Genomic DNA, 143,580 nt, shown 5'->3' on the forward strand with positions numbered 1-143,580 from the left:
TGTGCAGAGCTCATCTGGTTTTGTTCTTATCTCCAGTACACTTACAGGCACTCTTATTTTCAACCAGTAGTACAGCCCTGAGAGCACTTAAATCTGTAATTAACTGTTTCAGTTGCTAATTTATATGCTACTGAGTTTTACCAAATCCTGTGTTAAACTCTGCTATGGTTTAATTGCTGTTTACTATGTAAACTTATCTAAACAGTTTGGTTTTCTGAGTATTAGTCAATGCTCTGTGATGCTATGCATCTGCTGTAGACAAATGTTTAGCTTTTGCGTATTTGTTCATGCAGTTGCATTGTATGATAAAGCATAATGGCAGGTTAACAATGACTTTGGTGTGTGCTTCTCTACCTTACTGTCAAATATTTTTTGCGTGCTGCTTTTATGCTTGAGGACCTGTGAGGCATAACTAGGCTAGTCTCTTGTTTAATGATGTCCAGGATTCTTGTGTCGAATTGGCAAGTGCCACAGAGGTGTCAGAAATGTTTCTGGATCTTAAATGAAAGATTTCTTTTCTCTGAAATCTTGAGAAGATTATGGTGATAAAAATCTCTCCTTGCAATTCTCATCTCTATTGAGCTTTGCAATCCTGTGGGCTGTAATTGCACTGGTGCCTTCTGCTAACAGTCTTCCATTGTGGACATGGCTGGAATTATTAATGCTGTATGTTATAAAAATGAAGTATTTATAGTTTTTTTAATGTGTCGTTAATGTATCATTTAATGTACGTTAACGTATCACTTCAGTTTCTTTTAAAGTAATTGTAACTTTCATAATGGGTCACCATCTCCTGGGTGTAAATGGTGGCTTTGGAGTTGCCTGTACCTGCAAGGAGTTGCTTCCACCTGTGGCTTTTGTTGTTGGGTCATGTTTTTCCAATATTTATATAAATCAGATTGATCTTGAAATGCGTTTGACACGGTGTTGCTCATGAGAGGGCATTCATTTAACTAAGAGCCATGGGAAGCTATGGGACAGTTGTGTGAGCCTGTGCTGCTTCTAATTACTGTAATTCTTACCCTGATTTTAGTTTGGGGTGGTTTTGCAATGGTTGGATTGTTGGGTAGAAAACAATGAAAAAAGGTGACTTCCTTCTTTTATTTACTGTCCTATTTCAAGGTGATTGTCTAAAATGAGATGTGTTCAATAGAAAGGTGAACTCATTTCTTGTGAAGCAGGTATGTTTAGAGCCTTTGGGATATTGTGGGCAGTAGCACTTGGGTTTTAATTATAGAATCATCATAGAATGGTTTGAGTTGGAAAGCACCTGAAAGATCATCTAGTTCCAACCCCCCTGCTTGGGCAGGGACACCTCCCACTAGACCAGGTTGCTTAGAGCCCCATCCATCCTGGCCTTGAACACATCCAGGGATGGAGCTTCCACAACTTCCCTGGGCAACCTTTAGTATGTAGAACTGTAATTATTCACTTTCTCAGTAGAAGTCTCCTGTTCTCTCTAGCTGTTTTCAATTCCTGGTTTATATTTGGTGTTTCTAAAGTGACTGATGTGTACCACTGAATGTTGCAAGCACATCTGTGCACAGGTAAAGGAACATTCCTTTTCACTATACTAGTTCTTATCTTCCCTTTCTCTTACACACACTGAGCAAATAGACAATGGAAAGGTTTTGCAAGCAAAACATTTTAACTAATCATGCTTTTCTACTGCTTTTGCCAGAATAGAGCGATTGCTTGAAAAGATAGGGAGGTTTGCATTTCAACCAGGGGATGCTACACAAAGGCCACGAGATGTCAGTGGAGACCCTCATCTGAGAGCAGGTTTAGGATAAGCCAAATGTACAAAATGGGGGCAGAACTATGTATTTCTAGTGATGCTTAGGCTGTTGCTCATTTTAACCTATTTAATATTCCTAGCCTGTCTTTACTTCCTAATGAATGAAGCGTGGGTGCCTTTATCAGCTAGCCCTCTGGGGCAGAGCATTTCAGAAGGTTGGGCTTTGCCCTCTGCCATTGCTTTGTTTACAGTAGGGTGGATGCTTGCCTTATTTTTCCTCTTGAAGAGAAATCCATGTTACAACATCTTACCTTACCAATATGTGAATCTATAGCTTGGGTTTTGTATATTTCAGCCATTTCTTCTCCCTACCACACACACATTCAGTGGCTGGGGGACTGTATTTCTAGCTCTTTGGTGACCAGGCTTGGTCTCCTTCATCTTTTTTATCAGTGAGTCCATGAATAAGCCAGTATGTTTGGGCTTCTTGTTAATGTAAGCATGTAATTTTTTGCCTTACATTCTTTTATAGCCACTGAACGCATATTTCTTGGAAAGTATCAGGTCAAGTCATTGTTATGCCTTTCCCATTGACAGTTCTTTAGAAAAAATAGGAAAAAAAATAGGAAAAAAAATTGCCTAAGCAGCAATTTAATAACATATCTACAGAAGCTGGCATAAAAGAGGAGGACAGCTTTTTCCCAGCTTTACTGTAAGTCTTCAGTGCAGTTTATTGGTAGTCTGGCTAATTTGAAACAATTTCTGCTGGCAGTGGTTCAGAGTAAGCGGTTTTGTTTTTTCTGCAGTATCTGGAATGAGGTTTGCCTAGTAATTAGGTTTTTTCCAGAAGTTATTATAAGTATCAGTCTTCAAAACAACTGTATCTAGAAGTGTGGCCCACTAGTTTGTGCATAACTTTTCCCTTACATACGAACTTGGTGGCAGCGAACATGTTGAGGCATTTGCTTTCCGTGTGAAGATGCAGAGAGAAAACACCAGGGGGCGGCGCAGGCATTTAAGAATGGCAAAAGTTTTGGTTTGGTCCAGATCATGAGAGTTACAAAGAAAACCATAGATAAGGACAACTGAGATTATCTGTTTCTTCATGACCCATATTCAGCTCACTCTGAACAGATCTGAGGAGGCCAGCAATAGGGTACATTCCTTCCCTTTTCCTATTTAAAAAGTTTATCAAGAAACTTTGAGAAGAATAGAAAAAAACTTTTATATGCTGTTTTTTATTATTACTATTAGGTAATCTTAATGTATTGGAGAACAGAGAGTCCTCCTCTGCTCCTCTCCACTGACACTGCAATTATGAATTGAAGAGGTGTCTGCCGGAGAAGTTATGGTGGATGCTATATATGCAGTAAAAATATTACCTGTCCCCATAATTTCATACTGTAAAATATGGCTTTCTTGTGGATAGAGGATAAGGATATGAAAAAATAAATTCAGTAGTATATGAGAAGTGTACACCAGCAAGTGCTCAACCAAACTGACCAAAATTGTCCTATCTAGCCTCTTTTTCCAGAGTAGAGAAAGAAAGTGATGAGCTATAGTCCCCGCTGCAGTAAAACCTGACCTCTGGAGATGCATCACTTGTCACTGAGCTTTGCTTTTTCCTAGTGGTCCATATCCTGCCCTGAATAAGCATTAAATTTACTGGGATTCAAAGGGACTAAGGTACAGACTTTATTTTATCTGGATCCTATATGACTTTCAGTGCTATAAGCCTTAGTGTGAGACTTTGATGTTAATTGGATTTCCCTAGAGCCAGTTCACCCATGCCTAGAGAACTAGTTTTATCTAGAGAAATTACCTTAAAAGGTCAGTTTGTTGCACTTGCCAACCTCTTCCTCTACTTGTGAGGCTCAATAATGAGAAAGTCCCTATTAACACTTCTCAGACAATAGCATTTATGAGGCCTGGGTCAGGCTTTATGACTGCAAAGTTTATCTGCTCTGAGACAGGTTCAAAGCTGTATCCAATCTTGTCAGTCTTCAAAGGCAGCCTCACATAACTGTGAAGAGTTGCTGAAGTCTGCTGGGTGTGTATAGGTCCTGTGCCTGTTTGTCATGTGCCATGCCTGATTAAACTTGCTGGGTGTAGGGCTGGCTACAGTCATTGTCTGTTGAATTCACAAAGTACAAGGGTCTAACATCACTGTGCTGGGAGAAAGACTACAATTTGGTTTGCAGGCAGGAATGCTTTTTTCTGCAAGTCAGATTTTAATGACTAATGCCACTGATCTCACCCTAGTGATTTTTTCAAAGCTAGGTTTTCTTAAAAAGTATGTGTGAATTTATACCCTGCATCTGAGACTGAGGAAAGTTCAATAAATTTCAGGCACTTTGGAAATACATTTCTTAGGATGTCTGCAGATAACCTATTTGGAGATCTGCTGGTGTTTTCTTTAAAGGTGATAGAAGCTTTGAAATCTAGTGTTTTTCTGGTAAAAGCTGCTTCCTTAAACAGACTTAAACAGTGCATTCTGCTGGGTCACTGCTTGCAAGTCACTGAAGATGGAGCTCACAAAGATAAATAATCTAAGTAAGAAAAATGGTTTATTTTGCAGTGACTTTTTGGATATGTTTCATGTATATTGGAGAACAGCCTCACTTCTGGAGTTAATTCCTTCTTTCAACTCACAAACAGTGCTCTAACACTGTATGCTGCTTGTATAGCAATGCAGCATCATTCAGGTGCCTGGTGCACAATTCTTATGCGTCATCTAATTCTCATTCAGTTTTAAGCTGTTGCCATTTACTGTAGCAAAACTCAGTTTTCAGACAGTGAGCATCTTTCAGTCATCACATGTCTGAACATTCCTGGTTATAACATTGATGTTCTGGGATGGCAAAGAAAATGAATGGTAGTTTCCTCTTTCCTGTTCTTGAAGGAATCAGGAAAACATTTAACTTTCTGTATTTTTTAACAATCTCAGCAAATAATATTCCTCCTAAAATAAGCAAGAAAAATGCATCTAGTTTACTTGGTGTTCTAAGAGAGAATGGCTAAAAGTGCTCCCACCTGTCCCATGGAGCAGGCTTAAAAACAATGCTGTGTGAAGCACATTGATTGCAAGGTTTTAAGGAATTCCAGATCTTCCAGAGTTAAATTGTTTTCTTTCCATTTCCTTCCACAATGTGAAATTGGTTTTGTGTGAATGAAGAACAGTCAGGAAGGACATAAACTTTTTTTGTATTTCCTTCCATCTTTCTACTTAAATTCACATTGGTTCTAATGCTTTTATTTCTCCTTTTCTTACCAGAATCTATTTTATTCACCTAGCACAGGCAGAAAACAGCAGAGCAACAGTGCAGGAAGGAGTGAATACTGGGCTCACCTTCTATAAATTAGGGGTCATCAGAGAACTTTTGGAGAAATTCCCCATATCTCTGCTAGTAGCATGCATAGAAGAGAGTGAACAGAGGGGGAACACAGAGCTCATGATAAGCAGGTAGAAAGAAGTGAAGGAATTAAGCAGACTTGGAGAAGACCTAGCAAAGCAAAGGCCTTAGGAGCACTTGTGTCCTATCTGATGCATGTCATGTGCATGTGACAGCACATATGCATTTGTCTGGTTTTAAAGCTTCCTAGTCATAATGGCTTACTGTCTTTTCTTTTAGTAGTTGTTAATCAGTCTAATAGATATTTCTCTACATTTTTAATTAATAGCCACAAATTCACATACAAGCATGTGAAATGAATAAGCATGTATGTACTGGAGTGCATGAGAGCACTTAAACCTCCATATTCTTTGCAAGGGGTCTCCTGATTGTTCTGGTTACAGTGATAAAATGAGCATGGCTTTGTATAAAATGCTGCAAGGAAGTGTTGCAGTTTCTTAAGATAATAACACAGGAGTGGAGCTCATTAAATATATGGTAGCAGTAGTTTTAATTTGTATTTGGGAAACAGATTTTCCCCAGAAAATCTAAATAACTTCGGACACTCAAACCACAGGGGAATTCTAAAATAATCCTCTGAAGTATTGTGGAGTTGCTATGGAAGCATACAGGTGCTCATATTGATATTGCAGAATAAAAAGATTTGTAATTATCTGGGAAGAAAATCTATTATGCTTTCCCACAAAACTACTGTATCTATTGTCATAACTAAAGAAGGGAAAAAAAAAAAAAGAGGGCACAGTTGTACAGTAGTTTTTACTATTTGGGGTTTTGGCCCCACAGCACTTTTCAGTCTTCCTGCTAAAAGGAGTAAAAGTATTTCTGAAAAGCATAGTCTTTATAACCATACACTAGATTTAAGCTGCTTCTAGAGAGAATGGAAGTCTCCTGGGCACAGAGGTACTTCTCATTTTGTGACTTTCACCAAGTTCTATTCGTTGTTGATGGCAAGTAGTTACAAAGGCCATGTGTGCAGATCTTTGTAAAGGCCATCGGAGTGGCCCTTTCCGCAGACTCATCAGTATCTACAGCTAAGCATGACATGAATTTCTAGGCACACATTCCCCAGATACAGTGTTCTGTTAACTGAGCCAGAGGGATCCAATTAGCAAAATGGAGATGTTCTGTGCCTGTATTTTTTTCAAGCCTTCTATCTCCTACTCAGATTGTGAACAGCAGTGCTGGCTAGAATTTAAGATTTCCATTTGACTAATGGCCTTTGGCTTAAGTTCATTCTTTGTTCCCCATTTTTTTAAGTTTGTTTTCAGGCCCCAAATTTGCAGCTTTCTCAAAGGGTTAGGTTTGCATTTTCTACTGAGGGCTGTGAGGCATGCAGGGACAATGTTCCAGAGTAGTGCTTGCTCTTCAGCATTGAGGCTTTAGTCCTAGATACACAGAGTTCAGGAGGTTGTTGCTGAGACTTTTAGCTCAAGAACAATAGTATGTGTTAAAATACTAGACAAGCTTTCTGAGGAAATGTAGAGAGTGTGCAATAATAATTGCAAAACACAGGGAAGGCTTAGATCTTCAAAGGAATTAAGGCACTTTGCTCCCCTTGAGAATTAAGAATGCTGTTCGCAGTGAGACTCTATTTTCCTATAATTTCTGTTTCAGTTGTGTCTACAGGCCCCTTTCCTAGCATGGCACACAGTACTGGGTAGTGAGCTATGCAGTTCCCACAGTGGGATACAATCCTAGTCTGAAAAATAATTTTTAAAACTCACAACAAAGTGGACTGAGTATGAAGGAAGAAAATGGCCTCTCCGAGATATTTCTGTGGCCTCAAAGGTAAGCCAGCAGTACAGTTGAGGATTGAAACTGGTTGTCTTTACTAGCCAGCATTACAATACAGTGCCTAGCAAGAAGACATGATTATCATCACACATGCACGTTACCATACGCTCTCTTGTAAGGGGATACAATCTAAGCATCTGGTTTTTAACTTCAGTCTACATTGGACTCGATAGTTGTAGACACACTCTCATCATCCCAGGAAGACACACTGTGTACTCTGTGGGTGGTGCTTCTCCCACCTTCCCTGGGGTCCTGTAAATTATTGATGTGAAAAAGTGTGGACTCTGAAGATTAAAAATTGACTAGGTTTGGTGAATAAACTTGCATGTCAACTCAGGAGCTTTCCTTGACTTCTGTTTGTTTTTCTCTTAATATTACCTGCTTTCTTGTCTGTGCTGTCCTGATAGAAACAGTTCAGCAAGGCTGCCTGTCTTCCTGTTCTTTTCACTTATTCCCAAGTGGGATAGATACCATGCCTGGACAGAGGAAATCTCTCCTTTGGCATTTCCTCATTAAAGTCTCACTTTGTTTTTTTTCCTCTGTATAATTCACCTCAGTGGTATATTTCATCCATTTCAGCATATGTAAGGAGATTCCTAGGAAGACTTCCCTTTGGGAAGAAATGACTATGCTACTTGGAAAATGAAAGTGTAAAATTGCCCCAGAGTATGGCAGCTATATATAGTTACGAGGCAAACTTCACTAGCATACTTTTTGGATTCCAACCTTTTTGTTTACACAATCTTCTGATAAACCAATGCACTGCATGTCAATAACCGGTACAAAGCACCTCCTGAGGGTGGCTACACGCCATCCGCAGGCTTAGCGCGCACATACGTTTTTAAAAAGTTAAATGGCACCCTATTAAGTTAATTTAGCTATTTTCTTCTAATTCTGCTGAAGAGCAAGCCGTTTTCCCGCGGGACGTGACACTAGCACCGCCGTTTGTGGCAGGGGGAGGTCAGGGGGAGAGCAAAGCTCGGCACAGCTGCGGACCGCCGGCTTGCCTGCCCCTCGCCGCCCCGCCGGGTGCCCAGAAGCCCTCAGAGCCGCCGGCCCGTCCCTGCGGACGGTGCCCGAGGGCCGGGCTGCAGCAGCGTGGCCTCGGGCCGCCCGCAGCGACACGCTGAACCGGGAGGCCGTGGGGCTGGGCCCTGCCTCGCCGGGGGAGCCGCGTCCCCGGCCCGGCGAGGCTGCCTCGCTTCCCCGTCCTCCTCCGGGCCATGGCGGCGGGGGCGGGCCGGGGCGGGGCGCTGACAGGCAGCCCGGCCGGCCCAGAGCCGCGGTAAACAGCAGCCGGGTGAGGGAGCCGGGGTGACCGGCCCCGCAGGAGCCTCCGAGCCGCGGGCGCCAGGGCCCGCCGCCTCCCGGCCCCGGGGATGGGCAGCAGCAGCCGCGGCCGCCGCAGTCGGAGGAGGAGCCGCCGGCCCGGGCCCTGTGCGGGGCACCAAGGTAGGCTCGGCCGCCGCCCTGGCCGTGGGGAGCTGCCGCCGCTTCCCCGCGGGGCCGAGCGGAGTCCGCCCCCCCTGGCGCGGGGAAGCCGGAGGCAGCGCCGTGGGGAGTGGGGCCGGGCCGCAGTGCCCCTCAGCCGGCCCGGGGGCCGCTGCCCCACGGGCACCGGTCCTCGCCCCTCCGGGTCTGGCGCCGGGACCGCCCGCAGGCGAGGCGTCTTCTGGAAGCGGGTCGGTGCCGACGGCGAGCAACAGGCAGCTGTGCGGGGGCGGCCCGGCCCGGCCCGGCCCGCGGCTGCCCCGCCGGACTGGCCGCCGTGGCGCGGTGTGTTGGCCGGGGCAGGAGGGAGCGCGGTGGCCTCCGCAGGGCCGGGCTGCGGCGGAGCCTGCTCTCGGTGGCCGGTGCGGACGCTCCGGTCAGAGAGTTCAGGGCTGTTCCTCTGTCGGAGCTGAGGAAGCGGCACCTAATTCACCGGTAAGAGGCTTTTCCACCTCCGTCGTCTTTGTCTGCTCAGCCTTAGCTCGTCTGTGTGCGCGTTGGCGCTGGGAGCGTTAGCACGACTGAGGAGAAACCGGGAGCGGGTCCCCTGGGTGGGGAAGGGGCTGTGTTTGCACTGGCCCTCAGATTTGGAGGAGGACCCGAGTTTGCATTCAGTTATCGATGTGGAACGAAGATACGCCGGAGATAAACCTGTACACAAAATGTGCTGGTCACAACGTGTGCGGAACAGATTATGAAGTTTCATGGCAGACTGAGAAACAGAATTCCTTTATGCTTCCTGGAGCTAGCTGGCAGATAGAGCAATACTCAAGTTGTTTTGAACCGTAACGCTTTAACTTTTCCTCTTTTTGAGTACGCTGGAAGTGCAAGCAAAGCTAGAATTATAATGTGCTAACGGAAAATGAGTTTGTTTCAAACTACAGTGCAAGAGGGCACAGCTCAGGTTCCGCAGTTGACAAAGGACTGGTATACTTAGGAGCTTAGCAAGTTTGTGAAGTAACCCAGTAGCATAAACATAGAAGGGACAATTTAGGTAGAACTTGAGTGGAGGTGGAGAGAGATCTTGGAAGATGGAGGTAGAAGAGCTGCTCTGACAGTAGCACTTCAGATATAGCAGCAGCACTCTTTATGGACTTCTGCTGCTGAAATTAGTTCTGGAGTAGTGTCAGACGAGGCTGTGGTTGATTCAGGCACAGCCTTAGTCAACACTTTTCAGAGAAAAGAAGTTTTATTTGAAAAGCACCTATTTGTCAAACCTGTGATGTTTTCTTTGAAACCTGTCAACACTGATGCAGAGTTCCGCTAAGTCTGCCTCTGGATAAGGATTATTTGAAATGTTGAGTGTCCTGGCTCAAGGGTATGCCCCAGCACGCAGGGTAACACCTGCTGAGGAGTGTTGGTAGCTTCTCAGCTGTCGCCTAAACTGTTTGGTGTCAGACTCCCCCAAACAACCCTGTAGCCGCATGGAGAAAGTGAGACGTTTCTCAGGATTTGATTCTGCTACAGTTGCTGAAACTGACAGGACTAACAAAGGCTGAACAACAGGCTCTTTGTGTGGCTTTGATTACAGACTGATGTGGACTTAAAAAAAATCAGAATTCACCAAATATTTGTTATTATGGTGTTGAAACTTTTTGTTGTTATTTTGGATTTTTAACTTGGCTTTCAGCTAGCCCTAGTCAGCAGTCTTGCTTAAGGAGGTAAACTAGTTGAAAAGAAGCAATTTCCTGTTTTAGGGTGTCACGTTTTAAGAACAGCTTGCAGCCCTTTTCATGCCTCAGTGTATGAATGTGTGGCCAGAATTGGTGGAGGTGTCCAGTTATGATTCCAGTGCTAGAAAATCTACCTGTTCCCTAGTTGCTTTTGCCTAGTCTGAAGTGTTATGAGGATAGATTAATTCAGCATGCTGAACAAATTGTCTGTATTTTCAAGATGAGATTTAAAAAAAACCAAACACAACAAAACTTCTGTTATTTTAGGTGCAACCTTTTGGACAAGCAGCTCTCATGTTCAAGGGTGAAACATCTTCCAGCTGCTGACGCTGTCACACATACTTTGGGCAATGTTCCAACCAAAGTCTCTTCTCTGCCAGCCTGACTTCCTTATTGCTCTTCCAGACACTGGTATTAGTGGGGAGGTACATCACCGCTTGAGTATGGCAGTTTCCAGTAGTACTGCTGCTCAAGGAAAGAGTGTTAGTTTATTCTTACAAGTCCTGTATTGATTCTGCTGCTGAAGAAAAAGGAGTCTCCTGCTATGGGTCTTTCCTGCCATACACCTCAGAAGCAGTCAGCCCACATATGACTGACTGATACCCAGCTTCAGAAATGGTGAGGAATAGAGTGAGCATAGGCATTTGCTAGGAAAAATGACAACAGGATCAAAGTGTCCTCTTTTTTTCATTTATATATATTTTTTTGTTTGCTCTTATCCTGCCCTTTCTCCCCCCAAAATACGAGGAGCTCTTGATCCCATGGAAGTGTTTAATTATTATTCTGCAAGAGGCTGTAACCTACTTTAAAAAATGAACAAACTTTGAAGGAAGGAGCTTGCAGGAGCCCTGGACACCATTGTGCTTGAACTGTGTCTACGTGGGACAGATAGTGAACAGAAAAGCTGTAGAAGGCTATAAAGAATTGAAAATTTCAAATCTGAAAAAATCTTCACTTCTGGGCATAAGGTATTAGAGGGGAAATCTTTCTGGGGAACCAGCTATCCAGTTACTGCCTGCTCCAGTTCTTTCTCTGGAGCATCTAGTGCTAGCTGCTGCAGAGACTGAGTGACCTGTGTAAACCACACATCTAATTAATTGTATTAATTTCTGTAGCGAGACAGCTCATGCAGGGTTTACAGTGACTTCTGTTTTGCTAACTTGTGCATTTACTGCAAAGATCTGGTGTCAGTTTGCTTTGGCATAGCAGAGCTGGCATTAAGCCTTCTTGGTGGGCTTTAATCATTGTGAAGTTTCACAGCTCTGGGTCATTGAAGCCTTCTTCACTAACTTAGGTCCAGTTTTACTAGGTCTGTTGTCTGGCTTTTACTGAAAACACCACTTGTCCAAAGAACTCATAATTTCTAAAACAAAGTGTTTTTCACTGCTTCCCACAATATTTTTGTGGGTGTTTTATCATGTTATCTAACAACATTCATGTGAAGCATTAAAAAAACAACAGATTATATTATGTTTAATGATTCTGGGGTAAATAAATGGAGAGAGCCCTTAGAAGCAGTCTTTTTGCAACTAAAGATACATTTTAAGAGCTGTGTTCTTAAACGTAACTCATCTCTAGACAGCAAAGAGTTCACAAACAGCGAGCATTTCTTTCCCCAGGGACCTAGGAGAAGGCTGGCCTTTATGTTCCTGGCTGGTTATCAGGTTTAGGCTATTTTAGGTCAAAGATATATGTAAATTACTGTTGAACTTCTCTGTCTTCTAAAATAGATGTTTCTCTGGAGCTCACCTTTGATACTTGCAGGCAAGTGGTGGAGCTTGGTAGCACATCTTGAATTTAATCAGAGACCTGGCGGAATATCGTGGTTGATTGAACTCAAAAGTGTTGGGAATTTTGATGCCTGGTATATATCTAATAGGTGGAAAATACTAAAATATCTTAGAAATTGTGGCTGAAGTTTTCCATAGTTTGATGGAATCAGTTCAACTGGTAGATGAGCACCTTATTCCTGGAGACTTGTTTAAGGATTTGAGTTATAAACCTTGCAGAATATGTGGCCAGAATCAATCTAGAATATAAATATTGTTTATTTTGAGGTAGGTAAATTCTGTGTATCAGTTAAGTATGCCTTGATATCTGCCCCTTAAAGTTTCTGTGTGTCCTTCAAAAGGCACCAGGAGGCCACAATTCGTGTCAGCAGTCCCATCTGCAGGTCAGGCTTGTCGTGAACAACTGTGTCATACTTCCTCCTTGGGAAAACAGGCATTGGATTTAGAGATGTCATTCAACAGGTGGCTGAAAACCACTACAGGCAAGTTTGTCCAGAGTTCACAGCTTCAATAAAATCTTATGTTTATACGTCATGAAGAAGTAAGAGGGTCATTGCAGGGAACAAAAATATTGCCAGCTGTTCATCCCTGAGCAGGTAACTCGTCTTCTGTCCTGTCCTGGGTACAGGAGAAGAAACATTTATCTTTGAATCAAAGGATCAGTTGAGTAAGATGAAGGAGAAGGAAAGACATAGAAGGATGTAAGGTGGCAAACCAAAAAAAGAAGAAAAAAATAAAAGAAAAAAATGTGTGCAAGATTGCACAGAAAGTTGCAATTTTTAAAAAAGCATACAAATACTTGATGCCACCCTTCTTCTCAAATGGACTTTATTTTTAAAAATAGTCTTTCAATTCCTTTTTATTATGTGTATTGAGCCTGCAAGGAAGAATATCTGTAGAAAAAAAGACAACACTCCTTAATAAACAGATAGGCTTCCCCTGGGTCTGATCTGCTGATTCTGATGACCAGAATAATTTTACACTCAGACTGACTTAATGCTAGTAACTCCGTGCCATCAGTGCAGCTTGAGGAAGTGAGATGTGCTTCTGTTCATGTTGCCAGAGTTGGTTTGAAGTTCCACTTCCTTGTTATACCAGAATTTGTGCAGGGACAGCAGTGGGGTTCTATTGCTGTGACTCCTATTATTGAAGGTTACTGACTTACTGAATTTTGCCAGTGGGGATCATTTGAGTAGTATTAACTGAACAGTAAGAAACAGACTCACTGTGTACAACCTGCCCTACAGCACCAATTAAATATTGAGGAAGTACTGAATTAAATCTTGCTACCAGTAAGTGCTTCTCTTGGCAGCAGGGCTGAACATGGCCTTTACCTTCCCGAGAGCAGGAAGGTGATGTCACAGGTATTATTAGTGGGAACTCCTCCTCTCCCAATTATTGCAGGTCATTCAAAAGGTTGCCTTTCTAAATTTATTTCATAATGACGTCTTAAGGCATCTTTTGGTAGAAGAGCCTCCTCCAAAACCAAAGGGGGCTGTAGCAAGACCAAGTGCTTTCCTTGCCTATTTATATTTTCTTTCACTGTCACTGGCTCCTCATGTCCCCCAGGACAGAGGATTAACCTCTCTGACCCCGCTATTTCTAGTTGCAAAAGCACGACTTGCTATTGAGGGTGATTCACTACCAGTCCTTGTAATAATCTCTTGTAACTATGAATGTGTCAGTCAGAAGAGGAAGGCTAATGGAAAAACGTGGCATATTTCTGTGTGTCTGTGTATTATATTTTCTCTGTGTATGTATAGCTATATTTATGGGAAGACTGATGGATTGAAATACATGGAGTGATGCAATACAGGACTTTGCCATGTCTTCATAACATGGGCCACATTATAGAAAGAAATACTTGTAAATGTCTCCTCTTGCCTTAGCTGAGTGTGGTTTTTGTCCTCTTCTCAGCTGTTTCCCATGGCCTCCTACAGCAAACCACTCTTGAGGGACTTGCAGCAACAGCACGATGAACTCTGCTACAATCGACAGAAAGTGAAAGTTGGCACTGGCTTTTCTGTTCTTAATAAGCCTGGTGCAGTCTGAAATACCAGAGCAACGTGAAAAGCACTAGGTCATAGTTTACCATAGGTGATGACAGAGAGAAAAATATACATGGGAACAGTCTGACTCTTTCTGAAGTTAACTGTAGGCTTTGCTTTTTCCTTCCTTTCTGGTAAGTAAAATGAGTTTCCCTTGTAGTTCTGCATCCAAAGTGCTGTACATTTAAATGTGATTGTTGTTATCATAGCTTTCAGGGTCGTTGTTGTCTAGAGCTTGCTTGCCAAATCTGAAATGGAAGTGCCAGGACTAGAAAAGAGAGTTGTTATCAGTGTTTTTTCTCTAGCACAATCTGTGGCCAGTCGTTTATGCTGAAGATGCTTCTATAAAATGTGTGTGTATATGGGCATGCATATTAGGTATAAAAAACAAGTAGACTGAAGACTTTCAAAGGAGCTGCTGCTCTTTGACATTGCAAATGATCTCTAGATGAGAGGGGTTTCTTACACTAAACAGCGTAAGTGCATACTGAACTAAATGCTGTCTTGTTGCAAACAGAAAATAAAATTAAAATCTGTTTAGCTCTAAAAAGAAGAGGAAGTTGTCTTGCAGCTGAAGGCTTGTTGTGAGAAACAGGAAATCTGAGTCTTGTGCCTGCTTCTGGCCTCTATTTTCTGGTTTAAGCCACTTCACCTATGTGTACCTTCGTTTCCTGCATCTCAGTTTTCATCTGTATCATATTTTTTGTAAGATTCTTGGATTTTTAAAAAGTATTTTTTAGTCTGCTTTCCAAGGGAAAGTGGGCTTATGTGATCACACTGCAAGTAACTTCTGTACCTGTTGCCTAAATGTGAAATATTTGCTGGAATATTAGACATTGCAGGAAGAAGGGAATGTAGACTGCAATGTCGTAACCTAGAGCTGCAGCCTTACCCTGTGCCGAAGCCTGTGGAACTAGAACTTTTTTAGACACAAGATCGTTTGTGTGGGTGAGTAGCCTTTATGAAGCCTGCAGCCACAGGATACCAAGCTGCAGGACACCATACTGCTAACCATTCTGTGCATGGGATGAACTTCTTCCATTGCAAGGCCTTCTGAGACCCTAGGGGGAAAAAGTTAAGTATTGTTACTAAATTATAGCTGGCACAGTGCAGCAGCCTCTTCACAAAATTAACGCGGCATGGCATAGCAGACTGTTCACAAAATAAGTGTTTGATAACATAAGGGGGTGGAGGGAGGAGAGGTTCCCTTGTAAAATTGCAGGAGTGTTGTCAGGCTGGCTTAATCTTGGGAGTTATAAAAAAAAAATAGTAGCATGTTTGATTAAAGATGGAAAGGGATTTTTAACTTTGCTCTTGGCGTAATAAAGCAAAAGCCAATAAAAATGAGATAAAATTTCAGCCTTCTAAATGCATCAGTGTTCTTATGCAGTGTGTCATTGGTTTTGGGCATGAAAACTCTCTATATTGCCTTTTAGCAGTTCCTTTGCTTGAGACGTGTTTTGTTTCTGTGATTCTTGTGACAGCAATGTTCAGCTATTTTGTAGTCTTTGTCCTAGAGTTAGACCTGACGGGAGGATAACTTCTTACTGAGACCTCTAGAGTTAAGTCTCTCAAATGCTGCAGAAATATTAACCAAGTTGTTTTTACCACAAAATTGCAAGGCTTGAAAGGTCTTGATGTTGTTCTGTACAAGCTGCTACATGCTTTTGCAGGTGTGTGAGAAAGAGTCCTGCTCAGGTACACCTGTGGAGCTCTGTAGCTCCCAAAGCCTTTTAAAGATGAGCTTCTTTTTATGTGCCTTCCTGGGAGTGTAGGAAAACTGCACTGTGATGTTTTCCAGGCAAATCACTGAGAAGGCAGGGTTCACAACTGTTGTATTTTCCAAATGGGAAGAGGTTCAAAATTATACCTCTTTTGACCTTTCCTGATCCATCTGATTACTTTCTTACATTAAATGTGTGGCTTTTTTTTTTTTTTTTTTTCTAGCGAGGCAGTGTGCAAGTGATAAGATTAGCTGTGTGTTCAGAGCAGCAGGAGAGGGTCCTGCCACAGCCCTGTTCCTCATACCAGGGTACTGTTTGTGTGCAAGTGCTCCTTGCTTCTTACTCTTGCTCAGCAGGGCTGCATCCGAGATGCATGTATTGAAGTGTGGAGGTATCTCCACAACATATCTACATGTCATATGCAGCAGGGTAAGTCTGATGCATGCTTTGTAGTCTTCTCGTGGCTTTCTTCTTCCCAGGATCAGAGTCTCTTATGGTGAGCACTTGGTGTTTTGGGGACCCTGAGGCACTTGTATCTGCACCAGGCTGAGCCTTTTATTAACTAGTGGTGTTGATATCAACTTCTCCAACCACAAGGTAAGGATCCCAGCTCAGTTGCTGTTGAACATGTTTGATTCAATATAAGATTTCTCACTCACCTTCCTTTGTTAGTGATACTCTGGCAAGAAGCAAGCCTAGCATTGTGTGGTCCAGCTGCCTGAGAGCAGGGAAGCTGAGTAATGACCAGTTCCTTATATAGAGAAGGAATTAGATACATCATGCATTTTATTCTTGGCTGTGATCCTCCATTGTGTCTGTTAGACATTTGTTACGGTTGTTGGCTTTCTCTGTGTATTTGAGCTTGTACTTGTCACTGAGACACGTGTTTAATCAATCTTATCCATATTGAATGCCTACTGAGAAGTTTTTCAGTTGGTGTTTTCTAACTGCACAGTACTACAGGTGCTTTGCACAGACTTGGTAGGGCTGTGCTGCCCTGCAGGCATCCTGCTGATTATGCTGCTGGTTGGCTGCTTGTCAGCTGCTGTGTTCAGGCTTTCCAGTTTGTAAGGTCTGCATGGGTTTGGCTTAGCCTGTCCGTACTGGCCATGCCTGGTGCAGGGGCTGTGGGAGGAAGCTGAAGGGATGTTTTTGCTCCAAGGTGGATGCTCTGCTCAAGGAAGCATGTTTGCCCGTTGTGTCATGATGCTTTGGTATTATTATCTCTTTTCCACATGACCCCACAATCATATACTCATCCCTTGTCACACAGTTTGCATTGCTGCTTCTGTGAGTAAGCGGGGAGAGACTCAGGCAGCTGATAATCCAATCTCTGAGTGGCCTCCTTTGAGCTTCACCCTGTGTGGCTCATGGACAGTCTTCATGGTTGATGTAATCTAAGTAATGCATATGACATGTCTGAGCCAGGAACAGGGAATTTAACAAGGTGACCAAGCTTTGGTTTCAAGCCTGAAAGTAATTCTTGTCAGGAAGGGATGGGAGTGGAAGGCAGCTTGCCTGTACACAGCACATCTCACTGAGGCCAGTGACATGGACATATAGCACCTCTCTGCTTTTATGAGATGCTGTTTATCTTTGGTCTCCAGCAATGCCTGTGAGTCAAGGAGAATTGGCAAGTTTCTTCCACAGGTCTTTTCTTCTCCCTTTAGTGGAATGTGCTATAAAAAAAGATGAAAATCATAGCACGCAAAGTCATGCTTTAACCTCATAAGCAATTAAATAGCAGTTTGCTGTTATGGAGCCTTCCACAACCTATAATGCCTATAGAAGATGGCATTCCACAATGACTGTGGAGCTGTCAGAGAGCTGGGTCACTCAGGTTTGTTAAGTGTCTTCTCCACTGGTGTGTGAAGATGACTCTGTCTTTCCATTCCTCTTCCTCTCCCTTTGCCATTCTTTCTAGGCTTTGAGTGAGAAACCTGAAGTTCTTCAGAAGTCTCTTCTTGGCTGTATGATATTTGCTTTCTCTTTCCTCTGTTCCCTGCAAAAATGACTGATAGATTATGGCTTTTGAAGAGATAATAAATGCTGCATTGGAAGTTGATGTGTAAAATGTAGTCTTAGAAAAAGCAGTGACTAATTTACAACTGTCTGCAGCTCCAGCTCAATCAGACAATTGCTAAAAATAATCCACCTTGTAACTCCACAGTTGTTCTCTAATGAGAGAGGTATTCTAATTCATAACCTACAGAAAAGACAAGATCAGACACTGAAGTGATATCTCTGTTTTGCTGGTTGGGGAAGTCTGGGCAGAATCAGTGTTTGGAAAGGAAATTGAGGGGGGGCAGACCACATGCTGTAAGGGTGATGGTACTGAATTTGCACTGGAGTCGTGGTGAGTCTTTTCCCCAGCTAAATGCTGTAGGGTGCAGTTTTGCCAGCAGTGTCTTCTTTTCAGGCAGAGAAAATGTGCACCGAAGAAGCCATCTCTACCTAGAGTTGTTTTTTTTTTAATTTAGAAAACACACCCACCCTAAAAAGAAACCAAATCCATGAGCCCGTAAGTGAACATTTATATTGTGTTATGTTGGTTTTTCCTGCTGGAAGCTGTTGGGTAGCATTGATGGAGCATTGTAAGAGAGCTGCCTGGTTTTGCTGCAGAAGACAGCAAGGAAGAGGGATCCTTTTCAGCTGAGATACACCCCAACCTTAGAAAATCTTAAGTGAATACTTACTAGCCTCTTTGTGATTTCATTTCTCAGTTAGATGGTTCCTGTTCTCTGTCAGGGCACTGTGAGAGATCAGCTGGCCTTGCTGAGCTGTGAAACTTCCCTTAACTCTGCAGAAAATAAAAGTGATGTGAGATTGTACCAAATTACTTCTTCAATAGAGGATGGTAATAGGATCTTCTGCTGTCACCAGGTAATACCATTCACTAAATAGCCCATGTCCCTGTAAAATAAGTGTATCTTTTTCCAGGACCAAGGCTAAATTTATGCCTCATTCAGAGAGAGCAATAATGGAGAAGGACTGTGTCAGGCACGAGGTCACTTACGACACAGAGGGGACTGTGCATGTTCTTAAGCACAGTGCTACTTCCTCTAGCACCCAGAGATTGAAGAGGTGAAGTGTGTCCTTCAAGGAGAAAGCAGCAGTGTTTTGGTCACTTCCGGATTCCTGTTACTTCAGAAATAGCAGAATTCATATACTTCATCTTTAAGTACTTTATGACCATCTTAATGCTGCTGTACAGTCCATGTGTGGGAGCCTGTGCCAAAGATGGGACTGTCTCTGGAGTGGAACATGCCAACTGTTTTAAGTGAACAGGAAACTGAGGAGATTTTGTCTTAATTTTCTAATGTTGCATTTAGACAAGGGAGTACTTTTCTTTTTTCAATAAAAAAATAATTCTTCCATTTGCCTTTTAAAAATTATTAATAAAGAAATAAGTCCTTATCACCCAACTAGCCTAATGCAGCAGACATTCGAATTATTTGTAGTACTTTTAAAAATCTACTCTTTGGAAGAGCAAATGTCCCTGAAAATTGTTATAATTGTAACTACTTAGAAAAGGAAACCACATGATCAACAGGTAGGAGTCCTGGAAAATATGAAGGTGTTGGGTGGGTTTATCACACTGCAACTCTGAATGCAGTTGATAGAAAATTCAGATGTGGCCTTGACAGGTTCAGTTCTCCTCTCTTTCCAGCAGTACATTTTTCTCCAGAACTGAAGAGATTTCAGTTAAAAAAGAACATAAATACAGCTTTTCTTCTTGCCTTCAATTTCAACAGACACCTGATAGAAAATGCTGTTCCTTCCAGGTTTTGTCTGCATGAATGTTTTAGATTTTACAGTAGTGCTCACATGCACCAGGCTCCACGTGTGCCTTGTTTAGCACGCTTGGCTCATCTCTCTGGCTCTTATCTAAAGCAGTTGAAAGCAAAGAGCATCTGTTAGGGAAAAGAAAACAGAAGAGCAACATCTAAATGTGATCGGACTGAACAATGTGACGTGTCAGTTGGTATCAGTGATGTGGCCATGATCTTGCATTTTCATTTATGCCTTTCCCTGTTTGAACAATTTCCCATATCAAGTTCTTTTACTTGCCCTGTGGATAGGCAAACAGCATCCCAGAATCCTTTCCACTGTACTGCCCCAACTATCACCAGGTTCCTTCTAAACCATCTTTTGTCTGACAGCATGTTGTTCTTTAATGGCCTAGGTTCTTCCTCGCCCTTACTAGACGCTTGAAGTATCTGTTGGAGGAAAAACTACAAGCCCTTTAAGCAGTAGGACAACAGAGCACTGCAAGTCAGCCTCTTCTCCAGCAGCAAGAAACAGTCCTGCGCAGTTCTCAGAGTTTCTCATTAATAGGCACAATTTCTCTGTACCTGGATACTTCAATTTGGCTTAGCAGCCTTCTGCAGCTGCCTGTGGTTGACTGGCAATGAGCAGCTAGCAGATGACAGAGAGACTTCAGAAATGCTGCTTTAGTTCTGATGATGGAAAGCTGTGATGGATTTGCTTTGATAGCATTGTGTACAGATCTTGCAAGTGCATAGGAATGGATTGGTGGAATTTTGTGCTGTTTCCCTAAGCTTCTCATAAAATCTCTACACCTCTAAGTATTTGTAGAAATGAAGGGACTGATACTGGATGGGACAGAAAGGGTCAACACTTGATTACTGAACTGAGAACAAGGACAAAGGGTGAGGATACAACCATGGGACACAGGTTTTCTTGTCTGTGTTAAGGCAATGATGAAAGGAAACCACAGTTGTGCATTCATCTCATGATCACATCCAGTGGCTATTTTAGGTATGGTGGGGATGAATGGCCTGTAATAGACTGTGGTAAGTAATGGCAATCCCTTCATTTTGGGTGGCACAGAACATTGTTGTGAGAGGAGGATGAGCAGAACTGACACGTGTGCCAGCACACTAATGAAGAAAACTCTGCTGATGCTTCTCTTCTGACAGTGGATGTTGGTGTCAGTGCTGGCACAGGGAGCTGGCATGAGGAAGGTCAGGCTGTCAGCCCACTGAAATAAGTTACCTGGCCTTTAAACTCCACCAGAGACACTTGTGATAAGAAGAGCACATGCAGCCTTTTTTAACTGTGCAATGTATCCCATGATAAGGTTGCAACTGGAAGAGGCTCTCACGTTAGGTTAGGGGAATTAATTCCCTTCCAGTGTTCTGTTCACAGACTGGGACTCTGTCTATAGGCTTTATACAGCTTTACTTTTTAATGGTAATGCTGTGACACAGAGGTTCTTAAACTCCTCATAGCATAATTTTAGTGTTGAAATTGATGAGAAATAGCATGTTTGTCTGGCTAGCAACTGTCTCAAATCAAGATCTGGCAGTTTTAGGTGAGGATGCAGGTGTGAAACTGAAGAAGTGACTTAGATGTGTACTTCTCTTATTCCTTGTCTTACTGTAGCACTTCAGGCTGTGCTCTTGGTTGTACCAGGTACTGTACATTGCCATGGTAACAAACAATTCCACTCCCACAGAAGCTATATGTGTGGCAGAAACAGTCTGGAGGGGTAAGTGGAAGTGCTGTTATCCTTCCTTTGCACAGAAGTGACCAAACTAAAGAACTTAAATTATTTGCCTTCCTGAGCAGCAGCCAGTGAGCACACCTCTGTATTGGTGATATTTGAAATAAAGTGAAAGATTGGTATTTGTATCTGTGGGGCTGTTGAACCCCACAGCTAGTTATTCTGCCTGGAGAATAAGTTCTCATGCAGCTGATAGTGCTGGTCCTTTCTATGTTGCCCTCTGGAGAGAGGGTTTTTGTTGGACATCGGAAGATGTGTAGAGCATCTACATGCTCCATCAGCATGGAAAAAGATGGAAACAAAGAGACCATAAATTAGACATGCTATGCCAGAATACACTTCCCAGTGAAAACATCTTACCAAAATCTTTTGTGCTTAGATAACTTGTAGTATTCCTCTGTATTTAAAATGTATTTAAAATTTAAAACTTTTAACTTCGGGGGATAGCAAATGACTCCAGTAGCTATTTTTTTGTGTCAGAAGTTCAGGTTGCTTTAAAATGTGGGAAATTACAGTTGACAAGATAACATACTGATGTCATTCAAGTTTGTGGAAGAACTGGATACAGAATGCTTGTGGTTCATGGCCCTGCACTTTATCTTTTGAAGACACTGCATTTGGGAGCTCCGATTGCATCTTATTCATCCACAGACAAAGAAGGAATGATTTCATACTTCTTAAAAACATTGCATCATTTAGTCACCAGTATATTCTTTTTACTCTGGCTTAAGAGGAATGCTTTGCATGGTAGCAGTTAAACAATAGTGAAGAATGTTGCTCAGGTGCCTGTTCATAAATAGCTTTTACAACTGTTAACCTCTGATATAATAAAAATAAGTGATGTAGCACAGGATTTTCCTAAGAATGCATCATTGTGATCTGTGTACAACACAGAATGTGAGCAGTGTCCTCACTGAATAATGATGAGATTGTTTTGTTTCATCTGTATCTTGCATTGTTAAATATTTACACTGTACAAGAAACACAGGCTTTCATTGTCTTCCATATAAATTTATTAATTTGTTTTTAATAGTCTATTAATTTTTTTAAAAAAACAACACTGAGCAATTTTCCACTGGATTTCAGAAATTAGAGTTTCATGAACCCCAAAAGGATTATAGAAGAGAATGGGAAGTGATCATATATTATCCATAGGTGCTACATTAGATCATGTGGACTTCTGTACTAGATGACAAGTTTGCCTTGGTGCAGATTTCTATCCTTGTATTAGTATTTCCCTCTTTCCATTTGATAATAACCTTCCCTAGCATTTTCTTCTAAAACCATTGATTATCATATGGAATGCTTTGCTAAATCCTAATGATCCTGTGGGCATTTTTCCCAATAGATTTGCTATTATTCTGGAGGCCTGGGATGTTGCCTTGTCCGTGACATAATTTGCTTTCTTTCCCTAGCATGTCATTGTTTTGTGGATTTTGGCTTTTGCTCATGAATAAAAGGGGAATGTGTTTTGTATCCAGTGGATGTACTGTGGACCTTTCTGTGCTGATTGCAGGATGAGCTACAGTTGCAGGAGACCAACTGCAGCAATCTCAGTGGGCTGTTCCCAAACCTGTGTTCACAGTAATCTGACCTTTTTTTATTTTCCTTTAACTTAAGAATTTCAAATTGTATGAAACCTCACCAATTCTCTCTCTTTGGGTTAATAAGGAAAAGATCCATTGACCATTGCATCACCATTGAGTACACTGTGATGGAATCCATGTAGGTTACAGCTGTGCATTGCTTTAGGACATGTAATGAAGAAGGAAAAACAGCTTTTCTCAAAAATTGTAGCAATAGGCATGTTATTGTGGCATGTTGTTATATGACAACTAGTATTATGAGGAAGCAAATCATCATCCACATCTTTAAGAAAAAAATAATTTCAACCATGTGATAAGGACAGCCTAATTTTTGCTCTGCAGTGTGGCTTCAGTGCCAAAGCAGAGAGAATACATCTTCTGGAGGGGGCATTAATTTCTCAGGAAGCCAGTCTCCGCTCATCGTAGGAGTTGATGGGATCATGGCTAAGAGTGATAATAAGTCCCACACATGCTGTGATATTACATCCTGCTTGCAGCAAAGCTGTAAAGTCTCACAGCTTGTGGTGTGATTGATGTGCTAGACCTGCTCTATTTGGATGCACCTCAGGGCAGGAAGATGTGTTTAATGTGGAGGGGTGAGGTGCAATGGTGATTATCTAGATGAAAGAATGAGTGGCACCCTCTTACGCAAATGGATTTGGAAATTCAGTGGAGCAGGTAGAGCAACTTGCTGGCTGTTGACCTCTCTCTGCCCCCCACTGATAGTTTTCTGGTGTAGAGAGTGAAACTTCTGCTTTACCTGTTTCCTTCTGTTTGTTATACTTTGAGACTGTCCCAGGGATTATTGTTTCATCAACAAATATGCAAGGGGAGTACTTAAAATTGTGTGTTACCTAGCAGACCACTGATGGAAAGAAGCTTTGCCTCTGTAGCAGAGCTTACTGCTCGTGTGTGTCGAGGGCACCTGGAGCTTTGTTCTTTCCACAAGACATCAGGAGTAAACCCTAATGCTTCTGATGTAGGTAAGTTGCTATTTGTAGCATAAACAGACAGAAGCAGTTTATTTTTTCTAAAGGGACTGTAATGACTGTATTATTGGAACAGAGGAAAGTGACATTTGTTTTCTTCTGAATGCTACCGAGATCATTCATAATTGCATGTGGTTTGATTTGAAGGGAACAGATTTTAAGGAATCTGTTTTTCAGGGGTGCAGATCCTGCTTAGCTTCCATTGAAACCAAGGGAGCTAAGAGCTCTGGGACCATTATTCATTGATGCTGTAGTTTAACAGCTTGCTTGCCTAGCTGTGTGATGTTTGTAAAACAAATCATATTCTTGTGAAAGGAGTCAGCCAGAGCTGGCAGACACCTCTACTTCTCTTAAGTGTAGTGTGTAGTCTCCAGCTATATATACTCCTGTGCGTTTAGATGCTTTCAAAGGGAATGTAGGTAACATACAAAAGGACCTCTTGTTTCCTTTCTAAGCCTTTATTTTTATTTCAACTACATAATAACATTATGTTAAAAAAAAAAAAAAAAAAAAGAAGAAAAATGTTTTTAAGCCTTGAAGCTTATTACCTTTAGGACACCAGCAGGTGGAGGAAAGAAGGAAGTGAGACAATAAAGGGAGAAGTTGCAGCTGAGTTAGTAAACAGTGCAAGACGATATATGGGCAGAGGCATAGCTGTAAATAGCAATAATCCAGATTTACATCTGGCTAGTGTGAGTACAAGGGTTCTTTTCACTTTTGATGTTGTACTAGCCCTGAAATGTGAAAGGTGCTGCAGGGAAACAGTGTTAGTTTCTCTCTCTTAAGCTCCCTTGATTAGATTTGTTTGTCAAGTTAACAAATGCACGTGAGGTGCATGAGGCTTAATAACATATCCTAAATAATGCTGTTAACAAAGTACTGATTAAGGTACAGTAAAACAAGAAGAAACACAGATGTAGGATCCTCTTTTCGAAAATGCACTTCTGTCATCTCTATAAAAGGATTATGTAAGCTACGTTAGTAGGGGAGGAGTCCAGACAAGCTCAAAATAAATAAAAGCTTCAAACTGATGCCAGCACAAGCTAATAGGATTGGAAATATTTGCAAATACAGAAAATCTAGTGTAGAGAAAGAAGGTACAAGCTATATGCTGCTGAAACGTCAGGTTAAGTAAGGAAGGCTAAGTTGCACACAGAAATTTGCCAGGTTAAGTGGTCGAGGGCTTCTATTGCCTTCAGAATGACCAAACCCACCAAAACCAATCGACTTGTTTTTTTAAGTGGGGCTTTGAGATATTGCATCAAGAACTCCGGCAGAAAAACAGATTCCAAAATTGCATTAATAGATTATTTCAAGACTCACTAAGAGAAAGTTACACTATCTAGCAGCAGTCAGAGTTTTCTTCAGAGGGTTTCCATTCCTGTTTGGGTTGGTCAGGTTTTGTGCTGCAGAGAGGGGGAGTTTCAGAAGACCAGAGTTCACTGGCATCAATCCACAAAGCCTCAGGGCAGCACTTTCCACAGACCCAGTCTACCTGGAAACCTTTGACGACTAGCAGTTTAGCTTTTATTGTGGAATGTGTACAGTGCAGAGAAGCTTCAGTGGGTGGCAGATAAAAGACAACAGAATTGCTTCCTCCACCTGGGTTCTTCCAATGGTACTTGTCATTGTAACAATCCAGCAGTTTACAGACTCTTAGGTTCATCTCATGGCTGATTTATATTCTTGTTTTGTCTCTTGGGAAACTGAGGTCCTGATGAGGTGGATGATGGAAGTGGGGTTTCAAATGGTCTCCCACCTGATTCTGCTCTAGCAAGGTTATGTGTTGTTGCCAGTTGTCCCCTCTCATGTACTTAATGCTAACAACTTAATTTGGTTTCTGAATGCTGTCCACAACGGTAGAATGGTTGGAATTAATTTTGCAGGAACAAGCATTTCTATAGATAAGGGGAACAGTTGAGCTTCAGGGTGTCCTGTGTCCTGGCATTCCCATGTGCCCCAAGCAGGTTTGCAGGAAACCTCCCTGGACAAGAGCGGTAGTCTGTATTTATGGCTTATTGGTTGTTGTAAAGAAATCTCTAAGGGGTTTCGCTATGAAAACAGGCATACTTTTGACTATAGTTTGTTAGATGCCCAATCTCCTAAGAGAGGTTTTCTTTTAAGTATTTTACTCCAGTGAATATGTGAACTGCTATGGGGACAGGAGGAGAATAGGATCCCTCCTCCTTCACTAGCAGATGACCTCCCAGCCTATGGAACCTGCCTGGTGCACATACTGTGTCCCTCCCTATCCTGCCATCCCATGATTACTTCAGCTTATCAGGCAAAAAGGAGCTGTAAAGTTCTTTCTCTGTGAACAGAACAGCATCTACAACAGTGGTCATGGGACTTCCCCTGCATGTGTGGTTATTAAACCACATAAGGGAGGAGGAAGCAGAGCCTGGTGGAGGTACTGTAGTAATGAGGAACCCTCATGCTGTGTGAGGCAAAGCCTGAATATATGACTGAAAGAAGAAAGGAGTACCCAGGAGCAGTCCCCTTGCCTTAGCATTTCTTCCCTGGGGGCCTTTTTTGGCAGTCCTGCAGTTTTATGTGCCTGAAGCCTGCATTCCTCTTCACAGGTGCCCAGTGCCTCTCCCCTCGATCAAGGAGCCCATGGTGTTAATTTAGCTGTGGAAAAGATCCTATGGAGCTTGTCATAATGTGCTTTCTGTTGAGTGGCATTGCTTTTCTGGCATCCTCACTGTTTGTACTTGGTACTGCAGATGGTCCATTGGTTCATGTAACTTTATCCTTTAATTAGCACTGTGGAGTTAATGTGCTTCAAGTTGATACAGACAGGCTTTGAGTGTATGTGTTGTTAGGGTCCTTCCAGTCTGGGGATGCTACAGTGTGGCATCTGGGCTAAGTTTAGAGCTTTTTCTAAGCCACTCTTGAACAAAGGCAGGCTTTATTAGAACGTCTGCCAGGCTTCTTTACCAGAAGAGGGCTGTTTCACATAATCTTTGAATATCTAATTGGATTATACCTGCTGCTTGAGCTCTTTCAAAGAATTCTAATACATTCTGTCCTCAAAGTACCTTCCGAAAAACTGGTTTAACTTGTTTGTCATCATCAGAGGAGTTTACCTCTGTTTTCTAATAATTTTCTTTGTTCTCTTTATGGTAACAGCATGTCATTGCCTGCAAATCCAGAACCCTTTTTGAGTGGGATGCAGAGCAGGGTCAGTCTCCTTCCCCTTGTCTGATGTGTCTCTGGCAGTAGCACAGAGCATATTACCTGGCATATTTTTACTGGAGTTTAACATTCTCTGGGTTTCATTTCCTTATTCTCTTGGGAAAATGCCTTCCCTCCCTTCTTTGTCCACTGTAGTTTGATATACCTGTCTCAGCCCACATTTCTCTCTCCTCTGGCTTGGCTCCTTAGAGGATGCAGCTAAACAGGTGTGTGGAGGACTGAGGTTCTGTGTTTCCTCTCTATGCTGAAATTTAGTAGTGCTTTTAAGTCCCATGTGTCCCCCTGTCCTCCAATAAAGAAGTGTCCTTGTTGTTACTAGTTCATATGTATAGATGGGTTTTGTTTTTAAAATCACTGATGCCTAGAAGTTATGGAGGCATTCCCTTCAAAGCTCTCATGCATGCTTTATGATGTACCATCTTGGCATCTGTTGAAGTAATATGAATCCTGAGCATGTGTCAGTAAGGCCTCTGAGTTTGGCTGAACACTCTAATGGGCAAGTAGTATCATCTAGCAAATGGAGTGTGAGATTGGGAAGTAGCAGGTGTTGCTTGCATTTTTGGTTTTGCTCATGACTCGCTCTCTGACCTTTGATAACTCTTTCCCCCTCAGTGCAAAGGGGATAACGAATTATCATTCCCTGTATAAATTGCCTTGGGATATGTAATTATTTTTATTTGCCGTTTAATCAAAAGCAGTCAAAATATTTGATCCTGTTTTCATTTTACACAACTGCAGTACTTCTGTGGAGTCTAATGGAAATAGAACCAGTCTGGCACCTCTTGTGGAATCAAAAACCTAGGAATCTTGGCCTATCTTTAAAACTTCCAATTAATTAAATATTCAATTAAAAATGTGTGCAATGTAATTTTAGGGTATGCACTAAGTGCTAGGCTATACTGCTTGCAAATTGCTAAGCAACGTAATATATAGGGCATCTATCCTCTGTTTTCTGCTTTTATAGACTTAAAAACAAAACAAAAGTTGATATGTTATGGAAACAGAAGAACAGTGTGCCATCCAGTTGCCCTATTTAGTGTAGTCCCTGCTGTGTTAATTCCCCTCTAATCCTTTCTTTAAACACAATTGATTGTCTCATTTGCAGCAGGTTATATTCCAAATAAACACTCCATGTGATCCTACATGTTTCAAAAAGCTTTTTATTTAACGTAACTTTGCTAATCTAATAAAATATATGGCTAATTATGCCTGCCTTTCAGATTAGTGTTGCCAGTTTTGGCTAATTTACATCTATCACTATCTTTCCTATGTGTAATGCCTCCCTGTTGTGTTAGTAAAAGAAGGATAAAGTGTGTATAGTTCAGTGGATTCCTGATTCCTAGCAAGGGATTTTGTTTGTATTATTCTCTAATAGCCTTAAGAAAGGAACAGCCCACGTGATGCATCTTCCTACTGCCAGCTGGTACATGTTTATATGAATGACAGGAGCCAAATGCAGGCCACTGACTGTTTTTAACCAAAGCTACAGCATTCACCCTGATTTAGGATGATGCCTGAGGCAGTTTGATCCAGTCTGGTAGGGCTGGCAGTTTAGGAAGCTACCTACATGAGATTTGTTCCCTGTACCTCTGGGTAGCAGGCTCCTGTTGCTCATTTTGGAGTGCTATTCTTTCTCCTCCTCTGTATCTACACAGACTTGAGTGTGACCCCTGCCCTCTGGCTCTGCTCTCGGACCCCTTTCAGAACTGGTTGATAAATTATTAATTTATTTGCATATGTTGGTGATCTGACCTGTCTAGTTCTGGCTCTTTAAAACTCCTGTGTCTACTCTCATCCAGCCAGTGCACCAAATTCTCTCCTGTTCAGAATCCAGAGAGAGAGTAAGAGGTGCATCTTGGTCCAACTAATGGTTTAACTTTAGTTCAGAAACAGTTGCATTTCAAGCTACTTTAACATCATCTAATATTTTTAATTTTTAGGTGCAAGGCCTGACAATGGCACCGAATGAGCACTGCCTTCAAGCCTCCTTCCTGTAAATGATAGGACCAAACAAAGCGGTGTGATGAACATGCCACTGCATCAAATCTCTGTCATTCCAGCTCAGGATGTTACCTCTTCTAGAGTCTCCAGGAGCAAGACCAAAGAAAAAGAGGAACAGGTACTTCCAGATATGCTTGATATTCACAGTATGTTATCTAAGTATAAAATGATAGGGGTAATCAAATTAGACCTGATTCTCTTCCAAAGTCCCAACTTCTTGCATGACTGCTAGTTCTAGTGAATTTGAATGTTGCCAAATTATCTCTTTAATCTTGTATTTACTGTCTTAAAGCAGCTGGCAGCAAAATTCTAGAGATTGTTGTTGAGTAACTTGTTTAAAACCTCCTTTTTTGCATGCAAATTCAAGGCAGATGGGGATTTTGGATGATGGCTGTAGTACCATTGTCACAGAAGCTGTTACAGATGTATTTTACCTTTGTTGTAGAAAAATAGTCTGGGATGTGAACCCCTATATGCAACAATGAAACCTGTTTTTCTTTGCTCTTGGCAGCATCTAGTAGCCATGTTGTGGTTTGTATTGACTGGAATATCACAGGGAAGGAAATATAGGCCTGTATTTATACTTAGTGTGCAGTTTTCTGGAGATATTATTTGTATTCTTAACTTGGGAGCATGTGTGTGAATAGAATAATTTTGAGGTCTTGTTGCAGTGCTGATGAGAACCGGAATGCAAAAATATCTGAAGTGTTTAATTATAAGTCTAATAGAATATAGCTAATGGGCTACTTAACGATTTTTAATAGCATACTATGCCTAGTCTTCACATGTCAAACTTATTTATTCCTGGACTGTGTCTTGATCCAGCCCAAAGACCTAAACGTGCATCATGCTTTAGTGTACACTGTACTGCATTGGATTTTTGCATTATCTCTTAGTTTCACAGAAACCTCTTTGTGGTTGTTTTTTTTTAGCTTTACTCTAACAAAAAATCAGGTCAAGAGAACATCCACATTATGGTACAGCTGCTTGGATTGTTTTGTGGACTGCTCAGCGCTGGTTAATTCTGAGGAGAATCTAGGGTGATACTGATTACAGACAGGGCATAGCTTAAGTATAAGGGACTAGAAAAACACTGTCGTGTTACAGGAAGGGATTAAGTAAGACTGACTTTGGGATAAAACCAGTTGTTTCTGATGTGTTAGGATCATCTGCCCTCACTACCCTTCTCACCTGTCGGTTGTCCAGCTTGCACCTACCAAAGTCACCAGTGAGTCGTTATAAATAAATTGTCCCATTGTTGTATTTTGGAGTCTTTTCCTTAGTAACATTAAAATAGATTCTAACCTTTCAGATTCTTAAACCAGTAATTAATTAGGCTGGCATGGGACTGCTTTGGGTTGCCAGCACTAGGCATGAAGTTATCTTCACAGATGAGGTGCTCTAAAACCATAAAGCATCTTGACTCAGGAGTCTGCTGAAATCTCACCTCCCACCTGTTGCACACAGTCACTGACTGGGCAGCTCTCTAGGTAAGAGAGCCCTGCTCTTACTTCCCTTTGGTCCCCTGCCACGTAGAAACTATATGGTCTGAGAGTGAGTGAAACAGTCCCTCTGCCAAATGCAGGGCAGTGTTGTGAATTAACTATCCTCCCCTGAATATAGCAAGTTGTGGTAACTGACCATGCAACAGGCCCAGGAGTGGGAGTCTGAACTCTCCTACTAAACCTGCTCCTCATTTCTGACACAGCGACTTCAGTGTTAATAAATCTCCTATGTTTCCTGCATCATAACTAGTTGAAATGTTGATTATTGTTTCCTTTGCCAGGCTGCTGTTGTACTTTCATGCCTTGGGACATTTGAAACTGAAGAGAATATTTATTTAAATATGTGCTATGTTGCAGAGGAAATAATGGGGACTTGGAGTGTGCAAGCAATAGGTTAGGCTCACCTTGGAACACTTCATGTTTTCCAAGTCTTGTGCTTCCTGTCTCCATCAGCATACTCATTCATCCCCGAAGAGTCCTGTATTCTGCTAAAACCACCTCTGAAACAGCTTGAGCACTGGGTCAACTGCCTGCCATCCTTGATGCACAGCTGTACTGACACTGGCTGCTCTTGAGCACATAAGCACCTTTAGTGTTGGTTCCAACAAATGAGCTGGAGGGCAGTCACCATGTTAATGTGCTGACTTTGGCCAATCCAGTTAAGTTTTCCTATTGTATCAGTTAGGACATTCAAGGCTACTTGGTAGTCAGAGTCCCTGGCAACTCTTTGGTGAAATCTGGACCTGCTTACCATCACTGTGAGTTTTGCTTATATTTAAACTATACAGTAAAGGGGAGATAAGGTGCAAGAGAAAAGAAATTTTAGATTGTTGCTGTTATATTTCTAATCACTTCAAAATACCTGTTTTCTGTTTGAGATAGAAATCACTGCAAGATAAAGAAGAGCATGCAGAGTGAGCATGATACTATGTCAAGCAAATCTGCTGAGCAGTTGTAAGTTATTTTTGTGCTTTAGGTAATACCTGCTGTACAACAGGAGGACACAGGGTAACACTGCAAAAGAAGGCTTTTGCACTTCAGTTTTGTAACTTCAGTACAAAGTCAGTCTAACTTCCATTCTTTCATATTTTAGTTGTGTAACTTCCCATTATGCAACACAGCTTGCACTTACTTCTTTGTGTTGTGGGTGGCCTAGACACAGTGCTCTGCAAAAAGTACAATAGTTTTTCAGGAGCAAGTGCAGTATTTTTTTGTGCAGTTTGATTCAAGTGCCATGATTTTCTCACCTTATCTTTAATATGTCATAGAAATGCTCCTTACCTTTTCTGTGTAGGATCAACAGATAAACAAATGTGTACACTATGATCTTAAAATCTTCTGAGTTGTACAAAACCACTTGCCAATCTGAACAAAACCAAACAAACCCCTAACCACAACCAAAACCAATATTATGAGTTCAAAGAAAAATATGTAGGTTAACTTTGTTCTTATGTTCTTAGACCAAATGTGTTGCCAGGTGTGTGCTTTGTAGAATGAGCAGACTCATGTACATATCTCCCCTGTTTCTTACTAAGTTCCGGCTAAATCCAAGATGAATAGAAGCAGAGTGTCAGCTAGCAGATGAAATATTGTCTCACTTTTGTTCTTACCGTTTTAAACTAGACCTTTGGTTTATCTGTACCTGCATCATAAGTAGTCCTTCAGAGGAAGGACTCAAGAAGCACAGCAGCGGAAAATGAAGTGCCAATGTGCCAAAAGAGAGAACTTTGCCAGTTTGTGAAAAATTAGTGTTTCCCCAGAAACAAGATTCTTTATATCCTCTTTGGCTCTTTTTTCTGATTATGGATGTAGTTAATTATTCACTTTTGTAGTAGAGGTGTGGAGGAAAAACTCCCCAGCTGAACAGTCAGATCTCTTACTATTTCTTCTCTTTCATGCTTCTGGTAAAGATGTAGCTCTCCTGTTTCAGGTTAAGGCTTGATTGATTTTAGTAGTAGTTTTCCTTGCTACAAGAGCAAGTTTTCTGGGCTAATGATTTGTAACTAACAGTGAAGAACACCAAGAAGTCCTTACCACCTTTATAATTACAATCCAGTTTCTCAGACTGGGTGATCTATAGTCCTTCAACAGGCCTTATGGCAGATTAACATGTAGATTCAATACCTGTGGAAATCTGGGGCAAAAATCCTACTGAATTTGAAGAGCTAGTAAAAGGCAAAGCTCCTGCCTACTGTTTCTGTTTTAAGTCCTCAGCAAAATGTACAAATAGTAGAGTCTGGCAGATTTTTATTCAGGTTAGTGCCATCTTCAAGTTTTAAAATAGTTGAAATCTGGTTAATAGCAGTCTTTTCATGAAACTTCGTCTATTTCTCCAGTAAAAACAGGGAAGGTCATAAAAGGATTATTACTCTTGCATTTAACTGAGATGAACTGTTAGCTTTAAGGACTATTTATAACCATCATTAACTTCCTACTTATCCTTTACTAGGGATAGCTTCATACTTACCTGATTTAAGGGATATTCACTCTGTTTGTGAGATGCTACAACACAACCCCCTACCCCACCCTGCCTCTCTTTGGTGGGTAACATGGTGGCAGTGATGCTTCCTAACATAGCCAAAAGCTAACAGCCCACAGGATTTGGACAGGAAATGAGGAACCAACGCTGACATGTGGTAAAGGTGTTGCTCTGGTTTTGTTTTGTTACGACACTGCCTATATGAGGGCTTTGTGCTTTGCTTGCTGAAGTGGATTGATATGTACCTCCAGTTTGTAGTAAACCTTTCTGCAGTTCATTAATCTCCCTGAGCAATAGCTTTTACACTGCACTTCTAAAAATGTGTGAGTAACTTCCCAACCATGGTCTGCTGTGCTATGCAGATCTCATAAGCGGATCAGGGATGCTCAGGATCAGTGTTTGTATGAGAGATCATGATGTGTTGGTGCAAGTCATTTTGGGTTTGCAGTACCCTTTCTTCCCAATGGCATGGACCTGGGCAGCAATATTGAATTGACATAAAAAATCATGTACCTTTATTGCAGAAGCAGATGAATGTTCTAGTCAAATTTAAACTTGCTAATTCCACTTGATCAACTTAAACTCCCTTCTGTCTTCTGTTCTAGAGGAACTATCACGTCTTCCAAATGCTGTGTAGTATTACTGGTTGCTGTGTGCTCAGCAGAGATGCTGTGATCATCTCAAAACATCTCCAGGTGTTTCTCAAACCTGTAATCTTGGAGATACTATGACTAACTAATTTGTTTGGATTAAATTAAGGTGAGATAAGTACAATGTGCTGCATCTTGCTAAATTTCTTCCACCTTCTTAATGATCTCATGCATCCTATAGCAGGAAAGACACTATGACCTATTGATTCTTACTGGAAAAGCAGGACTTACTTGAAGGAGAAGAAGAAATAAAGCAATAGATGCATTTTCAAGAATTTTTAGTCATAGATCAGTGGCGCAATACAAAGGTGCATGCTTTACCTTCTTGAGTCCAGCATGACGCTTTGAGAGCTATTATATTTTTTTAAGGTATAGAAGCACTCTGTGACCTTTTCCACTCACTTTTTGGACTTTGAGCTGTGAATGTGAGCACAGACTGGCTGAACTTGATCCAGATATTCAGGCATTTTTAAGACTGTGTGTTTGGTTTTGCTTGCCCATTGAACCAAATTACTCATTAAGCAGCCAAGTTGCAAATTCCTTGAGGATTTTTATTCTGAGATTTGTGTGCTTATATGTATCTATGTTGTATATTAGCAATGGGCCTGGCATTTTTCCTTTGTTAAATTTGCATTGTATAGAAACTGGTTAACTATGGAAGAATTTTTGGCTGAGTGTCCTTTAACTCTTCCATGGGAAACAGATTGTGTCTCCTTCACTACTGCTCATAGGCTTAGCCTCAAAGTGGGAATTGCAAAGTCTTTCCTGGTCAGTGTACGCTTTGTCTTTTACTTTGTGTGGTTTTCAATGGGTCATAAAGCATTTCTCAGAAAAAAACGTTAGGGCTGCACTTCACACTTTTTAAAATGTAGTGATTGAACAATTTTCTGACAAAGCAGAAAACCTGTGACAGAAGCTCTCTGAAGAGCTGCAGTGAAAATGCTTTCATTTCAGCAGTCTGGGAGCAGGTAGAAATATTTCCCAGACTTCGTCATTTGCAAATATGTTGGAAAACTGAGATGGCTGTAACATCCTTCAGAATTGTATCCCTGCAGCAATGCCATTGTGCTGAGAATGTGGTATTTCCATTGCTGATTTCTATGCTAAAGCATGCATTTTAGTACCTGTCTGTGTAAGAGCGGGTGCCTGAATGTACTCCCAGTCCCATTACCTTTAGCAGGCAAACAGTCCAGTGAGGAGCATGAAGTTAACAGGAAAATTGCTTGAGAAGCTGCTTCAGACCAAGTGCTTCTCTTTTTTCCTTAGATGCATTTTTACACATTTGAACACCACCCTGCTCATGATGTCTCCTTTTGGTTATCAGGAGAGTTACTCTTGTGCATATCAAGACAACTTCACTGTTACTTGCGTCAGACCCTTCCTAGGCACAGCACTTTGCAGCTGCTGTTGGGTGCCCCTGGGAACGTGCTCTCATGGGCCTTTACCTGTTTCTTTACTTCTATAAATGTCTTGGTGTCTGGCAGTGGTGTGAGTGCCTGAGGTGCTCCTTCTGCCCTTGCCTGTCTTTCCTTTCCTCATGGGCAGTTGCCACCATTCCTGCCTATCTCTAGCTTCAGGGCTTTCTTCTCTCCCCCATGTTGCTGGCAAGAGCACTGCTAACCTCCCTCCCCTTCTGTGTGGTACTTGGAAAAGTGGCAAGAAGCACACAGAATGCAGCCAGGCCTGGATTATACCAGTGGTCTGGAATGTCTTTCCTGTTAGGTTGTGTTTGACAAGCCCCTTGGATGCCTGCACTTTCCTTCGTCCTGTAGAATCATACCATCCGGGAAAGAGGGCGAGACTGTCTGGCCTGGTAGAGAGCTTCAGGTGTATGGATGAAAGCTGAGCAGCTGGAAGCATTTCTCACTATATCCTTTGAGATGACTGCTTGGCCCAAGTCCCACTCTGCTGCTGGTTCAACTGAGCTGCCCCAGGGTTTTGCTGCAGATCGTGGTGGGCACAGGGTGCACGGTGAGCAGAGAAGGCTTCCTCCAGCAGGTATGCATTTCTTGATCTTGGTTGTGGTGAATGTGCAAAGTGCTGTGACCTTCATGAATCTGTTCTGCTCTTTTTGTGCTTGATTGCAGGATGGGAAGCTGGTCCTCTCAAGCACCGCTCTTGGACGCTAAAGCATGCTGCTTCCCAGCAAACCCCTGTGAAGGGGAAAGAGAGGAGCCAGAAAGCAGGAGGGAGGGGATGGGAGGGAGTTGCTCCTGCTTGAGCAGTCCTAACAAAAAGAAGTCAGATCACGCTGTTTGATTCTGCATTGTGTTTGTCTTGGAGTGTGTACAGCATGTGTGTGTGAGCAAAGGAGCAGATGGCTTCTGAGTGGAGATGAATTATGAAAGGCAAACTGCGGGAAGTGGTTTCTGAAAGGGATTTGAAGGAGGAGAAAACCATATATCTTAAAAATTCAGTAAACATGGTAAAAACTAACAACAGTTGGTACCACAGCAGAATTTTATTTTATGTAGTGATGATTCAGAGATGAAACGTTGGTTTTGCTGCGTGCTTGTAATGAGACTCATTTATATACAACGTCAGGTTTGATTTTGCTTATTGCTGAACTCCTTGCTTTTGTGGCTCAGGACCAGAAACAGAGTTAATAATTATGATCTGTAGCTGTTGTATTAACCTGAATTTTTAAACCACCTCTCTGATATTAACACAATCTCGTGTCTAGCTTTCACAAGCAGTTAATTTGAACAAGCTGAGAGTCATTCTTTGAAAACCACAATTTTCTGAAAGAAGTGGTGGTGCTGTTTAATTATATGGCAGGTATGTTTTGGTAGTGGTGCTTTGCAGGTCTGTTGAAGTTTCTTGAGTATGTTAATGTGCAACACCTTTCTACAAAGGGAGCTCCGGGTCTGAACTCATTATTTTAGAGTTTATATTTTTTCTTCCCTGGCAAAACCATACTTGCTTATTTGGGTTCTAACAAGAAATGTGTGTCAGCCATGATCCCACAGTGAGTTGTATGTGTCTATAAGTATCTCTGTCGGTGCAGGGTGCCACTGAAATCATCACAGCTCCACAAAGACGAGTCAAGGCCCTGATTGTATTTTGCAGTGATTTCCATCATCCAGTGGCTATACTGTTTCTTTAAAGTCATGCTGTCAGGTTCCTGCAGACTTGCTACAAGCCAGAGCAGGCTTTTATTACTGAGCAAGCCCAAATGTGTATTCCATGAGGTAGGTGACTGAAAATCAGAATTTCATTTTCTAGGAGTCAAGAACTGCATTTTGGCATCTTCAAAGACAAAGGGAAGAATGGGATCACCTATTTGTGGAGGTTTATGTCTGTTTACAAGCCAGTTCTCTCTTCCTGTAAATAAGCACTACTTTGATGTTGATGCAAATGAGTGAAAGTGGCCTGTTTGCAATTTTTCCATATAGTTGAATGTAAGCTACATCTGATTCCTTGGCAACAGGTGGCTGTGTGGGTCAGGGAGAGGATTGTCCTTATGCCTGCACCATTTTCCTTTACCCTTGTGCTAAGTGAATGCTGTGTGTCTCCACTATGTTCTTGCAGGGTGCAGCATCTATGATGTTCTTGGAGGCAAGAGTCTAGGACCGTGTCACTGAATGCTTTGCAAACACATTATGCATCTGTCATCATCACTTGCATCTGCAAGTGTTTGTGTTTAGCACAAATATTCATATATTCACATTGTGTAAGTGTGGAAATGGTTTTTGGTATAGTTTTAACATTAGAATTTTTATCAGTAATAAGTCTGTATCTTATGCTTAGATTTTTCAGGGACTTTATAGTAAAGAAATAGGATGTACATCTGAATTTTTTGTGTAGCCTGTTTGAGTCCATATCAAAGCTGGATTTGGAGACAGATTTCCAATGTGCCTTACTGCCTTGAAGGATAATTGCACTTCCTACTCTTAAGTGCTTATACCTTGGGCAATCACTACTCTAGATCTCACAGACATAGAAGTATTTATGACTATTTATGTCTAAAATGTCAATAAGATATTTTTCTAACTCCTGAGTCAAATTCACTCTCTGTGTTAATTGAAACTAGTATATGTTCCTGTAGTTAAGTATATTGTACTTAGTATCTCAGTGAACCTGTGGGATTTTTTGGGGAATTTTTGGCTCCATTATTATTTTTAAGGTACACTCCAAACTGGTTTACATGTTTCTATTGAGCTGTCAAAATGGGCATTTAAAGCTTGCCCATCTTACACTGCAAATCTCTGTGGAGGCAGGGATTATCCTTGTAAAGGTTTTCTGAGCCACTGTATTATCCTTTCTTTTGTACTTTGTCACTAGGAAAACAAGAAAAAGTTAGAAGGGCATACCATGCTGTTCCTTCTTGTTTTCATATTACTTCATGACAACTTTTCAGCCAGTAGCAAGACTCCTTTCAGAGGTGGCTATCAAGTTTGAGCTAATGTGAAGCGTCTTCTGTGCTAGAGTTGTGCTTCTGAAGTGCGTGGGATGTTAACCTCTTTTGAAAGGAGAAAAAGATACTTGCTAGAAACAAGAGGTAGATCTCTACATTACCTTCTAGCATTTGAGGAGTGGTTGTATACAGTGGAAAGTTGTAGTTCCATAAACCAGTAGTGGCTCTTCAGGGCAGATACATGCAGTCTGTAAGTCCTCTGAAGCCATACAGGGATAAATGTCACAGAAGATAAGTTGTGTCCTGCTACCTCTGCAGTGTTGATGCCAGACTTTATCATACAGCCCATGAAAGTGACTAGTGTACAATACTCTTTTTTTTTTTCTTCTTTAATTTTCTTTTATCTTTCAATACTGTATTTTAAATCCTACAATCACATGTTTAGCACACTATGGATTGGCATAAAATTCTTAAAATAAGTATGAGATTATCCTTTTCCTAGAATATAGGGGGAAGCCTAAAAAAGACTGTTTAAAGTTGTGGGGGCTGTTTCTGGCTTTTTAGAATGCCAAATAACAAATTGTTTGTTTTTTTTTCCTTTGAAGTGGCCAAAGAACAACCTCGTAACTCATATTGCTAGCTTTTCCTGAATGGAAAGTTTCAGAACAGGAAATGTTTTACTCAGCTCTGACTGGATACAAAAACCCCACATCAGCTGTAAAGATTTATTTTTTCTGGCAGTCATCTGCCTGCATATATCTAATAACTATTCCCAAGCAGTAGATGCCAGAGGAGGTGGTTTCTGGATTGTTCAGTTTGAAACATCACCATATGTTTCCCTCAGCAAGTGGCTTATGTGGTATTTTTTGGCATCAGTTTTTGTGCATAACAACAGTGAAAACATCAGATTGATCCCAAAGAGTTGTTTGTTAGTATTGGCTTTAGATATGTTTACTGTAATGCAGATGGCTGAAAGCACGTTATTAGGGTAAAGATTGCAAGGCAGGCTCATATGCAACCAATTTCTCTGAGCTGGTTAATGTAACAGCAGATAAACAGCTTTGTTCTGCGTGAAATGCTGCAGTGTGACTTCCCCTTTGGCTGCTGGCAAGCATTATGTACTCCAGAGACACTGGAGTTACTGCAACATCCACAGGCAGAAATATTAAAGTTACCCCTAAACTGGATGTGTCTGTTTTCAGACACCAAGGTTGGGACATTTGGGAAAAGGGAAGCACAGCTACTGTGTACCTGCAAGCTTTAAACCATAGCTATGTTAAAATAAGCACTTAAAAGGGAAGCACTAGGGTACTTAATAGGAACATTTGCAAATTAGGGCCACTGGGTACTGCTAGTGTTAATTTGTGCTTAAATTAAGATGCCCTGCCCTCCTGCAGCTGGGAACAGAATTGAACTGGTTTTCTTCTGTGATTAATACAAAAAACCTTGACTTTTTTGGCTTACATTGCTTCAAATCACCAAGTAAAAAATCTATCATCATACAATGATGAAGTTAATGTGGAAGAGGTAAAGGCATGTTGGAAGGTATGTTGGAGTACAAATTAAATTAAAAAAAAAACACCAACAAAACAGCTATTTTTAATGTAATTTTTAACATGCAAAGCAGAACATAGCTATCTAAAATAAAAATATAGTAATGTATTTCTAGGCACTGGTAATAAAGGGCTGACTGTCTGAGCTCCTCACTGAAGTCGGCAGCATAAAAGCAGCACCTCCCACCCCCAAACTTTCCCATCAGTCTGGTTGCTTTGTGTTGATGACTCTTTTGAAGTTTGTGACATTGAAGACCAGCAGGAATGGCTGCATCTGACTTGTAGTGACCTGTGTTACAGGGGTAACTAGTTGCAATGTATATTGAACTCATAATTCATAGTATTTGCAAGAGGCACGTCAGCCTCCAGTCTTGACATGAAGATGAAGGGTAAATCTTCTGTTTTATTGGGTTAGATAACTAGGTAATCTTACATGGTTTCCACATCAACCACCATCACAATTTCCAGAAACCACACCCAATTTTTATTTTTTAATCCTGAGTTTTTCTGGCTTCAGCTCCCAGCTGCTGTTGAGTCTCAGTTAACTGAAACAGTCTCTTAAATTGTGCTTTTGTGTTACAAACAAGTTAGGTCATCCCCTTTTTAGATAAACTTACTGATAAAATTCTTGAATCTTTCCTAGTAGGATGTTTTCATCACCCTTTAAAATGAGGGGAATGAGGGATGGAAGGAGATTCTTTTCAGCCTCCTCTCCTATTTTCAAGGAAAGATTAGGACACTGGATGTGTGCAAATGTCTTAATAACGAGGCAAGCTGTGCTGCTTTTCCTTTTAGGGTTTTGGTGTTGTTCCAGTTCGTTGTCCTCCCTCAGTTCTCCAGCACCTGCCTTGGTGGTGCTGGATGTCAGAGGGAAAACTCTGCTTGCTGTAGTGCAGGGGTGGATGACATTGATGGTGTCCTCAAAGCCCAGTCAGGTTCTCATCTCCAGTTGTCACTTCACTACAACTTCCTAAATGGTTTACTGTATTCCTGCTTTATATGCTGAAGCCTCTGTCACTTGCAGTTACAGCCTGTGTCACTTTGATTTAGTGAAAATAAAAAGTGCTTTGAATACAGAGTTCTTTTTTTCTCCAGATCAATTTCAAATTATCAGTATCTGTGAATGGCTGGAAGCCTCATCATTTTTAGCACCCTGCTAAGCCTTGTTTCGCTTGTAAATGCAACTAGCAGCAACTTCCCTGTGGTTTTCTTTTAAATTAATTTCCAGATGATTATTGAAAATATTGACTAATGCCTGGCTTAGCACTGATCTTATGGAACCAGCAGGAAGATCTTAATTTGATTCTCTGTTGACCAGGTCAACATCAGATCTGTCAGGAGTCAGGTCTTCATCATTTAACATGCTTTCTATCCATATAATTTGTTCCATTTTTACATGGAAACATTTGTGAAAAGAAATAAAAGGGAATGCGCTCCAGCATATCAGACAAAATAAAGGTGGGAGTTTGAGTGATCTAAAACAGACTACTAGGGCAATGTTAATAGAAGACAATAGGTTGGCAAAAAGAAACCCCAACAACCAGATGGGGTAAGTATGTCTGCAGCAAGACAGTGCTTTGTCCCAGTCACATCCTGAGCTCAGCTGGTGTGAAAGATGTTTCTTCCACAAGGGTTAGCAGGGAGAATTTCAGGAGTGGTTAATGTGCCTGGGTATTAGGGCCTTCATTTACACTGTTTGTTCTGTGTGTTTTGAAGCCTGAATAAATAATGCAGTTTTGAAAGATGCTTTATAATGGTTACTAGAAAGAACTGACTGAAGTATAGGAGCTTGCAGTTTCCATGGGTAACTGAGCCTTTCCCATGAATGTAGCCAGGGAGAAAGAGAGACAACCTGAATGGCTGAGCTGTGTTGTCTCCTTCAGAGCTTCTGTTCCTGCTGTATTGTGTCAGTGTTGTGCTGTTTTGTTCTATTTTTACTCCTTATCATCTACAAACCTCCGTTTCCTTATGAATGTAGATACAGCAGAGAGCACTGTTGTTGTTCCTAGGTTTAAGAGTATTCTGAACTCCCCCTAGTCCACCTAATCTCATGTTGAGTAAGACAGGTGGCAGCTGCTTATCTCCTGAAAACAGCCAGTTTTAGCCTCTGCTCAGCCCCACTGCTCTGACTCTGAACTGCCAGGAATCCTCCTGCTGCCCCCACAAGAGATGGGGAATATGTATTGAATGTAGTAGATGTCCTCTTCAGATCAAAATACCTGCTTTCAGGAGTTCGGATATCTGGATCTAAATGTTTTAATAACTTGTCTGGTTAAAACCCACCTGTAAAGCAGCCAGCAGGTAATCATTATGAGAGCGCTGCAGTTCTTTAAAGACTTCCCTTTAACCTTTCCTTATATTTGGTGCTGCCACTACTCATTCAAACCAGCTACTTTAAAAGTGCTGTCCAACAAAACCCATATATCTTTTCTCTGCTCCTCTGAAATGCATTCTCATGATTTATCCTCTTCCAGCAGATGTCCACCCTGGTCTCCCTGCCTATACATCTACCACCAGCAATTCAGCTGCAGACTCTGGTGCCCCCACGCCATCTGTCCCCGAGGATGATGTGGGGGTAACCACCTGGAACACAAGAAGTAGATCATTGAAGTCCTTCTTTAAGACTGACTTCTGTCTGGCTACTTGTAGTAAACCTAGTCAAGACACACACAAGTCTCAGTAGATGATAGGGTGAAAGGAGGCAGATGAGATCGACCCATTTTAATGATCCCTGCTGGTTTTCAGTTCAGTCATTAAGACAGAAATAATTGTGAAGTTTGGTTTACAATCAGAATTCTTTGAAGTGTTTACTGCAGAGCCTTGACCCCCATGCCTGTTGCATCCTTTCTGGTGAATTCTTCTAGTGCAATATTTAGGTGGGTTTTAGCTGTTGTGAGTTTTGAATCTGATATGGAATTTTTGGAGGAACTTCTGAGGAAACTCTTGCAGTTCTTCTTCATAACAAAGTTCTAGTTTTTACTTTTTTTCTTAGATTTCTCAAGTGTTTGAGAATGTATTAACTAGTTCCTGCATGTGCAGTTTTGTTGGGGAGAAGTTGTGTGCAATCCACTATTCTGAACTCAGCTGTATTTTCTGAGGCCAAAAAGCAGAACAAAGATGCAAAACTGTAGATGTGAAGGGAAGTAAAACCATATAGGAAGCTCAATATGCTCTGTAGTTGCTTGGCCTTTTCATGTTCAATCACCCAATTTTCTGTAGTCTGAAGTGCTTTTTGTGGATTTTGTTGGGGTTTTTTTGCTATTTTCTGCGATCAATCTTTTAACTCTTTAAAAAAAAATAATTCTTAAGGTTGTATTATACCTTACTTGCATTTTGCAGGTGCATTAGTGACACCCACAGTACTAGGGTGAGCACCATCATATTGTTCTGTAGTATTGTGAATTTACTGTTTCAGTGACAAGTAGTTGAATTAGGCACAGGCAGCAGCCAAAAGTGAACTCCTACCCAGAGATATTGCTGTCTTTCTGCCTATGCCATGGAAGCACAGGATCTTACATGTTATTTGTTAACACCTGGTACAGAGTTTAGATGCTGGTCTTAATTTCATAAAAAATAGATTAAAAAAAATAGATGTGTACTTTTTCCCCACTGTGAAATTCACATAGGTTCAGAAAAACATCTGCTGGATCAAAGTCTGTTAGCTCCTTCAGTGTGTTCCTGAAGGCTGAAACTCAGGAAACACTGCTTGGTATTTAACATCTCCTTATCCCATCTGTCCCCCATTATGCTTGTGCTATCCAAATTGGTTCTTCCTCCCATCCGCTTTCCTTTGGAGTTAGACTTGGGAAATGTCCATCCAGCTGTTCCCAGGCAGTACCAACTGAGATGGTAGCAAATGAGGTGCCTGGGCACTCAGAAACTTGCTAGAGGATATAAAGCGCTAAAAACATGAGAGAAGTTGTCCCTGGATCTTGACTGTCCTTTTCTGACCTGTGGCCAGGGAACACCATAAGTGTTCATCTCACTGTGGGTGTATCTGCTGCTTGAGATGCACTGCAGAGAAATGGGCTGCTTTGCTATTGTTATTTCACTGATCAGGGGATAATGAATCTTTTTGTACTGCAGGTTTCAGTTCAGAATAGTTGGTTGTTTTTTTTTCACCCAGACATCAAAGAAGTTCTGATTGGCAGCTCGGAAATTTGCGTAAGATCTGAAAGGAGGATTTATAGGAAACGAGCAGATGGTGTACTGGAGAATTTCCCCAGGAGGTTGCAATTATTTAAAAATGCCAAAAACTAAATAGACTGTACAAAATTTGACTGTAAAATTAACTGGCCAGCCGGTAGCTAAATACTTAACCAAAATGATTCAGCTTTGCCCCTAGCATAAGTATGTAATGAAGTGATGTGTCTGTGAGCTGATGCTGCACACGTTATTTCGAGTTTCACCTAGTAAGTGTGCATGAATGAAAGATGATTTTGCTATGCACAGTTCTTGCTGTAGTGATGCTTTTCTTGCTGTGGCGAGGTCTCTTCTGCATCTTTTCCTTTCATAGTGGCAACGTGATTGTTCAGGCATGCAGGAGAACACTACAAAATGCACTTAATTTTAAATTAAATATAAAACTGTTCAGCAGAACCCTTTTAATTTTTAAACAGCTTCTTTTAGCCTCATAAACATAATAATTAACATATTGGCTAAATTCCAATATTTTATTAAATAATCAAATATTTACTATTTGAGGAAAAAAACAAATTGCTTTTTTTTTTTGGAAATGCAGTGCTCAAGAGAGTGTTAAGCCTAAGCAGTCAAATATCATGTCACTTTAAAAAAAAAAAAAATCTGTGAACTCATGTCACTTTGGAGTTTACCACATGGCTTTAGACTTTTAGTATCCATGCTTCCAGTGTTTGGGTTTGTTGGGGTTTTTTTCTGAGCTGTGATACAGAGAAATTGGGGGTTTCTTTATTGGTGAGTGTTCTTAAATAGACAGTGAAATTCTTAGTGCAAATCCCATAATTTCAGATAGGAAGGTTTTAAGAAAAACAAACTTTGTGTAGTAAGATTGTCGCAAGCCGGTACCACAAAGATGCATGAAAGGATGGATGCAGAAACCAGTTGTGTTCATTATTCTTTTAAAAAGTCAGGAAAACACTTTTTTATTTAAATTCCTATAAAGCAACCTTTTTAGAAGGCAGCTAAGCTTTAATTCTCTTATATTCTAAATGGAATACCCAATGGAGTAAAGTGCCTGAAATAATAACCAGCATTTACTCTTATGCTCATCTATTTTTGTTCTGGTTTGCTTCTCCCAGAAACTTACTCATACACCTGGTGTCATGGGATAAGTCCTGTGGGCCATGTGCAGGTATATTTCTGCTGCGAGTCCACTGGCATAACTGATACAGAACATAAATAAACCAGATTTATCTTCCAGCTTGCTGTATTTGCATAATTCCTTGTAACAGTAGTAATGCACCTATTGAATTTAGAAACCAACCTTCATAACCTCTGACCTAACCTTCTGAAGTTCTAAGGGGAAGGAAGCAGGTAAATATCCAAAAGGCTGTGTGAAAATCTTAGCTGAGCCTAGGTACATGTACTCCCCTTTATACAAAGCCTTATAAATGTGTGTTTATGGCAGATTTTCCCCTCCAGCAATTCATTTCCATTAGACTCCAAGTTAGAGCCTCTGGAAAACATAAATCCCAGAATTTGAATCTAGCTTCCAGGCATAAAAAGAACCCCACACCTGAAAAGTTAATTCATGACAGTGCAGTTGCCCGGGTTAAGCTAGGACAGAAATTTTGTTTGCAAAGTGCTTGTTTACACTAGTCTGGTATAAGACAAAACCAGCCACCACTCTGAGGGTGAGCAAGAGTCTGCAAGGCTGGCATGGACAGGGAAGAGTATTCTGTTGTTTAATCAAAGCACATTTGGTATGAAACTACTGAAAGATGAGTTTGAACTCTGCCACTGACGGAGATCATCTTGCAGCTTATTATTTACTATTTGCTGGGCTTTCTGAAAGTAAGTCAGTTTTATAGAAATGAAGGTGGCATACCTTGTTTCAAAACTATTGTGTTGCACTCTAAATGATTGATTTCAGATGTTTAATCTGCTACCATTTCTTTCTAGTGTAGAATCTGAGTGTCATATGATTGTTTCCTCTAAAAGGTGCCCATTTGGCTTCCTTTTCAGAAGCAGATCTCTCTATAAAGTAGTCCTACTGCATGTGTCATCTTCAGCCCCATTGCTTACCTTGTAGTTCGTGATGGTGTACAAGGCTGGATTTATGCAGAGCCCCTGCCTTCTCACTTTGAACAGCCCTGCTAATTTTTTGAAAGCTTCTTGGTTTCCATTTTAAAATCGTGGTGCAGGAGCTGGTGGAAAATACTAAGGCACTGTTTTTTTAAATGTTAAGAAACTGCCTCATTGAGGTTTATCCAAGATTATTGATAAGTGAAGTATTTCCTAGCCTTTTTTATGGATCTAATAGTGTTTGTGTGGATTTGATTTTTGTATTGGACTTTTCGTTTTTAAAAAGGAATATTCAGTCTGGGGAGAGGGAGAAAGCAAGTTACGCAGAATGCTTAGGGTAATGGACCAGCTATGGTGGATGAGAAAGAAGGTCCACCTAGCTCAGGGAGTTGTCCTTGACCATAAGTGACAGAGAGAATATGAGAAACAAAGTATGTACAGAGTGATCCTGTACCATGTAATTTTGTGGTAAAACTGATTTTTTAGTATAGTGCAGTCATCTGAAAACCTCAGTTTAAAAATGGATGTGGCAGGGAACTGATGAAGGCAAGAAGATGATCTGAAAAGTGCATTTGGAGAGAAGGGAAATCCTCTCCTTTGCCCTGTGGTGTGTATAGCATTCTCAGGATCAAAGTGTGTCCCCAAAGGCATGAAAATAACTGCAACTGTCTGGATAATTTCATCTGGAGAGTCCTAAGGTTAGTTTTGATCCTTGTAGGAGGATCACTCTTAGCAGAGGTGAAAGAGAAGCAATAACCAGTCAAGACAGAGCACTAGGTGATTCTAATGTGCTGCATATCCCTTACTTTTTGGTCCCTCTTAGTTGTCTTCAACTTTTATCTCATTTTCTGTGTGAGTCACCTGAGGTAGCGGTAAAAAGCAGGGACTATCTCTGAGTTTTGATGCGACCTGAGAAATCTGATCTCAGAAAAGTCTAAAGAGTTTTGCTTTATGCCCAACCTGAAAAGCCATGGTTCAGGATTTAGGAAGCTGCACACTCTCTCACTGTAAATGGTACATTAAAGCCGCGTTTCCTTTACAGGAATCTAATGGCTTGTGAGAGTCATGTCAGTTGTCTTTGGACAGCAGTCAGGTGGATTGCAGCAGATAACTGATAAAGTGATGCCAAATAATTTGTTGTGTATCTAACAATGAAATCAATGCAAAACAATTCTGAGAACAGACTCTGCAAGTGGCATATATTGACATTTGCCTGTTGTGATAATTGCGATTGGAAACTAACTACTTGCAAATTAGTCATGTCTTTATTCACACTTTAGAAGAATATCTGAAAGTGATTTTTGTACTTAGGTTGCAAAGTTGTACTCACATAGCAGAATTTATTACTGAAGAGAAGCAGCATGTGAATTTATCCTCCATATTCTTCCACCCACTGTGTTCTCCTAAGCAAGCTCTTTTCTCAGTAAACAAGTCAACTGAGCCTGCCAGCTACAGCATTTTCCCCCCACCTTCTTTGTGCTGTATTATTATCTGGTCTGGCACATTTTTTCTCTGTCTTCAGTGTTTGTCTTTATATGGCTTCTCTTGCATTACAGCCCTTAAGAATAAGAAAAATTAATTATGAAGTAACTGAATTTACTAGAATTGTCTAGTCCAGAGATACATGCTTTCTTTGACTTCTAGCTGCATGGATTTTTATGTTTAAAGAAAAAAAAAATCACCAAATCCTATTGGTTTGACTAATGAGTAGGAGAAAGAAAATGGATCTGGGAGGGGCATCTTCCTTATTCTTTGGACATCGGGAGAATTTTTATGCTTAACAGCACAAAAATTGCTAAGGATTGCTTTTGGAAAGGGGGGAGAGGTGGACATCAGCTGCTGCAAGGAATGGAGCATGTTTGTAGGAGCACTCATGCATTATTCATCACAAGCTCTTTTCACTGCGATCAGCTGGAGGAAGTAGTTAGTCTAGTTTGAGCTACTCTAGCATTATATTTAGGGGGCTTAAACAAGCCCAGGCAAGTACAGCACCAACTCTTTCTCTTCATCTGCAGGCAAATGTAGGGCAGTCAGCAGCTCTGCTTACACAGCTTCGTCTCTTGAGTCTGGGTAACAGGAGTCATGCAACCAGGGGAAGCTACACTGAGGATACACACATGCATTCGTGCTGGAAAATGAAGCTTCAGGTAGGAGAATGCCTCGTCAGCAGAGTATTTTGGATGAGAGTTCATTGTACGGATGCTGTTAAGCCCTGCAAAGTAAATATGTATGTTAGGGCAGCCTGTCAGGAGAGGCTGTGGTTGAGGCTCCTCATTAGAGTGCTATATGAACGATCCCTTCTGGTGTGATACTTTGTTCAGTTTTATTTGTGAAGCTGTTTGGGTTTTTTTAAGCATGTTCATTCACTTTAACATCCTTCTGAAGCAGCTAGGGATTAAAAGTAGAGAGACAACTTGCTGGTTTTGGAATTTTTTGTTTGTTTGTTTTTTATTTAAGCTGGCTTTTTAATTGTATTGGTATTAGCACTTTTATTTGAGGGGAGGTAACCGTAAGAGCTCTATTAAAACACAGCTGGGTGTGATAAGCCTAAAGCTCCAATTGGTGTCCTTTCAGGGTGCTGTGTGCGTTTGAATGGCTGTAGGGCTCAGGCAACACTGCTAGGTCAGTTTTAGACAAAGAAGGGGATTTAGCAAAACCTTATGGAAAAATAACAAAGGGTCTTTGTTCTGTTATATGAACGTTATTTGCTATGTAATGTGTGGGTTCGTGCATGTGTGAGAAAGGGAGGAATACAAACATGTAATCTCATTTGGCAGGAATGTCCGAATGTTACTTGCTTTGTGTGTGTCTCAAGTATGTATGTATGTGTGTGTGTATGTGTGCTGCTTTGCTGCTCCCACGCTGGTGCATGTGTGTGTCGCGCCCGCCTGCCTTCCCGGCTTGAGGGGTTTGTTTCGGGTGCGGGTGGGGGAGTGCGTGTCTATTTATTTATTTCTGTGAGCTGCTAAAAACCCCAAAGTTAGAAGTGCAAAAATCAGGACTCCCTGCTAGACCACTAGGGCGAAACAGTGCTTTGCTGTGCAGACAAGTTGTTTTCTTTTCAAAACGGTAGCTTTAAGTCCAGCCCAGGGTTTAGTGAATAGGCATTACTGGTGGAAGCAGAAATTGTCAGCTTTATCTGAAATCCCCCAGAAGGAGATTAATGATCACGTGCTTTTTGTGAAGCTTAAATATACACTGCCTGCCAGTATGTTGTCTTCCAAGATGACTTAATCACCTAAAATGAATATGCATGTACCCAGGAATATGATATTAATGACATTTCTTTTTTCCTTTTGTTAACATTGGGAGTGACAGTGTTTTGTCACACACCTGTGGCTTCAGGGGTGGAGGGTGGTATGGGACACATTGATCCTTTTTGGAATCTGAAATAACTTGAAATGCAGACTTAAAACACCTTTTCACCTCATATGTTACAAGTTCTTGAAATTTATATGCTGTAAACACAGCAAGAATTGATCTGCTACTTGAATTTTGCAGGCGTTTCAATATTGGTCATGAGATCGAGAGGGGACAGATGCATAAAATCCTTGTTTCATGGAAGCTGGCTAGCAGGATTCTTTATCTGATTTTATTAGACTTTTGAGGTCTATGCATTCAGTTACTTGATGGAAGTCAGTGAAATTAAGATTCAATAGTTAAGATCAAATAAAATTTAATACTGCCACTATAGCACAAAACAGCAGTTACAGCCTTACTGGCACAGAGAGGACTCAAGTGCTTATGTACACTTCTGGCTTAAGCCAATTTGGGCCCAGATAAGTGTGTCATATTTGACATGTCATCTGAAAGTGCTCAGGCTTATGCTCATACTTCAGAAATTCCTCGAAGTCCTCATGCAGCTGAAGCATGAGGGACCTGGGTAGACTTTGACACTGTCAATCATGATATCTGTCTCTTGGGGAGAGGAATTTTATTCTGGTGTTTACAATTCTTTTTAAATATTCTGGATCAAAATATCTACAAAAGTTCTCAAAGATTTGCTTTATCAGCTAAGAGTGAGGAAAATATTTGGATTGAACAGAGCACTTCAGGCATTACTTACAGATGAGAGTTTGCACTGAACAAAAAAAAAACCAGCAGCTAATGAGAAAGAGAAAAAAGGGCACAAATCCAATTTTTGCCTGTCATTCTTTAGGTATCTGTGAAGAGCTGGAATCAGTCCAGAACAGGAAACATGATAGTCTGTTTTCAGATTGTGGCAGGGAGCAGGCCTGAAATGTATTTGATAAAACTTCTTCTTAGTTTTATCTCCTACCTCACTGTCTCTTTGGAATGGAATGGGAAGTTTCCTAATAGCAGAGTGGTGGACTATGGTGAGAAGAGATGCGAGTCTGTGTTTGTGGAGGTTTTTTATTTTTTTAAAAAAACAAAGACTAAATTTAGATTGAAAATCAAATTTTCAGTAGTGCAAAAAAGAACATATTTTCAGTTCATGGCCTTCTGCCATTAGGCTGTGTCCCAGAAAGCTTAATGGTGGGCAGTCTTCTGATGCTGTGTTGGGGCTGCAGTCAAATCGCTTGTGATGATGAAAGATGTAAAATTATTTTGGAGTGTATCCTGCTATCCATTCATTATGTCACTTGTCTAGCTTTCCCTATGTCATCCAGCCTTTTCTCGGTGTCAGTCAGCTTCTTCAAGATTTTCCTGCTGTCTCTTCCCCCAGAATGGGATGGCCCTCTGCCTCCCTCCTTTGCTAGCAGTGGGGAGGGACAGTGTCTGGCTTCCTCCTATGGATGTGGCTGAGGGGGAAACAACAGTGGGCCTGCAGGAGGGAGGATCCTCTACACCTCCTTGAGGAAGTGCACCATGCTGGACTAGAGATCTCTGCACCTTAGTCTGGTGGAGGAGGTCAAAGGGGTGCCATCATCTCCTTGTGCTTCAGCCTCAACTCTGGATCTGGCTACTTCATCACGGGCATGTCTTGGCCGCTGGTGACAAGTGAGGGTCAGTAAGAGGAGGGGTAGAGATTGTTTCCTCCCAACCACACCTCTGCAGACCTCTGTGTTTCATTGTCCAAAAGGCACAGGATATACTGATACTGGAGCAGAAACAACTGAAATTGTGTTGTCCATCCTTTCCTCCCTCAGGGGAATGAATGACTGCAAGGCAGGAATAAAAACAGAGCTTCCAGGATTTTCCTCTGTAAGATATGGCAGAGGCAGAGGGATATCAGGCAGCCACATGCATCTCCATGGATTGACTGCAAATCAAGTCAGTCAGAACTTGGCTGCCAATACAGACAAGCCCGATCCAAAAGTTGTGGGAGCACACCAGTGCAGAGATGTGCCAGCCTGCACACTGCATCTCTCTGAGCAAGTCTCAGTCAGAGGGCTCAGCAACGTGCCATCTTAGCCCTACAGCTCTGGTTTGATTTGGTTTATTTGTGCATTCATATTAAGTAACAGCAAACGAACAGGTTGGAGGTAAAGCAGTGTTTTGATGTTTTGCAAGTTTTTGTGTACAATAAATGATAGCATGTCATTGCAGTTGTGCTTTGGAGATCCCCAATCATGTATTTGTCTTTCAGTGATGTTTAGAGAACAATCTTTAAGTGAGATGACTGTGGATGCACACAACATTCGAGCTTAAAGCTAACAGAAAGACATTTCAACACAGTTTGTAAATGTTGTCATACAGATACTTATGGCCTTGGGCTTAGATACAAAATAATGAATACGCGTTGGCCAGTTAGACCTGTCTGAGTCAGACCACCTGTGTGTTGAACTCGGCAGAGAGCTTTGGTCATCGTGCCTTTCCTGTGCTTCTGGAGGAGTTTGTGTGAAGCTAGTGTAGCCTGGCAGCTTGAAAAGCCCTGAGGAAGTGGAAATCAGGAAAGAACTGACAGCAACTCTTGCAGTCTGGAGCTTGGGGAATACGTTTTTGTTTTGTCATCTTGCAGAAGAGCAGCACAGTCCTTTTTACAGAGTCCATCATAGGGTAGTTTCATCTGACTGCATCCCTGCATTATAGGTATTTGAGGCATTGGTGGGATCTTTTTTTCCCCTATTCCCTTCCTATCATGCATTGCTGTTGTTCTGATTTGCCTCCTTTTTGCTAAGGTGTCAATTAATTTTCTGGAGATAACTGTCTCCTGTATGGGAGTATGAAATAATGTTTTCTTGAATCCTTCAGCACTAAATGCATATCTCATGAATAATGATTATTCCAGAGAACTTACTCAAAAACCCAAACAGTCCATAATGCTCATGATAACCTGAATGCTAAAGTTGTCTAAAAAGTCAAAATCATAGCTAGAATTGAGAACAGAAGAACTGCTGCACCAGATTGGACAAGAGCACTTAGTGGCAGTGTGCAACAGGAGATGCTTAGGGACTAGTATAAAATCAGGCATGTAATTATGTAATATGTCTAAAAGTAGGCATATAATCAACCATATAATGATGCCTCCTCAGAAAGCTCTCCCAGCCTTCACTGATTTATAGCTCAAGGTCTCTTCTGTATTTCAGTTTAATAGTTTTCAATAGATTCCTTTTCCACTAATGTCTCCAGCAGCTTTTCTGAACCCAAATATAACTTGGAGCATCCAAAACCACCTGAGGCATAGTCCCATTACTGTGAACTGTGCAAAAAATAATCTTTTTTGGTTTTAAATGCTCATTTCATTGGATATTCCATGTTTCTTTTACTGGAGAGACAGGAGATTGTTTCCTAGTTATTTTCTCTGTGACCACTGTGATATTATCTTTCTTGCATGTTGAAGAGCCCAGCTTTTTTCCTTTTTTCTGGTTGTTTTTCCTAGACTACTAGACTTTCTCAGACCTGATTCAAAGGTGAGTTTAAGTCATACAAGTGTCCAGGTTTTCTTGTTTATTCTCCCATGCTGAAGATGGAAGAATTCAAAGGAAAATGAGCATAGCCAGAGTGACAGTCCTCAAAAAAGCCTTCTTTATATTTAATTTTTTTTTTTTAAGACTCCATTTGAAATTTATTTCCTCTTTGAAAGGTCTTCAGTAAAAGTTCTGATCCTTAGTCACAAAATGTTTGATGTTTGATTTGTAATATGAGTCTGATCTATTAATAAAGCTGATTTCTTGTTGGTGTGTTGTTTGTGGTGGTTTTTTTTCCTATAGGATGCAAATAGAAGTACAAGTTTCGTTTCTCAAACAGCTGTGAAAATAATATGGCCTGGTATGTAAAGATCTTAAGAGAAAGTTCAACTTCAAATTGAAAATGAAGTAGCTTCCCTGCCTGCAGCCCCAAAAACTTTAGCCTTACAAACTATGTAGCAGGTGGGTAACACACTCTTCACATATATCATAGAGGAAGAGGTTAATTGCATTTTTTTCCTTTTGCTGGTTGGAAGAGTCATTATTACCTATTACACACTTGTTCTAATAAAGTGAGGAGTCAGGAATGCAGACTTAGGAGAGATTCTGACTTAGTATAAAGCTTGTCTTGTCTGAGTGCCTTCCCGTCTTAAACTATTGGTTTAACTGGAGTATCACCACAGAGCTAACTGGCAGTATGTTTTATTTTCAAAGCTCAAACCTTGGCATCAGTCATGATTGGGCAATTCTTATTACTGTTGATTAAGCCAGAAATATTTTTTATCCTCGGTGTTTTAAACTCTTACAGATATTCCCGTGGACTTCTGGCAGCCGAGCTTAGCTTTTAGTCTGGTCCTTACCTGGTCCACCTCCAGTTTCTGGTGACATTGAAAGGCTCTGTGGGGTCTATAGCAAGGCTTCACTTAAAGTCACTTTGAGAACGGGTATTTTCAATCTTCAAGTACTATTTCTGGTGTAATGTGTGACAGTGGCACTGAAGACTCCTTATGTTCTACTAGGTATTAGGTATTGTAGATATATAAAAAAGGACACCTTTGGTCTCGCGGAACTTTCAGTCTAAAAAAGTGAACCCACATGGCAATAAAGTGTTTTGCTTGCTCTGTTTTGCCCATGAGGAACTTAAATACTGAAGTGGCTTGCTCAGGGAGTGTGCAAAACCAGCAATGAAGCTATGACTGACTCAAAAACCAGTGATGTGTCCTTGACCACTTCACTACATCTGATGTTGGCCTGTTCTCTTCTGAGGCCTAAATTCTCTTTCAGCAGAGGTACTAGGAGTACCTGCAAAGGCAGGGGAAGGGCTTGTCTCCAGGTTTGCCCATTTTGCTCATTTAAGCTTCTTGTTAAAAAATCATATGTAATTACTGCAATTCTCAAAGCTTTGATGAGTTGATTTCTGAGTGACATTGGTGGATTTTCACTGCAACTATTGAAGGCCCTAACTACTATTGGTTACTCTGATAAGCACAATTTGTTGTTTCTTCATGAAAATTATTCAACTGTACTGCTGTCTGGCCACATTTTTCTTCTTTCAAGAGATAAACATGCCCCCATGGCTTTCAGTAAGGGTGTCTGGTTGTAACTTTTAAAAAGATGATGCAAGTTAAAGCTTTTGCGATAAGTGTGGTTTGACAGAGAATTGTCACTGCCTTATGCAGTGTTACAGCTACCAAGCTGTATTTGTTAATAATGCTTCACATGCCACATAAACTCCTTCACTCTGAGCCGTGTGAGGACTACAAAGGTTTTTGAAGAGCAGGACTCCTGTCACCTACAACAGAAAGGAGTGAACCTCAATGGGGAAACCCTACCACTGCATGACGCTGTCAGAAGAGCATTTGGAGAAGGCCAGAAATAGACAATTGTCAATAGACAATTCCATCAGAGCTATAAAGCAGAACAAAATTTTGCAAAGTTACTATTGCATTGAGTTCCTGAGAAAACAAGATGCGCACACACACACAAAAGAGAGAAACCTTTTCTATTTGGTTTTTAACAATCATAAATCTGTAAAGAACAGAGAGAATTTAAAATTATGCTGTTCCTCCTATCTCCTGTACTTTTTCATGTCTTTTTGTGGCTTCTTTTCTTTCCCTTTCATGTCTCAATGAGTTTTTGACATCAGAATTTAATTTTTGTTAAACATCACTGTGTTTGGGTATGTTGTTTTTGCTTACAGATTCTTTCCAGTCGTTAAAGCTATGCACTTTTTTCTTATGGTTGCATTTGCTAAAAATACTCTTTTGTAATGTGTCTCATAATCCACATGTTTCTTTGTTAACAACATCCCTTTCTCATCTGTCTTCTATACGTGGATGAAAGACGAAGACCACGATTAGGGACTTTTCTGGTGCTACTTTATTACGTTGACTTTAAGCTTACCAGATAGCTACTGCTGCTAAATGTATTTGCTTGGGGGCTGTGACTAGATTTATGGGTACCTTCAATGGCTTATACAGAGATGATCAAGGACAGCCAAGCTATCAATGCCTTTGACAGCCATTTCAGAAACTAGGCTTTAATAAGTCAGACTGACTGAAGAAAAGTAGGTCTCTGAAGACTTATGTTGTAAAGTTCTTCTGCCACTCCCAGGAGCAAAACCTGTGAGGTTTATGTCACGTTTTATGCTTACTGACATGATTTATCTTCTCACAAGAGCGGTTACATAATGGGTTTGAAGGGGGTAGCACTTGTCTCTCTCAGTATGGCTTCACACGCCCTGTAACGTCTGACTGGGAGCTGCACCTTTTGGAATGAGTTAAAATACTCTTGCCGTGAACTTTATCTCCTGCTTGATAGTGAATAATTTTTCATTCATCTGAATTAATTAAATCAATGTGCTTCCTTTATAAGGCTAGCCATGAAGAAATCAGAAGGGCCCAACTCAAGCCTCTCATAGGGCTGGACAGAGCATATCCACAGGTGCTGTTTCTTCCAAGTTCACTTTATTTTATTGTTACCTGCAGACACCAGAAGGGTACTATAAAGCTGTCCAGAAGTGCCTGAAGACATAGGATGTGCTCCAAAGAGTTTATTGTCTTAGGGAGGGTGAGGTAATGTAGAAGATGATTGCAAGAGGGTGCTTTTGCCAGTTCGTCAGTTAAGCAGTTCAGGGCTGAAAGAGTACACAGATTATTTGCTGGCCCCTCCCTCCCCCTGCCTTTGTCTCATCCCTTGTTTCTCCATTTTGCCTTGTGGCAAAGGACAGAATTACTTCAACCTCTTGGCTATGTGATAACCTCAGACTGCCTTGCCTCTGTGAATGGTAGCCTCATTTGGTGAAAAAATCCAACCCTGAATTTAAGTGTGAACCATGGAGACATGCGAGTCTTTCACTTTTTGATTTTGTGTTGGTTTTTTTGGTGGGTGTTGGTTTTTTTGTTTGTTGTTGGGGTTTTTTTGTTGTTTGTGTTTGTTTGGTTTGGTTTTTTGTTTTGTAAAAGTGAATCTGAAGCTCTTCAATTATAGAAATTGGCAGTTCAAAAGTGGTGGCACTGAGGTAGCAGGAGAATGTTGAGAAGAGGAAGAAATGTCTTGAAAATGTTCTTCAGGGCCTAGTTTCTTCACCTTTTGTTGGGTAGCTTGGCTGATTTCAACTTGGGGTTTTGTGTTTCTCGTTTGGCAATCTTTTTTCCCTTTCTTTCGAATTTAATGTCAAGTTTCCAGTTTAGCCTAGCATAACAGGAAGCAATCTCAAAACAAATCAATTTAAGCTCCCTTACGTTGACCTTGATGGTTTGTTGGTCTCCATATTGAGATATTTTAAGGTTACTACACTCTGTTATTTCTTTCTCTTGATATTAAGTTGATAGTTTTCTTGGAGTAGTTTTTTGCCATTCTACCTGGTTTCTGTTAATAGCTAGTTTTGTTGGTTTTTTCTTGTAATCAGTTTCTCTCTTACTGTTTAATGGAAAATTAGTGTTCTATGACTTATTGGGGTGTTTGTTTTATCTCAGTTGACAGTCAGTGGTTAACATTAGGACTTTGAAATGTAACAACGGTCTTCCCCAAGGAGGTATTTGTCTGTCTCAAAGGGGTCAGTTTAGTTTCAAGGAACAGATGTAATACTTTATTTGAGGCACCAGCTCTGCTTTCAAATCCAGGCTGGGCCATCGTGTTTAAAGTAACAATGCCCATGTTTTCTCTGTCTGCTTTACTCAGGAACTATACTTCTAATTTATTTTTTTAAAATACTTTCCTCTTTCTTAATTGTGGCCCTGCACTGACTCTGGTGTTCATGAGAGCATTGGCTGTGCATTGTTCTCCCTAAAAACATCCCTTCTTTCAAGTTAGTCTACTCACTTCTGTTGGTTTCCTATTTCCCAGGTTACAGCGAAAGGCCAGAGTAGGAGTTAACCCAGCCATCATCTGTCTTGTAGTCTGTTGTAGTTGTTACAGTTGGACAGTAGCTCCTTCATTAAGAAACGACAAATCTAGCTGCAGTCAGCATCCCTGAAATGGCTTTGTGTATGGGAAGGCTTGGGAGCTGCTGGTTCCAAAGGGGCAAAAGTTTGTAACTGTCCCAGTTGTTTTTCATCAACTTTAAAGTAATGAACTTTGATAACAAGTTATTGTTACTATCCTCTGTCATTAGCACATCAGCATTTCAGCTGAATGGTTTGTCCCTGCTTGACCAGCTGTTTTAGGCTGCCTGTTTTTCAACTGGAATCATTTTCAAAATGAAAAGAAAGAAAAGAAAGGGAGCCTTTTAAAAAAACCAAATAGAACAGAGGCCAAATTCACATAATGCCATAGAAAAATCAAGCTAGTTAAAAGCAGTGATAATATGACCCAAAGGCAGATTTTTGTATTATTTTTTTAAAGAGAAACTTTGTGTTATCTACAAACACATTGTAGTATTACAGCAGGTGGCAAGGGGAAAGGACTTAGTGTTGGGAACTGAGATTCTTCCGTGAAAGGATTTCTGAGATGCAGCAGCTGTAGGATGGATTTAACAGCCTCATTTCTGCAGCCCATTATCTTTAAAGTGGGCAGAGTACTTACTACAGGGACAAGGACATTCCTTGGGTAGACACAGTGTGAAAGGAAATTTCTCATTCTCCTTTTCCAATACAGACTCTCCCAGAGCTAGCAGGCCTTTCAGTTCACTCTTTCTCAATGCTTCAAGCCATTATTAGATTCTTCAAGTTGTTGGCCATCAGAAGATCTACCTTTCTCATCCCAAATTAAATTTAAAAATGTAAGTCATCTTGCCATTAAAAAAAAAGAAAAAAGAAAGAAAAAATAATAATAAAAAAGGGGCAGAGGATGATTGCTTCTTTTGTTTTTCTCTTTCTCAGTTGGATTGCAGGTTAAATTGCTTATTACTTGCCTCATCCTCTATCCCCTTTTTGCTCTTCTGCTTTTTATTTAAAAGAGTTTTCACTTCTGCCATGCCAATGACGTGTAACAGCTGCTTTTGATTTATGAAAGCACAAGTAGAAGCCTTCTCACATGTCTGACTCCAGGGAAGATGTTAAAATGGTTTTCACTGAAAGGAAAAGAAAGGTGAACACATATATTTGAACTGAAAACACAGCATTTGCAATATCAAGAAGTGTGAATTTAACAAGGAGGAATCGAGCATTTTTGCAAGTTGTCCTCTTTGCCATTTATAGATACAAACCAGTTTTACCTGTCAGCGCTTTTCAGAGGTGATCTTGGACTCTATGTCCCATTCTTTTCAGCTGAGCTTTGGGAACGCTTAGTATCCAAGGCCATAAAGGCCTGGCTACAGAATGTGCACCTCCTTGTTCTCCAGCCCTGGCTCAGTAATCATCCTAACTTTTGTTCTTCTTTGATGGTGTCTGTGATACAAACAAAATCAACTACTATGTAATTAAAATTCAGATGACGCTTGCACGAACTTCTCTTTTGAGAGGGTTTTTTTTTGTCTTAGTTTACTGTAGCCCTTGGGATTTGGCTCTGTCTAGTGCAGTTTCTTTCCATTAAATGGAACCAAAATGTAGTTTGTCGGGTTTATATATCTATATCTGTGTGTGTATCTGCATTTTAATGCATTTGACATAAATATGCCTGGCAGTTTTTACTCTATACACCACTATACATCTCTCTTAATGTCTGTTGTCAGGTTGCTGTAGTTGTCTTTAAATTTCCTGGTATTGCCTATAATTCCAGCCTTTTGCCATGTGTTATATTATGCTTAGGACCACACTGCCCTGCTCTTGACTTCTCTTCTTTCTTTAAAGCATCTGTTGAATTTGGCAGTTTTCTGATTTCTGAATTACATACAGATAAGATGTTCCAGTTGTGCTAGGCCCTCTGGCACTTGTAACTCTTGTAGTGAGTTTAACTCCGTATCTTTTGGGGAATAAAACTACCACTTCTGTAAGTATTTGTTAGAAGGGCATATTGAACTGGAAGCCAAATCTAATGTTCCATATTTGAGGTGTGTTAGCTAGAAGAAAAATAAAATCCTCCTGGATTTAAAAATTATTTCAGTCCTTTTTTGCTAAAGCTTACATGAGCTCCCCTTTGTACCCAGGATTAGATCTTATGAAGACAGCTATACCTGTGCATTGACATTTCTCATATGGAAGTCATCCTCTCTTTTATAGCATCCAGACATCCTTTTCTTGCATTCAATTAAAAAGCATTTCCAAATTGTTTTCCAGTGGTGACAAGGAATGAAACAGAGAAGAACAATATAGATAATCATAGAAAGACAGGAGAAACGGGCTGATTCATGTCGGAAGTGCATCAGCTAAGAAGAAACAAAGGGGAGAAAAGGCACAAGGAGACAGAAGATGCAGGTGTGATGTGAGTTAAGATGCTTCTGGGGACAGTGGAGGTGGCTGAAGCTGCAGCTAATGTGGTGACATTTGCTGTTCTGCTTGCTGTATCTCGGCTGGTGAAAGATAGAGAGCAATGAAATGCTTAGTTGCAGGCAATGTTTCCATGTGGGCTTTACTCTTTTCCACTCTGTTACCCGGGAAGCAGCTATCTTTTAATCCCCCTAAGCCTCTAGTCTCACACCAAAACATGTCCCTCCTGCGATGTAATCCTCTTACTTCAGTTCCACTGCTGTGCTCCAGTTATGCCCATGTGCTTGAGCGCATGGGCAGCAGGGTTTCTGTGCATGCCAGAGGTTGGAAAAATTTAAATTTCAAAGTACCTAGATGACATGTCTGCATACAACTAGTGTCCAAAGTAGTGTTTCTTAATGTTGAATTCCAAAATCCTGACAACTGCCAAGATCCCAAATCCCAGGTTTTTTGGAAAAGCCTGTAGATTCCTTATGCTGTGGTGCATCACCTGTAACAAAAAAAAATATATAAAAAAATAACCAAATGTTTAAAATATTGGGCATCTTTGAATGTTATTTTATTTTTTGTATTACTCTGTTTGCCTCCATCTGTGGCAATGAGGGCCTTGCGGAGCACCTTCTGCATTCTCTTGGATCACCAGTCTTACAGATCTGAAGGCCATTGTACAGCCACAAAAGTGGACGGAAAATTTGCTATCACATCTACAAGTGCTGGAGACGAATAGAAAAGTTTCTGGGGGGAATACTGGTGCTGTGAATGAAACAATGTTTTTTACTTGGAGGAAGCATTTCCTAAGGCATAGTTAATGCTTTGCCAACTGCCAGGCTCCGGCAGGCAGCTCTTTAGGCAGATCCAAACATCTGATACACCAGGTGAAAATCAGTGCCCTGGAAAGATCAGCTTGGAGATTTGCATTGAACACTGAGAGGAATGGAAGGGAGTTGACCATGTTCTCCTTGCTTTGGCACAGCTTCACTGTACTTGAAACTAGTCCTGTGCAAACCCCCTGCAGTGTTGAGCCCTGAGCCTATAACAGGACACAGCTCCTGTCCACTGAGCAGCACTGCATATAAGAGTAGAGAAAGTAAGGGTGAATTTCACTCAGGGCAGCATATTTTCTCTGTGCCTCAGACTTCTCCTCTGCCAGGTGATGGCCACATTTGCCTACTTCATGATACTGATACCAAGCTCTAGGAGTGTATTTTGCAGGAGGCTGTAAATTGCAAACTGACCTCATCATGTCCTTTGGTAAATGTGTGTATTGAAACCCAAACTTGTGAATCTCCAATATGGGGGAGTCTGAATGTGGACTAGGATGTTCTGGTTTGAGTTTTCATATTTTAAGTCTCTGTATTTCAGGGCACACTCCAGTTGTTTTTACAGGTTGCATCCTTATCCCATGTTACTGTTTCATCAGTCCCACTCCACTGCCTGTGCTGCAAGATGCAGCTCAGCAGCATCTAATCCTTCCTCCTGCACTCTCGTCTGTCCCAGAGTGCTTATCTGGCCAAATAATCTATTTTGTCTTGTAGAGAATGCCTACACATTCTCTGATATTTCTTTGTGTGTGTGGATGCCTTCTGAAAGGCCCCTTTAAAACTAAAATCTCAGGAGGAAATTTGACATTTTGTAATGTCCAGATAAGCAATATTTCTTGCCTGGGTTTTGGCCTTGAAGAAAAATGAATTTCAAAGCAGCAGTTACTTATTCTTTAATCTAATGGAAAATACTTCAGCCATCATTTCAAAGTGGAAGAATAGTACTTACATTTAGGGGTAATTTTATATTTTGTATTTTCAAAACTACTAAAAGGAATCAGAAATAGGTTTGTGGGAGTGTGTGTGTGGACTAGGAGGTTCTGGATCAGAACCTTTTTGTAATGGGATCAGCAAGCATGTTGACAATGTGATGCCCCAGGCATAAATGCTTGCAGAATGAGGAACCTACCCCCTTAGTCAATCCTCTCTGCTCGATTTCTAGAGCCCGTGGTGAAGCCCTTCTTTTATTGCTTCAGCTTCTCACTCAGTTACACGTGTAGTACCTAAATGAAAACAACCTCCCCAGAGGTCTGACTATATCTGTTTTCAAAAGGTATACAGAAATGCCTTCAGTCATTTAGTGATTCTTTGTGGCTTTTAAAAAGTTACTTTTTAAAAAAAGAAAAGAAAAAAAAATCTTATAAAAGAGCTGCAGATTTCATAGATGTCCAGTCTGATTTCTGCAGCTAATGAATGTGTAGAGCACTGAGCATAGAATAGATTAAAACTGAGATTTTAAAATCTATCTTTGTTGAGGGTAAATTTAAAGGCAGTTTGACAAAAGCTAATCATATAAACTTCTATCCTTTTTCTGAAAATTTGAGGCAATTTCCTGTGAGGAGAAAAAACCCACCCTTGCTCAGAGCTCTAGGCAAATGAAGGGCAGGAGATTTACCGTGAATATGAGATTTATTTATAACTCTTTCCCCTTGGGAAATAAACTTTAGAAAATGCTGTGTCAGCTTGTGTGCAGGAATGCAGTACAGTCCCCAGTAGGTCAGCCAGCACTGACAGCTGCAGTTCATTTTCTGTTTCATAGGAATAAATGCGAGAGGCAGAGGAACCCCGTGATTTGTTTAATACTACTCATATAATATCATAATAATTGAGCTGATGTGTGTGTGTTTCCAAAAAAACCTCTGAAACCAAGCAGGATTTTACTGGAACTGGGGCATGAGAGTTGCAGAAAGAGTATGAGTAAATGTCTTCGTTTAAGTGGAAAAGCTTCTATTCCAATAAGCTAATGGCCCAGAGATTTTATTTTAGTAGAAAGTACAGAAGTTCCTGGGACTGCAGTGGTAAATTTAGCTCTTAGGCAGCTGCTGGCATTCAGCTCATTCAGGCACACAGAAACCTCAGCCCTCCGTATTAGAGGCTGACTGCACAGAAGTTTCCCAACCAGCTGAGGAGCTGTGCTTCTCTGGAAGGCTTCTTGTCTTCAGCTGTTAGGTTTTATTAGTCACCTGTCTGATTGCCTCAAACAGTCTTCTGCTGTAATCTGGTGATTTAGGATTACAGTGATGGGAAACAAGGTTGCCTACACAGAACATCCCTTTTTCACCTGCAGCTGCCCTGACCAGGAGTTGTAGGTGGGGGTGCTCTGAGCACAATACTCTTTAATCACACCATCTACTTCAAAAAACTTTTTTTTTTTTTTCCTCCCCCCGTTTTCCTGTTACTGTTTCTTGGCCTTCACTTTGACTGCCCTGCTGTGCTGGGTCACTGGGCTCATCCCTGCCTTATTTAGCCAATGCAGCTCCAGCAGTCCCTTCTGTAGCACTTTATTTCTTTTAGAAGAGTTCCTGCTTCTCCCTGCTGAATGTGAAGTAAATGTAGATTTTCATGTGCAAAGTCAAACAACGTTTTTCCAGTTGACTCTTATTACCATTTCTTTTTCTCTGCTTCTCATGCTTTAAGGCAAATCAGGATTTTAAAAAGTACTTTAGGTTCTGATCTGTTAAAGTGTGCCTACTACCAGTTACAGTGACTGGAATACTTTTTTCAGATCAGGATGCTGAGAATGGCTCAGTCTGAGTCTTCCCTAGACCACAGGCATTTCTTGTTGGTTTTGGTGGGATCACTGTGTCCACATGGAGTGCTGGTTTATTGCTTCCTCCAGGAAGTTAATTCATCCAAGTGTTTGTGGCTTAGCCTGCAATAGCTGGCTTGAGTCACCTGCTTACTGGTGTTCTTCTGTATGTGTGGGACATGACTGTGAGGTCTTGTTACCTAGCTATGTGTCTTTTCTTTGCTTTATTTATTTACTTTTTTAATAATCTGTTGCTTCAGCTGTCTTCGTGTAAAGACTTGTTGTATTGATCACCCCAGTTGTCTGTTGCTGAACTCTGCATTTCTGCAGCATCTTGTACTAACAGAGGACAAACTCCTGAAATAATTTGTGTTAGTGGTAGAATTCTCTGTGTTCCATAAGCCAGGATTTAACCTCTAGTGACCATGCACAAAAGCTATTGATCTGCCATTGGTTTAAATACTGCTTCACTTTTCATTTCCACCCTCTCCTTCATATTGGCATTTTGTTTGTTTTGTTGTCTGCTGCTACATTTTGAAGAAAGAAAAGACCTGATACCATCTCCTTTTCAAGAAGCACTGCTGCTGAATGCAGAACTGAAAAAAGATGTCCCTGACAGAATGGGACTCACCATTTCGCTTTCAGTGCCATTGTGGAAGACTTTCCCCTTATTCTATAGGGCCATACCATCTTTTTTTTCTTCATTAACTTACTTAAATAAAAAAGTTGAAATGACCTTCCCAAACAAACACAAATCTCTGTAGTATTTTGTTTTCATCCTGTTGGCCTCCTGTGTTGTGTTTATCTTCTCTGAAAGTAGGAGAAGTATATAAAATTTAGAGAATCTAAATTTTCAGAGCATTTGTCTTCCACCAAAAAGATTGATCTGTTTTCATTTGTGGACATAACCTATTGTGACACATATAGGCAAGAAGCTGGGAAAATTACGTACACATATACCAATGATTAATATCAGTAAACTGGATAGGATCAGCTGCTAGGTATCAATTTAGGTGGTATCAACTGATGTGCAGAGAGATGCTGAACCCTTATCCTGCTACTGTATCAGAGGCACTCTTAATGAGCAATATACAGGAAAGACTAATAGAGCACATTAAAATTCTGCATCTGTCCTTTACTTTCCCTGCATTTTCATTTTTCTTCCCTTAATATCTGTGATGTGTAGTGTGATACTTACCCTGTTTCCCCCTGTACGGTTGGAAGGTAACCAGAATCGGCAGGATATTTGCCTGTGAGTAACAGGTCCTAAAGAGCCTCTGAGTGAGAGAGTGCCAGAGTATCTGCTTGTGAGTGAGAATGCAGTATTTCTCAGCACACCCCTTGTTTGCTGGTTTCTGAAACTTGTTTATCTGTGACTCTCGGGAACCTGCACCCTCGGTTCCTTTAACACTTCTGAGTATGTTGGTATTTCAAGTGCAGCACCCCAAATGTGGAAATGAAGATAATGACTACATATTTTTAGGCTAAAAAAAGAAGTACATTTAAAGTATGTTAAATCCTCTGTGTCTGAGAGGATTTTCCAAGTTTTAGCACTATGCAAATCATAACACTGTTTTGTCAGTGAGAAATGGCCATCTTGAGTCACTGTTCACACTGGCCTGTGAGCAAAGGAAATGGTCCTGAAAGACAGACCTGTGAAAGCAAGAGACATACATTGGCTTCTTCAGGCCTGAATTTTGCAGAAATCCCTGGAATATGTGATTGCAAAAAATGTCCTGGTGGGGCTGTGCTGTGGAAGGGGGTGGTTAGTGCTGGCATGGCAGACTGAGGATGCAGCCAGGTGTTTCAAAGCACTTCCTTACCAAGTGCTTGCTGTATACTGGTACTCTAATAGTAGAATGACTTCAAATGTTCACAGCACCAAACAGTGCAGAATGCTGATAGCACCAGTAGATACTCGTTGATGTTGTTGTTGCCAGGACTGGTCTTCTGCCTGGTCCCATGTAGGCTTCCCTGGGCACACAATAGTTGGCTGCATCCCAGAGCATCACATGAGGCCCTATGTGAGACCAACTGTGCTTCCCCAACAAAATGATATAAAATGCTCTTGGGTTACTAGTTAAAGTAGTTTACTACACCTAGAGACTTTTATTTTGTGTTTATTTCTGGTACCAGTGGTTGTGTTTGGGGAAAGAGAGGGTAGTTGCTTATGTGTGTGCTTTCTGTAGGTTTTTTTCATGTTTTTTAAATCGTTTGGGTTAAATAGCAATTTGATACCTGAATTTCCTGGCTAACTGTCCTGGAACTTTGAGTGGTCACTTAATAGAACTTTTTACTAGCAAATTTATGCTTGAAAAGGTTCTTGTTCTGCAGTTTAAATGCATTACCATTTCAATGAAGAGTACTTTTACTCTCTGCTGTGAATCATCTTTCCTCCCAGAACAGTCTTTAGTTTCCATTTATTTCCATAAGAATGGTTGAATGTGTTGGTTTTTATATATATTATTTTTGTGTATTGTTTGACCTTACAAGCAATTCTTTTTTAGAAATGTAATGTGCTTAAAGCTCTCCAGAACATCACAGGTTAGATTTTTACAAAGATCTCACTCTAACCAGTGTTTGGCTAAGTAACTTGAATGGGATCTGTAGGACTTCATTCATTATTTACCTAAAATTGTGTGATCGTTTAACACTGAGTTTGAAATGCTTCAGGTCAGAATATTTTGCAAACTGAACTGATAAAAATGGGAAGAAGGAAAACTGAGGCAAAACCAAGCTGGTTTGTATTGAGTAGGTGTGACTAAACAAGTCTGATATCTGCAAGTGCTCTTTCAAGAGCTTTTGACCCTTGTTAGCAAAATTATCCTGAACACTTTCCCAGCATCATTTGGGAAGTGATTTATCTAGTTGCTATAGGGAGTATCGTTTGCCTTTATGGTCCATGCAGTCAGAAATAGGTTAATAAGCAATATTTTGAAATTAAAATGGAGGAAAAGAAGATAGATCCCTGAGCAAAAGAGAAGCAACTTGAGGTATCAAGCTGGCTTTGGGACGTATCTAGTTTTCTAGTGTTGTTCTGAACCTGGTTTTAGATTCAGGAGGCCTTTGTAACCTTGGCTAAGAGATGATTCTGTGTCTCACTGTTTTAACCGTATACTTCAATGGTATGATAAGAGCTGGAAATCTGAGAGGCTTTGTAGATTTTCTTAGCTGAGTAGAGGCAGTGAGGCACATCTATCCTGTCCAAGTTGTACACAACATGCAAACGGCGCATCCGCCTGCCACCCCACGCTGGCATGCAGCCTGGTCCTGTAGCAAGTGAGCAAACCTGCAGAGTTGTGTGGACACCAAGAAAGGCTGGCTCTTTGGAGAGTTAATCTAGGCTGCAGGCTTCCCATGTCTGTTGGCAGCTTGAATAATTCCAAATTGCCGGTTGCCTAGAGGGGCTTTTAATCTGTGAATGTTTAAAATAGTAAATTCTTTGGCATATTGACATGTGTAGTGTACCATGAGAATTCCAGCAGTTGCATTAAATGCAATTACTTCACAAAAGATGGAATGTTATTCCTTTTCATCTGTTTATAATTGCTGGCTTCAAGAGCATTTGTATCTCTCTTTCTGCTTTTAAATATATAACTTTGTTTGAAACAGCATTTTTGCTATCCCACAGGTAAGCTTAATGCATACTGCTGCCATTATCAAGAAGGGTGTATGATTTTGGTTCGTGTTTTTTGTAGTCCATGTAGTTTGTTCCCTGGGGGAAGGATTCATTTTTATGTGTTATCACATAAAGGCATGCATCCATTTTAGGCAGGTTTTCTGGCAACAGCAAGATAAGAACATCTTAAGAAAGTGTTGGATGCCAAACTTTGCAGTCTGCTTTTTTTGTTAGAAATTGGGCACGTGGCATGTGAATGTCATGTGAGCAAATTAATGTCATTTTTGTGAAATGTACCAGACTGGTGGTCCTGTGCAGAAATTAAAATTTACTCTTCCAGGTGAGGCAGCCTCAGCTCAGCAAGAGGAAGGCTTTTGTGTCATCTTCTGGCTCAAACAATTGAAGAGGGGAGAGGGACATCAGTTCTCCATTTCAAAATGGCAACTGGAGGTGCATCATCAGATGCATGTTCTGAAATGCTTTTGCCCTTCTGTTCTGGCAAGGACATCCAAGTTGTGTTTCGTTAGGGTGCCCACTTGCTGAGGCTGCCTCAAGTCTGCAGCTGAGTTTGAAGAAAGGTAATAGTGATAGACGGGGCATTTTAAGTGCTCAAGAGCAGTTATGGCTACCTGGATTGTAACAAATGAGTGGAGGGACCCTCTTCAGACTCAGGTGATAGGAACTGGTGTTTTGGGGTTCACAAGGCTTCTGGTTTGCTTGTGTAAGTTGCATAGCTGTTGTGCTTAGTGGAAAATATGTCTGTTGTGGTAGGGAATCAAGAATAAAATAACTGAATATGGAACATGAAACTGACTGAGGTGCAAGGGAGGTGTAAACTTCTAGATCTCTGAACTAAGAATCACAAAATTGTTCTGGTTGGAAAAGGCTGTTAAGATCCTCAAGTCCAACCATAACCTAACTCTGCCAACCATTAACCTAACTCTGCCAATTCCAGTGCTTAGACTGTGTTCCTAAGCTGCATATCTATGTGTCTTTTAAACACCTCCAGGGATGGTGATTCAACCACCGCCTAGGCAGCCTATTCCAGTGTTTTATTAATCTTTTGGTGAAGAAGTTTTTTCTAGTATTTAATCTAAACCTCTCCTGATGCAACTTGAGACCATTTGCTTTTGTGCTATCACTTGTTACTAGGGAGAAGAGACCAACCCCCACCTTGCTACAGCCTCCTTTCAGGTAGTTGTAGAGAGCAATGAGGTGTCCCCTCAGCCTTACCTCAGGGAGAAGTGTGGAGCAAGAGTAACCAAGGAGCGGTCGCAGAAGGAAAAATGAGCCAGCAGGTGGAGAATGGAAGATGAAGAGTCCTGCATGGAAGCAGATGTGAACTGAAGGCACTGCTGAAGGAAGGAGACAGCTCTGTTGCTCACAGTCGGAAAGACAGAAAATTCAAGAGGAATGTATAAAACAAAAGGAAAGTTAGGAGAGGGATTCAGGCAATTGCAAAGTTTAGAGAAATGTGTTGCTGTAGGAATGGGCAGCAGTTTTTCTGTTTTACAGTCATTTCCCTGCTCCTGCCTTCCTCTTTGTTTCCCCACATCCAGGCTGTGATGGGGACCTTCGAGCTGCAGCTGGCAATGAATGACTCAGGAGAAGTTACAAGTTGCAATTTTTTCCTATCTAGATTTTTTCAAGTGCCTGCCAGGTGGTTCTAGTTGAGCACGATTATTTTGAAAGACAAGATTCCCATTATCCCATACAGAAAGACTGATCTGCTAAAGAAGAGTGACACTTGCTTTAACTGGTGATAATTGTATGGTCCATGCCTGACAGATGTTGCATTTCAGACCTTTCATTCAAGTGCAAAGACCATTGCTTTTGCAAGAGGGAAGGAGAGCTTGTTTGGAGCTGTAATTATCAGACTAGAATCTTACTGTCCAATGGGAACACACTAGGAAGAGTCTCTCAAGACCTTTATTTGCTGTATATTGATAGTACCATAACAGAAGCCTAGTCTTGCCACTTCCATGTCAGTGTTAATTTGTAAATAATTAGTAGAAGATCCCAGGATGAGTGTACAGGTGATGCATATAGTATGAAAAGGAAGCTTTTGTTTGTTGACATTTAAAATAATTTTTATATATTTAACACTCTGTTCCTCATTTAGTGATTGTGCCTGCCATTAGAATCTGCTTATTCCGGGAGGTCCTTCCATGGCTTTATAACTCTTTTCTATATTAATGGCTGGAAAATATATGGCATCTTTTATATGTTGCAGTATGGGAAACACCAGCAAGCACTGGCTCTGTTTAATGGCTTCCATAGTGCTTTTTTTGATGGATAGATGTTTATTATTTTATTTGTAGAAAATAATTAAACAGCACAGCTGGACTTCATGTACTGTATTACGTAGAGGTGTTTCTGTTGCTGATTAAACTTAAAAAACTTTTTTTTTTTTCTTTATCATTTGTAGAAGCTGGAAAGCAAGCACTGCATGTTCCTTCAGTGGGGGTGCTGTGTGAGTGGTCACAGCAAACTGGAAATTGCTGTTGGTCAGTAAAACTGGGTTTTTTATCTGTTTTCAGCCCAACACATTTTGAAGTCTGCATGTATGTAAACTGTGAGACTTGGAGCAGCTGTTTCAAAAAATGTTGCTGATTAGAAGACAGGCTAAAACAGGGTAACTTGGCATCCAAGGGGTGAAGCAGTTTTATCTGGGTGATGGGACTGCTTGGCAGTAGTTGACAGGCCAATCAGACTGGAAAATGTGTGTATTATTTGCAAGTCTGTGTTGGATCTGGTAGTGGCTATTTGGTCAGTTGGCACTCCTTGAAAGTAGGGCTGTGTTGGTGCTTCTCCTTGTTGATGTAAGCAGCTCTTTAGAGACAGATTTTGGTCCAGCTGGAATAACTAAGGCAGTGGTGAATATCCTGTTGATGTTATGGATGTTCCTGATTTACATGGTAAACGAACTGGGTTATGAAGGAGGACTTAGGTGGCTAGAAAGTACTTAAATATACATGTGCATGCACTCTGTAACTGTTGAGGTTACATATAAGGTTACATATTTTTCAAGACCACTTTTTTGGTTTAAAATTATCACTCTTTCAGTAACAAAACCAACTGTTCACAGTCATCATGACTGAAAGCTCTAGTAGGTGTGTTTCCAACAGTAGATCAATAAAGATAATATGAGCATCTGTCTCCTAGAGGCTTCTGGCATCTATCAGATAAAATCAGTTCTGGGAGCAAAGGCAGGAAAATTAATTTCTGTGGCACAGCTAAGAGTATGTTTGCATCATTTACTGTTTTGTGCAAATATAGGTCTTGTACTCCAGCCTGTTTGTGCTTACTGAATTTTAGCACATACTTTTCAACATGGGTGCCTGTCTAAGTTCAGTCATGCTCCCTTGTGGGCATCTTCTTCAACTAGACAGCAGTTTTTGGGGAGCGCTGAGTTAATGTGAAGACATCTCTGCTATGTTTAATTTTGTCTTCAGGAATTTCACCCAGAAGTCTTTGACACCTAGGGCTGGATTTGAGATTGTTGCCTGTGTGGAGCTGCATGTGTTGCTTCAAGCAGACTGCCCATCTCCCTCGTTTTCCCTTGTCCCACATAACTTTGTTTACCTCCCACGTGTCCCTAGAAGGCCAAGCACAGCCTCCTTTCCCCACACCCCACACATATGCAGCGACAAGTCTTTGTGCTTCTGTTGGTCCCTTTTTGTCATAGCTTGTGAACATGTCCCTACCCCTTTTTTCTTCTTCCCATCTTCTATAGCTTCAATGAACCTTTTTTTACCCCTGTTGCTATAGTTACACTGCCTTTGATGAAACCAGCCAGGTCCTTCCCTTACAGTTAGAGCCATACTGGTTCTGGCAGTAGTCCTGTCTGATGTTTAGCTTCACATAAGCATCATGTGCATATTCTTGGACATCTTTTCATGTTTGTTTCTGTTCCAGGAATACTGTTATCTATGTAACAAAAGCTCATTGCAATCCTGAAAATCTAACTCAGTCTCAGTATGCAAATCTGGCATTCAGGTCAATTGTAATTGAGGCCACAACTCTTTCAGACTTTAAACTCATCCTTGTTGATTTTCAGTTTGACCATCAGTCAAAACTGGCAGGGGGTTTCCCGATTGCTTGCTTCTCCTCTGAACCATTATTTTGCTGTCTTCTGGGTACTCAAACTCTTACATACAGGTTATTTCTGAACGCTGTATTTGCTTCCTTATTTTAAAGGGAGGAAGTGCAATTTATATCTATCAACTGAGGCAGTGCCCAGGACTGTGTTGACAGACAACTGGTATTGTAAGTAAGGGACTGCAGGGTTTTGTAAGCACATGATGAAATTTTTGCCTTGCCTTCTCTTTTCTCAGCACAGAGCTTTGAAGTGTCTCTGGGAGATGTACTGTAGGCAGGAGTGTCTGGGATCTTGGGGATCTCAAGGTGTGGGTCATGTCCAGTTACATTTATGGTAAACTGATGTTCAAAAAGCAGGAACCCTTAAAGGATGAAATATCTTTATGAAACCTACAGTATATGTTGGTAGGAGATAGGATTGTCATCCTTGTCAGTCAGGATCTGCACACTGAGAAGTGAGTAATGGATACAGTCATCACTGCTTTCAGTATTGAGAATTGCAGCTTCTGTATTTCCCTTTTGTGTGATATTTTCAGTTTAATTCTGAGTTCCGTGGTAAATAGAAAGTTCCTTAGTAATTCTTTGTGTCCTGAAACAGCATGCATGTAGTTATTCATAATTATTTCCAGACATCTCTTTGATATTTTTGTTTTTCTTTAAGCAAGAGCTTTCAGTTTTAGTCATTGAATGTTTTCCTTTAGAGGTAGATGAAGCAGGGCTGAGAAATATCCATTGTCCTAGTATTTCTTAGTTTGTACTTATCTTGCCTATGTGGTTTTCTGCAAGGTAATATCTTGTTAAGCAAACGAAGAAATTTAGTGATTATCATAAATCAGACTGATGTCAATAGAAGCAACATCCTTAAAAGCCACAGCTGTAAGACTTTCTACATGGAATTTAGTTTCTAATACCAGCTTTAAAATATCCTCATAACTGTGATTTGTTGCTACAGTGATACTGTTCTCTCTCTTTCAGAATGAAAAGGCTTTGGGACATTCCGTGAGCCGCTCTAGTAACATCTCAAAGGTATGTTACTCGATATAACTCAGTCTTTGATACTTGGAGATACTGGGGTTTCTTTCATTTCATAACTGGGGCGATACCTGTGACAACGTGACCAGCAGAAAATGCTTCTTACGCTTCTCTGACATTGATAGTCACTCCTGAAACACTAGAAGGCTTTGGTGCTTTGCAGACTCTCTTTACAGGTCAAATGAAATGGAAGCTACAGTAGGTTTTCTCTTTTACACTTCCAGCCTCCTTGGCTTAGTAGGAGCAAGAGAGGTGACAGATGCCTGAGATCTGATCTTGGGGGGAAAATTGCTCCAAAACATCACTCGTGTATGTTCTTTTATACCATAAGCTATCTGATGTAATGTTCTCTGTAAGGTATGTATAGCTGTGCATCCCTTAATATGTATTGGATATGTGGTTAAGCATTATTTTATTGTCACTTCAACAATGAATTATTGTTAGTGCCATGAAATGGGCATGCCTATTCAAGTATTTTTAAATGTTTGCTGTTACAGGCCCTGATCTTGTAAGGGAACCCTGATGCTCTACCCACTCTAGTCACACTTCAGTATATAGCTGATGGACACATCAAAAGCACAATTGCTTTGTTATGACATTAGGAAAAAAGAATCTTCTGTCCAAGATAACTTACTACAATACATACCATACTCCTACTTCTGCATTACAAATAATATGATTTTTAATTAGCTGGAAGCCTGGCACTGTTTTGCTTACACAAGTGCAATTACTCAAAGCCTTCATGCAAGCAAGGCTGTACAGGTTTACTAGTATTTCTCATGGGTGTATAAGTCTCAACCCTTTCTTTGCCATTGTTGATGTTGCTGATAGTAGTGACTTTTAATGAGAGACTTGGTCATTATGGGTGTGACAAGCTCAAGTCCCTTTTTTTCTATTCTGAGTACTTCAGGATATAGCAAGATTTTCATGCCTATCTCCAGCAAAGGAAACAGTGGCTGCACTTATTTTAAGGCTTACATGAGCACGGACTTCTTTTACTTTGGAGCAGAAATACAAAATTACTGTGTGTCTTAGATAATAAGCACGGCAACTGTCCAGTACACAAAGTATTGACCAAGCTTGAAGGTGTTGTTATAGTGAGGTGATGTGGGATTGTGTTTTGCATTCACTATCAGAAAATGTGCATTCACAGAAAAGGTTTTGAAATAACTACCATGTAGGTATATCTTCTCATCTGAGCTTTTCTAAAATGGGACCATGCCTGTTCCTTCTTACCCTGGCTCTTCTTAAGGAACCTTAGTTGAATTTTCAGGTATTGTTCAGCAGAGATGGAAGTTTTATCATTAAGTGTGATTGTACTTTTTCCAGAGTGTCTGAAATTCAGCAAAACAAGCTGTTTGGCAGCAGCAATTTGGTACCCATGCAAAGCTGTGCAGTCCATTCTTAATTCGTCAAACTGGTAGTCTGGCAGCACAGTGGGAAGGACCTTGCACTCTGGGAAAGCTCTCCTTGGGAGTGCTGGCAAGAGAGACATCAATATTTGCATTCATCTTGAAACACTGAAAAGTTCAACACGATTGCTGTGTGTTGCAAAAGCGAAAGTTCTCAAGTGGAGTGAAACTGAGCTTTGCCAGTTCAATGGGTGAGACTTTTTGGTTGCAAACGTAAGCTTCACTGCTGCTCCTCTGTCACCTCTATGTCTGATCCATTCTATGAACCTGCTCAACTCCAGAGATGGCTTGTATCAAGGGCAAGAAGTGCATGTACCTTTGGTGAAATCATTCCCCTGATTTGCCTCATAGATCCAAATGCTGCCTTGCACATCCAGGTAGCTTGTTGCTAAGCTGCAACAATTTATTTTGCAGTCTACAGGTGTTTTGACTGTTGCAAGCAATTTGTAGAGCAAAACAGGGAAGATTATAGTAGTGGGATGCTGCATGGAAGCTTAAGTACATGGAAAAAGTTTCGGTTTGTGGTTTGTTTTTTTTTACATAGGAAAAGTGCTTTTATTTTTGTTAGGAGTAGTGGAACAGCCTGGCTAATCGGGCAGATTGAATGCATGTAAAGGAAAAAGTATGGAAATGCTTGACTGCCTGTATAGCCCTTTCTGAAATCCTCAGAGTTTGTTCATACTACACCATTTTAAGAGGAGATTTTAAACCAAAATTGAGTTTAATCAATTATATGCTGCATTTCCAGATATGTTGATGTGTGTGTGTACAGAAATAATGATCACACTTCCTGAAAATGACTGTTTCAACTATTGTTTTTCCACCCAAATCTAGCTTGCAGTGTAGCAACGTAGTAAATCTGCTGTAAATTCTTGGCAGAGGTGCTTGATTCAAAGGCTTTTTGGTGCTGATATGTCGTAATGAACTCACTGTGATCATTACTGTGCATCTTTCCACTGCTCTCAGTTGCAGAGTGCAAAGTGAGTGGAAATGACTGAGTCAGAGCTTAGCCTCTAGCCAAGAGAGGATGTTGTGTTACTCGGTGTGACCAAGGAAAAGCAGTGCCCCAGGGCTAAAAGTGATCAAGGAGAGAGGCAGACAGATGGTGCCACTGAAAATTAGATTAGCTGGTAGAGACAGCAGGACTTCTTTGAACATAGATCTAGAGTGTTTGGGCCAGGTGGAGCTGTCCCTTGGAAGGAGGGGGCAAAAAGGTATTCTCCAGGAGGCATATGCTAAGAGAGGTTGAAGAGATGCTAGTACATGTGGCCGGGCCAAGAAAAAACAGTCACCTGAATACTTAACTAGGGATGCAAGCCAAAAACAGCAGAAAAAGGAATAGGGAGTAAGATGTAGGAGGATCTTCATATGGTGCTGTTAGGTTTTGTGCAGTCTGTTGCACACTGGGGGATGTGGCATTCCTCCAGGCCCTTCCTTACTTTTTTTGGTGTGTATGTATCAAACATGCCTTTTAAATCTGCTCCACATGAACTGTTTGAATTTCTGGAATCTGTTCTATGTTGTGTTTGGTTTTGTGGTGTTGGATTTTTTTTTTCTTTCAGTTTTTTATTCCTTTTTTGTGGTAATTTTGTTTTGTTGGTGGTTTTTGTTGTTGTTGTTTTGGTTTGTTTTTTGTTTGTTTGGTTGGTTTTTTAATTTAAAAAATTACAGTGTTCAAGGCAGGTTGAATTGATTTAGTCATGGGACTAGACATGGCCAGATTCCCAGTTTGCCCTGTTCAAGTGCAGTGATGCTGATTGAAATACTCACAGTTGGCACAGGTTGGATCTGGTACAGCTCAGATCCACAGTTCAACTGTTTACTCAAAGCCAGCATTTCTGCCAAGAAGCCACTGTTCACTAGTAAGTGCCTTGGTCATACAAACTACACAGAGAAATAATTAGCTTCATAGAAGCTTCATCCTCTAAAATATAGATGAAATTTACCCTAAAACACAGCTAGTCACAGCTGAAAAAGAATTTTCACAGCGGTGGTAATTCATGCCTTGTGCTCTTAGATAAAGGAATTGTGCTTACAAGCAGATAAAACAAGGTCACTAACGAAGCTGATCTGTAAACAGTTATCTTCAAATTGGTGAGATTGTTTAGCTTTAAAGTGTCTGATATATCATGAAACTGATGTTTTGATTTATGGAAATATCTTCAGGTCATCTGTGTGCTGTTCCTGTCATCTGATTGCTCTGGAGGGCTAATTTTAGCGTAATGGGGAAGCACTTTGTAGTCTTATTTTCCTGTCCCTCTAAGGGGTAAACTTTGAAAATGCTAATACTGGGGTCACAGCAATGGAATCAAAAGTGCACTCCTTAAAATGTAATGGTTTGTCTTCTCTGAAGGCCTGTACAGTCTTTATCTTTTGAGCAGAAGCATGCTGTAAAGTATTAAATTATTCTTGGGCTGAATGGCAGCCAGTGCAGACATGAAGTGGTAGCCTAAGCTTGCTATGAAATTTAAAATCCATTTAGGCTGTTCATCAGCTTGGAACAGATTTAGAAAAGCATATGAATAGACAAGTTCACTGATGCCTGACGCTTTGATGGATTCACTGAGCCTTCATCTGTAGAAAAGCACTCCAGGTTTTCCAGTCACAGAGCTTAGCTATCCTGTAGTCTGTCAGATGACCAAGGCTTACTGCAAAGCACTGCTGCTCAGAGATGTTCAGTTATGTTAGCTGGGGGTAGGGAAAGAGAAGTTGCTTCAATAAAAATAATTTTCAAAAATCCTTCTACTGAGCTACTGGGGAAATGAAAAAAAACAGGAAAAGTTGTAGAATTGTAGAGTGTGAAGATTAAGGTATGTTCTTTTCCCTATCCACAATAGCAAGTAATCTCAAAACTCATGCACAGTGCAATTGTGTTCATCAGGAAGGTGACAGTGTCCCTGTGCTGTGGTAAATCCTCTCTCCTGGAGCTGGATTCTTGCTTTATACAGTTATGAGGGCACCCTATGAAGGAGGAACCTACAGAAATTTCCTTTCCTCTTTTGTTCCTTCAGTCCATTCAAGGTATTTTGAGAAAGATTTTAAAGTCAAAGAGATAGGATTTATTATTATTATTATTATTCTTTTCCCTGCAGAACCTATGCAGTTGTTACTGGGTTTAGTCAACATTAATCCTGTGCTATAAGCAGGCTGAGTTATGCTTGGGGAGATTTTGAAATTATAGATAGCCTCCTTTCTCTAGTGCTTTCAGCTCTGGTATCTCTAGAGAAAGTCCATGCCAGAATCCTATTTAGATTTCTTTAGGAAGAATGAGGGGAAGCTGACTTCACTCCTGATTTCTAGACATAATTTAATTTTAGTCATATACGTTATTTAAAGTATGGAATAAAGTTCTTCCAGCAGCTGACTGCTCATTCCTCTCAAATTATTGCCAAAATTATATGATGGAATTAATCACCCTGAAAATATGGGCCTCTTTCCCATACCTTTTACCCCTTCCTCCCCACAGTTTTTTTTAACCACTCTCCATTCTAATAAGGTGTCTTATTCCAGCTAAAACCACTTGATTTTAATATGCTCTGAAAGTCTAAGTGAACTGAGTCTGGTAGGAATTTAATGGAGAAGACCAGAAGTTACTAATATTTGATCCTGCCATTTTGGTATTTAGGAAATGCTTTCAAAAACAGCTTGTCAGCCAGGCTGTCTGCCCTTCACAACATCAGTCTGTCCATAGGTGCCCTGTTCTGGCTATCTCAAATATCAGGTTAGTATACTCAGCATGGCTGGTTGACCTGGTTGCACTGCTGCTTAAGTGTGCTAGTTCAGCTGGAGGCCTCCTTTGGCCTTTGTGCAGTGAAACAACCATGTCTGTTCCACACATGGGTGCTGCAGACTTTACAGCTGCAGTGCATTGGAGTGAGAGCCCTCAGCCAGTGCAGACGTGGAATATGGCACTTGCTGAAAACATAAAAAAATATATATGTTGCATCCTGGTGGATGGCTGGAGCCGAGCAATTATATTTGTTCTGCAGTGGTTTGAGAGTAATGGTGGATTAATCCCTTGGGTTTAATCAAGACCTCCCTGCCCGCCTTCAGCCCAGGCTCAGGACTTGTTAGCAGAGCAGGCAGAATAGAATTTTGCCACTGTGGATGAGATGGGGCTGGGAGTGCACCTGTCAAAGGGAGGGGAGGTGAATGGGACAGGGATGAACAGAGTTTGATTCTCTGAGTCCGGAGGGCTGGTCCTTCACAGTGCCTCGCAGTGGCACTTGGTGCCTTTTTTTCACAAGACCTGCATCACTATTGTTTTCCTTCCTAGATCACTGTCTGTACCCAGACCCTGCCAGACAAACTGGTGTGAGATGGTTGGTCTTGATTGCTGTGGTGTAAACTAAGAAGGTAGCAGAGCTTGGGGCTTTCACTGTCTCTGGAGATGTACCATGCAGGATAAGTGCCTGCCGTGTCCGTGTCTAGCAGCAGCCTTGCCTTCTTAGTACACGTTGAAATAGGCTCTGTGCGAGAGAGATAAAATAGCTCTTGGGCAATGCGTTCTTCTAAAAAACAGGGTGTGGTAACTGTCCTCTAATTCTGTCTTGCCCATGTGTTTCTGCCATGTTCATCGAGTTGTGTCAATACCAGGAGAGAGAAATCTGATACAAAACAAAACTCCTATTTGCGCGTTGCAGGTATCAGCACTCTGATCTCCGTGCTGAGGTGAGAAAGCATCACAGGACAGGGTGTCGCTTGGGATGGGGGGTGTGATAAAAGGTGGTAGGTGTTGATCACTGGCTGTGCTTGGGAAAGGACAACTCAGGGCAGTGAGTGGTGGGAGATGTCTCCACTTAGCCAACACTTGCTATGATTAGCTGTGTCTACTAGTCCCCAGAGCGACTGGTGGTAGTTTGAGTTGGCTCAGTGGAGATGATCATTACTGTGTTCCCATAGTTCTTATGGGGAAAAAAGGCAGACAGAAACTGCTGCAGTGCTCTAGTGGCACTTCAGATACGGTTTAGCATCAGTATTTTTGACAGTAGGTGCAGCTACCTTTTAGGATTTTTATTATTGCTCTCTCTCTTTTTTTTCCTTTTTTTTTTTTTTCTTTTTTAATCCCAGCAGAAGAATCTTGAAATGGGTTCATCACAGTGTAAAATAAAGGCAAACCCATAATCAAAATTTCAGGTTGAAATTTGGGTTGTGGAGTGTTTGACTCCTTGCTCTGTTATTATGTTTGTATTTGTGTAAGTTCCTTGTGCTGCAGTTCTTCCTGAGTACATAAACTTGTTCTTTTCTCTAACTTTTTTGCCCAAAGAATAGGTGTTGCTCCATTATTAAATGTGTAGTGCTTAGTGTGTTGGCTTCAGGTCCCTAGAAGAGACTTCTGGGTGTTTTTGTAGCATCCCTAGTAGGGCCACAGTATTGGTCCTACTCATGTGGCATCTAGAAATTATGAAGTTTGAAGGTGTGGGACAGAACCTTTATTTGCTTTCTGCAGACTTCCAATCAGTGGAGAAATTCTTCTGTAGTTAAATTGTTCTTTTTACCTTTGATGAATAACTTAATAAGGTTTTTAGAATGTGACAGGCCCTGGTCTTTACATTGAGGTATAGTTGCTAGTACTGAAGTGCAGCCCAGAGTGAGACAACAGTAGCTATATGCAGAAGTGCCATCTCAGATGGCATCTCAGATAAGCAGGTTATCTTGAAATTTACCCAAGCCATTGCTGTGCTCACTATGGCTCACTTCAAAGATGACTTTGTTTTCCAAAGCAGAGTGGGTTATTTCCTTTTCACTGTGCAGCGTGAGTCAAAAGTAGGTATTCAGAAATGCAGATCACAGTGTTCCTGGAGTGGGGGCAGAATGAGAATAGCTATGGCAGCATGTGTATATATAGAGAGATGTACAAATATGTACATATATACAAGTGCATACATATACATATATATAAAGTTATATATATCTTCTTGATGGCAACCTTCCAGAGAGCTGTAGGCTTCCAGGGATAACTGCCTGTAATTAAAACAGGGAGTTGCTGTAATTATCTAAACACCACTGCAGAATGCCACAGTGACCTCACTGAATTGCATTAGATGGGAATGTCAATATACATAATTAACTATTGACCTTTAGTCCTGAGCTATTTTAGGCAACCAGTCTGGCTGTACAGGGTAACTTTCTAGCACATAGGTCCTAGGGCTTGTCGTTGGAGGTGATATTCCTCCATGCAAAGGGCATGAAAGTCTGCAGGGATTCAGCAAGTGGTTCTGGAGTAGAAGGGTCTAAATCAGGCTGTCAAGGCTTAGGCCCATCAATTAATGAGCATGGCAGAAACCCCTTATGGCAAGGAGTGCTTTAAAACCTACTACTGCTGTCACCACCTTAAATAGCCAACCAAAGGTGCTGCTACTTGGGAGGCTGCTGCTGGAGCAGTAAGGTTGGTGTGTGTGCCAGAGGCTACAGAGTAGTGAAGGCTTTGCTTATTTTCGCAGCCTCTTCAGAGCTGAGCCTTGTCTGGGAGCAACAGCAGAGCACTAAGTTAGCTGGATCTGCCTCTCTTGCATTCATACATCATGTTGCCTCTTGGCTCCTTTGCCAAGTTCTGGCCCATGGTTGTGCCAGTGTTTCTTCATTTCTGTGGCATCTCTCTGCCTGGTAGCTGCTGTGTGTGAGTCAGTAAATCCAGCTGAGCTGTGTGGGCTGGCCTCTGCTTCTAGGACTGGAAGAACTTACTTCTTGGGTTCTTGGCAGCAGTTTTCATGTTACTGTGCTCTTCTCTTGTCAGTGAGTTGTGCCTTGCCATTTGAGGCTCATTGCTCTAACCAACTCCTGTTCCTCTGGCAGCTGAAGCTAGGGAAATGACTGGCATTAAACAAGCTCATTAAAATAAGTGCTTAGTTTTACCTTGCCTAGCTACCCTAATCTGATTTGCAGTGCAGCTGTGTAAGTAGTTTCATGAGCAAAAAGCATGGGAAGGTAGGCAAAGAGTGGGAGACTGGAGGCTCAATGAACCATGGCTTGTGGTGTTACCCACAGTTTATGTTAGCTTAAATAAGGGTGGATGTAAGTTCCTCCACTGTTTTGTTGTTCCACTTTGTGGTGCCTTTCAAAGTGTGTTACCTTCGGTTCATATTTTGGTTGTATTTGCATGATGTATAAAGATGGAGCAAAGACCTCCTGTATTGAAGAAGGAAGATAGGAGGAAAAGGAAATGTGCTTGAGATGTGAGGTTTTTGCAAACAGTCCTGAAACAGAATAGTGAGCTTGAAATGCAAATGAAATTCCATAATTTCTTGTTTGTCCCAGCCTTTTGATTTCTTAAGCTGCAAGACTTTTACATTGTCTTGGTGCCAGGCAATTGGATCAAAAAACCAGTAACACGGTTGGCAAAGGAAAATTTTTGATTATTGAATCTGGTCATATCTGCTATTAAACAGGCACATCATACATACCACTGTCTTATTTTGGAAAGCTTCATTGCTACAGTGAAGGAGAGAGTGGATTCATTATAAGCAGATTATCTTCTGTGATTTGCTCATAACATATAACCTAAGACAGATTTATTAACTGATTTGTGACTTCAGTTCAAGCAATACGTTGCTCTGCTTCCATGGCAGAATGGGACATGCTGTTTTACTGGTTCAGTATTTTCTTTTTAGAAGATTGCTAAATATGCCTTTTAAAATAATTTGTTATTTGAGTTTTAACAATTTTCATTAGCATAATTGTAGCAGCAGATTATAGTGTGTCAGGTCTTTCACTAACTTGTCAGTCTTTCTTTAAATAAATGTAATTACTATACAAACTAATTTTAAAATGCAGGATTTGAAGGTGGAGAGGTTAACCATCAAATAAAAAGCAAATTTTCAAGTAATACTTGAATTCACTTCACTATGATCAGCATCCTATATCATTAGCGTGTGCAAATGTTGTAAAGTGTAAAAAACTATACTTTCCAGGATAAAGCAAGTAATTGATCTTTAAGTCTTTAATCTGTTTTGTCACAATCATAACATAGTTCATTTTGCTTTCTGGCCCAAGGTTGTTCTCTGGGTCTTTATTCTGTGTATGTACATAGCTGGGTAGGATGGGAAATCATTTACAGCGTCTTCCTACAGATCAAGAGGTGTGTTTGAGTCTTGCCCTAAACTCTTGAAGACCCAGCTGTAAATGGATACCAGATTTTTCAGGCTCCATGTGCCTGAGACACCCCAGTGGGAGGCTGGGCACATCGGTCTTTATAGTGCTGTTGGTTAGAAAAACAAAACCTTGACAGAGGAGTCCTGAAACATGGCAGATGATGTTTGTATCTGTATTTATAAAGTAGTGTGTGTCCTAGTATACCCACCTTGTCACACACAGAGGAAAAAAAAAAAAGTATACTGTGTGATAAGGAATGTTGCTTTTGCTAGGAGAGTTTAAAAGCCTGCACTGGTCTTGTTTAAATATACCATAGGGACTTTTAATAAATTATGTACAGAATTTAAGAGACATGAGACAACGGTGTGTGTTGCACCATGACCAGAGAACATCAAAGCAGTGGTGACTGAGCTGGCTCTGGCATCTCAGGCTGCCATACAGTGCTGGGCACAGCATGGTTCTGTGCCAGCACACCTTTTGTGACCTGAGGTCTCTCCTAGACTGGCTTTGGGCACTTGCCCAGCCCAGGTCTGTGCTGGCTGTGCTGGTTTTTGTGCAGCCCAGTCTGGTGCTGATGCTTCTGTTCTGCTGATTGTATTATTCCTTTTTGGGTTTCAGGATTCTTGCTTTGCAGATCAAAGAAGCTGTTAACCTTTGTTTGAATTTTGAAATGTGAGCGGTGTTTTGCAGGGGAGGGTGAGCAGCACAGCCTATCCAGCAACTGTGGAGCATGGAAGAACCAGGTTTAAAGATTCTCAACTATGAGGTTATCAACACAAGTTTGCTCCTCACCAAAACCTCTAGGAAGAGTTCAAAAGTTTCTGTTAGTGACCCACAGAGTATAGGGGCAGAAAAGGCCTATAATAGTAGCCCATGTAGTCCGAACTCTGACTCAATTACTGTTCTTACCATACTGATTTTAGAGGCTTGTCTATTAAGTGTTAAATATGCCAACAGCTTATTTTTGTGTGTGTGTGTGTTAGTTCAGCTGAATTCTGAATTCTTCAGTCCTACACCTCATCTCCAGGTGGAAGACCCTGTCAGAGTAAAAGCAGGATGAAAGGCCATGCAAAGTACAAAGAGTACTTCAGAGAACAGTCTGGTGTGGCAGATGGTGCTCATGTGCATATGCTAGTATGGAAAATAAGTCCTCAGAGTCTGAGTTACTGAATTACTACTGATGGTTCTGTCTTGTGAAAAAACAAACAAACAAAACTAACAAAAAAACAAACCCACAACCAAAAAACAAGGCTCTAATCTCTTGTCATCATTGTAAGTGGAAGGGTTGGCTATTATGTGGTAGCTAAATTGCGGCTAGTCTATACATACACCTCCATCTAATTATTCTAATTACTGTAGCATTGCTCATTTCCTGAGCTATTGTTCTGTGCAATGTTTGACAGCTGGCAGGTTCTGCTCCAGAGATGGCTGCATTTGACCGTGGGGAAAATGTTTCTGTTCAGATTATTACTTTCCAAGGATGAAGCTGTGTGACCTCCCTTTTTAGCATTTGACAGTAAAGTCACTTTCTTGTAACAAGCCCTTAAATATCTGATGTAGAATGGTATCTCACTCCATATGCTATGTCTAACCCTGAAGGCGATTGCTGTGCATACCAAACTCTTCCAACTTATGACTTGCTGTTTGTATGTTTTAATTTCACTGCAGGCTGGAAGTCCAACCTCTATCTCTGCCCCTCATAGCTTCTCTCGGACATCTGTTACACCATCCAACCAGGACATCTGCAGGTAAAGGGGGTTGTTTGCATGGCTACAGTGAGGCTCATGCGAGGTTCAAAGAGAAAACAAAACTGAAAAAGCACAGGTATTGGGAAGTAAGCGGTGTGGGGTTCCCATTTGAAGTGTCCCATTTGTTTGACTCAACTGCTGTCTAACACTGCTTCATTGAATCCTATTGACTGACCCCTGTTACGTTTGCCATTCCCACACTAGCCGTAATTCTCATTTCTTCACTTTTAATTATATATGTTCTCTTATGTAATTGTTTTTACTTTCTGTGCTTTTATTCCACTGTTCTGCATGCAGTTCCAGTGCAGTGTTTTCTGAGTGTTGTCATCACAGTCCAGTGCAGTCTGCTGTTGTCTTGAAAAATCCTCACTGCCAGAACCCTCTGACACAAGGGGTCACTGTGACAGTAATCTGTCAGGACACGTTACATACAGCAAAGAGAAACTCCCATGGGCAGGATCGGGGCCAGGCACTCGGGTCTGCTAAGAACGTAAAGCCCACCCGCACTCTGAAATTCTCCAAATCCCTCAATGACGTGGACCAGAAGGCGCAGAGCACCAGTGAGTGCTTTGACTATGTGGAGCGGACATGCTCAGAAGGCAAATTGACCCCTACTCAAGGGCAGTGTTCAAGGATTAACAAATTTCATCTTAAAGAAAGGAAGCCGCAGAATCTCAGGCCTCTTTCTTTTAGCAATTCTAAGCGCTCCTACATCACTTCCCTTTCCAACTACTCAAGTGCATCAGGGGGAGCAGAGAACAACAACGCTGTACGTATCCCCCTGTTGGAGGACAAAGTGGACCATGACACCTCAAGGAGCAAAAAGCTGTTGCGTTACCTTTTTTCCTTCTCCCACACCTCCAGCACCAGCAGCCTGCATAAGTTCCATGAACTGGAGAGCTATTCCAGTCACTTCCAACCTGAGAAATCCTCCAGCGTGCTGGTGGAAAGCACGGACTTCTGCTCTGATGATATGGGAGACGATGACGTCTTTGAGGACAGCACCTCAGTGAAATTAAAAACAAAAGAGCAGCGGGCACCACTCTGTTCAGTTGAGAAGGACAGTGACCTTGACTGCCCTTCTCCCCTCTCAGAAAAATTACCCCCTCTCTCCCCTGTGTCCACATCGGGGGATACCTGCAGGTTGGTTTACCAGAGAACCACCTACCTTTGAGCCCTCCCCTGTGCGGTGGTGACCGTTCTGCTTTCCCCTGCATTTGTGCTGTTTCTGTCTTTCTTTCACCCTGTCACCTTGCTTTAATCTGTAGCATTGGAAGCATGCAGCCTTCTCTCTGCTGTCCTGCTTCCCTCCAATGCATTTAACAAGGCTACTAAGCAAAATATTTTCCTTTCGAGTCAAATAAATTGCCTTGCAATTTATTTCAGATTTGGGGTTGTGAGATTGTTTTTCTCTTATCAGTGCCCAAACTGGGAATATCATGAGAGAATCAGCTACGCACAATAAAGGGCAAGCTGAACATATCTTTGCTTTTACTGAGCAGTATGTTGTCCTGGTTTGGGTCAAAGGGTGGTTTGGCTCAAAGGGTGGGGAGTCATGAGGAAAAGCGGCTGTTTGAACGTGCTTCTGAGATCAGGTCAACATAGCTTAAGATTTATTTTTTTTTCCTCCCCATTTTTTTCTCACACATTGTATTCCACCACACTTATTTATAAAGGGCTTTCTGGATGTTGTAGTTGAAAGAGGGATCTGAGCACTGGGTGTTAGGAGTGGGTCTGTATGATGTGCACAGTGTGAGGTCCAAAAAGGATGGGTGTCCTTGTTCCAACTACAAAGGATTAATCACATGCACAGCTGGTGGGAACAGACAGGTCTGGACTGCCTTTGTGGTGACTTGTCTGCAGGCCTGCCCCATCCCAGCTCCAAAATGTGGCTGAGGAGCAGGAGCCACCAAGTACAGAAGCAAATTTCCCATCTCTCTACCTAGGATTTTACTATCCTAATCTTTCTCCCCCTGACAGCACTTTTTGAAGCTGGCTTTGTTACTACTTGCCAGTATTAACTGATTTCCCTCCTCATTACCAGCAAAATCTAGTTCTGTACTGGCTTGTCATCAACAAGGCACTCTTGTAATCCACCCACTCCTTCATTTCCGCTTGCCAGTTACCAGCAAGGTTGCAGGAGGCAAGATGCTACACATCAGTAAGAGGTTTCAGTAATAAGACAGGGATGGCAGCATGCCAGGACATACTTCACAAATGCTTAGTAACTTACATTCATTCCCTGAGCTCCTTACCCACCCCTCTTTCAATTCATGACCTCTTCCACAGGGTTAGAGGACTTAGTGATGTTTTATGCATCCCAAGGGTTATGTATAATTTGAAGCTGGAAATCCAATGCCTGCCGGCACCTGGTAGTAACACTGTATCAGGTGTCCTTGTTGTCTGCACAGTTAGGCTGTGAGGGAAATGGGGAATTTTGCAGAGCTGATACTTCCTTAGTGGCTCCTGCAAAGTAACAATGGGATAGCAAAACCGCTAGTCTATTTAGAGTAGGTGTATTCTGGGGATATTCAGTGCTGTAACTTTGCAGTGTGGATCTGTCTTTTAGCCATTGCACTAGAAAGAATAACTTATTTTGTGCAAAATCCAGGCTGCCTTCATTATAGTAGGGTGGGCTGTTTCATGATTGGATTGGGAATTTAGTTTTATCTCCTTTTTCAGATTGTAATACATGAGTAGCTGTACCTCTCTGCATATTTTGTCTTGAGAATTGCTGTCTGATCTCTTTAAATGCTATTTTCAGTTAAGTGCTGTTGTTCTAGATTAAGTGTTGTCATTTCTTACCCTGTTTTTTCTTTTGGATACTGCATTTCTGTAGGGTTCTGTGTGTCCACCTCATCTGTTAGAAAGCAGCTCTTTAGCAGTGTCTGCATTCAGTTATTTTGTGCCTGTTTATGTGCTTGTGCAGCAAGGGAGTTCTTCAGTTTTAGCTCCTTTATGGAACACATTCCTTTGCTATGTATGTCTCAGGGTCCTCAATGGAAAACTGTGTGTGATCACAGAATTTACATGTCTCTTCCACATTGCTTCCTCTTTTCCTAATGAGTAGCTTTGCTTCCAATTCAGGATATGTCACTGTGAAGGAGATGATGAGAGCCCTTTGATTACCCCCTGTCACTGCACGGGAAGTCTTCATTTTGTGCACCAAGCCTGCCTGCAGCAATGGATCAAGAGCTCAGATACACGATGCTGTGAACTGTGCAAGTATGAGTTCATCATGGAGACAAAATTGAAGCCTTTGCGAAAGGTAGGCACGAGACCTGATTCCCCAAGGAAATGCTTCATTAAATACAGGTCCAATCTGAAAAGATGTAGTCCTTGCCCATGTGCCTGCAGCACCTCCCATCTATTTATCGCAATTTTGTGCCTCCTTAGTGAGTCTGGTTGCTTTTGTATAGGTGCAAAAGGATTTAAATTAACACACAGCCTGGCAAATTCAACATCTGTGAAATACAGCTCTGAGAGTTAGCTATTGTAGCCTGGCTGCTCTGTGTGTAAATATGGAGTTTTGTATTACTGTTACCTGCTGTAGTTTTCTGCTCCAAAATCCACATGGCTTTCCAAGTTCTCTTGAAAATATGAGGATTTCAGGTTAACCATCCTTTAAATCACACTTTCTGAGTATAATTTGGTTTAAAATTGTAGGGTTTTTTTCTTTTTAAAGAAGGAAACCTATTTTTGTGTAAGTAAAAGAAAGTTCACCAATAAATATATTTTAATTTTTACATTTTCTTAGAATATGAATGACTAAGTTTTAGTACTTCAGGTTGCTACAACCTGTATTTTTGTTTTATAGAAAAGTACCTTCCATAAATCTGGTAAAATATAGGTACTTAAATGCTACTTGTATTGGAAGGCCAGTTTTGTGCTTGTATCCTATTTGTACTCTCACATCCTCTGAACTTTCAATTTCAGTTGTCCTTACCATCAGGACTTTGAGATGGAAGTCACTGGTATTCTTAGCACAGATAAATCTTGCCAAGTATACCAGAGTGGAAGAGGTTAATAACAGTAACCTCAGTCTGGAGCTAGAATAAATGAGAAACATTAAATTCAATTATGATGAACCTAAATCACGTAGAGTGGCAAGTCCGGACTGCAGCCATCTGAAAGCTCTTATGAGAAGTTGTCCAACTCCTAAAAGTGAGTCCCAGCAGAAAATAGAACAAATTATTTTTTAAAAAACCTCTTTTTTTTTTTACAGAGATACACAATCTGCAAAGTATATAACTTTGCAGGTCTGGTTGATAGGACAACCTTTGCTTATGACTGTGGCAAATCATTGGCTTCTAAGAAGTTCAGATCTTTCCTTGGTAGCTCCTTGGCACAGAGCATAGTGCCTCTGAGCTCTGATTTTGACTGTCTTGGGCTCTGATATCTGCCCAGACAATACTTAGCACAGCCCAGCCATAGGTTATTGAAGAAATTACTCTAGGGAATCCCAAGTAAAAAGAGTTGCTATAGTTGGCAACTGACTGCTGTTTTTTCTGTGCTTATTCTGCCTGGAGAGGGTGTGAAGCATTTTCTGAATATTTGTTCCCTGTAAGAAAAAGCTGTTTGGCACCTTCAGAAATTAGTCACTCAGCATCATTAGTTATATCTGAACAGGTCATCTAGGGGAAGGAGAGCAGATGCCAGAAGGTAGGGACAGAGCCATAAACAGAAGGAGAAGGAATTTACCACTCAGATATATCTAAAAAGTCTTTTTGAGGTTCAGCTGCAGCCAGAAGATGAGCTGCCTCTCTGTCTTCAACTAAACTTCTATGGTATCATGTCAGTCAGGAGAAAACAGTCTGGAACTGGTGATTATGAACAGGATGGGACAAATAATAGGGAATGTGCTTGTCTGTAGGGTAGAACTGGAATGAGACATCTTCAGCATCTTAAGATTGTATCACAGCAACAGTGTATTGGTTGGTTCAAATACGAAGTTACTAAGGGAAGAGGATGAGACAAAAACAAAGGTGTAATGGTTTAAGTGGACATGAGGAGAGACAAGAGAGGGTTGCTCTGTTTTAAAATTTCATTGGCAAAGAAAAAGAGAAGACATTAAATCTAAATTGTCTGCTGATTTTTTTGTTTTAACAACACTTCAAAAACCCAGAAATGCTGACTATTTTAGTTAGGAAATGCTGCATGCTGTGTCATCAGAATAAGGCAGCAGAGATCTACAGATTCCTGTTTCTTTTCTGAGCTAGTGCACAGTTTGCAGAATATCTTTATCTTTTGCTGTGTAGTCATATCTCTTGAAGAGGTAAGATGACATGGGTTGGTTTTGGTGGCTGTGGAATGAGCAGTTCACAGGAGGTATTGTCCAGCAGAGGAGCTCAAGCTGTGAAACAGAAAAGGGAAATATAAATTAGTCAAAACACAAGCCCTTGTGGCTCTGTAAGGCATGCACAAATAGATGTTGCGTGCTTACATTTTGACAAAATAAATTATTTTTTTTTTTACTTCCTGTCGAAAATGAACACCTTTGTTTAGATGCAAAAGCAATTTTCTGTTTAAAACACAACATCCAAAGGGAATGTGTTCTTCAGTCTATTTCAAAGCAGATTGAAATAACATAGCTTCCTAGCATAACATGGATCTAGCATGTCGTTGCTAGAAGTCTTAAATTCTTGTACCGTAATGAGATTTGGACACCCACAGAACTTGAAACGTGGCTTGGACTGGCAAAAGAGATGATTTGTTGGCAAGACAGATGATCAGAAAGTCTCTGTTTCAGGGTTCAACCGTGCAATTTATAGCAGTGGGAACTGTGATTCAACATAATGAGTGATCTCAATCACACCAGTCAGGTCATCCTCACTCCGATCCACATTATTCCTCCTTTTCAAAGTCCTTTTTTTCTACAAAGTATTTTAGGAGACATAAAATGCATCTCTTTAGAAACGTGTAAATATGTATGAGAAGCTTATGTGCCCCACCATGTATTTTGTCAAAGTGTGGGAAAAGCCCATCTTAACTCTCTGTTCCAAGCAAGTATGCTGAGAGATGCATAACCTGTGTGCAAAAATTTTCATCATATGTATAAAAGAAATTGCAAAAAAGCTATGTTTAAAAAAAAAAAAGCTTCTGGGTGTCTCCAGTTAAAAAAGTAAACCCTGTTTTTGAACAATTCCTTGCATATTTGAAGCATCTATGATAATTGTCTAGTTCCTTTGCAGCCTTCTAAATGACTTTGGTTTCTATTTGGGCTATATAAATATTATTGATAGATGCAGGTCTGTGGATTTAATTTGCTGCATCTTCTCACAAAAGCTTTCATCCCAGTTCTGCTGTACATTCTTAGGGCACATATATCTAAGTGCACTTGAAACCCTGAAAAACCATAGGTATCACTACTGTAAGCAGTGTTAAATATATGAGAAGACTGGATGAAACCACCAGAGGTAAAAGGTGAGAGCTAAACAGCCTTGAGCTGAGAGCTAAACAGCTCTGGCTGCCCACCAAGGGACTCTTAACAGAGCTCAGCATGAGATGTCTTGCACACACTGGTCAGCTGGATCACGTTCCACTTCTGTTGCAGTGTTTTACTGAACGTCTGCCTGAGCAAGGGTACCCTTTGTCACCCACGGTGCTAGGCCGTGACTGTGGGTACCCGCCGCTGAGTGGGGAACTCAGGAAGGAGCATCCCTGTTTGTGCTGCACAAGGCCTTTTATTAGGGTCCCTCTGTGCTGAAGCTGTGCCTGCCCGGGTAAGCGGGGTGTGCCGACGTCGTGCTGAGGCTCCGGATTGGAGCTGAACACAGGAGATCCCCCCTGGCGCCAGGACAGCTCCTGCCACAGCAGGGTGAGCTGCCAGCCATTGGTGCAGGCCATGGTCAGAGCAATAATGTCTGACTTTTAAAACTCTTGTTAGGTGGAAACTGATCTCCTGTCTGGGCTTTGTTATTATCAATGTTCTGTTTTTATACTCTGTAGTAATGACAATAAACACCTAATCTCTTCTTCTTCTTCTGGGTTTCTTGCCAGTGGGAGAAGCTGCAAATGACAGCCAGTGAGAGGAGGAAAATCATGTGCTCTGTAACATTCCATATCATTGCCATCACCTGCGTCGTGTGGTCTCTCTATGTCCTGATAGACAGGACTGCTGAAGAGATTAAACAGGGACAGACTACTGGTATGTTACTTGCTTACCTTCCCACTTTTTCTCTTGGATTAAGTATGTATCTTGAACACAGAGAGAATGCAGAGCCTGAGTGTGCGAATCATGTTCCTATTTAGGAATAGTCAGCTTTTGCCTGAGGTTGTGTTGGTTTAAAAGCACCATTCTGGAATTATTTAGTTAAATCAGTGTAAATTCATTTGTGGGTGCTTTTTAAGTCTATTTCAAGGCAATTCAGTTTGCACTTGTGAAATGCACAGATATGAGAGCTAATCCACTGTAGCCAGAGACAAAATTGTCCTGCTTTTGCTCATTTAGTTTTGAATTGGAACACTTACTGAGCAGATAAGGATGTAAGCATTTAGTTGCTGCTATGGCTACCTTTTAATTGGGCAAAACCAGAACAGTTTTTAAAAAGAGAAGTGGTAAAAGGGACTTAAATCCAAATCTCTGAGGTAAATCAACAGGGTTTTCTTTCTGTTCCGTCATCTAGGAGGTGGGTTAGCACAAGTTCCCTGTGAAAGCCATGTTAGACTGGAGAAATTTTTACGAGTGGTTGTGCCTGAAGCAAAAGAAATTCAGGTTGATTCTTAGGACTCCAATTCATGCAACCAAGATGAAGTGCACTGCAATTCATGTAGTGGCTGCCCCCTCTACTGCAAGGATGTCTTAACTTCTTGAATTAAATGTGTTCTTTACCTGGGTGTGCTGGGCTGCAAATTTGCAGCTGTCACAGATCTGTTTCTCAAGCAGCTGAGCTGTCCTGAAAGTGGGGTTAGAAGGGATTTGGAATCTACCAAGGTTTAGAAGGCAAGCTGTCCTTACTCACAGAGCTTTGCATGCCAACTAGACATGCAATTGGAAAATGTTTTGCTGGTGATTGAAAAGTGTCATCTGGGGGGGTAGCTGAGCATCAGTAACTTTGCAAATCCACAGCACTGTTACAGTCTCTTCAGAGCAAAATCACACTACAAACTGAAAAGTTTTGCTGCCATTTCTCATTTGGCCTTTAATTTGATGGCTCATTACTTCAGTGAGGAAGCTGCTTTGAATGAAATATTTTCATTTTTGTTCCCTCCAACCCCCTCTCTTCCACATATACTGAAAATTGTTTGCCTTTCAGTGTAAGGATTCCATATAATGAAAAGCATATGCTTTCAAAGATTTATTGTCTCCAGGTTATTTTAGCTAATAAATGCCTTATATGAATGCGAATAGGAGGGTTAGTGTGAATATTTAGCACTTGTTACAATGCTGCCTTTGCTCCCTTCATTTGGGTTCTAAATCTGGGGAGTGCTGTGATAAGCTGGAGCAGCTGGGGAGTGCATGTGGGTTTTCATTCATGTCTCCACAGGGGCAAGCATATGCTGTCACTGCCTACAGATGGCATCAGATAGCTCACCTGTGAGTCAGAGGTTCACGTAATATCTATGGGATATCATCAGTAGTCATGTTGCAGTGCCCTTTGTATTTTGAGACTAAAATATTTTTAATTAAAATATTTGGGACTAAAACACGCTACTGTGTTTTTCCAAAAGAACACCAGCTTGTATCTTGGTTACAACTTTGTATATTTGGGTAGCCATTATTTTATTCTCTGAAAAAACTGATAGTGAATGATTCAGCATGGTTTCGTATCCACCTTGTGGTGCTGCTTATCTTTAAAGAGGAGAGAAGCTGAGTGGACCTACAGAAGCAGAAAATGTATAAAATGTATAGTCTCTCATTTAGAAGTAGTTGATAGAGATGTAACAAGATCCAGTGCCTAAAAGTTCAAGCTAGATAAATTCAGGAAAAGTGATGTTGGTCGTTTTTAGTACAGTACAGTACAGAGCTTGCCAGGATGCTTCAGCATGTCCAGCAGTTGCAGTTTTGCATCAGAAGAGACACTCTAGCTCAACTAAAACTTGCTGGGTCTGATGCAGATGAAATTGTCTGGTCTGCATAATGAACATGTCAAGCTAGATGATAATGATAATTTCCTTTTGAGTTTAAAGACTATGACTCTATGTACTGTGTGATCACAGAGTGGAACAAACTTTTTGGGTCACGGATTTGAGCCTCCTGCTATGAAGAGGAAACCATGACATAGAACCCATTTCATAATCTGATCCAATTTTCATCTATAAACCTGTGTAAAAGGACCTAAACTTATTACTGGCTGTTGCCTTGACTCTGTGAATGTGCTGCACAAGGGCTCAGACACAGATAATCAGTTGTGTTGCTTTTTCTCTGGTAGATGAGAGTAAATGTGATACGTGAAGTAGAAGTCTCCATGTGTTTGGCTTGAAAGGCCAAACAGAAAAACGACAAAATAAGAATAGTTTGCACAGCCCAAGCTCTGACAGTTTCTATGAAGGATGTTTTTGAGAGATCCAGTGTAGTCCAGCTGATACTGACTTGGTCTGTTTTCTTCTTTTTTGATTTTCTTTCTTACAGGGATTCTAGAGTGGCCATTTTGGACTAAGCTGGTGGTTGTGGCTATTGGTTTCACTGGAGGACTTCTGTTCATGTATGTACAGTGCAAAGTGTACGTACAGCTGTGGAAGAGACTTAAAGCTTATAACCGAGTAATATATGTACAGAACTGTCCAGAAACTAGCAAAAAGAATATTTTTGAAAAACCTGCACTAATGGAGCCGAACTTTGAAAGTAAAGAAATGCTTGGAGTTCATCATTCAGACACAAACTCTTCACATTACACAGAGCCAGAAGACTGTGCTGCAGAAATCCTTCATGTCTGATTGCTGGTTGGGAGGGGTGTTTCTGTATGTCCTTGAAGATTTAAAATATCATTGTTTACTGCAAACTACTCTCTACCTTTTTAAAATCAGCTAACAGCTGAGGGCTGGTGGATGAATTTTTTTACATTTGTTTTTTGTTGGAATTTTTAAAAATCCCTTTGGCATATCTTTCAATGTCATCATGGTTGCATACCTCTCAACATTTTGTCTCTCATACTGGATGATCAAAGATACCCACAGGATACTGGGTAGAATGAGCCTTGGGTTTGGTATCAAGCAAGCAGCTAGTGAACTGTCGTCAACTTCATGGAGTCTGTTACTTTAGAAGATGACTTAAAGTGTTTATTTGTAGAGTGGGGTTTGCTTGTTTGTCTGTTCTTGAAGTGTGATGAAGGAGATTGCCCCAGACACTGAGGGAAATAGGAGAGCTAGAGACTAATCTACCACTAACACTGCCACTAACATTTTGTCTTAGGCAGCAGGTGTAAAATTTTGCTTTACATATTGTGATGCGACTTACAAAGCATATAGCACTTTTAAAAATCTTTATTTTGTAATATGTATGTGAAATAAGGATGAAACTTGAAAAAATGTGTCATTTTCAAAACATCTCTTCATTCTTTATCCCATTGATTCTTCTGGAACATAAACCTCTTGCCTTATATAAAAAAAATAATTAAAAAAAATTCCAAACTCTGATTTCCAACACATGCCCACATTATCTTACTAAACATAACACTAAAAAGCTTTGCTTCTTTGGGTTTCCTTTGAGGAACAATTTTTTTCAAAGGATTTTGCACTTGTGACTTGTGTGTGGGAAGTAGTGGATGTGTACAGTGTTCGTTTTCAACGCGCAATGGTTTCAGTGCTCTGTTTGGGGGATTGTTTTTGGTTTTTTTATTTCTTTTAAACAGGTGAGACCATCAACACACCTGCACATATATATATATATATATGTTTTTATATATATATATATATATATATATATACACATACCTGAAGTAACTTTCATTTCAAACCATTGGCAAAGGGTTTGTTGCCATATTGGTAAAAGTGTGAGCTCTTATGGAAGAAAAAATATTTAGTCAATACAGCTGAAGTTGTTTTTCTTTTTAGTTCTGTGTTGTGTCTGAATTACACAAGAATTTTACATTGTCAGAGGAGATATTGAGATCAAAGTCTAGGAAGTAAATGTGTTAAGTGGATGAGTTTAAAAATACCTGCCTGGTTTTAGTCCTGGAGTGATGCTTAAATGGTCAGGGGATAGTTTTGTCTGTGCTTTTGAATTTGGTACTGGCTTTTTAATCAGTCAGCCTCAATGAAAAGAGAGGGACAGCATTAAAATCTGCTTGCAGGACCTTAGAGAGAGTTATCCAAAGCCAGGGGTATCTGCTGTTAATTTGCTTGACCAGCCTTCATTACCAAACCCTGTTCTAGCTTCAAGCTCTCATTTAACCAAAGTCTCAGTTCAAGTGGAGCAGAAATAAAGCCCCACAAAAGGTCAGCACATGAGGCCTCTCCTTTTGAAAGCTGACTTTCTCTACCTGAGCCCTATCTGAATCTCTGTATAATGAATGATAATCTTCTGGTTGGTCTTAGGAGTTGCCTCGACTTCTCAGTTAGATAGAAGCTTCAGTTTATGTGTTGAGATAGTGAACTAAATCCCCAGCTCCAGTTCAGGTTTTACTTAGTGTTTTTCAAGTACAACTTTTGTTGAGCAAGTTCTTTTAATAAAAAAAGTAGTTGCTTTAAGAATAGTTTCCAAAGAATTTCTGTAAGAGATTGATTTTTTTTTTCCTTAAAATGTAGTATTAATTTATTTTTAAATTAATCTTTTAAAAGAAGGCAGAGAAGGGACTATGGTAAGAGAACACACACCAGTGGCTTCTAAGACCTTTTGGAGGCAAAGCGTGTGTGCCTCTGTGTGATCTCATGCTTGAAGCTTACTGGCTGTGATCTTCATGAGCAACAAGGTACCTTGTTCTTGAGATGTTTTAAAATACCCAGACCTCTAGGCAGTCCTAGCAAAGCTCCACTGGCATGGGTTTGTGCTAGGTGTCAAGATGTCCCATGCTTATGTGATACAGGCAGACAAACCCTGCATACCCTGCTAGTATCAGGGTAACTTCATTATGAGATGTGTGGAGTTTGTTGCCTATGCCTGCCATAATTTGAAGTGCAATTACTCGGGCCCTTCCCTGAACTCTGCTGTGGATGATCCTCTTCTGTCAGGAGAACCCAGAAAATACACTGTCTTGTTTTGTTTTCTATTTTGTTCTGTGAAAAGTTTTACTAGATAAACTCAGGTGGTTTAACTATCAGGTCTTGCACACATTCATCATATGCTTCTGAAATGCCCAAGTGCAGAGACTTACATGTCTGTGAGATGCTCACGTTACAACTGCAAGATGCACAGAAGCAGCTGCCAGCTCATGCTGTGCACGTTCTCATCCGACCTGTGGCCAGTTGGTGAAATGAAAATGGACAAGTTCTGGTATGAAAACTGCTTGTTCTCCAGCTCACACCTGAGAGGCACTTGTGTCTGACCAATGTTCTGACAAATCCTGATTTGGCATACTGTAATGTGCTTGTCCTGTTTCAGTCACTGTCATGTATGATTCTTAGTGAAACATTGTGAAGTCTCATTTGGTGGTTTGGAAGCTCCATGTGGCACATGGCAGGTAGTGTTCAGTGTATTCAAGATACTGAAGGATTTTGCTGTGCCGCTCTATACTTTAGCTTTTGAAGAAAAATTATCTCTGGCAAAATCATCTAGGAAAAAATATTTGTGAATGAAACTGTTTTAGCCAGTGTTGCTGCTAACCATTCCCTCTTCCAGCAGGTCTTTTCGGAATGAGAGTTAAGGCCTAATATTTAAACTCTTTATACTGCTAAAGGAATGTTCATAGCAGGAAGGGATGCAAAAGACATCCATCTGTCAGGGGTTTTCATTTATGCTGATCACACTTACACTGATTCTTGCCTGGTGTTAACAGTGGGCTTCTGGAGCTACAGTGCTCTGCTTTGGCATGGTGTCATCAAATAGTGTGAGAAGGCTGAATGGTGCTTTTTCCTTCTTTCTCTTCAAGGAGATTCTCTTGACTTGTTATCAGCTTCCAGCTGCAAAGCACTGATGCTAGCTCAGGTGAGCTTCATCCTTCCCATCAGTTAGGGGGGCAACCAGCCCCTGTCAGTTCAGGCTTTCTAACCCTTCCTTCTGGTAGCGCTTGAAATTACTGAAATAGAAGTCAGATTTTTTATAGTCCTGTTCCTTGATCAAAGTTAGTTTTGGTTACCTGAAACTTTTCTGAGACCAGTATCTAAGTAGGAGAGAATATAGACTTAATACCATTGACCATGACCCCTTCCCTAGCTTGCCAGAGCCTTTGCTATACACCCCATGCTCTAGACATCCGACTAGACTCGCATGCCACAGACTTGAATTTGTTCCAAAAGAACACCGGCTGTGCCAAGGAAATTTCCCTGCCATGTCCTTTTTGGTATTATTTGCCAGGTCATGAGCATGCATTGTGTTAGAAATACAGGCATGTGCTGCAGAAGGTTGATCCCCTTTAAGAGATCATGAGATGCTAAATTCCTATGAATTCTCAGGACTTTCTTCAACTGTAACCTGTTATTTTTGGGTCAGGGGTTGTTGCCCTGTGTTCTGAAGAGATGGCCAGACCTGCAGACAGCTTCCTCTGATTGAGTGTCATTGAGATTGGCTTTGCTTCAGCTGGAGGGATTCAGCAAAGGTTACACTGAGCCTGCAAGGGGTTAGAGAAGTGCTGGTCCTCCATGCTGTACCTGGAAAATCCTGAGAAGCAATAGTAGCTTCCTGTCCAAGCCCCCTTCTGCCAATCCCACAGGTGGCAGTGCTGTAAGGAAGGGGTTCTTGCTGTGCCACTCGTGCTGCGTGGATATGGCCACGCATGGGAGCAGGTTGCTTCTGCCCTTCATTGGGCTGGGTAAGTATCTATGACAAAGTGGGACCTGGGTCCAAAATTCTGCTAAAGCTGAGGTATGTTAAGATACAGAATTCTGGTGTAGTCTGCTGTGGAGATAGTGGCCAGCAATGAAAGGGAGGTTGGTGATTCTGGGTTGGATTCATCTCATGTGGGGGAAGCAGGGCAAATACAAAATCAAGGATACTGCTGGTTGGATTTTCACAGCTTTACGTTAGATACGTGACAATAATTTCTAAGTGGGACCTTTTATTTTGTGATTATTTTTTAGTTTTGAGATATTGTGGTGTCGGGATATTCCAATGAAGTACTGAAAGCACTTGTCTTTGTATAGAAGATAACTGTATAAAAAATTGCAGCTGATCTTGTAAAACTTAGGTAAAATATTTGTAGATAGGTAATTGTATAACGTTAAAAAACTTTACACTGGCATGTGTTGTATAGTTTATACAAGGCACTTCACAATTCTGCAGAATTTTTTAGTTAGTAAATTTCTAGTAACTTAAATGTATAGTTTTATATCCTTTCATGTATGTTCATTTTCTCAGTATTACCACTTGCAGAATTATTTTTAGTTTCTTAAACTGTAATTGGTTATTTGTGTGTGATACACAGGGTTATTGACTGCAGCAATAAAGTGTTTCTATACAAAAAAAGCAGAACAAAACAAAACTATTACAGTATCTGGTTTGTTTGAAAAGCATTAGAGGCTCATGTGAGAGAAAAATTAAGGTCTCCAGTAGTAAGATGATCAAAGTGAGTTACTTCCACTGGAGTAAACATGGAACTTGATGGGTCTTCAGTGTAGCAGGCCAACACAGAGTAGCATCTCGTGACAATTTTATGTTAGAATGATTCAGAATGGTAAAGGGATACTTAATTGGGTGACTCCTTCAATGCAGTGAGAAGCTCTGACTATACAGGTGCTTTGGGCTCAGATGCAGTAATAATTTTCTGGCTTGTGCCATGCAGGAGGTGGGGAGAGAGGATTCCTGTGGGCCTTAAAATCTGGAGCTTCTGGAATCGACACTGAGTGTTGCTATGAAGGCTTTGTGTCTGAAGTCAGTGTTCTCACACACATTGGGTTCTGTGCAGAGCAGAAGATACTTGTTACAATGATTTTCCTCTGAGAAGAAAAATAATTTTGTGTAAGTGGCATGGTGGATGGCTGCATTTATCCTTCATTGCTGATGGCACGAGCATGATTGCAGTGCTGCGTGTTTTCATGCCAGAGAACATGAAGCTTTGAGCAGTTTCTCTTGAATAGGTTTCTAGCACCAGTAGATGAAGGAAAGCAGCTGTCTGTGCTGCTGCGAGAAGGCTTGTGCAAAAGCATAAATGCCAAAGAGCAAATAAAATCTAAAAAGTTGCGTCTGTAACAGACACAAGGAGTCTCAAAGAAACTCTTTAATTGTATATGTCTTTATAAGGAGTAATTAGTTTTAAATTTTCTTTTAGGTAAGGAAAGGGAATAAATCTTAATGCTGCAATCCTAGAGAGGTGTCTTCCTTGCAAAACAAAAGGCTCTGTCCTGTATTCCTTAGTGAAGCAAGTCTGGTTGCAACATAAAGTTTGTAAACCAACCAGGAAGGCCTCTATACAAAAATAACCTGATGGAGAGATGATACAATAATTTCCAGGGCCTGCTGTTTGACTGATAGTTTCTGGGATGACAAGCTGATAGACGGTTTAAAGGACACAGCCTTGTAGAGCCATCTGGCTGCTTGTTAAAAAGTGTTCCTCATCTTGGGTTCAGGCACGTTGAGTTAATTTTAAAATAACTTCTTCCCTCTTGTAAACTTCATTTTTATATGAAAGACTATTACTGTCACTGTGTGAAGCGTGTCCGTCTCCAGAGTGGAGCAAAGCACTGGCTCAGCAGCACATGGCACAGCTGTGACTCCAGGATCAGGATTATTCAGCAGGTCCCCAGAAGCTGGAGCTGTCTGGTGAGTAGTTACTGGCCTCTGGCTGGCAGGACCAGCATGACTTGCCTCTCGGAGCAGGACAGAGCAAGGTTGTGGGGAGGCAGGAGGGCAGCAGCAGGGCTTGGTGAGATCCACCTGAGTGTCCTCTGGAGGCTACAGAGATATCAAGTGGTGTAACTCCAGCTGCTAACTGAAAATGAAGTCCCAAGAGCCGGGTTACACTGCTGTTCAGCCCATCCTTCAGGGACTGTTCACCTTCCTTCAATCCCCCCCTTCCCACAGCAATTCTGTGGACCATGCTCCTGTCACCCACCCCCTCCATTTCAGATTTCACTGTCCCCAGCTTCTTCACCCATATCACAATGCATTTGGCCCTTTTCATTCTTTCTACTTGTGCAACCCAAATGTCCTTCCTCTTCCATACTTCCCCTTTCACCACTGTAATTATTTCTCGGTCACTCAGCTTGCCTCTGGGCATGGCTGGGCAGAGAGGGCTGTGCTGGGAGGAACCAAATTGTTATCAGCATGTGATTCATAGGAATGACCATGAAGGTACCCAAAAGTGACACTGTGCAAATAAAGCTGTGTCCACCTGTCATCCCAGTTTTTCCTGTAAATCCTCTAGGTTCCAGTCTCTGATATATGGGATGGTCTCTGATATTTTGGGATTCTATTGTGTTACCACAATACAGACAGTAAGAGAGTGCTTTTTCATGGACCTGGGATGGATGGGGGACATCAGGAAATCAGGCAAGAATACCTCATTATAGAACAAGAACCAAACAGGAAAAGATCCATTCATCTTGGCTAAACGGAGAGAAGGAAATAAAATGCAGAAGGGAGGCAGGGAAGGTTTTTAAAGAAAAAAAAATAATCATTACAGCCCTGGGTAAAGGAGATGGGGAGCAAGTTCAGTACATTATGCAGGGTAGATTAATTGGAAATGCAATATTGCTTAGAGAACGTCAAGTGATGGCAAACTTTTAAGAATATTCTTTTAAGGGTATTCTACAGAAAAGGCAATATGGGTGGCAGAGGAACTGAAAGTGGAAAACTGAAAGTGGAAAAGAGAGAGGAGACCTTGCCTGAGATTAAGGAGCTGAATGAAGTTGTTTAAAAAGCTTTAACATCAGAGGAGGGTTTGAAATAACTAAATAAAACAACTAGAGCAGAGAGGGGAGATCACCTCTCAGGGTGTGCTTGTTAAATCTCGAGGCTTCAAGGAATCAGGCTTGCAATTCCTAATATTTAAACCTTCACTAAATTAACATCCCAGACATTTTTGCTGGGAGCCCCTTGCAGTGCTGGTTTGCTCTGACACTCTCTGTCTCAAAGGCCACCTGCAAACAAGGCAGGCTATGCAAGCATAGGAGAATTCATCACTGTTGGAGCCATGGTGCTGGTATAGCAGGTTCCTTTGTCAAGAGAAACAGTTACCCTTGTGGTTGGGAAAGAATAGGAAATGTCTCGGACTGACAACTTGATCCCAACTCAGAAAGCACAGCTGTCCTGGAGAGTGTATGCAGTATTTCATATGTTCTTTACACCCAAGCATCCCAAATTAACTCACTAAGTAGCATTTTCCATTCCTGTGGGTAAATTGAGGTAGCTCTGGAGTTTGCCTTGCCACTTGTTTGGTCTCATGCTTAACTTCCTGCTCTTGAGAGTACTGTGTTAAAAAAGGACTGGTTCTGATCATGGGATTAGTTAAACCGGTGTGTCTCATGCCAGCGAGATGTTGATTGATTTTATCCTGAAACTGCTTTCAGGACCATGCTACATTCATGGCCATGCCTAAGCAGTTGCACTCCAGAGAAATAAGATGGAAATTAAATCAAACCACTGAGCAGCTCTCTTAGCAGCCTGTGGCCAAATTAACCTGTGGTAGAAGTTAGATGCATTATTTCAGGGATTAATTTGGACCTGCTTGACTTCAGATTAGAGTTGATACTGCACAAACCTTTCTCAAGAGCCTACTTTTGCTGCCGGGGCTTAGGACTTTTGCACCCACTAATGCAGCTGTATACCTTGTGCTTGCCTTGTCCCTGACTTACCTGTCCCATGCCTCTGCTCTCCCTTCTCCCTTTGTTACCTGCAGAGCCTCCGAGAACTGGTTTGAGATGGGGAAGTCTGAAAGCAGGCTTCCTTCTCTCTGTCTCCTCTTTTCTCTCTTTTTCTAAAGTGCCAGAGCAGCAGAACTACATCCACAGAGGCAGAGAGAGACTCACAGCCCCTTGCAATCTGAATGATCCCTTGCACAAAAGGAATAAAGCGTTTGTAGTAAGTCTTGATATTGTAACTCCATTTGGGGTTTGTGAGAGACTCAGCAGGTGTCAGAATTGCCACTACCTGGAAGGCAGAGCAAAAATACTCTGTGCTGAGCTTTTCAATCTTGAGATTAATTTCTGGACCCTGTGAGCTGGGACAGAGGCAGGTCTGTGAAAAAGGAGTTTTTTCTTCCTATCCTGGTGCAGCAATACACAATTAGCACCCATATGTTCCCAGCTGTTAAACCCATGCCCCTTAGATTAATTATGTAGCTTGGAAATTTCTGTAGGCTCTACTGATTCCCTCCATCATTTATTATCATGTTGTGTTATTCTTCCCCACTCCCAGTCCTTTATTAGCATCTTTCAGGAAAGCCATCTGCCCACCCAAATTGTCTGTAGTCTCAGGAGAGCTATAAGATATGTGACATCTTCACAGAACAACCTTGTTTTTCACTAGCATTGCAAGGAGATAAAGGGGGACAGCAGCTGACTTCTGCTGTGATTTTCCATCTAGTAAATCCGACTGATGCTTAGGAGAATGAGGGCTGTGAATAACAAACAGCAAAATCCATGGCAGAGTAGATGTGCCCCTTGCAAGTGGCTGCCCTAGCTCCCCACTAACACAGTCAGCTCAGGAAAAGCAGCTGCTGATGTCAGAAGGGCTCAGTTTATGAAACCATCTTCAAGTGAGGAGGGAGGTGGGTGAATTGCAGAGAGACTGGAGTGCAGAGCTGGTGCAGGAAGCAGATCTTTGCTCCCCAGGAAAGCAGTTTGGGGAGAAATAAGCCTAGGCTCACTGCCTGCATTGCGTGTGTGACTGGACAGGAGTGACTGTGACTGATTCCGTGATTCTAAGACTGGTTTTGCAAGCAGGTGCCAGAAACCAGCATGGGGTCTCTGCAGTTGCCCACACAAGGACTGCCAGATACGACGGTAGTTATTGATAGTGATTTGGAGCTCGAATACTCTGACATCTTTTGCGTTTTTCTTGCTGGCAAAGGAAGTAAAACTGCACACCACCTGGCAGCTGCCCTGTTTGAAAACGGAACGCAAAATGGGGCGGGGGAAGAAAGGGTTGTTTGTTTTTTGTTGTTTTCTGTTTGTTTGTTTTGGGGTTTTTGTTGTTGTTGTTTGCTTATATTTTTCACGCTGACAAAGGGGATAACGCTGAACTCCACTGATAGCAGCAGCCCGGTCTTCCCCTGCTCCGCCGGTGCCCGCCCGTCCCCCCGCCCTCAGGCCGCCCCTCGTTGTGTGCAGGGCGGGCTGTGCCCGGCAGGGGGCGCTGTGCCCGGCAGGAGGGGCTGTGCCCGGCAGGAGGGGCTGTGCCCGGCAGGGGGCGCTGTGCCCGGCAGGAGGGGCTGTGCCCGGCAGGGGGCGCTGTGCCCGCCAGGAGGGGCTGTGCCCGGCAGGGGGCGCTGTGCCCGGCAGGGGGCGCTGTGCCCGGCAGGGGGCGCTGTGCCCGGCAGGGGGCGCTGTGCCCGGCAGGAGTTTTCCCTGGACCCGCGGCCCCGCGTGCGGGAAGGAGGTTCCGGGCACACGCGGCGCATCTCATACCAGGGCGACTGCAAACCTACCCGTTCCCAGGCTTGGGCGTGGCGGGAATGTCGGTCTGTCCGAGGTCCAGAGGGATCTGGGGGTCCTCGGATCAGCCCCTTGCTGGCCGAAAGTCCTCGGGATGAGACACGGCGATGCTGTCTGAGCGCATGGCTGCGGGTCCTCCGTGCCTGGAGCAGCTGTGCAGGGTGGCACCCTGGCCAGGGACCCCCTGGTCCCAGAGTGTGTCTTACAAGCTGCATCTCTCCAGGTCTCCGTGCCCTTCACAATCTTACTCAAGGGCTAGAAAGCCTGCTGTAAAGTGCAGCAGCTGGAAAAGCAGGCAGCAGCCATGAGGGTGGCCGTGTGCCTCAAGGGAGTTGGTGGTTTTGGAAATGAAGATCGAGGCCAAGGGTCAGGGTCTTCCTCAACCTAAATGGTTCAAATATCCCAGATGTGCCATGGGGTGGGTTACAGCACCATTCTTCCCTTGCAGCTTAGCCACCATGACAAGAAGAATTCCAGGGTGATGTTAGGGGAGCAGGGGAAACACTGCAATGTCAGTCTGTGTGTGATCTATGGCCTAATTTTCAGGACACTCATCTTGGATCCAACTATAGGATCCAATTGCTATTTCCAACCGTAATTTCCTGGTTTGATATCAAGCAGCCATCAGATACAACAAGGAAGACAGTCATGCGGGGATCTTATACAACCTGGGTCTCCTCAGTTTCTGATAAAATGGTTCAGTTTGTTTCTTGCATATCCTGCCATTCTGTTTGATGGGATTTTGATGAAGCATTTGAAATTCTACCAACAGCAAGTATTATCAATAACCTTTTGAAGGCAGAAATCATGATAAAACTGAGAGGTGCTAAAGGAACAGTCCAAAAAGGGTGTGAAATAGCTGTGAAAGGGCTGGTGAGAGGCAACATGTATTCCTAGAAATTTCATGTGCAGGACTGAGCTTATCTAGTATTTAATGAGTTGGTAAGAGGAGTTGTGATGCTGTAGGGAGACTCTCCAGTCACTCCTCTGTATGGAAGAGACCTGAACAGTCTGAAAACAAAACTAGTGATCCAGAGGAATAGAATGGAGTTCAAACACTGCATCAGAGCTTAAACACTACGAAATAAGGAAACTCAGTTATCAAGGTCTGAAGAACAGTTTGCTCCGTATTTGCAGCAAAAATGGAAGTATCCAGAAGGTGGCCTGGTGTCTCAGAAAAGCTGGTTCTGAAGCACTGGACATGTTAGAAGGGTTTCAGAGATATCTTTCAATTTAAGCAGGGAACCTAAATTTAGAGACATTAGGGCTGATGGCACTTGTGCAAAAAATGAAACTGATGCATAGTTTCTTTGAAGTTGTATATAAATGATAAATTAAACCAAGGAAGAACTTAGGAGTTTACGGTGTGCTTTTTGTGGGGTAATGTTGTCAACAGAGGGATAACAGTGCAGTTATCCCTTGCTGGTTACATCTCGGGAGGAGAGATCGGATCTCTGGGCTGTCTTGGGTCTGTCGCGTGACTGTTGGCAATTTTGCATTGCTACATCTTTTTTAAAAGTCTTTTTAAAGAAGTAGCAGTGGACAAGAAATTAATTCTGAGAAATTTAGCAGCCAAAGCAGGCACAGGGAAATTTTTGTATGCTTATATGTAAATACATGCCCTGAAAGTGGGAGAGCTTGGAAATCTGAGTCACAATAGAGCAAATGTTTGAGTCTTTTTGTTTTGTGCAGAAGAGATGTAGGAGACCTTCCTTGACTTTTATGAGTGAGTGTGGCCCAGATCATATCACTTCAGCGAAAGAAGAAGTGCATTGCAGGCTGTCCCCACTGTTGCGTGGCCACCACTGGCCATGGTGTGCATAAGACAGGCCACAACTCATCTTGGGTAGCTGCAATTTTAGAAGCTGAAGCAGAGGCTCTGTAAGCATATCTTGCACTGCTGCCCAGTGGTCCAAGATGCAGTAGCCATGCTGGAGTGACTGTTGATTTTCATTGCTCTCTTCCTCTATATTTGAAGGTCAGTGGCTGGTCATGCCCACCCAGCCCTTCTTGTGTGCAAATAGTGACTGAAAGTGCTAACGAAGTATTATGGGATTAGTTATTCTCATACACTAACTAATCCAGCGCAGCACCTGAGTAAAGCACTTCTGGTTTGGCTTCAGTTTAGCTTGCTCTGTGTACCCATCCCTAGAAATTCACAAGAGCACCCCGACCAGCTAGGCGAACTGCCCAGCTGAGCAATGGTGGAAGGACACTGCAAGCTGCAAAAGCTGTAACCAGGTTCCTTTCAGCACAGCAGCTGCTGCTGGCAGCACCAGGAAGGAAGATCATTAGTGAGGCAACAGGGTGACTGCATGTGCTATTTGGTCGCCTGATGACAATGCAGGAGAATAGCATTAGTGGTCTTGTGCCTAAGTGCCCAAATGTGCAGCATCACTGCTATGGGGTTATTTTCTCTGGGTTAGGTTGGGCTGTGGAAGAAGCACAGCCAGCTCTTCTGTTGTCTTAATTATAGCACCTTAATGATAGCAGCCATTTGGGGCTTGGTATACTCAGCGTGGGGACTGTGAAGTTGTGGGATTTTTAGAGCAGTTTGTGGCGTTGGAGGGTTGGTTATGTATGTACAGCTCTGATGTATAGATATGCTGGCAGTCAGTATTGCACGTGGTTGCGCAAAGAAAATGGTGTTTGAGAAGCTTAGAAGAATGCAGGGAATAAAGCATGCCAGCAGTAGTGCATATGGGGGGGTCTAGACCTGAGGAAAGGGTGAATTGTACATGAATTTGCAGATTTGTTATAGATAATGTTATATATATATATTTGTTATATATAATGAGATGCAGTATGGTGAGTACAGAGTGAGTAGCTCTGAATGCTAACGAGAATAGGATGATGCAGTGTATGTGTGTGGGTAGAGTGTGGTAGTGTGTTCAGTTATTTAAGGTTTGGGCACAGAAGGGTGTGTGTGCCTGCAGACTGGGGTGATGAGGAGGTGAGGTTACAGACCGCAGAGCAGTTTGAGGGTGTGTGGCTGCAGTCCCCTGCGTGTGGAGGTGGTGAGGCACCCCGAGCCGTGCAGCGCTGTCCGCTGGCAGCAGGGCTGCTCTGCCAGCTGCCTGCTGAGAGCTGCCAGCGGGATTGTGCGGCTGTAGGAGGGTATCGAGAGGAAAGTGCTGTGTGGGGGGCGGTGTAAAGTGCGGAGCTGGTAGAGAGTGGGCGGGCAGGTGCGCTGTGAGGCTGTGTGCCAGGGACAGGGGTGCAGTGCACGGTGTAGCGCACCTGTATCGGGATATAGAGGTGCAGTGCAGAGTTGCAGGGCAACTGAGCCGGGAGAGGGGAGCAGCGCGGGCAGCTGTGCAGCACGGGGGTGTCGGGGAGGGCTGCTGTGAAGGGTTCGCAGGGTACCGGGTGGGTGTGCAGGGCGCTGGGGAAGGGGCGGGCAGGGCCGAGCCGCTCCGTGCGGTGGCGGGGGGGGAGGAGGAGGCGGCGCTGGGCAGGGTCCGGGCTGGGGCGGGAGCGCGGCGCAGCAGCGGCCGGTTGGGTTGGTGGGGCTGTGCAGTGCAGAGCCGAGCCGAGCCGAGCCCCGCCGGTGGGGCCATGCCGTCCTACACCGTAACGGTGGCCACGGGCAGCCAGTGGTTCGCGGGCACCGACGACTACGTGTACCTGAGCCTGGAGGGCACGGCGGGCTGCAGCGAGAGGCACCTCCTGGACAAACCCTTCTACAACGACTTCGAGCGCGGCGCGGTGAGTCGAACCGGGGGCGGCGAGGGGACTGCCCACCGCAACAGCCCAGTCCTCGAACCTTCGGTGTCCGACGGGCTTCGCCTCGTACGCGCCGTCGCGCATCTCCCTTCGCGGCGCGTCGGGCCGGACCCGCCCAGCCGGGGCGATGAACCCCCTGCGGCATCTCGCCCGCACCGGAGCACAGGGGGGCGAGAGTTGTGCTTCCAGTGGGAGTCACAGCGCCTGCAGAGGGAAATGTGTGGGGCAGCTTCAGTGACAGCTGGAAAACAGCACGGACATGCAGGTGTGAGAATGAAGATGGGACCGGGCTATCAGCTATGCCGTTCTTTCCAACCTTGATTTCTGCTGTGTGGTGTGCCCTGTCCTCTCTGTTGTCTTATCACAATATCCAGGCTATCCATCTGTAATCACTCATACTCTGAGCACCGTTTTACTATGACATGCATTCATTTGCTTATAGTCCATTGAGGAATTAGTAGGCTCGGGTAATTTTTTTTTCCCTTCCCAAAATGTGTATTTTACTTGGAAACCTAACTCACAGATTCCAAAAAGTCTGATGAGACAACTTTGAAGGTTTTACCAGATTGTTCACAAGTCACTTTGGAAATGAGACCTACCGCTGCATGTACAAATGAGACTTCAGTGTCATTATGCTGCCCTTCCTTTAGGTGTGTGTTTTTAACCACGGGGTTTACAGCCTAGTTAGGTATTCTGTCACTTCTGCATTAGACATCTCAGATATGGTTAACAGAAGTCAGCATTTTAAATAAATGTTGGTGGCATGTGTAGATGTGGTCCCTGGATATTTATAGGTGATGTTCTGAGGAGATGCTCTAGCAAATTCAGGTGGGGGGACTTGACAGCCACTGCTGTTGAAGCTGCTTTCCTTCATTATTAAACAATCATTAGCTTAGAACCTTGCTACCTGAATCTCCCAAATTGATATCTGGTCATTCTTTCTCTCGCCTGGTGAACAATCACATTTTTTAAGCAAAGCTTAACTTTAGGAAGAGGTTGAAGAAGACCTCGGACTGTCCTGCAAACTTAGGGTTAGGGTGCTCTCCCAGGAGGGCTGATCACTGCACAGTTGAGGAGGTAAGCATGAGGGTTTCCAGTGACCAGACTCTTTGCTCTCATCCCTGGGCTACAAAAGGGGGTTTCACTGTCTTTGAGAGTTGGCTGTGATGGAGACCCTGGTGATACTCTGACATTCAATTGGAGTGGATCCTGTCACAGGGAGAACATGCCGTGATGTGAGGAGCTTTAATTATATGGTCAGCAGCAACTCTTGAACTGCTCTGGGGCCACGTCTGGCAGGAGCAGAGGAACTTGCATGCATTGGACCTGGCTGGGTGAGCAAGCAAAAAATGGAGGTTTGTGGATGTTAGTAGCACTACAGGAGAGGATGTGTTCGCCTAAAAGGGGTGCTTACATTTCCCTGGGAAGGTACCTTTTAGGCACTTTTCTCAGTGGATGACCAGAATCTCAAAGTATTATCTTGTAAGGCTTTGTCTACTTTTCAGTTTATTTTCTAAATGTTGGGCCAGGCTCAGTAGTTCCATTATCCTGGTAATGTCTTGATTTGAATTATTGCAAATTTTGTGTATTTCTTGTTTTGATGAATGAGGGCTTGGGCCAGTTCTGAGTAGGAGATTTGCATACCAAATGTTGATGGAGGGGAAGGGAAGTGGAAAAACTTTGAAGAGATTTGCACAGCTAGGTAGCTCAGTTGTAGTTTTTTCTGACTTACTCGAAGTAGGGACACAGGTGATACACAAAGCCATAGATGCTTTTCTTTACTCATTGTCTCTTGAGTAAGTTCCTGTCAGTGCTGAGTGATTTCAAAGCAGCTGTTAATGGTATCGCTCAGTTATCTGTTTTCTTCCTGTTGCCCCTTAATCTGCTTTTTGCTTTTTTTTTTTTTGGAAAAAACATACTCACAAGTAATTCCAGATGGGAAATGCAGTTCTTTCCACTTAGAACTTTGTGCTTATCGAAAGAGAGGGTTGTCTGTGCCATCCTTGTTTGCAATATTAGTCTAGTCAGTTGGAGTCTCTCCTCAAAATGAAAGAGCTTAGGTGTTACATGAGATTAAGTTGCTTGAACAGGATGCTACAGGAGTTGGTACAATCCAGTAGTCTTCATTAATTCTGTTCTCTAACTCTGAACTCAAACTGTAAAAACTCCTAGTATCTCTGGCTCACCATACAGTCATCAGGAATGCCATGTGTTTAGCAGGAGACTTCATACAACAGATGCCATAGAAATGTTGAGCACCTGTCAGTTTTAACCTGGACCTTGTAGCATCTTTACTGCACACCTTTACTGCATTAGCAAAACTGCCATCCCAGGTGAGCCCATGACATTGCTGGCTTGTAGGCAGTGAAAGCTGGGTGAGACATCAGGAGGGAACCCTTACTTTCCAAAGTGCCATTAAAATGGGAACTGGGATGGCCACAAAAAGATTCTAAACCTCCATGAACGTTTAGGCTAATTGAATGTCCTTTTTGCATTACATTAACAGTGACTTGTGCAACTATTTTAGGACTCTTGTAATATTGTCAAAAAGATTGTTACCAGAGAATTTTCTTCCAAAGACTGTCAATGTGACATTTCTATCAGCTCTTTGAATCTGATTCCTGTTGCTCTTTAATTTAAATTTTAGATGCATATATATATAGATGTCACATTATAGGACCTATAGAAATATATATGTGTAACTGAGGATTTTTTTAAAATGAAACCATTATCTGAAGCTTTAAAGAACATTAATTTCAAAAATAGTAGTCAGGTAGCTTGGTCAACAAAGAGTTGATGAGAAAATAAGACTAATTTCAGACTTTCAGTGGCATACTAATCACTTGATAGCAACAGGTTTTCGTGAGGATTTGAGCTAAAAATAGTGCATTGTTTCCCCTCTCTAGGCAGTGGCTTTGGTCACCTTAGTCTTCCGTTGTACATGACTAGCCCTGAGATGGAAAATGAGAAGATAGAGCATAAAAATCCCAAGTAGCTGAATACAAAGCAAATCTGATCCAGATGCAGTTTATAATTTGCTTCTGTAGGTTATTGCCTTAGGCTTTTTATGTGTACATTCCCTTTATGGTGATGAACACAAATGGGTAGCGATTCACACAGGTTTGTGAATTCTCTTGAACTGTTTCTCTGCAAGGTGGCTACTTCCAGCTCCTGACTGCCAAATGCAACAAGATCATGTTGAAATTTAAAAAGATAATTAATTTTGTGCAGTAATTACATAAAGAGGTGCACAAGCAGGAAGTGGCTGAGTTTGAGATACATGGCACAAGTGCTTGTGATGAGGCACTCTTCCTCAAAGTGCCATCTGGTCCTGGAAAGACATACAAAATTGCAGAAGTACTGACTCAGTGCGAAAGCTGAGCATGGTAAAGAATTTATTGGCACTATTTTTGTTGAAAAAATTAGGGGCAGCAGGGAAAGGAATATGAAATAGGAATGGTTCAAGTACTGCCTGTTTCCAGAAAGGTTTGAAGAATGGGAAACAGTCTGAGCATGTTATCTACAATTTCCAGCCATCATCCAGAATTCTTTGTGCCAGCTTACACAGTGAGCACAGTGAGTGAAGTCAAGAATATCGGACATGGAGTGACAGGCAAAGATCAGGGTGATGTTTGAAACCAGTATTGTGGGAGGGAAGAACTCCGTTCATTTAGCCAGGAGCACAGGGGTATGTCCTGAAGTCACTAACTGTCATAATTGTGGTTCAAGGCACCATTAATGTGATGTCTGAGAAAGGCCACTCAACATTTTTCAGTCTCCACATCTGATTAAAAATAATGAATCATCAAGGAACTGGATTTAACTTTACACACTATCCTTTTAGCTGTTCTGGAATAGTGTGAAGGGGTGAAGGGGTTGAAGAATCAGCAACATACTCTTTGAAAAAATGTTTAAAATTAGTATATACAGTGGCTCTACAAGAAAGTAGATAAGAGTAATTTTAATATGGTTGAAATCTCAGCTCTGTGATTTTCATCTCTCAGCTCAAATCCTAGCAGACAAATACTGTTATCCCAAGCTTGCCAAGGTTCATCATGCTATTTGTGAAGCAGTTTGTTACCACCTGCTGTGTGTGAGTGTGCTATTGAAATTAACATGGCAAATTTCTAAGACGTGATAGGCTTCCTTTTTAAAAGAAACAATCTGATTTTAATAGGCATGGGGAGAATATAGCTTAGACTAAGATTAGTCTGTTAAGTCTCAGCAATTAAAATAAGCACTATCCATGCCCATTTTAAATATATGATCCTAAATTTATATTAGGCTGCATATTAGAAGAAATTCCAGTGCCTTGATAGAATAAAAAATCCTCATTGGAGCTGGTGGTAGCAATCATGGCCTGACATTTTCAAAGTCAATTGAAGAACATCATTTGGGAAAGACAGGCAAAGACAATGTTTCTTTGTCTGCAGGATGGACTTCAAAGCCTAAAAAGTTTTTTTTATTATTTTTCTGTGGCTTCTGTGAATCAATTAGGTGTGTTGAACTTTATAAAAGCTCATATTTTATGTAATAGGTTATAAGAGAATTGAGGTCTGTCATCCCTTTGGTGGACAAGTAGATGTCTTCATCTGAAATGATCATCACAGCTGGTAATCTGGGTTAAAATGGGAGAGGAAGGGATGCCAAGGGATCCTTCTTATGTGTGTTCTTCCAATAATGTGGGTACAAGTTGCTATTCATCTTCCTTCTGTAACAGTTAAAATAATAAATGCCGTCTGGATGCATTTAAAAATTACTTTCTTCTCTCCTTTCTCCTGTCTAGAATTTAATCTTTCTTTACTTTTCAGTTTTGGTCCTTATGTGAATTAGTCTTTCCCTAGCAAGTAAGACAGTAACAGTGGGTGTATATATGTATGTATAAAATGCCCGAAAAAGGCTAAGGAAGTGCTGAATAAGTAGAATGTGGTGTCTAGGTCAGGAGCCAAATGACAAAGCTCACAGAAGCAGGTGAGTCTTTATAGGCACTGCAGCGTGCCAATGCAATACCATCCTTTCAATATCAGCACCTGGTTGGTTTCTAAGATTGTTAACTGTTGAGAAAAAACACAGGAGTCTCTACTTGTTATCACATGAAGCTTAGTAGGATCATCTGAGCAGAGCAGACTTCAGCTGATGCTCTTATGATTGCCATACCCAATTCAGCTTTGTTACAATGAGCACTTGGCTACTAATGTTTGCCCTGATCTGTCTACACTCTTGGAAATAAAAGTTAATTCCTGTTCTTCTGGATTGCCTAGCACCACATGGTGTCTTACTGGTCATATCTGAAATTATTACTCGTTTTGTCCTATGTAGGTACTGCCTAATAGTGCAAGTGCCACCAGAACTGTCATTTGTTGAGTGTTGTCCCCACATGCAGTAAGAGTCTTCATACACCCCTGAGAAGTCAGCCCCATGAGGAGACTAAAGGGTACTCCTGAAGGAGCAGATATGAATGGTCCTAGCCTTCAGTATCAGCTCAGTGCAAAGACCCTGTGGTGAGACCCTTAGCACAGGAAAGGACTAAACAGACTAGCTACTGGTCTAGGCTGAGTTCCCTCCATGTTGCAGGAAACAGGCCTTTGAGTTAACACTAGACTGAGGAAGATGATAAACCCCATTTCCACATGCTGGCTTATTTTCTGTGAAAGAAGGAAGTGCCTCTAGAGCTAGATATTCTTGTGAACCTTGTTTTTAGTTAGCTGCTTAAAATCCTTTGTACATCTGAGTTGTACAAACAAAATGTGCCATTGTTCTCATTTTAAAAATGGAGAACTGAAGAAGACCAGCCACAGGAAACACAAGACAAAGGGGCTTTGGATACAGTCCTTATTCTGAAGCACATTTGACTAATAAACACAGGTCTTTAGATTCCTCGTCCAATGTGTTAATCTCATGATCATCTTTCCACTCTAGTTGCAGGAACAGATGTGCCCTAGCAATGCCTCTTTCAGATCTTGCTAAGAGAGCAGTAAATGCTTTCATGGTCATGTTTTTTTCTCAGACTTGCAAATATTTCAAGGAGTAATTTGATTTTTAGGTTGCAAACAAAAATGTTTCTCTGTTTCTGGAGTGTTTTTTGTGTTGCTTCTTTGTTCTTTTATTTGTCTTTTTGTTGCATTGCAGCTGAATAATAGGTCTTCCTTTTCTCATCCACCAGAACTGGAAAGTTGTTGTAACCATGACATGTGAGAACAACCCAGGTATGCCTGTGTAGTGCTTGTGCTTCCTGCATGAGCAGTGGATCATTGACCATATTCTGCTCTGTAGGTTGACTCCTATGATGTAACTGTGGAAGAAGACCTTGGAGAAATTCAGCTAATAAAAATTGAGAAACGAAAATATTGGTACCAGGATGACTGGTACCTTAAGTATATCACTGTAAAAACACCAATGGGTGACTATTTGGAGTTCCCGTGTTACCGCTGGATTACAGATGAAAAAGAGATTGTCCTTCGAGATGGAAGAGGTGAGAGCCATAAGAAACATTATTTTCTTCACAACATCCAGAATTCTTACACCTCTCCTTCACCTTTCCCCATGTACTTCCTAATCTTCTTTTTCACATTGCCAGTCCCCTTCTGTATCTTAGGGAATGGGCTTTCCCTGCCAACTAGGACTGCTTTCTGGGCAGTTTGTTGGGATGGCAGTTTAGCTGGATGTTTTAAGAAGCACGTGCAAGGAAGAGTCCTTACACTGGCTAGTTACACTGGTCTTGAATGTGACAGCTGACCCTGATGCCAAATTTTTTGTCTGCTCTGCATCTCTGTTGCTGGAAGACCATTTGATCTAATTAGAATTAGTGTCTTGTCCTTGCTTCATACTAAGCTCCTAAGTGGCCCATGATTAATTGCCTGTAAATTGTCTTGTTTTCTTGAGAGCGAAATAAAATCCCAAAGCAGGCTGCTCTGCAGGTGCAAGGACTGACTTGAAACAGCAGCTTCATTTTTCACCCCTTTTCTTTGCGTGCTGTCAGGTCCAGGGTGAGATCGATATGACTGATGCAAGTAGTGGTGAGCAACTGAGGAAAGGGTTACAGCACTTTTGCTCTCTGTTCAGAGCTCTGTTGGACCTGAAACCTGTATTTTAACTGTTTCTGACTGATCTACTTGATATGATCAGGGTTGGTGCAGTCATTAGTCTCTGAAGTTAGCATGTTCCCCTTTGTGTTACCTAGGGTAGGTTGTCTGCTTTCATGGTCTCCAGCATGAGTGCCTGAAAATAGCTGAAACAATATATGAGGTGATAGGAAATAAATGTTTATCTTCCCATTAAGTTTTTGTCTAATCCTGGCCAAGGAATTTTGCATTTGAAGCCTTTTGTCCTGTAATCACAACTACGTGTCAGTTTATTTTTGGTCTTCAGAGGGACCTTCCCTTTTTTCTTAATTTGATTTATGATGACTGTAACACTTCCATGGAAAGTAGCTTTGCATGGCTTTCAGAGTATGGGGAGGTAAGGGACAAAAGCTAGTGAAACCTTATTGGTAACTCAGACACAACCAAGTGGAAACTGTTAGCCATATATGTTATCACTTGTATTACCTCTGATATTTCCAACTCCATACCCCAAGCAGCTATTTCCATGAAACTCCTGCTGACTTTATCTGCCTTCCCATTTGTGTATGTAAAGTGAGTCACGTGTCCTTTCTCTGGTCGCTAAGGAAGTATTTGTGTTATTTAATGGTTTAGTGAGTACGTGGTCAGAAGAGCAAGCTGTATGGACAGGAAGCCTCAACGGTTTTCTTCCTGTTCTAGTAAGAATATATGATTATTGCCCCAAGTGGACAGGACAGAGCACAGCTTAAGGAGAGATGTCAGATTGTTTCTTGGAGGTGTCTATTAGCAGGTAAGATTAGCTGAAACAAAATTGTGATTTCTGTTATTGATGAAAATTTCCCTAGATACTGAAATGTAAAATTAATTCCCCTGGTCTTGTTCAGACCATGTAACACTAGATGTGTGCAGCAAGTATCTACACTAGGAATCCAGGTTTAATATACAGTTGAGACAGATTTTCCTAGCTTGAGCTAATTGCCCCTTGGAGGCACCAGGTTAGAAGCCACAGATTCTCAAGGCACCTGTGTTTCTACTCAGGGTACTGCATTGGATCATGTAAGTGTTTCTGACAGAAATTTTACAAAGGTATACATCCTAAGTTTGAGGGTTTGGAAACCTTGCTGTCCTCAGGAGCTGGTCAGTGATGTGCAGAGGACCCTAATAAATCTGTCTCTTTCCTCTGTTTCACAGCAAAGCTCTCCCGGGATGACAAGACACACATTCTCAAGCAGCACAGACGCAAAGAGCTCGAGAGCCGTCAAAAAATGTACCGGTGAGTTTCCCAAATGTCCCCCGAAGGCCCGGTGCCTGTTCTCATCAGGTTTGGCAGAGTACATGTAGATTATCATCTTACTCTAGTTACTGGACTGTTGCATAAGAGAAAGCAGAAGTTACCATGTTGGCCATATATGATTTTTTTGCATAGATGGATCAGTGTAAGTGATGATCAGCCTGGTGCAAGTGGCATTACAAGATACTTGGATCCCAGATAAGCCTATCTGGAAGGTTTAAGTAGGACTTCAGTGGTACAGTCTCTGTGTGGGTCCTCTGTCATACAGGTGTGCTTTCAAGGAAGATCTGAATGCAGATTCCATTTGCCTTTTCCAAGCAGTACTCCAGTTTTGGAATATGATCTGAATATGTCAGCTCTTACTGGAGCTTTTTGGCTGCAGCACCAAGCTAGTTTTAGTTGTTTCCTGCTGTGCGGTGGAGTAGAAGATCTAGCCCTGTTTGAATTAACTGGAATGTGCTATCAGAACACAGCTGTGACACCCACCTTTGTACTGTCATAGACATTTTTTCCTAATCAAGTTACCTATCTTTTATCAATGGGTAACTCCCAAAAGCATCAGACATTTCCTTTTCATAGAGACATATTCTTTGTTAAAATAACGAAAATTTCTGGCACTTTCTTCTCCTTACCATGAGAGTAAGGATCAGAATGACTGAGGCTTCATTCAGAATTAATGGATTGAGCCTTGGCGTATGTGTTGGTAATAACATTTGACTAAGAAAGGATCTTGCTTACAAATTATGGGAAATAGGGCAGAGGGAAATGCAGTTCAAAAAGAGGTGTGGCACAAAATTTTGTTTATGCATGCAAAAAGGAAGGCAAAACCATTCTTAATTCCAGGGAAATAGTTATTTACAATTCAGATGCATAAATGGTAACATACAAAGCAATCTTTGTGCTGCAGACAATTTGGAAATACCATTGAAACTGTATTCTTTACAAGTCACCTTTTTTAATTTTTTTTTCTAAGTAAAATGGGATACTGTGCAAGAACATACATGGCAGAGAATGTGTGCCATGACCATTATGAGTTAGGGCTCTTCTGAGGAGCTAGATCTAGACTATCAAGACCATCTGTGTCTCTCAGAGAGTTGGCTTTTGGAGAAACTTAAATATGTGCCTGAGTACTTTTAGCTTCTGTATCTCTAGTTTTGCAAAAATGTAGCCCCAAGAATGAGTGTGTATTGGGCAGCTGTCTGTCTTTCTGTCCCCTCCCTTCCCAATACATTTGTACTTACTGCCAATTTTAACCAAGTGTGACAAGTGTTTATCAATATGGTAGGTATTAAGTTACTTCAAGTTTTGGGAAGGTAGGTGGCCAAGTACATGCCTTCCATTGTACTTCAGGATTCTGTAGGGTACTGGTAGATATTGATGTTGCATAAGTCACTATTTTTGGCCCAGATGAGTTTGCCACAAATTTGTTTCATGGAGTTGAGTCACAGAAGCGGTGGACGTAAATGAATGACACAGCACTCGTGCTGCTAAGGTTATATGGTTGATCCAACCTCTCTTGTTTTCTCAGCTGGAAGGAGTGGCATCCAGGCTTTCCCCTGAGCATTGATGCCCTTTCACACAGGGATCTGCCTCGTGACATCCAGTTTGACAACGAGAAAGGAATTGACTTCATTCTGAACTACTCTAAAGCGTAAGTGTTTGTGAAACTTCAGGAATTTTTCAAAATCTCTTTTGCGGCAGGGTAAGGATCTGATCACCTTTTACATTTTATTGAAATCTCAAAATTTGATTCTTTCTTCCCAGCTGGATCTGCAGTGAATCAAAATAGGAAAAAATTTAATTTAATTGATTTTTTTTTTTTTAAATATAAAAAGTAAGCTTTTCATGCTGGGAACTGACAGAGCCTCTGTGTTCTCATTAGACACTGTTTTGTCTGTAGACATATGGAGGAGACAATGGTGAAGAGCATAGGAAGAAGGACTACTGGCACCTAATATCTTAGGCTTAATTCTCAGAGTCCTCTAGAGGTACCACTCTCCTTGACTGTTAAATTCAAATGGATAATTAAGCCTTGCAGTCACATAACAAAATAAAATGGTATGAACACATACTTTAGACCTTGCTGAAGAAAAGCTGGTCTGAGCAGTTCATCAGTTAACCACATCTGAGTGTAATCTTCTTGGGGCAGCAAAGTCACTGTCCACCTGCTTGCATGTGTCACGTCATTAAGAAAAAACAGTCCTAGCCATTGGATGAGCTTGAATAATCAATCCTGCAAAGCTCTTTGAAATAGTACAGGGTTAATAAGGCACATAGGACTGCTCTGGTGTCTGAGTCCCCTTCTAAGCTATCTTGTGTGCCTGGGTCACATCATACTATCTCAGACATCCAACCATACTATCAGATGGTGGGGTAGTCTTGAGACAAGACTGGTCCGAGATCGTAGACTGCCAAGAACAACTGTGGAGTGGAGTTCAATAAATGCAGTAGCAGAGACTGGGCTCTTGAGTTGCCTTTCAGGCTTTTGTGTAAAGGTGCAGCCAGCAAATTTAATTCTGTACGGTAGCCAATCTCACATTCCACCACTGAAAAATACACTGTGTGTAGGTATATAAAAGGGTGGAAAATAACTGGGGGGTGTTGAGGAAGCTGGATGTGATTTTTTTCAGAGATGTTTTGTTTCATTTTGGTTTTAGGATGGAGAATCTTTATATCAACCGTTTCATGCACATGTTCCAGTCCTCCTGGAGTGATTTTGCAGATTTTGAGAGGATCTTTGTCAGAATCAGCAACACAATCTCTGGTGGGTTTATCAGCATTTGCTTATGTTTGCATTGTAGAATGACTAATTATTTGTCTTGAACATATTTGATTAGGATGAAAGTGGCTGACTCTGATTTCTGCACTCCCACAGCTTTTAATAAATAAACTGTAATCTCAGACTGCTGATCACACCAACAGCCCAAAAGACCAAAAAGCAAAGCTATGGTTTCACACAAACTAATGCAAATTGCTCAGTGACCTTCTCTGTCCTGAGCTATACTGGAGGTCAGGCCAGTTGAGCATCTCAGTCCCCTATTAAGATGTCAAAGGCAAAATACTTCTTTGTTTTAACTCTTTACAGTATGGAAATATGAACAGTTACATAAAAGAATTGCAGACAGACACAGGGTTTTGAAGTTCATGGTGTCCTTTCTGTAAAACAGGGCTGGGAAGCCTTTGTTTTGTGAGCCAGACCCAACCTTCTACTATTTGCCATGGTTATGTTACTTGTCTTTATTTTACTGTATTATTGGATATAACAGATACATAGATACTCTAAGCTGATTGGGGTGTGGTTCCCCCAATGTGTGTGAATGGCTTGTTCAGATTCTGCAAACGAAAATATTTTTCCTTCCTGCTCTGAAGCTTTGCTCCTCTTCAGTCTGCCTACGGACCAGTTAAGAGAAATGAAAGTAATTTCTGCAGTCCCAGGTATAAAATAAAGCACACAGGCTGGTCAGAGCTATTAAAACTAATTACAGCAATTTGCTCCATTTAATAAAATCGCTTCCTAAAGTACTTTTAACATGGGAATTATATATAATCTACAATTAATTTCATTCATAGTATTTCCATACTCGTGAGAAAAGCCGCAGTTCTGTGAGTTTTAAATGTTAATCATTGGTCACAGTTATATTAATGCAACTCTGAATCTGCTTACTTGTGAGCCTTGGCAGAAACAGAGCTAATGAAGAGGGTAGTTCAAGGCATGTTTCAATGATGTATTTTCTGTCCAAGTAATTTTTGGATGGTATAGACTTCAGATACAGCTCCAGACTCATTATGCAATTGACAGAGCTGATGTAAATGTCAACTTCAAGTAAACTACATTTTTTTCTACTCTGTTAGAATGCAGTGTGAGTTTTGAGACCTTTTTTTTTTTTTTAATTATCACTGCATTGCATTCCCTGAGAATTTAAAACATGAGATTTAAAAATATCATGGAAGAGTATTTTACACAGGAGTGGATTCTTTTAGTCTTCATTGTTTCTGTACATAGAGAAACAAATTATTATCAATTTAGTTCTTCTCAAAGTGAAAAGCAAAGATTACATTGTCCATTTAACTTAAGTAATTTTTAATTCTGTGGCAACTTCTGAATCCTTTTCTTGCTGCTTTCTTTAGTCAAAGTTACAGTGCATTATAACAAAACATGGGGAGGAAGGGAGGAATCCTGCATGCAGTATGGTATTGATGCAGTGCAGTTATTGATGCTGCATGCTTGTTTTCCCTTTAGAATATGTGATGCAGCACTGGAAGGAAGATTTTATGTTTGGCTACCAGTTCCTGAATGGATGCAATCCTGTGCTGATCCGGAGATGCACCGAGATACCCAAGAAGTTACCCGTGACTACAGATATGGTAGAATGCAGTCTGGAGAGGAACCTGACCCTGGAGGAAGAAGTGAAGGTATGGCTTTCCATCACGTTGGACTTCATCTGCTCCTTCTCATGTCCTCTAACCTCCAAACCCTGTTCTAACTGCCTTCGGCCACACCTCCTCTTCAGCCTGCGTGGTTGGTCATGGCAAAGCCAAGTGTCTCCGCAGACTGAGAACACCTCTGTTGACTGTTTCCTCCTGCTGTCCTACATGCCATGCCTTTCTCCACATCCAGTTAAAGATGTCACCAGTAGATTAAGGGTCCTTTTTCAGTGTTTTCCTCTCAAAGGTTGGGGATTGACTAACTATTGACTGAGCTAACATACTGAAGAAAGGTTGGCAAGGATTGTGCTTTGCTTTGTATGACAAGCTTAGGGGTTTCTTCAGCTGGCAGTGTGAAACTTGTTTGCATCCATCTTAGTGTCACTTTCTGAATGCATAGGCATGAAAGGCTCACCATCAGACTCAGGTGATACGGGTCAGGTAGTTTGTGTAAAGGTGCTTGCTGTCTCAATGGCATCATCCCTGAGCCACCATAAGCAAGGACAGGCCAGTGGCCACTTGTAAACACAGGGCACAAGCCAGCCTCTGACCAAGACTTCCTGACCTTTGTTCCAAACCTTATTACTTACAGTCTGTTAAAACACAACAGGCTTTTATTTTTTCTTTTTCTTCTTTTTCCCCCTTTTTTTAATTTCCCCAGCAAGGAAACATTTTCATTGTGGACTACGAGCTGTTGGATGGTGTGGATGCCAATAAAACAGACCCATGCACGATACAGTACTTGACTGCACCCATATGCCTGCTGTATAAGAACCTGGAGAATAAAATTGTACCCATTGCAATCCAGGTGGGTTTACTGTCAGGGTCTTTAAAGGGACTTTTGCTTTCTGTCTCATCTTAAATATGAATGACTTGTGGGTTTGTGTTGTTTTTATATCTTCCAGCTTGGGCAAAAGCCTGGGCCAGACAATCCCATATTCCTTCCCTCAGATGCCACATATGATTGGCTGCTCGCTAAAATTTGGGTTCGCTCAGCTGATTTCCACATCCATCAGACAGTGACCCATCTCTTACGGACACACTTAGTCTCAGAGGTGTTCAGCATAGCCATGTTCCGGCAGCTGCCTGCTGTACATCCCCTCTTCAAGGTTGGTTCTTGCATGAAGGGATGTAGGTGGGTGAGGGAGGTTACCGCATTAGTCTGATGAACCAAAAGGAAGTCCTGGTGATAGCTCAGCTGAGATAGTTTGGCTGGCTGCCCTGCAAGGCAACATACAGCTAAACCACCAGGGCTTCCAGAACTTCAGACTTTACACTGTGTTGCTGTTGAATTCAGTCAGAGAATTTGCCATCTGTCGTTGCTTGTCCTGTTTCACAGCTCTTGGTGCCGCACATGCGATTCACGATAGCCATCAATACCAAAGCCCGAGAACAGCTTATCTGTGAATGTGGTCTTTTTGACAAGGTAAGTAATCCCCTTTGCAAATCTTCATTATTATTCATGATTCTGTATGTGTTTTTATCCTTTAACCATCACATACTGTCTTGTTTCTTGACCTTTCTACTAAAGGGCAAACATAACTAATACCACCTGAGAAACTGGTGCACAGAGCTGATGCTTTGTTGTGATGAAGATGTTACCTTTTACCTCTAAGTAGCCAGTTTAGAACTGGCCAATGTCAGTAGTGAGCCGGTATCTTGCTTACTTGTAGCTGATGTGACTTTGGGGTGTGAGTATAGGAGTGCAAATTAACATGATTTGCACATTACATCCTCGCACATGCATGCACAATATTAAGTCCTCAGTTTCTTTTAGGTACTCAGTTACTCATATTGGAGCAGGGTGGAGAGCAAAATAATTTGTGATTGTAGAAGGAAATTTCCATCTGAGGAAGACGTGTAGTTAAGACAGATTCTAAGCTCACAAATAGTGCCTGTAAATTCCAGCCTGTTTTCTTGAATTGCCATAAACAGCAGATCTGCTAGGATCAAAACTCAGCTTCATCTGAGTCAGAGAAACATAACCGTGTATCATGAACTGTGTTGCAGCTCTTAGGTCAAATCTGAACATCTAATTCTGACTGCAGTGGTACTTAACTTGTACCCAGCTCTTCCTCTCTGGTTTTTCCAGAAATGGCATGCTGCATCTTGGAACCACAGCAGGTTGGCATGCAGCGGTCTCTGTGACAATGTGGTAGCAGCAAATTTTGGGGAGGTTTCAGAAGTCCTTCCAAAGAGGGAGCCTGTGTTTCAGGACAACTGTACCACTTACACTTCTGGCACTAGACCAAAAATAAGTTCCATGCTTCAGAGTTTTTCACTCAAGGAAAAAAGAGAGGTTAAATCGGGGCATCTTCCTTGTCTTCTGTACTCCACTGCTGACTGTGGAGACCTAGCAGGCATTCCCATCTTTTTGAACAAAAGCATAATGAACAAAAACATCCCTTGCATGTGGGATAAGTGTGTGGTTAAGACCTACCAACAGGGATCCTGGAGTTCCAGAATTTGTTGGGTCCAGTGTGGATGATCAGCTGGCTGGAGGACGGTAAATGTAAGCTGATTCCTGCTACAACACTAGCATCATATGCTAGAAAAGCAACATTTGGGAGCTTTTGTGCAGTGAATAACTAAATATTTTCACAGTGCTGTTTGTTGTGGATTTTCCACAGTGCTATGTTTTCCAAATGTAGCATATACGGAAACCTTGGCTAATCCTCATAAATAATCACCCAGTAGGATTGATATTCTGGGTTAAATTCCAGGGTGGCTAACAGTAGCCTGCATCCACAGACACTTTCTACTAAAACACACTGTAGCAGCAGTGGGTAGTTTAGCAAAAGCCCTGTTCTATCACACTCCTGCCTGCCTTCCTCCACACACATGCTGGTTTTGGAGGATGGGGCTGGCAGCAAGTGCTTTATGTTTGATAATTTGATGTTTCTGTACTTTATTACTGTATTCCATCATTAGCAGGTGCTGTACCTATGGAGAAAATGGGTGAGGATATAAACAGTGATTCATGGGAGAGCTGTGAAATCTCTGGAGTCAAAATGTACAGCAGCAGTTTTGTACTTGTTTGTGTGGAGAAGTGGTTTTCTCCTTGAAAAAAAGATTGACTCACATTTTTAATAGCAACTCCTGTGCATTTGGAAAGCCAGTCTCGGCACAAAGTCAATATAATCTGCTGTTCCTGTCTTGCCATTCCTCCTGCAGGCAAATGCTACAGGTGGAGGAGGACATGTACAAATGGTGCAGAAAGCAATGAAGGATCTGACTTACAGCTCTCTCTGCTTCCCTGAGGAGATGAAAGCTAAAGGGATGGACAGCAAAGAGGATATCCCCTACTACTATTACCGGGATGATGGCATTAAAGTCTGGGAGGCTATCAAGAGGTAAGTTCTAGAAATGGCTAATAAAGTCACTGTCACGGAGACATGACTTCATTTTCTCTCTGCTCACTTTGCTCTCCATCACAGCCTTGTGAACAGCACCTGAGCTGTTTAGTTACTTGGTGCCTTTTCCATCCAGTGTATTTCATCTGAGGAGAAATGCATAGTCAAGCACAAACCCTTGAAAGACTGTTAATGCTTTTTTTCAGTCCTGTTTTCCTGCATTCTGTTTTTCAGAGGCCCTTTTATAAATATGTACTCTTCTATAGCATTTCACAGGGTTTAGTGAGTTGAAATTTAGCCCTGCAAAGGAAGTTTAATTAGCTTTTTCATTTTAGCTGTGCACAAACCAAGAGGGAACCCAGCTCTCTGAGCCAGCCACATGAGCTCATCAAGGTTCTTGTGGAGTGGAAATGCAAGCTTGGCTTGCATTCGAGTTGTGTTTTGATACTCAATAAATCAGGCATTAACTGATTTGAATAAAACCTTTCTTAAAATGCCTTAAAATTGCAAAGCCCAGCTTTTGTCAGGAAGGGCAGCAATTCTGAGACAGGAGAGGCACTGCAAGGCTGCTCAACCACAGAAATGTGGGTCCTTTTCAGATATGAAACACTGCCTCAGAATGGAATGATTCATATGTTTCTTATTCTACAATGGCATTTCATTTAACAAACAATGTATTTTTGCAAGGCATAAGTTGCTTGCAAATATACAGCTGCTTCTGGTCACGTGACTTCTGAAAAGCAAGTTCATTAAAAATCAGATCTTCTGTGCACACGGAGTTGGGAGTTTATAGTGAACACATAACGTTTAAAGTGTTGGGTAGATCTTTGTCTCCTGTGTTTTCTCTTGTGTTTTGGTGAGAGGTTATCTTGCAATATTTCCTGCAATTCTTAGTGCCCATTTGAGAGAAAAGGAAGTTATAACTTTTCTGTGGTAATTCTCTTGAAGTAGTCCATTTTTTGTCCCTCTTCTCTTTCCTGTATTTTCTTTGCTGATTGAGAAATGCCTTTTCAAATACCAGACAGTACTTAGTCAACTCAATTAGTATGACTCTTTGTGGGTGTTAACCTAGCTGGAGGAAGATGTTACAGTGCCTCAGTTCATAAGTGAATAATTTGGTTTATAAATGGTGTGGGCAGTGCCGTTCTGAGTGTGTGATATCCTGACCCGTGAAACAAGGCACATGCACATGATAGTCACCATGAATTGCCTACACACTGAAGAGATGTCAGTCTTCACTCTTCTAGTTAAATAACTTCTGTCCCCAGCATTTCTCCCATATGCTAGATGGCCTAGACTTAAGAAAGCTGATAAGGTTGTTCCTGTAGAAACTATGAGGCTCACACAGCAAATTTTTAAACCCCTTCTCTAATACTCAGCTTCTTATTTCTGATTTAACTGCAGAAAGACGTTCCAACCAAGAAGGTCTCATACACACTTCATATACTAATTTACATTTGCATGGAAGGGGGTCTAAAATACTGTCATTGGGAGAGAAGGATTATCTTCTGTATGCACTTGGCACACGTGCCAGTTGGTGGAGGCTGAGCTCATGCAGGGAGGCTTAATCTCTGCACGTTACAGGATTTTTCATTTCCCTTGGCTTCCTCTAGAAGCCCAAATTACTTAAACTACTGGTGTTAATGCAGTTGTTTGTCTGCCTCGATAACAAATCTTGACTTGGTTGGCTAGTAAAAACCATAGTGACAGATTTGTAAAGGTCTCCAAATTGCAGTAAGTTTATAGCTTAGTAGGGGAGAAATCTCTATTGGATAACAATTCTTAATCCCATCAGTCAGCTTCTGCAGTCAAATGTTTCACTCTGTGGGTTGTCAAAATATTTAGCAAGGATTGTAGGTACCTGCAGAGCTAATAGTTTATCTTGGTGTAGATCAGTTAACGAGTCACTCAGTCATGAAATGCAGATCTTCAGGAAATCAGGCTTGCCTATTTTAACTGCTTTCAGAACAATTTCTATTATCTTAGGTTTTTAAAAACCTTTCTTTCTGAGATGAATTTGCCCGGGAAGCTTTTATAGAAAGAGGGATTTTGAGAAGAGGAACTGAACAGGCAGAAGATAGCTGCTGTATGTAGTGAGTGTAGGAAAAAAGCTCTAGATCTCTTCTACCCAAGAAAAGCTTCCTGGGTCACCCTGACTTTGGAATGTGATGCTTGGGTTTTGTGAAAAAAATGTGTGGTAGGAAGGGATCAACTATTTCAGTGGCACCCAGGAGCAGCTTTGGAGGATCCTACACACAGGGGATGGTGCCAGTACCACAGTTTGGGAGCCCCTGTTCTTGGTGTGAGAGCTATGTGCATATGCCAGAGGGAGTCTATATTAAGTGAAGAAAAGATGTAGATGTGAAGACGGAAGTCTGGGCAGTAGCAAAGCCTCAAATAAGAGAGTAAAATGCACGGGACTGTTCAGAGGATACAGTGTGGTCTAGCATCATTTTGTTGGGGGAGGAAGTGATGCTGTAGTCAGAAATTAATCAAAGTTGCCTCTGTGCATTCCCACTGCCTTTGGGAGGAGGGAGGAGGGTGTTGAGACCTGCTCTTCCCTTCTCTCTTGCCCCGTACAGCATCTGTCTCCTCTGCAAGATAAGTAGAAGGTCTTCAGGGAACAGCAGGCTTGCTTTCACCTGTCTGTTTTGTCTTGTTCATTTGTTCCTGTGTCTGCAGTTTTGCAGAGGATGTTATTCACATCTACTATGAGAGCGATGAGATTGTATGTGAGGATGTGGAGCTCCAGGCTTTCGTCAAAGACATTTACGTCTATGGAATGAGGGGTGTAAAGGCCTCAGGTAAGGTATGATGGCCCAGCCAGGTTCACGACTGGTCAAGGCCTGCTGACAGCACCACTGTGTGCACAGCCTGCCTTGAACTGCTGGAGACCCTCTCCACTCTTGGCCCAGAGATGCCTGGATTATGGGGGAGACCTTGAATCAGGCCAACCCTCCTCAGGTGACAGCTCCTTCCATTGCCACAGATTCTCACCATGAGCTTTGGCCACTTGGGAGAGCTCTCTGTAAACTGGGGATCTTGTCTACTGATGCTTTAAGCATTAGTGGATGGGCTGCCTGTATGTGCTGTTGGAACCACCAGATAGATAGATAGAAATCACAAGGAGCAGTGAGAACCCCTTGAATCCTGTCCTCCAAATCTTGCACTGAATAAGAACAAATAAGAACCTCCCCAGGAGTTTCTTGCTGTGCTTTGCATTTGTTCAGCATTGGTGACATTGCTGAGCTGTTCTGCTTTCCTCAAGAGAAGATACTCATGATTCTTTCCAAGAAATACTTTCCTTTGCTCTGTCTCCATCCACTGCCTCTTCTTTCTTGCAAGCCATTACTTGGCTGTGGGAGCTCTCACCCGTAACACACCTCCATTCTCCCACCTGAGTTAATACTCTCCTGCCTTTGCCTAAACGTTTTGTTGTTATTGGTTTTTTTTCTTCTACTCAGATTTTTTCCAAGCAGGTTTTCAGGAATTTATGCAGATGGGTAGGGATTCTTCATACTGTCCTGACTGATTTACATCTGGAAACACCCGTTGATCAGTGGTCTGAGGCAGATGGCTTTGGCATTGCCTGCACACGTCTGTGTGTAAGACTGCGAGGCAGAACTGTGATGTTTCCACTCATTACCAGTATGCACTGGTGTACAGCAGCCTCCTGGACTCTACCTGCCTGGACAAGCAAAGGATTTGGGGCATATAGTTGCTATAATTTTTCTTTGTGTATTTGTCTCTTAGGAAAAGCTTAGTAATGGCCTGCCAGTAGAAGCTTCATGTGTGACCTAAACATCTTGATATGTGACAAGTACTGAGCCTTTCCAGGGCTACAGCTGGGGTGGGTTACTACAAGCACCACTGGTGACAGGACTGCCACTACAGGTGGGAAACCTGCCAGACCTGCAGTATCTCTGTCTGCACTGCTGCCACTTCAAGCACTCAGGCAGAGAGCAGGGGGACCTGCCTGTCTGTGTAAAGAATGGAAGGAGGATAAATGGGGAAGGCTGTTGCACCCAGGGTCCCTCCTCCAGTCTCCATTCCTGCCCTGGAAGGGCTGCTCTGACTGGGAATGTGCTAAGCCCCTTAAAAGGTGAGCACAGCGTGCTTACGATAGCAGGACTCAGGAAGGGATGCATCCTTTCCTCTTTGGGCGTGGTGTCTGGCCAGAGCTACTGTGTGCCTGTTCCCCATCTCAGGTTGAGTTCACATCTGCACCAGGTTGGTGGTGGAGATGTGGAAGCAGCTGGCAGAGACAGCCTTAGCAGGAGCACTTCTCCTCAGGGTACTAACAGCTCTCTAGGTATGCTGAGACCTGTCGTCACATTGGGCTGGGACAGTGAGTACAGCACAGGACTGCAGTGTGGTGAGGATAGGAAAGATACAGATTTGGGGGAGCTTTGGTAGCAAAATATTTCCCTAGTTCCTGATTATTTTCTTCTTTCTTCCCCTTTGTTGTGATTTAACCCAGCTGGCAACAAAACACCACACTCCCTTACTCTCCCCTGGTGGGATGGGGAAGAGAATTGGAAGGGTAAAAGTAAGACAGTTTGTGGGTTAAAATGAAGACAATTTAATAGGAAAAGCAAAAGCTACATGCGCACAAGCAAAGCAGAACGAAGAATTCATTCACTACTTCTCAAAGACAGCTTGGTGCCACTATTTCTGTTCCTTATTCTGTTTTCTCTTTCAGAAGTTCTCATTTCCTCACTTTCTGTTTCAGCAAATAAGCTCTCCCTGTGCTCTTCCTTGCAGTGCACTTGACCTCTGGGCCTGGGACCTTTGTAAGTACAAGCACATAGCCATTTGCTGCTTCCCTGCTTGCACTGTAGCCTGGAGAAAAAGGGAGCATCTGAGGCCCCTGCTCTGTGAACTCTCTGGGTTCCTTGCTGCAGGGTAGGTAGGGTGAGAGGACAGGGATGCAGTATTTTTTAAAGGTGTAATTATATTTTGCCTTTCCCTTAAGTAATGCCGCACACTTTGCAAACAGTGGAGATGTCTCACAAACCTGTATGCAGTAAAACAAGATTACTCGATGTTGACGGCTGGATAGCCAAGACACAGAGGGGTTGAGTAGCTCCTGTTAGACCACACATCACCATTCAGAAAGGGAATGCCCTGCTCTTCAGTGACTGCTGCATGGTCCTCTCATTCATGCCTTTTCAGTAGCTGATTACTACTGTGTAACGGGGTTACTTCATAGTTGTGTTACTTAAGCTTTTCTTCTCCTTCATTTAGGGTTTCCTAAGATGATCAGAACACGAGAGAAGCTATCAGAATATCTCACAGTGATAATATTCACCACATCAGCCCAGCATGCAGCTGTGAATTTTGGTCAGGTAGGAATTTCTGGGAAGACTGTTCTTTTAGGGCTCAGAGGTGCATCTAGCAGAGCGAGGTCTGATAAATGTTTTTTAGTAAATATGCATGTACAGACATTACTTTCTGGTCAAAATAACTGCAGGGCCATCTGCAAATCCACATGAAGCCTGTGCAACCCTTTTGGTAAGGCTGAAACAAGCATTTTCAGTCCTAAATTATGTACCAAAGTTCAAATTTACAGGCTCCAACTTGTATATTTTGGTTGTAATGACTTCATTAGGGTGAACAATTTTTTTTAAGCATTTAAATGCTGAAGGGTTCAGGTGCAGACTCAAGCTACCATGCTTTCCAGACATCACTTGAACTACCTGAATACTGTATGTGCTGGTAGTCTGTGGCACTTCGTGCAGTGAAATGCATTAAGAGGCTTTACTTTGCATTTGCTGTGAGTGCATTCAAAGGTGGCTGCTGTGGGTTGCTGTTGTAAGCTGTGCTAATTTGGCAGTGTGTCTGTGCTGAAGCTGCATGTGGCATCTCTCTTTGAGTTGGTGGAGCTGGCTGTTTCCCAACAGCTCAGTCCCAGCACTACAGCAATCTAAGTGGCATAATGGAGCACTTACCATGGGTCTTGAGTTATTTAGTTGAAAACTGCCTTGCACATCTGCAGGTCCTCCAAGTCTACTTTCTGCAGCAGCACAGACAAGCCTCCTCAAGGTACAGTCTCATTGAAGTCACTGGGACAGAAGTCCAGATCTTCAACGATATGTAGATACTTAACTCCCACTGACATACACAGAAATCTGAAGCATCACATCTGTGAAGTTCGAGGCTTTGATCATGGTCACATTTTTAAAAGAACCAATGTGCTTTGAGTTTGCAAGCCAACTGGCATCTTTGAACTTCCTCTGTGATGTTTAATGTATCACATACTGATAGTCTGTTACCCCTGCCTGCTTGAATCTACCCTGAAACTGTGGTATCAGCTTGCCTTTCAAATGCTGTTTCTTCCAACATCAAAGCAAAGTTGACAGCCAGAAGCAATTCTCTTTGTCATTCTGTGTTGCACAGAGCTTCTTCAATGAGTGGGTGATTGGTCACTGGAACAAATGCCCTGGGGAGCTGGTCATGGTGCCAAACCTGTCAGAGTTCAAGGAGCATCTGAACAATGCTCTTAGTTACATGGTTTAGTTTTAGGCAGTCTTGCAAGAAGCAGAAAGTAGAACTTGATCCTTATGGGTCCCTTCCAGCTTGAGATTTTCTGTGACTCTATGAGCTTTTTTGTTGGCAGATATTCTGTCTTTAGGCATGGATGATCTCACAGCTAAGCAGGGAGACCGTCTTTCCTACAGTGATTATTCTCAAGCACATCCCACATCACTCTACATGTTGACCCTCTTTGTCCACCCTTGTTCACCTGAGGTTATCAGAAGAGCTATTTGTTAAAAAATAGCCAAGTCCTTAGCCTGGCTGATGAATTTGGGCTGTGTGGCATGTGCCTGTGGTTAGCAGAATAACTACTCCCATTTAGATAAACCAGCTCTCTCCCTTTTGAGATCCTGAGAAAGACAGTAGGGTCTTCCTTCTGCTTCAGTCCTTCTCTAGAGCATCTGCCTGGTATCAAGAGTCCTGATTTTCTTTGCAGTGTTCCTAAATACCAATCACTGTAGCTTTTCACTGTGTTGTCTTGCTTTGTTGTGCAGTATGACTGGTGTTCCTGGATACCCAATGCCCCACCAACAATGCGCTGCCCCCCTCCGACAGAAAAGGGGACAGTCACCATCGAGCAAATTGTGGAGAGTCTGCCAGATAGGGGACGTTCTTGTTGGCATCTGGGAGCTGTCTGGGCCTTGAGCCAATTCCAGGAAAATGAAGTAAGTTGATCTCCCTTCTCTGGATGGTGAAGATGTAGGTGAGACCATGAGAGCCATCTGTGCCATTTGTGAGCCACACAGATTCACAAAGTTGTAGTGTTGCTCTTTGCTTGACCCGACCATGTTTACCTTTCTATGGAGATGTATCAGTGATGTGGTTTTACCCTTGTGGTGTCAGATGCAAACCAGCTACAGAATGATGCAGGGATGGAAAGAAGCAGTCAGCAGTGAGGGAGGATGGGACAGCATGATTCACTGGCAGTGCCAGCATAGGCTAGCTTAAATATTGATTGTACTATTTTAAAAGTAGCATTTGTGAAGCTCTGGATGTTATTCTGCTGGATGACATAATGCTGAGGCAGAGGAGTCTTTGCTTTCTCAAAGTATGATTTCTTGGTGTTTTTCAATTAGCTGTTTCTGGGCATGTACCCAGATGAACACTTTGTGGAGAAGCCGGTGAAAGAGGCTATGGCAAAATTCCGCAAGAATCTGGATGAGATCGTCAGCGGCATCACCGAGCGCAACAAGAACAAAAAGCTGCCTTACTACTACCTTTCCCCAGATCGCATTCCCAACAGTGTTGCTGTTTGAGCAGATACCCAGAAGAAGCTGGAGATGTGTAAAGCGAGTGATGCTTTCCTGTTACATAGGCTTCTTTTCAATGAACTTTCAGAAAAGGATAAAATAAGAAACCCCCTCTTTTGTCAGAGCTGACCCTTAGTCGATTTGGACTGTCAAAACAAGTTTATGACTGACCTTGCAGAGTGTAGCTGGAAACCTCTAGGTCAATTTGTTACAAGTTTATTTTTCCAAGATTTTTTAATGAATGTTAGAATCAGTAGCCATGTTTCTGTTAGCTTTTCCTCTCCTGGTCAAAATAATGCAATCACAGACTCACCCATTTTATTCAGTGAAAATAGTACCAGGAGCAATAGGCAAGTTACATGTTAAAAATCCTTCCTGTTTTTATCAGGTAACATGATTGACATACAAAAATATAGTTGCTAAAGTTTATAAATGGTTTTAAATCTGATAAAACAAATGTTAAATATTTTCACTACAACTGCGTCCTGATCAGGATGAAGGTAGAAGCAGGACTTTTTCTTAACATAGTTGAGGGATTTTTATCACTTTCTTATTGAGTTCATGTGAAATTCATAGACGAAAATTGTGTATCTACATAAACCTAGATGTTTGCTACATAAAACTAGCAAGGTTTGTTTTAGCCTCTACCAGCAGAATTTGATGTCATTCATAAACATAGACAAACATTTTGCTTAACACAATGGCAACAAGTACAGACCTAGCAGCGCTTATGTTCAATTTCTGTTTCATTGCTGGGGCTGCTTAATTTTGTGGATAGTTTCTTCTGGTTTATGGGAGATGAAGAGGCTACTTTGTATAAGGATAAAAATTGTGGAGAAAGGTTACTTGTCAGCTTTTAAGGGGAATAATTAGATTTGACCAATTAAGCATAATCAACATATTCCACCTTAGAAATAATTGAGTTTTGTCTGTTTTGCTTAGAAGTGGTTAGGTTCAAGTCTTTGGGCTTTGGTTAAGGTTGAGAAAGTCACTGAGATGATGAAAGCAAAAATGAGGTTTGGTAAACTTAAGAGTCATAGTTTTCTTTATAACAATTTTGATATATTTTTCACATAATTTTTTCCTTGTACTAGCTTTGTCAGCCTGCAGTGTGCTTTCTCAATAGATAAGAAAGCTTCTTGTCCTAATAAAAGAAAACTGAACAAGAACATCTAGCTTTTATTTCTTAACTCAATATCCAATGCTGTATGTCTTGAAAACCTTGAAAGAACAAGCCCAGTAGAGAACCAAAGCACTTGAACTTCAAGAAATATAGTTCTTTCTGTCATTCATGTGTGCTACTTAAATATACATCCTTTCTATTTCATATAAAATACAGGCTTGGAAACACAACTGATTTTAGACCCTTTACAGTAGACTAATTCCCTTTTTCTCCCCCCAGCTAAACAGTTTCATCAAAAATGTGGCAGGCAAGACCACTTCCTGTTATGGAGGAAGTACATTTAAGACTTGTGCATCTTCCTTTTACTGCAACCCATGAGAAGGGCTGACCATAGGAGCTGAGGCATGCAGTTGTGTAGCAATAGTGGAATAGGACCAGAGGATCAGAGGCCATAACGTGTAAGCCACCAAAAAAATAATTAATTAAAATGTAAAAGGCAAAATGTGCAACAAACTCCAGCTGTAAAACATTGTAAGTACTATGAGAAAGGAGCTGGGAAGTGTTATCCTAAAGGACTGTCACAAAGAGAGGAGAGACCCCAATATTTTCTCCTTGAGCAGATTCAGGAAAATCTTTCCCTAAGGAGAAAAGGAGTCATTAAGATGGTGAGAGACCATCGGTGAGGGCACAGGGGAGGCATTCCCTTGATGAAGTCTCTGATTCTTTGGTTTAATTTGAAACAGTGAGGATTTAGCCCTCTGTAGCCAGCCCAGCTGTCATCGCAGACCTCCCATGCGTTCCTCTTCTTGCAGAGTGAGTTTACCACTGTAAACTCCTTTTTGGAACATTCCCTTCCCGAGGCACCAAACACACTTTGCAAAAAAAAATTCCATCCCACAAGAAGTAAACTACTCTTTTTTTTTTTTTTTTTTCTTTTTCTTTTTTTTTCTTTTTTCTCTGGTCAATCCTCATTTTACAGGTGAGGAAATCGAATAAGAGCAAAGAAATCCAGCAGATCAACTCTGATTTGAGGTGCCTGCTTTGTAGAATGATTATGAGAAAGTTGTTTACCTGCAGCCAGCATGTTCAGGTTTGGCCAATCTAATTAGAATTATTTCTTCTGTTGCATGGAAAGGCAGGACATGGAATAGACTCCAGAAGACCTATTTTTCTAAGTAACAAGTTTTAATCAGCAAATGACCTTTTCCTGCCACAGTAATAGCTACACGGCATCTAGGAAGTAATTGCACACACTGAGGTAACAGCACAAAGTGCTTAGTTTGCTTTATTTGCACTATAAACAGGAATAAATATTGCACAATTGGGCACGGCTGGTATGTTTAGAGGTTAACTGAGTCAAGGGATTTTAAAGCCAGAAGATGTGGGTATGGTTACTTAGACTGAACTCAGCATACCACAAGTCTTTGGGTTTCCCTGAAACATTTCCCCGTTCAATAGAGGGGGTGCTTGATCTAGGGAACTATCTTCTGTGCAAACATCCACTCATGATTTGCTGAAACACACAGTTCACCCTGGTGCTTGAGTCACTTGTCTCACTGATTAAGCCCTCTAGCTGTTACAGGTACATTCTATGTTTTCTAGGTCTGCATGCATTCTGTTTTTACTTCTTTTAAAAGACAGCTTCTTGTGGTAGCTTCATGTGACAGAAGATCCTCTTCTGACCAGTTCCCTACTACATCCTTCTCTTTCTTTCAGTAATCTGAATTAGTTTCCTGGAACCTTTTGCTGCAAGTCTTTCTTTAAACCTCTTCTCCATTGCCACAGCATCTTTATTAACTGTGTGGGCAGCATGAGGGAAATTGACAAGCACCATGATTTGATGGCTGTTTCAGTAATTTCATAGGCTGCATTTTCTGCTGCATGCAACTACACATCTGCAATTTGCCCCTAGATTTACGTCTCCAACATGTAAAATCAAAACAACAGGTTTTTTGCTTGCAACCAGCAGCTCAAGAGATCCAGATTGGATCCAGAGGTCAGTGGCCCAGCCTCACTATTTCCAGTTACTGGGGAACACTGCTGTGTTTCTGTGGTTTATCAGCAAGCTCTTCATTGCACCTGCTTTGCCATTCAAATTCAGCTGCTGTTGCCTCCCCAGGTCTATGATCTCAGCCAAATGGATAGGTGGTAGCAGCCAAGTTTGAACATTGCAGCTGATCACAGCTGACCACAAGCAATGGTCTCTGCAGGAGGCACGTGGAAGCAGAATGGCTGCATCAACAAAGGATCATGCTGACAGAATATATGTCAACTATACAGAAAAACAGAGGGAAAATATTATGTTTAGAGATTTGACTATAACCACTCAGAAAATTAGAGGCAAAACTCAGAAGAACAAGAATGTCATGTCTGTGATCTAACCACAAGACCTGAATTTCCTTCCCTTGCTGCTAGAGTTCCCTTTCAAAGCAAAAGCTGGTGTTGCAGTTGTCCAGATAAATGGACAAAATAATGGATAAGATGCTGATTGTCTTGTAGCAGGAGAGCAGTGGCAAGAGAGAAGAGCTTTACTGGTTGAAGAATTAAATCCCAGCCTGAATATGGCTTTCTCTGGCAAACACTGGGTAGGTGAACTTCCCTAGGCAGTGAGATGGGGATGCTGACAGAGGTGTTGCTGCTTCTGACAGATCTCTCCAGAGACTGAAGATGCCCAGTTTTTGTCTTTGTGAGGTGAGTTCAAACACCATTTTTTGTAGTTGAATGTATATGTAATAAATTGCCTTGGAAGGGCAGGGGGAAAGGTGGCGGGAGCAGTAATTTTGAGCCACTTCTCACAGGCCTGTGCTATTGCTTGTAAAATCAGAAGCAACAGAGTGGTTTAAGTGTTCGTTCATTTGGTGCATTTAAAAAAAAAAATATTTTGGGGTTTTTTTTGTTTGTTTGCTGGGGGGTTTTGTTGTTTTGTTTGTTTTGTTTTTCTGTGTTTGATTTTTTTAAGCAGATGTGAGTAGAGGTTATTTGACACAAAAATTATTTTCATGAACTTTCTTTAGCCACAGAACAGGCACAGCAAAGGCAGAGGTAAATGGAGCATATTTTGGAGCCATGAAGGATATGCTGATGCTGACCAAAAGTTATCACTGATGTCAGAAGATAAATTAATATCTGTAATATATTGCAGTGTCCCTGTACAATCTGACCCATTTTAGTGTCAATAGCAGGTTTAGGTGTTGTGGATTACTGGGCATTACCACTTTAGCAACTACCTGTCTAGTCGTGAAAGCCTTTGCCTCAAGATACAGTAAAGAAAAGGTGGAAGATCTAGTTGTTGATTGTCTGTTGATACTGGAATCAGAAATGGACAAGATTTCTGGGGATGTCCTAAACTGACATAGCTAATTTGAAATAATCAGTGGCTATATGGATTCATACCCACTCAGAGATGTCTTTAATTTTTGCCTTTACAGATATTGCCTTTCCTGTTCATTCCTGGGAATGGTGTGCTTTCCTCACGTAATTTCTGTTTATGGCTATTAATTGTGGGAAGATTGTTTTCCAAAGCACTAGAGGGCAGCAATGTTATATTTAAATAAATCTTTCTACAGCCTTGGACAATACTGGTACCAGCAAGATGAGTTCTGGTTTCTTCTACTAGTCTTTTTCAACAGAGCACTTGAACTGAACAAAGTTCAACCCCAATTCTGATTGCTAGAGCCAACACCTTATCACTGAATTTTTTAAATTTTCTTTATTTCTAATTTTTTTTTTTTTTTAATGAGTCCTCATTTGTCCTTTGCTGTATAAAACCATGGATGTCTGCCACTTGGGTATGGTGTGCTGGCTTGTACTCCCTCCCTCTGCCTCTGCATTAGACCACCTGTTGGTTTAAATATGTGCTCAGGTGGAAGGGCATGAAGAATCTCCCTCTGTGCACAAGTTGCTGTACAGGAGATCTGCTTATCTGAAGCTTTCTCACTAGTCCTGCTGACCACCTTCTGCCACATGGGCTCTTCTAGCAGCACTGTTAGAAGACAGCCCTTACTAATTTTAAGCAAGAATGTCATAACTGGGCTGTTGCCATCTATCAGGCAATATCAGACATGGCTGTTGCCTTGACAGACTCAGTACTTGGAGTTTTGCATGCTGGGTTCACTTCTACTTGAGGCAGGGGGGTGACAAATCCATGGGTCAATCTGAACAGAATGCTCACATGCCAACTCTTAGTCTGCAGGTGATACCACCTTATCCAACACTTCTCCTGCTTTTGAGATTTGCCAAGAAGAGACTAGATGCTTCTCAGGTTATCTGGCATTATTATCTGGATAGCAAACCTTTGAGAGCTTCCACTCTTTCTATTTCATTGTTTGACAGATGGCTTCACAGATTTGACAGATTGTTTTGAGGGAGGCAAGGCAAAAACAGTTCAGCATTTTAAGTGACAGAGAAAAGTGTATGGGATTAGAGATCCTAAACACTGCATGGGTCTTAGGATAATTGCAGTAAATTTCATAAAGCCTGTGCTTGCAGTATAGTCAGTAAGAGCAGGAAAAATCAAGTTGGGTTAAGACATTTCAGCTTCAACAGGTGACTCAACATCTCTATCTACCACTGTAACTAGCAACAGCCCTTGGTTCAGTAGATCAGGGGCCAAACCCTCACTTTTCCCGTTTAAGGGAGGTATGTTTTCCTGGCTTGCAGAAAGTAGTGCAGCCAGGTAATGTCAAGGCAAAAGACTGGATAAGATTAACTGCATTTAACTGAGTAACAGAGAAAGCAGAAACATGGATTAAGACCCTAGATTTGAACAGTCATGGGCTTTGGGTAATTCTGCCCCTAAATCCAGAGAGATTCAGATTTTCTAGCTCAGGTCCATTTCTGTCTACTTATCTCCAAGCTTCAGGGCATGAGATAGTCACTAGAGAGGGATGCCCTGGATATTTAATCACACATCCCAGGGTCTAAGCTTCTGATGGATTTGCTAGTAGACACCCACAATTTCCATTGCTTTTCTAGGCAGCTGATGACATAAGAGGGATTCAGCTTTGTACAAAGAAGAAGGAAAAAAGAAACTGGCAATGGCAGAAACCAGGAAGGATGTTTCATTCTGTCTATAAAATCCATGTTCAAGACACAAGAAAGGGAAGGAGAAGACATGCTGGTTGGACTTGCTGTGATGTACTCTAGGTGATCCTGCTCTGACAGCAGGGTTGGACTAGATGATCTTTCAAGGTCCCTTCCAACCCCTAAGATTCTGTGATTCTGTGACTTGTGAGAGCCACGTGGTAAGTAATGTCACTTTTATTTCTAGTGGAGGCAGTAAAATGTGTTACCTCTGTCCTAATCATTGAAGGAGCAGTACTGGGTGGAGATCAAGTGCAAGCATGTGAATGCCCCTGTCCATTGCCTCTGTGACTCTACAAATGCCCTGAGAAGGATGAATACCAACAGTGAGACAGAAACCTGTCAGCAGTGTGGAGAAAGGAAATGTGGTAAGGGGCTCCAAACCCAGAACATCTAGGCTGCAACCTGCAGCTGGTATGCAGGCTCAAAGCCTTGTTCTCTGAAGAGAACAAGCCCTCAAGCCCTTTTAAGAAATCAATGTTGAACCAGGTGTGTGGGGCTAGATCAGAGGAGATAAGGAAATGGAAAACCTTGGAAATTGTCATTCTCTCTAAAATCAGTATCAGGGAACTTTAAATGTTGATCACTCAAGTATCAAAGCTTGATGGCAACATTTATGAAAAGTTTATTTATCTGTAATTAACTGACTTACATAATCATATTAGAACTATATCCTATATTGTCCTTTCCCAGACACCTTCCAGGCCAAGGCTGAAAATCAGCTGTCACACCATGGAGAGGTCTTTTTGCAGTTAATGAAGGCATTACTGGATAATTCTGCTCTTAATAATTCCCACACAAATCAGGAGTGATTCTTCTGAACTCAAAAGAAATTCTGCATATTTACACCAGTGTGGTGGAGGAAAGAGTAACTCCTCTGTACAAAGATTTTCTTTAACATTTTCTGTTTCTGGTTTCTGGGTTTGTCATGTCTTGATACAGGATCCCAGGCCATTCACAAGAGGAGCCTTCTATGTAGATGAAGGAAGGAGATTTCTCCCTATGCTACCCTCCTGCTGCTGAGTCCTTCCTTGAGTAGGGAAATTGCCATGTACCTGTAACAGTTTGCATGAAGTGTTTTGTGGTTATGGCTGTCAGCTCCTCTGCCATTCCTGCACTTCAAGGAGCTGAACAGCAGTGGAGAGAGGTGCTAGCTTCCACTGAGAGCCTGGAAAGTGTTTTACAGAGCATTTAGCTACAGCAGGGACTGAAAGAGCTGCATTTAGTCAGTGGGGAATTAGAGAAAGGGACTGTTTGTCAGACAATGGACTGTAAACTGTGAGTCAGAGACCTCATCCCAGTTTGTATCTTCCCAGTCTTTTGTAGGGTGGTGCTCCCAAAAAGAGAGGTTACCCTTACAGTGATACAGTCACTTGGTTCCTTTAAGGTTTTGAGCTCTGCTTTTAGAACCAAAAATGTCTCAATACAAATATTGATGCATTTAGTTTTATAGTTATCAGTGGAGCGATCATAAATGAGCATCTAAAGGGTGTAGTTAATCTCACCTGTGATTCAACCCCCCAAGACATGCCTGACTCACTCTATTAATTCTAGTGGGCATGAAGACAGTTACTGGGATGCAGATGCACTGGCTGTTGAGCCTCTTATTTTAATTTTTGAGATATAAGAAAAGGCCCATATTTCTTTGCTGGTGGGGAGTTGAGGAACAAAATTGAAATAGGTGAGAGGAGAAGCCTATAAGGAAAGCACTTCACACTGCTTGTTTGATTCTTTTTTTTTTTTTGCCAAAAATTTACTTAACCCAGCACAGCCATATGCAATTTGTCAGATTAATACTTATCAGATTATCACACTGACAGAGCGAGGCTTTATATCCATGACACCAGTAGGTGGCAAATTTCCATATATGTAAATTAAAAAAACATTTAAAAAAACCACAATGGCTGAGGCAAGTAGCTTAAAATCCTTTTAAAATTTGTATACCATGGTTGTAATTAACCAGACAGGTGTATTTGTTTTTATAAATACATGCTTTATCTCATCTAAGTTTGTTCATTACTTTAAATTGCTCTTTATGTCAGCCAAGATCTATTTCCCTTCATAGCAGAAGGTGAAAAACCTCAGAAGTGCCTCCTCAACCTTTGTAAATCTCTTCCTTTCCAATTGCAGAGTATGACTGGGTCCAAGGAATTAAATGGGACCCCTTGACTGGACACCTATCACTATCTCTCCCTACTTCCTCCTCCTCTGCAGTCCATAGTCCCCTGTAGGCTCTCAGAAGTGGAGCCACTGCCATCCTGCTGAGCGACCTGCTGCACACCAGATGCATCCTCATCCTGCCTTTACAATGCCACACATTTTTTTTTAACTCTGACTTTCTGCTGTTCCCAGATAGTTCTTGCTTAGTGACCAGATTTTTGTGCTGAGGTTTTCTGCTAACAGCAGTCCAATACCTCTGTCTCTGACACATCTTCAGGGAATGATAAGGGATCTGATATGCTTTTCTGAGGTCATATTTTACCTACAGCCTTCTCTTCTCTTGGCCTGCAAGAAAGTAGACTGTGAGCCATTCAAAATTCAGGACCCGCACTTAGTGGTTGGGCTGACAATTTTATTCCTTCATGTCTCATTTTCCCTAACACAACAGTCTGCAGAAGATACTAAGATGACTCATGGAAAGCAAAACAAATTAGTCAACCTCCAATAGCTGCATAGGGCATAATATCATAAGTATTAATGCAATTAGGATATTGAGACTAAAGCCTGAGGAAACTCAGTTCACATTTAGGAAAACAACTTTGCTAGGTAAAAAGAAGATGCTGATGCATCTTTAAAATAAATAAATAAATAAATTCTTCATTAAGGCTGAAGAATGTTTAGGTAGGTCTTCACCTTTACTTGCTCTATAGGTTCTCTTAAGTACACCTGGATCAAATAACAAAGAATAGTCCTTTAATAGCAGTCCATGCGCCTTACATTGAAAGGTACAATGTAAGAGGTCATGGTACATTGAAAGAGGTCATGGAAGTTCACTCTTCATTTTCAGTGAAAGCTATTTAGAAAGTCTGATGTTGGACTGAAGTCTGGATTAACTGAGTTCGTTAAGAAACATTTAACCAACCCATGTGCACTGATAAATCAAATATTCTTCTTGCCAGGTCCTTGCAAAATATCAGCTAGGCTGTGCAACATGTCTGATTACTTCTTATTTATACTTTGTTTTGCTTCCAGCAGCTGTATCATCTGAGCTATTGGCTACTAACAAAGTATTGTACTCTACTACATGTGGATCACTGTGTAACTTTCCCTAGCACTATTGGGAGCTTTATTCAGTTCATAACTCAATCAGACAGTCAAATAGGAAGAAAGCAGTGGTACATATCCAGATTTTTTTCTTTAAATTGACAATGTTTCATTGAAATGTCATATATTTCCCACCTCTCAAGTGGGGAAAATAAATCATAGTTGATGTTCTCTTCCACTATTCCAAATGTATTTAAGCCAAAGGATAGTAGACATCTTTCATGTTTATGAGAGAGAATGTATTAGGCCTATAATTTCCCATGGAAGTGATATGAGCAGGAGAAGATGATGGCTGTGAGGAGAGGGTGAGCCACCTTAAAGACTTAAGGAAGGCAAGGATGAGAGCTGCAGCAGAAGAGGCTTTATCTGGGCCTTGTTCACCCAATGGTCCCATGCATTAAACCTGTAGTGCCGGAGGACTGGAAGATCTTGTTATGTGCTTTGGCTGTGGGTTGGAGTAAGAGAATGAAGACCCAAATCTGGACAGCGAGCACAGAAGAGGGTGGTCAGTGTGGGCTCTGAACCATTATCAAACAATAAATGAAACTCAGATAGAAGGATTAGCTTAGGAAAAAAGCTCAATTCAGTATTATGTACACCCATATTTTGATTTACTTGAGTGAATTCAGGCTTTAAGTTCATCTTTTCATCTGAACTTAGTTCATCTTTTATTTTGCCTTTCAAGCTATTGCTGCTTGTGTCCTGCCAGGAAAGCACTGGCTGTTCATCTGCTATCCAGGTACAGCTTGTGAGTTCATGCGAGTTCTTGTTCCTCATGTGGTGCAGGTCACGAACGGTGTCAGTTCACCATTCACTGCCAGAGCATTTCATGACTGGCTTCCACTGTGATGAGTAGGAAATACATCCCAAAAACTCCATGTCAACCCTGGAAATTGTCCTTTTCCCTCTGTCACCATGCAACAGGTGTAGACAGCCCTCACACAGGGAATGACTTGGTGTCTTTGGCCAAGGCAACCACTGGTCCTCCCTGTCTCACCTGTCTCTGTCCTTGTACTCCACAGCCCCACTGCATACTCACTAGTTTGGCTTTGACTCTACAGAGAAAGGCCTCTTCCAGACAGTGCCATCCACCCTGCCCTGGGCTGTCTGCACTTCTCTTGAACTTGTAATATATTAAACACCCTTCCCCCACTTTCTTCCATTTTCTGACACAATCCTTCTCTCAAGCTTTTCTACATTTCCTTGATTAGCATCAGGAGATGCTTGGTTAGAGTCAGGAGATAAAATTTACACTTTTACTGTGCTTCTTGTGTTTTGGCATGGTTAGGTCAAAAACCTCACCGATGGATACCAATACCTGTAAACTTGAAGTTAAAATGCTGCTGGTTTCCAGAATATTCTCCATTAATAAAACTGGACCCTCCCAACTGTAGTAGGATGTAAATCCATCTGTGTGAGCTTGTCTGGAAAAATAGGCTGATGAGAAGAATAGCCAAGAGTGTGTTCTCCCAGAGACACTAAGCTCAGTCATATTCTTTGCATATTGTCAGCTTTCACTTTACCGTGTATAGCACTGGGACAGACTTTCCCATTTCTTGGCTTTTTTCTGCCTGGCTTGAGGAAGAGTCTGTTCTTTCTTAAGGCTGACTATAGTCTAAAGATAAGCACCTTGGCTTTGTTCAAAGATGATGGGTTATAGCAGCAATTAGTGATTTACTATTGGTGGAGTCACAACACAGGTCAGAGAAAAGCTGTTTTCAGCCTTGACCTTTTGGAGACCAAGCAATTGCAGTATTGCACAACTGATGAACTTCATTGGCCTCATCCTCTTCAGCTGAGTTACGTCTTTGGTCCAGGGCATTCATACACAAATATTTAACCAAGGTTTTTGAGCTGGGTGGTCAAATGTCATTTCTGTGATCTGAAAACTAATTATGTGGTTTGTATCTTATCTCTGGCACTACTTGTGTAGCATGTTACAAATATGGGTGTTACACAAACTGTTGGGTGCTGAACCTTAATACATGCTGATCAAAGCAGATCCTTTGTCAGATTGCTGCCAGAAATAGGGCAGAGGTTGATATTGTGATTTTCTACAACTCACTAAGGGAAGTCCTATCTGAAGGTAGTGAGAGTTTAATAGCTTTTCTTCTTACAGGGGCTTGCAGTGAAAGGACAAGGGGTAATGGTTTAAAGCTGAAAGAAGAGAGATTTAGGTTAGAGACCAGGTGTAAATTCTTCAGTGTAAGGGTGGTGAGACACTGGAACAGGCTGCCCAGAGATGTTGTGGGGGCTCCATCCCTGAAGGTGTTCAAGGGCAGGTTGGATGGGGCTCTGAACGCAGCCTGTTCTAGTGGGAGGTGTCCCTGCCCATGCAGGGGAGTTGGAACTCGATGATCTTTAAGGTCCCCTCCAACTCCAGACATTCTGTGATTCTGTGATTCAGTGTGCAGAGAAAAAGAGGGACTGACAGAAGACACTGACACCCATTTAGTCCTTGCCTGCTATCGACTTGTGCTGGGCAGACACTCGAGTGTCTGAGGTGAAGAGCGAGAAAGTGATTAGAGTGCAACCAGAGCCTACGGAGTGATGGGGAAGGGCTCTTCTATGGGGCAAGATCTATCCAGGCAGCATAGATATGGAGACTTCTCACCCTTCAATCTGTTTCAAATAGAGCTGTCCAGGGAGATTTTTGCTACAGATTAACTACATTTGACCATTTTCTCGACAGCATTGTCCACTGCATTTTCTTTGAGCATCAGTTTCATAGGTAGGACATATCTGACCTTTGTTAATCAGAGATGAATATGAAAATAATATCCCTTGGCATTGATTCTCAGAGTGAGTTTGACTTCATATTAAATACTCAATATTAATTAAACCAATTCTGTTAAGGCTGTTCAGGGTGCCTTTACTTTTCATGGATCTTCATACCTTCCATGGATCTTCAACTAGTTTCTAGAAACTTCATGAAGTGAAGGACACTGCAGGATGCTACAGGAATCTGTGGTTTGAGGAGAACCTGTGACCATGCAAATGCTATAGACAGTATGATTTGTCTGGTTAAAACATCACATTATGACAAGTTGAGTGTATTCCTCAAAATCTTCATGTGTAACCTGGGTACAATTGCATAATTACATTCCAGAAATGGAGGTGAAATGCCTGGGAAGAACATGAAGCGATGCCCTTTTTCAGCCACAATACCTCCCTCCATTGTGCTCAGATACTGGAGTGGCTGGCAGATACCAACCTATGCATGAGGACAAAAAGCAGAAGTCTAAGCATATGCATAGTAGGTACGCTCTAAGTATTTCTGCATTTTGAGTCTGTTTGACAGCATAAGGATATGATTTCTTTAGTCCTACAGCAATGATTCCTCAAAGGAAAACAAAAAACTCAGTATGCAAACAAGGAGTTCCTTTCTAGTTTGTCATTCTTATCTGGAGCACATTAATAAGTAATCTCCTATCTCAGCAGGAATAGCGAGACACTATTGGCCAATTTAATCCATGTGCTTTGTTATCATAACATATAAATGAGTATGGATTTACAGGGCAGCATCAGGCTTTTCTGACACTTGACTTCTCTTCCTCAGCACAACATGGAGCTCCTGGGAATGACCACTATTTTCTTGCTGGTCTGTATCTCATGCCTTCTTCTCTTTTCCTCATGGAGAAGTGTATCACAAAAAGGGAAGCAACTACCTGGTCCCATCAGTCTCCCCATTCTTGGAAACATTCTCCAGCTGAACCCGCAGAACTTGGCTGAAAGCTTGAAGAAGGTAAGAGACTGTCTCCTTTCCTCTGTTACCTCCATTGCATATAAAAATAACCAAAGTCCAATCCAGACTGTCTCAGTTTAATTCACGAGCTAAATTTGCATTGACCAAATGTCAAACAGAAACAAAAGGTTTCCCAGAAATATGTGCTTCTGAAGTGTACATATTGCA

At 41.6% G+C, this 143,580-nt stretch overlaps 3 protein-coding genes across 7 annotated transcripts in view; all 3 read left to right on the forward strand.

Moving 5' to 3' along the window:
* Positions 1-8,220: 8,220 nt before the first annotated feature.
* MARCHF8 (membrane associated ring-CH-type finger 8) lies at positions 8,221-93,923 on the forward strand. 2 transcript variants are annotated; one of them, XM_051619658.1, is made up of 8 exons: positions 8,421-8,871; positions 28,915-29,093; positions 71,625-71,675; positions 82,853-82,932; positions 83,230-84,075; positions 86,020-86,200; positions 89,932-90,079; positions 92,504-93,923. In XM_051619658.1, the coding sequence occupies exons 2-8, from the start codon at positions 28,998-29,000 to the stop codon at positions 92,806-92,808; spliced, it is 1,707 nt and encodes a 568-aa protein (XP_051475618.1). In that variant the 5' UTR covers positions 8,421-8,871; positions 28,915-28,997; the 3' UTR covers positions 92,809-93,923. The 2 variants fall into 2 exon arrangements, with proteins under 2 accessions (XP_051475617.1, XP_051475618.1); XM_051619657.1 differs by lacking the exons at positions 8,421-8,871; positions 83,230-84,075 and adding an exon at positions 8,221-8,397.
* Positions 93,924-106,072: 12,149 nt separating this feature from the next.
* On the forward strand, positions 106,073-131,356 carry ALOX5 (arachidonate 5-lipoxygenase). Of its 3 annotated transcripts, none has more exons than XM_051619654.1 (14): positions 106,073-106,263; positions 112,555-112,753; positions 114,534-114,615; positions 116,162-116,284; positions 117,291-117,397; positions 118,874-119,046; positions 119,720-119,866; positions 119,964-120,167; positions 120,398-120,484; positions 122,233-122,411; positions 125,094-125,215; positions 127,659-127,759; positions 129,443-129,613; positions 130,025-131,356. In XM_051619654.1, exons 1-14 carry the CDS (start codon positions 106,114-106,116, stop codon positions 130,202-130,204), a joined length of 2,025 nt encoding a protein of 674 aa, XP_051475614.1. In that variant the 5' UTR covers positions 106,073-106,113; the 3' UTR covers positions 130,205-131,356. The 3 variants fall into 3 exon arrangements, with proteins under 3 accessions (XP_051475614.1, XP_051475616.1, XP_051475615.1); XM_051619655.1 differs by lacking the exon at positions 106,073-106,263 and adding an exon at positions 106,509-106,546; XM_051619656.1 differs by lacking the exon at positions 119,964-120,167.
* An 11,827-nt stretch (positions 131,357-143,183) lies between these two features.
* LOC127384934 (cytochrome P450 2H1-like) overlaps positions 143,184-143,580 on the forward strand; it is a 7,488-nt gene continuing 7,091 nt past the window's right edge. For both annotated transcript variants that reach the window (XM_051620042.1, XM_051620043.1), the window contains exon 1: positions 143,184-143,412. In XM_051620042.1, the coding sequence (XP_051476002.1) occupies positions 143,233-143,412 (180 nt within the window). In that variant the 5' untranslated portion in view covers positions 143,184-143,232. The remainder of the gene's footprint in view (positions 143,413-143,580) is intronic.

The sequence above is a fragment of the Apus apus genome, chromosome 4, assembly GCF_020740795.1.
Source record: "Apus apus isolate bApuApu2 chromosome 4, bApuApu2.pri.cur, whole genome shotgun sequence".
Taxonomy (NCBI): domain Eukaryota; kingdom Metazoa; phylum Chordata; class Aves; order Apodiformes; family Apodidae; genus Apus; species Apus apus.

Coding starts and splice junctions, on each gene's coding strand:
- MARCHF8 (XM_051619658.1), top strand. CDS start 28,998: ATGAACATGCCACTGCATCAAATCTCTGTCATTCCAGCTCAGGATGTT. Junction 29,094..71,624: donor CCAAAGAAAAAGAGGAACAG/GTACTTCCAGAT, acceptor TCTCTCTTTCAG/AATGAAAAGGCTTTGGGACA. Junction 71,676..82,852: donor GCTCTAGTAACATCTCAAAG/GTATGTTACTCG, acceptor ATTTCACTGCAG/GCTGGAAGTCCAACCTCTAT.
- ALOX5 (XM_051619654.1), top strand. CDS start 106,114: ATGCCGTCCTACACCGTAACGGTGGCCACGGGCAGCCAGTGGTTCGCG. Junction 106,264..112,554: donor ACGACTTCGAGCGCGGCGCG/GTGAGTCGAACC, acceptor TCTGCTCTGTAG/GTTGACTCCTATGATGTAAC. Junction 122,412..125,093: donor GTCTGGGAGGCTATCAAGAG/GTAAGTTCTAGA, acceptor CTGTGTCTGCAG/TTTTGCAGAGGATGTTATTC.